General features: G+C 42.0%; 3 protein-coding genes and 1 pseudogene across 8 annotated transcripts; 3 read left to right on the top strand and 1 right to left on the bottom strand.

Moving 5' to 3' along the window:
- Positions 1-24,112: 24,112 nt before the first annotated feature.
- On the top strand, positions 24,113-83,423 carry OTUD7B (OTU deubiquitinase 7B). Of its 6 annotated transcripts, none has more exons than XM_049880313.1 (12): positions 24,113-24,464; positions 62,947-63,097; positions 68,104-68,292; positions 70,379-70,606; positions 72,096-72,197; positions 72,769-72,896; positions 76,998-77,110; positions 77,547-77,674; positions 77,992-78,141; positions 78,866-78,980; positions 80,035-80,119; positions 81,113-83,423. In XM_049880313.1, the coding sequence occupies exons 2-12, from the start codon at positions 63,013-63,015 to the stop codon at positions 82,319-82,321; spliced, it is 2,532 nt and encodes an 843-aa protein (XP_049736270.1). In that variant the 5' UTR covers positions 24,113-24,464; positions 62,947-63,012; the 3' UTR covers positions 82,322-83,423. The 6 variants fall into 6 exon arrangements, with proteins under 6 accessions (XP_049736270.1, XP_049736271.1, XP_049736272.1 ...); XM_049880314.1 differs by lacking the exon at positions 24,113-24,464 and adding an exon at positions 34,144-39,809; XM_049880318.1 differs by lacking the exons at positions 24,113-24,464; positions 62,947-63,097; positions 68,104-68,292 and adding exons at positions 68,301-70,148; positions 70,234-70,301.
- On the bottom strand, positions 43,502-52,504 carry LOC126071415 (N-alpha-acetyltransferase 15, NatA auxiliary subunit-like; annotated as a pseudogene).
- Positions 83,424-86,548: 3,125 nt separating the features above from the next.
- On the top strand, positions 86,549-96,505 carry MTMR11 (myotubularin related protein 11). The gene is given in 19 exon segments (XM_049880319.1): positions 86,549-87,456; positions 89,255-89,424; positions 89,980-90,070; positions 90,515-90,636; positions 90,882-90,942; positions 91,099-91,241; positions 91,713-91,791; positions 91,921-92,056; positions 92,301-92,388; positions 92,539-92,627; positions 92,712-92,836; positions 93,279-93,345; positions 93,571-93,641; positions 94,187-94,353; positions 94,647-94,820; positions 95,083-95,265; positions 95,711-96,004; positions 96,304-96,444; positions 96,446-96,505. Coding segments are annotated over 19 exon segments (2,379 nt in total). The 5' UTR covers positions 86,549-87,338.
- A 1,303-nt stretch (positions 96,506-97,808) lies between these two features.
- On the top strand, positions 97,809-102,117 carry SF3B4 (splicing factor 3b subunit 4). The gene is made up of 6 exons (XM_049880324.1): positions 97,809-97,892; positions 98,354-98,482; positions 98,748-99,290; positions 99,604-99,810; positions 101,357-101,530; positions 101,739-102,117. Exons 1-6 carry the CDS (start codon positions 97,859-97,861, stop codon positions 101,924-101,926), a joined length of 1,275 nt encoding a protein of 424 aa, XP_049736281.1. The 5' UTR covers positions 97,809-97,858; the 3' UTR covers positions 101,927-102,117.
- The last annotated feature ends 303 nt before the right edge of the window (positions 102,118-102,420 follow it).

Genomic DNA, 102,420 nt, shown 5'->3' with positions numbered 1-102,420 from the left:
TGCAAAATCTTAACTATTAGAGAATAAAATCAGCAGTGTATTAAAAGAATAATCCATCATGACCAAGTAGAATGCACTCCAGGTTTATAGGAATGGCTTAATTTTTTTTTTTAATCTGTAAATATAATTTACTAGATTAATATACTAAAGAAGCGAAAGACATATGATTATTTCAATAGCTGGAGAAAAAGGATTTGATAAAATTCAGTATCCGCCCCTGAATAAAAAATTCTTATCTAACAAGGAAAAAAGGGAAATTTTCTTAATTTGATAAAGGGTTCTTAAAGTAGAAGCAGATAATATACTTGGTGCATCTTTAGAAGAATTCCCAGATGACGAAATTCATCACTACTATCCAATATTGTGGACACCAAAAGGTCAGCAGTTCGCATCTGCCAGGCACTCCTTGGAAACACTATGGGGCAGTTCTACTCTGTCCTAAAGGGTCGCTATGAGTTGGAATCGACTCAACGGCAGTGGGTTTCGTTTTGGTACTAAGGTCACATCCCTGATCCAATATAAAGGGAGTTTCCCTGAGGCGCGGCCTGCACCACCTTCTATTTCACAAGAGATAAAAGGACACAGAAGCAAACAGAGAGCTGGGGACTTCATACCACCAAGAAAGCAGTGCCAGGAGCAGAGCATGTCCTTGGACCCTGGGTTTCTGCACAGAGAAGCTCCTAGTCTGGGGGAAGAATGATAAGAAGGTCGACAGAGAAAGAAAAACTTCCCCTGGAGCTGACATCCTGAATTTGGACTTTTAGCCCACTTTACTGCAAGGAAATAAATTTCTCTTTGTTAAACCCATCCACTTGTGGTATTTTTATTTTAGCAGCACTAGATAACTAAGACAGTTGCCAGCCTCACAACGTGTCGACACTCTCACCTTCTCAACCTTGGGTTCCCTAGTCCAGCTTTCCTGTCCCCACCTGCCTTCTTGTCCTTGCCCTGGACTAGTGTGCCCATTTAGTCTCATACACATGGTTAAACTATGTATTATTGCTTGTTTTATAGGCCTATCTAATCTTTGGTTGAAGGGTGAACCTCAGGAGCGACTTCAGTGCTGAGTTAAAGGAGTGTCTGAGTGCCATACTCTCAGGGTTTCTCCAGTTTCTGTCAGACCAGTAAGTCTGGTCTTTTTTTGTGAGTTTGAATTTTGTTCTACATTTTTCTCCAGCTCTGTCTGGACCCTATGTTGTGATCCGTGTCGGAGCAGTCAGTAGCAGTAGCTGGGCACCATCTAGTTGTGCTGGACTCAGCCTGGTGGAGGCTGTGGTAGTTGTGGTCCATTAGTCCTTTGGGCTAATCTTTCCCTTGTGTCTTTGTTTTTCTTCGTTCGCCCTTGCTCCAGACAGTGTGGGACCAGTAGAGTATCCTAGGTGGCTGCTCACAAGTTTTAAGACCCAGACGCTATTCACCAAAGTAGAATGTAGAACATTTTCTTTATAAACTATGTTATGTCAATTGAGCTAGATGTCCCCTGAGACCACGGTCCCCAACCTTCAGCCCAGTAATTTGGTCCTACTTTGGTGAATAAGTGTTTAATTTTTAGAAGACCCCAGTTGTCTAGTGTGATAGTTAAGGTTGTGGGCCTACTTGGTGGGGCCATTGTGAGGTTTGCTGTAGTGTGATCACTTCCATGATGGGATCTGCTGTGAGTAGCCAGTCAGTTGAAAGGGAGTTTCCCTGGGTATGCGGACTGCATCAAATATAAGCAGACATTTTGGCAAGGCAGACTTGGCAAGGCTTGTGGGCTTTTTGCTTGCTCTGGATCCTATAGATGGTTCCTGTTCATCTAACTTCCAGTTCTCTGGACTTGAGCTAGCATCTTACCTATGGTTTTACCTGCCGATTCATCGATCTTCGCAGCCTGTGAGCAAGAGCCCTGCTCTCTCACCTGCTGATCTTAGATTTGCCAGGACCTGTGGCTACGTGAATTAGGAAACACCTCTACCCTGGCCCACAGACTTGGGACGTTCCACCTTCTACAACCTCGTGAGCCATTTTCTTGCTATAAACCTCTCTCTCTATATATATATATTTTAAATATATATTTATATGCTTTGCTGGTTTTGGTTCTCTAGAGAACCCAGCCTAAGACATCTAGCTTATCTTCTTGTGTTTGTGGATTGTTAATTATGGTTTGTATCCTATTTATGCCATATATTAAGTCCCTTACCATTGATCTTATTTTTTCTTCCATGATTTTTATAGTTTTTGGTTTTATATTTGGATGTTTGATCCATTTTTAATTAGTTTTTTATATGGTGTGAGGTATGGGTCCTGTTTAATTTTTTTTACTGATAGACATCCAGTTTTGGCAGCACCCTTTGTTAAAAAGACTTCTTTTCCCCATTCAATGGACTTTGAGCCTTTGTCAAGATCAGGTGACCATAGGTGAATGGATTAACATCTGGGTTCTCGATTCTGTTACGCTGGTCAACGTGTCTGTCGTTGTACCAGTACCAGGGTGTTTTGACTACCATACCTGTATAGTAGTTTCTGAGGTCAGGTAGTGCAAGACCTCCTGCTTTGTTCTTCTTCTTCAGTAATGTTTTACTAATCCGCGGCCTCTTTCCTCTCCATAAAGTTAATGATTAGTTTTTCCATCTCGTGAAAGAACACTGTTGGTATCTGGATTGGGATTGCGTTGTATTTGTAGATTGTTTTGGGCAGAATTGACATTTTCACAATGTTGAGTCTACCTATCCATGAGCATGGTAAGTTTTTCCATTTATGTAGGTCTCTTTTGGTTTCTTGCAGTACTGTTTTGTAGTTTTCTTTGTATAGGTCTTTTACATCTCTGGTTAGATTTATTCCTAAGTGTTTTATTTTTTTAGGGGCTATTGTAAATGGTATTGCTTTTCTGATTACCTTTTCGTAGTTCTTTTTATTGGTGCATAGGAATCCAACAAATTTTTGTGTGTTTTTCTTGTATCCTACAACTCTGCTGAATCTTTCTCTTAGTTCCAGTAGTTTTCTTGTGGAGTCTTCTAGGTCCTCTATGTATAGTATCATATCATTCATGAACGGGGGTAGTTTTATTTCTTCCTTACCAATTTGGATGCCCTTTGTTTCTTTTTCTTGCTCTAGCTAGGACTTCCAGCACAATGTTAAATAGGAGTGGTGATAAAGTGCATTCTTGTCTTATTCCTGTTCTCAGCCTCTCTTCATTGAGAATGAAGTTGGCTGTTGGTTTAATATAAAACCAAAAAACCTGTTGCCATCGAGTTGATTCTGAGTCATAGTGGCCCTACAGGACATAGTAGAACTGTCTCATAGGGCTTCCGAGGAGCACCCGGTGAATTTGAACTGCTGATCTTTTGGTTAGCAGCCGAACGCTTAACTGCTACGCCACCAGGGTTTCCATTGGTTTAATATAAAAAAAAAAAAAAAAAAAAAACCTTTATTAGGCTGAGGAATTTCCCTTTTATTCCTATTTTATGGAGAGCTTTTACAGGAATAGTTTTTGGATTTTATTGAATGCCTTTTCTGTGTTGATTGAGATGATCATGTGATTCTTTCCTTTTGTTTTACTTGTATGTTGAATTATGTTGATTGATTTTCTAATGTTGAACCATCCTTGCATACCTGGTATGAATCCCACTTAGTCATGGTGTGTTTTTAATATATGGTGGTGAATTCTATTGGCTAGAGTTTTGTTGAGCATTTTTGCATGTATATTCATGAGAGATATTGGTGGGTAACTTTCTTTTTCTGTGGTGTCTTTGCCTGGCTTTAGTATCAGGGGTGGGCTGGCCTCATAGAATGAATTTGCAAGTAGCCTTTCCTTTTCTATATTCTGAAATAGTTTGAGTGGTACTGGTGTGAGGTCTTCGCTGAATGTTTGGTAGAATTCTCAAATGAAGCCGTCTGGGCCAGGACTTTATTTTTGTGGGGAGTTTTTTTTTTTTTTTTTTAACTTTTCAATCTGTTGTTATGGGTCTGTTCAGATTTTCTACCTCAGTTTGTGTTAGTTTAGGTAGGTAGGGTGTTTGTAGAAATTTGTCCATTTCCTCTAGATTTTCAAATTTGTTGGAGTACAGTTTTCATAGTACTGTTATAATCTTTTTTATTTTCGTTGGGTATGTTGTAATGTCTCCCATTTCATTTCTTATTTGGGCTATTTGCTTCCTGTACTGTTTTTCTTTTGTCAGTTTGGCCGATGGTTCGTCAATTTTGTTGATCTCAAAGAACCAACTTGTGGTCTTGTTGATTCTATTGTTTTTCTATTCTCTATTTCATTTATTTCTGCTCTGATCTTTATTATTTCCTTTCGTCTGGTGGCTGTGTACTTCTTTTGCCGTTCTCTTTCGATTTGTTCAAGTTGTAAAGCTAACATTTTGATTTTGTCCCTTTCTTCTTTTTGGATGTGTGCATCTATTGTTATAAATTGACCTCTGAGCACTGCCTTTGCTGTGTCCCACAGGTTTTGGTAACATGTGTTTTCATTGTCATTTGATTCTAGGAATTTTTTTTATTCCATTTTTGATTTCTTCTATCACCCAGTGGTTTTTAAGCAAGGTGTTATTCAGTTTCCATGTATTTGACTTTTTTCCTTGTTGTTCCTGTTATTAAATTCTATTTTTATGGCATTGTGATCAGAGAAGATGCTTCGTGTTATCTCAATGTTTTGGATTTTGTTGAGGGTTGCTTTGTTGTCTAAGATATGGTATATTCTGGAGAACATTCCATGTGCATTGGAAAAGAATGTATACTTCACTGCTGTTGGGTGGAGTGTTGTGTATATGTCTGTGAGGTCAAGCTGATTGATTGTGGCCTTTAGATCTTTTGTACCTTTGCTGAGTTTCTTTCTAGCTGGTCTCTGTTTTACTGAGAGTGGTGTGTCGAAATCTTCTACTATTATTGTGGGACAGTCAATTTCTCTTTTCAGTGATGTTAGAGTTTCTTTAACGTCTTTGGTTTTGGTGAGCGTGATTATGATATATCTTGGTGACTTTCTTTGGGGTCTATCCTTTATGGGGTTCATTGAGCTTCTTGGATGGTCAGCTTTTCATCTTTCATGATATTATGGAAGTTTTCCATCAGCAAATCTTCAATGATCCTCTCTGTGTTTTCCATTTTATTCCACTGTTTTAGAACTCCAATAACATGCAGATTTTTGCTCTTGATTGTATTCCACGTAGTTCTTAGGTTTTTTCATTTTTCTTCATTCTTTTCTCTAATTTTTCCTCCAACAAAGTGGAATTCAAGGATTTGTCTTCAGTTTCACTGATCCTGTCTTCCACTGTTTCAGATTTGCTCCTGAAACTTTCTATTGCATTGTCCATTTCTGAAATCTTGTTGTTTATCTTTTGGATTTCTAACTGCTGTTTTTATATGGTTTCTAATTGTTTATTTATTTTCACATTTTGTTCTTATATTCTTTTATTGCTTTGTGTTTTCCCTGATTTTGTCTGTATTTTCCATGATTTTGTTTATTTTTTTCCTTAGTTTTGTCTGTGTTTTCCTTCATCTCTTTCCTAATCTCTTGGAGAGCTGAATATTAGATTTTTGAATTCCCTATCAGGTAGTTTCAGTGCCTTTTCTTCTGCTGGAAGGTCATCTGGGGTTTTGTTTTGGTTGCTTACTGGAGCCATCCTATCCTATTTTTTTTAATACATTTTGATATTGTCTGTTGTCTCTGAGACATCCAGGGATTATTTTCTTTGTTTATCAACTGTACATTTGTTTCATCCTGCTTTTTTGTTTTATTTGGCTATTTCTGGGTGGGCGGGTTGTACATATTTTGTTGCTTGCTCATCTATGGGCATGATAGTTCTCACCACCTTGTCCAGGTGGGCAGATCCAATGGGGGAGGGGCTTGAATGGGGTATTTGCCACATGAACTGGTGCCTGTGGGGTGGGGCTGGGGGGCAGTGTGGGGTAGGGTCAGGGGGTCCAGAAGTCCTTGCAAGTGATGCTTTGGGACATGGCACTCAGCGTGTGGTACAGAGAGGCAGGAGGGAAGGTAGAGGATGTGATGTGCAGAGTGGGTTCTCTGTCTCCTGTTGGCAGCTCTGTAAAGTTACCTTCCCATACTTCCTGTCGGGGTCATTTGCAGCTGTGTTCTAAGATGCCAAATCCATGCTTCATTAGCTGGCATGGGACCTCTGCTCTGTAGCTCTCCTTGTTTTCTGTTCTCTGTCAGTTTCTTCTTCCCTTTGGTGCTTGATCTAGTTCTTTATCCCTTCATTTGATGCTTAGGATTCCAGAATTGATGTTTATATCTGTTTTACTTAGTTTTTCAGGTCTTTGTTGCAGAGGGATGGCATGGTGTTTCTGTCTACAGAGCCATGTTGGCTCTGGCTCCTAGAGATTGTTAATACATAACTCAGTTTGAAAAAACAGCCCTCTGTTTTCTCTCTCCTTGCCTTTTCCCCTAATTCATCTTTTTGTAGGTACTCCTGGAATTATAAGACTTTATATTAGGCCAAATTATCTTGATAGGATTTAATCCGGTGTTTACTATAGTTTGAGCAAGGCTCTACAGAGTTTGTTAATGCCTGTTTGGCTCTATATACTTAGTCTCACAGTGTCTGTTGTCTTAAGGATACTATTGACAACGGCATCCTAGAGCCTTGCAAAATCTGTTTGTTTTAAACAAATAACTCTTCTGATCAGTATAGTTATGTACAGATGATCTTGTTACAATGTGAATATTATTGAATTTTGTCTACTATCTAATAAATTATTTTTTCTATCTTAAAATTACAGATTCGTGACTTGGATATTGATATTTTATTTTTGGCTACTTCAGGAAGTTTTTTTTTGTATTTTCTTTTTTCTGTATTAAAAATATCAGAAATTCTTCAGATCTTGTTAATTAATCATCTCAATAATCTGAACACACCATATCAAGCTGGATTTCTCTACTTTTCTACCTGTAATCTCCCATGTTAGAGTAGAATAAAACTTGTATACTTCACAGGGAAGTAATAAGGAAAAGAAATTTTCCAATTTGGAATTTTAAGAAAATGCCTTCTAGCACTAAAGTATAATAGTAGTGTTCCCAATTAATTATTATAAGGAAATTTCTTTGGTAAATGAAGTTAGCTAAGTCTAGTTGATCACTCCTAACTTTGTACCATTGCTTACCTTTTACGTATCTCTATGGTATTATAATTATTTATTACCTCACTGCCTTCCATCAGAGGATGAAGCACCTTGAAGTCAGGGATAATGGTATAATCTTGTATTCCCAAAACCTAGATAACAGGGTGCTTATCATACATGGAAGCCACTCAGTACAATACAGCAACTTTGCTTTATGTTATCTGAAGCCTGAAAATTAAAGATTTTTTAAGTATGAGCACATCACATGATTGATGATATTCATTGGTTATGTATGTATAGCTTGGTTTGGAAATTTTAAATGTTAGTTATATTAGTCAAAATATTTTTGATTGTAAATTACAGAAACCCAGATAAAACAAACTTAAGCAAGGCAGGGCGATGCAATGGCTCATATGGCCAAACTGTAAGAAGAGCAGAGGTGGAGTTGTTCTCAAGGATGACTAGCTCCAACGGCTTCAATATCATCCCAAATCTCCTCATTTCTTTCTCTTCACTTCTCACCTCTGTGTCTCTCTCTGTGTTGGCTCTAGTCTTTTAAGTTGCTGTCACCATGTTTCAACCACAGCCTTAAGTAGCCTTATGTAGCCTTGGGCTGGTATCCTTACGATCCCATACCCTGAGAAAACTCCAGTTAAAAAATCCCAGGGAAGAGCTCTGATAGGTCAAATTTGTTTTTGTTTTTTTCATGTTTGGACCAATCACAGAGGTCTAGGAGGATGGGGGTGTTATGTTTGAAATACCCTGGGTCAGGGGCTCATCTCTGTGACCAGGGAAGTGGGATACCGTCAGTGGAAAGTCCCTCCAAAATCACTTGGTTGCAGTAGGAGAGAACAATTCCCCAAAACAAGAGAAGAACTGTTATGGCCAAACAAAATAGTAACTATTTTTTGCACGGCCTGTGGCATATGTTACTAATTTCTTCTAATATCCATTCCGGCCTTCCTTAATGAAAGAATCTATAATTTTTAGCTTGGCAAATAGCCACCCAGAATAAATAAAACATTTATCAGCCTCCTTTGCAGCTAGGTGTGATCGTGTGACCAAGTTCTGGCCAATGGGATGTAAGCAGGAATGTACTGTGCAACTTCCAGAAAGTGTTCTTAAGGAGAAGGAACATGCACTTCTCTATTCTTTCTTCTGTCTTTAGGAGAACTTTGGAAGGTCTATTCTTCCACAAAATTTTTATACTTTCTAAAGTCCATGTTGCTGGTCACTTGTTCTGTCTGCCAAGTGCCCTCACTCAAGGCTACTCTTGCTCCAGAGCTCTGCATATTCTTCTTCTTACCCTATATCCAGAATCCCACCTCTGCTTCCCCAGTGTCTTTTGTCCCAAGCATGAACACAAGCCCCTGACCACATCTCCCTCTCCAATCATGTAATTCTTATGGGGCTTCCATGTTCTTATGTGACTCTATTTGCCTGGTCACAGTCGTTAGTCTAGGGCTGGACATCCGACCCAAATATAATACTTCACCATGCCCCACACTGGACATAATTTGTTTGTCTAAGGATGGGCACCCTACCCAAAATGGTCTAGTCAGAGCCCTTTCTCCAGATTTTTGGACAGAAAAGGCTGGTCTCTGTTCTCTGATGGTGAGCACTGCGAGATGTCAGGCTCTGGAACTGTTGTTATTCCCTCTTGTGTGGAAGAAGCCAGTTTGCAGTGGAGAAAGTGAAGCTTGCATGCTGAAAAAAGAATCCTGAAAACTCTGAGCCCTTGGTTTCAGAATTTCCCAAGGTCCACCATACATTTACCTTCCTTAACTGAGCTCAGACCAGGTTGTGGTGTTTAACAAAATTAAACTGAAGACTTAGGGTTAGAAGAAAAATTTGTTGAGAAGATTAAGTGAGGAAACGATTGTTAACTCTTTACCTTTATGTGTATCTGACCATATGTGCACACTCCAAAATCGTAGCAGCTAATATTGTTCTTTATTGAGTGATTTGTTCTTAAATATCCACATTGATGTCTTTACAATTCTTGTCATGTATCTTAGGCTAAACTCCTAAAATATCAGGAATAATTTCTCTAGCTTTTGTGAAAAACTCTGCAAATAGCATATAGAACAATATCTTTAACCCTTGTAAGCATTCTTCATCAAGCCATCTGTTCCTAGGCTTTATCACCTTGTACTCAAGTCCCTTATCCTCTTAATTGTTCTCTTCCTATTTAAGCTAATGCCCCCTCATAAACCCCTGTGACCCTTTATTCCCCAGAGTGCAGAGACAATAATCAGGGACAAGCTCCTGTCAGAAAAACTGTTACCTCCGGCATTGTTATTTGCCCTGGTTTCATCCTCAACCACAACCTTTGAAGGAACTTATAGTTTGTGATCTAAAATAGATTGTAAGCTCTTAGAAAAGCTAAGCAGGGATTAGATTTAACTTGTGGAACGGAATATTTATTCCATTGCCCTGTGTGGCTAAGTGCTTGAAAAGTGCTGTTGTTAATATGCTAAGCAGTGATGTTCTACTGAGAAAAAAAAATTGCCTTCCATGTCCCTAGCACTGACCAGTATCTGATGTGTCGAAATGATGACGGAAATGGTATTGCCGTTCGCTAAGGTGGTTAATTTCTGTCATCACTCACTGATATGTGTTGGAGGAAGCAGGAGGTGTTGATGTCACTCTGTCAGGTTACTATACCTCTTAGCATTTTGAAGACAGCATGTCCTTAGCTGGCTTTCTGAACATATACCAGGTGAGAGGAGTCTCCTTGCCTTTTCTAGTACCCAGTTACTGCCATGTCATTATTTAATTGTGGCAAGCCACTTGCTGCAAGGGTGACAAACAATAAAATCTTATTGGATGCCAATATTCTTAGCTGCTGCTGCGGCTGTGGCTGTTGCTGTTAGTGGTCATTCTGATGTTCTGATCTTTCAGTAAAGAGAATCATTGAACTCTTTAACAATAGAGCACTTTGAGGTATCTTTTCCCCTGGGTTCTTGAAGATTTTTGCCGTTGGACACATGATGAATCAGCTGAGATACCAAAGAGTTCAGTAAAACTGGGAGGGTAAATGAAGTGTGACTCTTGAGTCACCCAAAACATAGACTCCAATCTGCTGTTAGTGGTTTTCAGAAGCCTGCTTTAGAGACATGGTGATGAGATGTCACTGTACGACATTATACGTGGTATATTTTATGCCCACAAGTCTACTGCCTGCGACCATCTCAGACCTGGGGCATGAGATTTTATAGTGTCTGTCACAGGTGAAGACCGTGAAACTAACCGTGGCTCCTTTCTTCCAGACTGAGTTCCAGACTCGGGCTGGGAAGCAAGAAAGAATGAAAAACAAAACAAACAAAAAAATGAGAGAGAGATGCTAGATTTCTCTTCATTTTGAAATAAGAAACAGTTTTTGTTTCTTAATGACTAAGTTAGATGTTCTATTTGATGGCAAGAGAAAGTCTAGGGTAACCATTGTGTCTGTAATGTCAGTAAATTTTGAATTTTCACATTTACACCTTTTTCTTCCTGCCTTTCTTCAGTGTTGAAAGCTGCTGAATTGGCTGGCAATATACATATTTTTAAATAAGTCTTGTATATTCTCCATAAATATTGCTAACTGACTAACAAATCTATTCCATCATCCAAAAAATATTAATTGAGCACTAGAGTCTGAATTCCATTGTGCTGGTGCTGTCTTCTCTTCTGTCACTGAATTTGACTGGGGCTTTTTTTTTTTTTAGCCCACCTCATAACAGGGAGCTCTGGGACCCAGCCTATTTCACTCTGTGGCCCTGGACTCTTTCACCTCATACCTGCCTTAGTCATTATACTTGAGTTTACTAAGTTTTTGAACTCTGACTTCATCTCCTATTTTTGGCTCTGAATTTGCCCCTTGGACTTGATGACAAGATTTTGCTCCTTCAGATTAATACTTACCCTGCCACACCTCCCAATATAGTTGTGCACTTGCCCTCTGGCTTCATTCCCTCTCAGCTGCTGTGGGTAAATACCTTACTCAGTTCTTTCCAGATTAGCACCCCGCCCAAGACTGGCCTGCCTCTCTCCTCAGCTCCAATAGTGAAAGATCAAATATCAAAAGCTTTGATGATACACTATCTCAACAAGCAAAATGGAACATATATCTTACTAAAAGTATATGACTCAAAGGGGAAAAAATTTTGACAGCCATGTTAAAAAACAATTTTGTTAGGTTTGTTCTTTTGAGAGAAAGGAATATAAAAAAGTCAATTCATTTGCTATTGGAAAAACAAAAGGACACGCAATCTTTATAACTATGTACTTAAACAACATATCACTTTCATTTCATAAGAAAGTGGGGGGAGGGAGGCCAAGCAGAGAAGAGATGGGAGTAGCGACATTCCCGCAGCTATGCCCGCGGAGACTAGAGCAGCGCCAGATGAAGTGATTTTAGACACAGGTCATCACATGATAGGAACCTACTTGGCTTTAGAGAAAAATTTCAAGACAAATCAGTGGCTTTAAGTAAAAATCTAGATTTGCAATCAAGGCTTTTAATCAATTGCAGAGAAACATATTTTCCCTTAAATATGTAGCTCTCTTAGCCCCAAGCACTCCACAGGAACTGTTTTGTTGTTTCAATCCCAAGCACATTTTATATTAAACAGGCCCACCCCTAACATTTGTGGGGCCTGAAGCAACAGTAAAAACAGAGGCCCATATACCATATGTCTAATATTTTAAGGTTATAAATAAAGCTAACAAGTTGTTAAATAAAAATTATTCTATCCTCCTACCTTGACAAATACAATAACTTGGAAAGCCAGTTTCAAATTTAGAATTATTGGACTCCTTGGGGTTGTGACTTGGAACGTGACAGTGTGGGGAGAGCCGGCCCACTAGAGCTGTCCAAGCTCAGATATCTGGACCCACTGAAGAGGCCCTGGAAGCAGGCTTGGGCCATTTGGGTAAGGAATCCCAGACTCCCAGACACCCAGAGGTTGGTATAGAAGGGAATCCTGGGCTCCAGATGGGCATGTCTCTGGTCCCGTGGGCAACTCATCCCGTGGGCAACTCATCCCGTGGGGAGGAATGTGACCAGAGGAAAGCCAGAATAGGCCCTTTTCAAGTTCAGGCTCTGGGCAGTACTGACTTGTCATCTCGGAATCACCCTTTGTTATTTGTACTCAGGAGGGACCAATCCCTAGAGAAGAACATCATGCCTGGTAAAGCAGAGGTCAGTGAAAAAGAGGAAGAACCCCCAACTAGAGATGGATTGACACAGTGGCTGCAAAAAGGGGCTCAAACATAGCAAATGATTGTGAGGATGACGAAGGACCGGGCAACATTTCATTCTGTTATACATCAGGTAGCTATGAGCCGAAACCAACTTGATGCCACCTAACAACAGGATTCCTACTCTACTACTAATCCCCTGTCCTTATCTTTTGCCTCTTTTCTTGTCTACTATTTTCCTTCCCGGCAGAAAAAGGCTATCTACTATTCTGCTCAGATAGTAGTTTTACTAAATAGGACACTAATGGTGTCTCCATTATTTCTCTTTTTGGTTCCAATTCCCTCTACTAATTATCTGGTACCTTTCTTATTAGCAAAGTTTACCCACAGGAGGACTGTTAGGGAAGAAAGATCGTAGGTGGTAATAAATCTGGGAAAGAGACATGATGTTTTCTTTTCACCAAGGAGAAAGTCTTTAGGATATTACTGTTCTCAGAGTTCCTGGCAGATTCTACCCTTTGGGTAGAAAGGGAGTGGCCCCAACAACATTTACATTAGGAGGGAGGGAACACTGTTTGTTGTTCACAACCAGAGATGATGTAACAGGCCTCTGAGCTGTTTTAAGTGAAAAGTAAATGAAAAATGAATGCCTATACCATTATCATATAAATATTTACTCAGTACTCATAGTGATCATTTCACTGTCTCTAGCGGGCTGTTTGGAGTCCTTGAGTGGTGCAAACGGTTAACACACTTGGCTGCTAACTGAAAGGTTGGACTTTCAAGTTAACCTTGAGGTTCCTTGGAAGAAAGGTCTGGCGATCTACTTCCAAAAAATCAGCCATTGAAAACTCTACGGAGTACAGTTCTACTCTGACACACATGAGATCACCATCAATTGGAATCAACTCCACCGCAACTGGTTTGGTTTGGTTTTAAACAGGGACACTAGTGGCACTGGGTTGGGTTTGAGTAACAAACTGCATCCACAGTGAAACCTAATTGTAAATGTGTGTATGTTTAGTGCTAGGGTATCCCAAAGGGATAAGCCAGAGCAACACCAAGTCACTGGCCTGTCCTTCAATTTCAAGAAGTAACTACCATGCTCTCTCGCTGAGCATTAGAAGCTGTTTGCTGCATAACCCTTTTTGCCGTCGAGTCGATTCTGGCTCATAGAGACCCTATAAGACAGAGTAACACTGCACCATACAGTTTCCAAGGAGCGCCTGGTGGATTCGAACTGCTGACCTTTTGGTTAGCAGCCATAGCACTTAACCACTATTAAGGGCCTGTAAATACTATTCATCTAGAGAAGGAGGGGAGGAGGAAACTAAAGATCAAAAGGAAAGTCTTGTAGGAAGCAGGAAGTCAACAACAGAATGCACTGTATGGGCGGTAAGAATCGGCTCTTTCAGCTTCTTTCAGGAATGAATCTCTGTGGACAAAGGCCATATTGTCCTTTTACAGTCTACATCACCTTCCAGCATCTATCTGATTAAGGTGAAGGGCATGTGTCAAACAGGAAGGATTTGTACATTTAATGCCTAGTATCCTCACGAAATCCCCTTGAGGGCAACGATTGAATCTTTGCCTGGCTTACATATGGATGATGCTTAAAAATATCAGCTCAATTCAATTAATTGTACTCACTCCCATCGTGTTGAACCTTTGTTGCTCGCGCAGAGGATCCAGAGAGGGAGGCAAAGAGCCTGGTGCTACATTAGCATCTTTTACTTACAAGTAAGAGCGGAGCTGCCTGTGTACGAACTGTGGCCCAGGGACAGAATGGAAGGGCACTGCCTGAAGGAAGCTACCCAGAAACTAGTCCACTTAAAAACTTCTGCAGAGCCAGCACACCTGATTAGCACTTGTCACCTCATTCTATTAGTTCCCATTACTCAGTCCCTCAGTTTTCATTCCTTCTCTTCCCATTGTCAATGTTTCTTTTTAAATGTTCCTCAGCCGTTGGGTGCTCTCAGAGTACTTTATTCATCATTCCTCCCTACTTCTTGGTCTTGATCGGTTTCTTCTGACCTCAGGACTTCATCTCTTCCTAAACCAGGAAGATTACCTAAATAATGATACTTTTCAATTCCAGATTTTTTTTTTCCAGCAAAAAACTGTAAGTGCAACTTACTTCTCTGTAAGGTGTTGCTGTGATCTACAGGTTTGCTGAGAGTCTATAAACAACATGGGAATGGCCAGAACACGTAACAGTTCAATAATCTGGAAAGTAACAGGGGGCACATCTCTGAGAGTGATTCTAGTGAATTTTGTCTTAATTATTTAGTGCTGCTATAACAGAAATATCCAAGTAGGTGGCTTTAACAAACAGAAATTCATTTAGGAGGCTAGAAGTCCAAATTCAGGGTGCCAGCTCTAGGGGAAGACTTTTTCTCTCTATCAGTTCTAGGGAAAGGTCTCGTCATTAATCTTCCCCTGGTCTAGGAGCTTCTCATCGCAGGGATCCTGGTCCAAATGATGAGCTCTGCTTCCAGCACTGCTTTCTCGGTGATATGAGGTTCCCCCCTCCACTGTTCGCTTCTCTCTTCTATATCTCAAAAGAGATTGACTCAAGATACAACCTAGTCTTGTATGGATTGAGTCCTGCCTCATTAACATAACTGCCTCTAATCCTGTCTCATTAACATCATAAAGGTAGGATTTACAATATATAGGAAAATCACATCAGATGACAAAATGGCGGACAATTACACGATAGTGGGAATCATGGCCTAGCCAAATTGACACACATTTTTGGGAGATGCAATTCAGTTCGTAACAGACGCCAATTAGATATAGTCACTCAACCCCAGAGGTCTGTGATGCAGGAAAAGAAGCGTATGTTTATAATTTAGGAAAACATTCTCAGTGTGCAGTACCCGTAGAGGTCAAAATGGGCCATTAGTCACATTAAAAAAGGGAGTTAACAAGAGAGTTCAAGTGAATGCCCCAAAGCAATCACCAGAGTTTGGTTCAGTCTCACACCTCCTATCCCCTGAATGCTCTGTCAGTTTCCAATAGCCTGAGTCCGGCCTACCTCCCAGTGCTGACCTAGTTAGTGAGCAGAATGACTGAGTCATTCCATTTTCAGACCTCTCCTCATTGCCTCAGCCAGTGTGTTGGCATTCTTAATTACTTGCTTCCTTCAAGCCTAGGGGTGTGTCACCTGTGAGGTGGAAATGAAGCTGACCCACCTGGCTGGCATTCCAGTTAGGTAATGTAGCTCTTGCTCTTCTCACAGCCTCAGGAACCGGCTTCTCTTCCTTACCTACCTGTAGCTAGCCCTCAGATGGGCTTAGAAGTCCATTCTTACATTCTCAGGGGATTTGTCAAGGACCAGGATAGGACTACTCCCCATCTTGCAAAGAGCCCTTTAGGCAATGTCCTGGGGATAAAAAAATATATATATAGGTGTTTGTAATAATGGAGAGTTGATAAATTCTGTTTGCAATAAAGTACTTCCAATGATCTTTAGTGCTCATAGGGCCTGGAGGGCAGGAATTTTCTTCCTGGGAGCTTCCCTAATGCCTGATTTTAGGATTCCTTTAGAAGATCGGTGTTGCAGTGGTTAAGAGCTCAGCTGCTAACCCAAAGGTCGCCAGTTTGAATCCACCAGCTGCTCCTTGGAAGCCCTTTCGGGCAGTTCTACTCTGTACTATAGCGTCGCTATGAGTTGGAATCGACTCAATGACAACAGGTTTGTTTTTTTCGGGTTTTAGGAGCTTCAGGGAGGTAATATGGTGTCATGAATACTTCTCTTTTTTGCTGCTTTTATTATTCCTAGGTTTTTTTTGTCAATCAATTAGTTGACTTTTCAGCAAATACTTTTGGAAATTAACAATTCGAGGCAATTGTTAAATTCCAATTGATTGGTAAAGACATTTATGGATTAGGACTTTTACTGAAAGTCTTTAAAAGAAAGCGATACAGGTTGAACTTTGAACTACAGGGAGTAAATTTATAGACAGATGAGGGGAAGTTGGATGGTAACAACGTTGTGCTGGACCCACCTCCAGCTGTCTCTTACTGGCTTGCTAGAACCGATTACACATCTCTTTCCAATTCCATGTTCAGTGACATCATGTTCTAAGAATGAAATCTTCAGTGGTAGGAATATATGTTGTCGTTGTTAGGTGCCACCGAGTCAGCTTCAACTCACAGTGACTCCATGTACAACAGAATGAAATGCTGCCTGGTCCTACACCAACAAATATATACATATACACCATGGAAATTGGTAAAGGCTAGATCAGGACTTTTTTCTTCTGGAGAAATGGTTATTAATATTTACCAGCACACTATTGGTGGTAAAGGAAGTAGGACAAAAATGTGAAGATGGAAATTAGCAAGCCATATTCTGCAGACAGGATGAGACTTGGGTCATACTATATAGGATCTTACAGGGCAGACTAGGAAATTCGACTTTAATCTACAGAGACTGAGGGGTTGTTGATGACTTTTTAATAGTTGAGATTCTTTTGGTTACAAGTAACAGAAAAACCAAGCTCAAAATGACTAGTTACCTAGTGCTGCCAGGAGGAAAAAAATACCACAAACGGGTGGTTTAAAAAAGAAATTTTCTCACAGTTCTGGAGTTTAAAGGTCCAAATCATGGTCTTGGCTGTGTCATTTCCTTCTATGGGTGTCTCTTCTAGTTTCTGGTGTCTGTCGGCAATCCTTGGTATTCCTTTGCTTGTAGGTGAGTCCTCATCTGGTATTTCTCTTCCCCCGTGTGTGTCTCTGTGTCTATTCTGCTCTTTTTATAAGACACCAGTTGGAAGTGATTAGGTTTAAGATCCGCTCTACTCTGGTGGAAGGAACGCATAGAGTCACTGTACCAAAAAGAATTGGCCAACATTCAACCATTTCAGGAGGTAGCATATGAGCAAGAATCGATGATACTGAGGGAAGAAGTCCAAGCTGCACTGAAGGCATTGGGGAAAAACAGGGCTCCAAGAATTGATGGAACACTAATTGAAAAGTTTCAACAGGCTGATGTAATGCTGGAAGCACTCACTCGTCTATGCCAAGAAATTTGGAAGACAACTACCTGGCCAACCAACTGGAAGAGATCCATATTCGTGCCCATTTCAAAGAAAGGTAATCCAACAGAACGCAGAAATTATTGAATAATATCATTAACATCACATACAAGTAAAATTATGCTGAAGATAATTCAAAAACAATTGCAGCATTACATCGACAGGGAACTGCTGGAAATTCAAGCTGGATTCAGAAGAAGATGTGGAACCAGGGATATCATTGCTGATGTCAGATGGATCTTGGCTGAAAGCAGAGAATACCAAAAAGATGTCTGTCTTAGTTATCTGGTGCTGCTATAACAGAAATATCACAAGTGGCTGGCTTTAACAAACAGAAGCCAATTCTCTCACAGTCTAGGAGGCTAGAAGTCCGAATTCAGGGTGCCAGCTCAAGGGGGAGGCTTTCTCTCTCTGTTGGCTCTGGAGGAAGCTCCTTGTCATCAATCTTTCCCTGCTCTAGGAGCTTCTCAGCACAGGAATCCTGGGTCCAAAGAACATGTGCTCTCCAATTTCTTCTTGCTTGGTGGTAATTAGTTTCCCCTCTTCTCTGCTTGCTTCTCCCTTTTATATCTGAAAATAGACTGACTCAACATACAACCTAATCCTGTAGATTGAGTCATACCTCATTAGCATAACTGCCTCTAATCCTGCCTCATTAACATCATAGAGGTAGGATTTACAACACAGGAAAATCACATCAGATGGCAAAATGGTGGACAACCATACAATACTGGAAATCATGGTCTAGCCAAGCTGACATACATTTTTGGGGGACACAATTCAATCCATAACAATGTTTACTTGTGTTTTATTGACTATGCAAAGGCATTTGACTGTGTGGATCATAACAAATTACGGATAACATTCCAAAAAATGAGAATTCCAGAACACTTAATTGTGTCCATGTGAAACCTCATAGACCAAAAGGTAGTCATTCAACCAGAAGAAGAGGATACTGCATGGTTTAAAATCAGGAAAGGTGTGTGTCAGGGTTGTATCCTTTCACCTTACTTATTCAATATATATGCTGGCAAATAATCAGAGAAGCTGGACTATATGAAGAAGAATGTGGAATGAGGATTGGAAGAAGACTCGACCTGCGACATGCAGATAACACAACCTTGCTTGCTGAAAGCGAAGAGGGCTTGAAGCACTTACTGATGAAGGTCAAAGACCACAGCCTTCGGTATGGATTATACCTCAATATAAAGGAAGCAAAAATCCTCACAACTGGACCAATAAGTGACATCACGATAAATGGAGAAAATATTGAACTTGTCAAGGATTTCATTTTACTTGGACACACAACATCCATGGAAGCAGCAGTCGAGGAATCAAATGATGTATTGCTTCGCACTGGGCAAATCTGCTGCAAGAGACCTCTTTAAAATGTTAAAAAGCAAAGATGTCACTCTGAGAACTAAAGAGCATCTGACCCAAGCCATGGTATTTTCAATTGCCTCATATGCATGCAAAAGCTGACAATAAATAAGGTAGATAGGAGAAGAATTGATGCCTTTGAAATATGGTGTTGATGAAGAATATTGAATCCACCATGGACTGCCAGAAGAATGAACAAATCTGTCTTGGAAGAAGCACAGCCAGAATGCTCATTAGAAGCAAGGATGGTGAGACTTCGTCTCACATACTTTGGACATATTACCAGGAGGAACCAGTCACTGGAGAAGGACATCATGTTTGTAAAGTAGAGGGTCAGTGAAAAGGATGAATACTCCCAGTGAGATGGATTGACACAGTGGCTATAACAATGGGCTCAAGCATAACAACAATTATGAGGATGGCACAGGACCGGCCAGTGTTTCACTCGGTTGTATATAGGGTCAATGAGTTGGAAGCCACTGGATGGCACCTAACAACAACAACTACTCTGGTATGCCCTCATGAGCATAATAAAAGAGAACCTCTATTTCCAAACAGGGTCATATTTACAGGTACAGGGATCAGAACTTCACATTTTTTGGAGACACAATTTAATCCATAACAATGGCTTAAATAGTAAGGAAGATATATTATCCCATACAACAAGAATTTCAAGTAGGACCGCACCCACTTGATTAATTCACCAGTTCACCAAAAACCCAGATTCTTTTAATCTTTCTGTTCTGCCAAGCTTAGTGTGTCAGCTTGTCCTCAGACCAGCACAATAAAACCAGCACAGCAGTTCTAAACCCAGCAACATTCATCAGCAGAAAAGAATAATTTCTTCTTTCTTTTGTCTCATTATAAGGGCAAGGAAGTCTTCCCCAAGCCTCTAGCAGATTTCCTCACATTGGCCAGAACTGTATCACATGCCCGTGCCTAAACCAAGTACTGGCAAGAGGAATGGAACCCTGTGATTGGCTTGGACCAGTCAGTTTTTCAACCTTTCCCCCCAACTAACCCAGTTTCCTGGCTTCTCCCTCTACCTGCGCAGTCAGTCTCCCCTGAAGTACATGGTCATGAAGAAAATGATGGCTACTTAAACATAATCAGTGTTCTATAAGCCAGGAGGAAGAAAAGGGATGAACATTGATTGGCTAAGCAAAGAACATGTGTGTTACAGTTCATGAGAAGGGAGAGAAAAGATCAATGCAGTATTTTAGGGAGCATGATTTAGCAGATAGAGGGCCTAGGACTAGAGAGAACCAGTTACAAGAGCCTGGACGTGAAATGATAAGTTACCAAAGCAATGGTTCTCAACTCAAAAAAAAACCCACCTTCAAATGTGTTTGTCCACTCGGTTGCCATCGAGTCAATTCTGACTCGTGGCGACCCTAAAGGACAGAGCAGAACTGCCTCATAGGATTTCCAAGGAGCGCCTGGTGGATTCTAACTGCCAACCTTTCGGTTAGCAGCCATAGCTCTTAACCACCACTCCACCGTGGTTCTCAACATTGGCTGCCAATTCATTCATTTATTATTCGCTCAATAGATACTTACTGAATGACTGCCATGGGCTAGTCACTATGGTAGGAACTATAGATAAAATGGTGAACTTATTTCATGGAGTGTCACAATCTAATGTATGAAACAAATATGAATCAAATAATTACACAAGTAAATATACACTTATGACCTGGTTAAGTGTTCCAAAGGAATCCAAGATTTTTTCCCTAATTTTAAAAATTGAGGTAAAATTCACATATAGTGAAATCCACAGATCTTAAATGTACAATTTGATGTACGTGTGTAACCACCATTCCTATCAAGATTTAGAAATTTCCATCATCCTAGAAAGTTCCCTCATACCCCATCCCATTCGATCCCCAACTTCCCCATCAAGATTACCTTTGCCTGTTCTTGAATTTCATATAAATGTCTTCTTTTTTGTCAAAAAATGTTTTTGAGATTCACGCACGTTGTTATGTTTAAAGGTAGTTCATTTTTTAAAAATCATATTACATTGTATGACTATATCACAATTTGTCTATCCATTTTTCTGTTGGTGGACATTTGAGATGTTTCCAGCTTTCAACTATTGTGAATAAAGCTACTGTGAACATTCATGTATAAGTCTTTTTGTAGACAGAGGTTTTCATTTCAATTGGGTAAATACCTAGGAGTGGAATTGCTGGATCATAAGGTAGGAATGTGTTTAACTTTATAAAAAACCCTGGGTTTTTAAAAAGATATAGATTATGGGCCTCACTCCCAACAATTCCAAATCAGTCAGTATGAGGTCACTACACATATATGTAGTTTTTAAAACGCCACAGAACCACTGGACTAAATTATAGTGGTGGTAGTGGAAAGGAAGTTATTTTGGTTTAGTTCTCTTTTCCACCACAAAAGCATATAAATGCAAATAATTTCTGTTTTTTTTTTTTTCCTGGTTAGCTGCAAAATAGCTTTCTCAGAACATTTTCCCCCACTCTATCCCTCAGCTACACTGTTGAAATAGTCTTTGGTTTTGGTTTCTCTGGTGGAATGCGAAGCTCTGGTCTTTCTACTCTCCTTAAGGTGAAGCAAAGGCTCAGTGAGCTCCTTGAAGAAGCTCTAAGATTGCTAAGACAAGTAAAGAAAAACCGGCTTTTAGGGTGGAAGAGAACTTTGTACCCAATGATAGTTGAGGGTGTGTGCCCTGGGTTTTCTCTGCTGCTTTTACTTTCTTTCCTTACTATTCTACCTGGCAGCAAAAAATAACTAGGTGTTTTGACTGCCTTCTTCTTCAGACTGCTCCTTCTGAACACCCAACAGAGTGACAGCCCAAGTGGCTGCACATTACTAGACAATACGTCCCCAGTTTCTAGGTAGAAAAACTGACACGTATGAATAGGAAGGGAGTCACTTAATGGAGTGGGGCTGGCTGAGCTGGGACCAGAACCCAGGTGGCCTGGCTCCCAGCCCAGCTGACCACACTGCTACCCACACAGCCTGGGCTGGCCAAAAACAAGCAGACCATTGAGCAATTGCACAAATAACAATGAATGATGGGCGGTCAGAGCAAGAAACAGTCACCAAGCAACTGCAACCCTATCCCTTCCTGGGCCCTAAATTTCCAGGCAAGCCTGTAAAGTGTGGTCACTTAAATGAGTTTGACCAGCAATGTGGCCTGGCTTTGAAATTTGGAAACTTCTGGTAGTCAATGCCAAAAGAAAAGGTCTGTCTTGTACTGAGGGTGGAGAATGCCTTTGAACACCATACCTGGTCATAATGACTCTGTGGTAATGGAGTTTAAGATTTGAAAGACAGTTAACAAATAGGCATAACCTGGCCCTGGGAGGGTCTTGGTAAAACAAGACAGCTTTCAGATTTTTTGAGGTTCCTCTTCTGCGGATTTGTTCTCCCACCTCCAATTTAACTAGCAATGGTTGGGTGTGATCAGTGGAGTTCAGTTAGAATCAACTTAGGTAACCAAGGTTCAGCCTACTCTCCTGTTCAAATGTGCCACTCACAACAGTAGCTAAAATTTGTGTTCTCTGCATGCTTGGCGCTCAGGCCAAATGGCTCTGCTCATAGTATTGTAGGTCCTGGGCACGACCTCATGCAAGGTACTCTGACCCACTTGATCTTGGTTGGTCCCAGACCCAGCTGTAAATCCTTAAGTCTAAATCCTAGGGTGTCTCCAAGATATATAGTTGTCTAGGATGTTATTTGGCAACATCATAATTCAAATAGTGAAAATTATTGGTGAAGATTATTGAATATACCATGAACTGCCAGGGAATGAACAAATTTGTCTTGGAAGAAGTACAGCCATAACGCTCCTTGGAAGCAAGAGTGGTGTGACTTCGACTCCCGTACTTTGGACATGTTATCAGGAGGGATCAGTGCCTGGAGAAGGGCATCATGCTTGGTAAAGTGGAAGATCAGGGAAAAAGAGGAAGACCCTCAATGAGACGGATTGACCCAGTGGCCGCAGCAATAGGCTCAAACATGGCAGCGATTGTGAGGATGGCACGGAATTGGGTAGCGTTTCATTCTATTGTACATAGGGTTGCTATGAGTCAGAATTGGCAGCATCTTTTTTTTTTTTTTTTTAACAACAACAACAGGGATGTTATTTGTTTCAGGTGCCAATTTTCTACTCTGAGCTGGATAGTTCTAATATTTCTATGCTCAATGCCTCCCCTTTAGAAACTGAAGACTTCAGGAAGTTGTGAGGAGATGGAAAAATTGACTGTAAATTTGTTTTTATATATGCCTATAGGGCACTGTTTTTTTTTGCTTGTTGTTGTTTACTGGGCACAATTCAGGCAAAAAACATTATTTTGAGTATGCAGTGCAGGTGTCACAATGTTGGGGATCTGAATTAAAATTTAGGATTTCGTCAGTCAGATTATAGGCTTGCCTGGTTTGTGTTTGTCACAAAGACGTACTGATTAAATAAATTTTCCTGCTTGAAACATCCACATTCTCCTAATATTCATTCATGCAACGAATATGAAAGGCCTACTGTGTGGCAGGCATGGCTTAGTTATGCTCTCATATCCACAGCTCATTGTAACTCACACAGCACACGTTGAGTTCTGCCTTATACGACAAAAGTTTTATGTATTTTACTAAATTGGAAGATCCTTGATGCCCGAAATTGTCTTGTTCTTCTTTTTTATAGTGATGAAATATATGTAACATTTGCCATTTCAACCAGTTTTGCTTGTACAGTTCAGTGACATTATTTACATCCCCTATGTTGTGTGACCATCACCATTTGTTCATTTTTGCATGCCAAACATCTCTGAGCACAGTGCCTTACACACCATAGAGCCTCAAAAAATACTTGTTGAATTAAATTATACTGTAATGCTGCAAAAGGCATTACCAAAAAAAAAAAAAAAAGCTACATAACTTTTTTTGATCGTGCTAACAGTCTAAGGCAGATGTATTAACTACGATATCACCGTTATCCAAATAAATAATTATTAAGCATTTATAGAGATGGGTATGTTCACTTCAAACGTGAAGGAACAAGGGAAGTACATCACTGGGTAGAGACTGGTCTGGAAGAAGCGTTGTTAATTTTCCTCTGGTCTGTCCGGACTGCGTAGAGGAACTAGAATTTCAGTCTTCTCATTCTAAAGTTTTTTCATCCCTCTCACCTTTCCAGAACTACCCCGCCCCCTTTCTACTTCTTCCCAAAGGGCTGTAGCCTCTGCTCTACCCCTAATCTCAAGAACCCATCCTGTACCCCTCCAGTCCCTGGTCAAGAACTCTCCATCCCAGGGGCTGTAGGAACCAGGGCCAGAAAACACGAGGTCAAACGCGGTGCAAGCGCCAAACTGGCCGCAGCCGGCGGAGCGGCGCGAAAGGCGGGGCTGCTACGGGGAGGGACGGGGTGGGGCGGGGCGGGGCGGGGCGGGACGGGACAGGGCCCGGGGGCGGCTTGGGTGTCACCACCAACCCGCTCCGGCCGGAAACTGGGGCTTGTTTCCGGCCGGACGGCCGAAAGCCACCCATCCTGAACCAGCTGCTGGAGTCGGAGTGGCAACCGAGCGTGAAGCGAGCAAAAAGCCACTCGGGGAGGCCAGTTCCGATCAGTCTCGTTTGGCTCCAGCTTCTGGTCCTGTGCGGAGCAACAGCCGCGGTCGCCATCTCCGCCGCTGCCTCCGCCTCCATCGTCGTCGGGGGAGGGGCCGGCCGGACCCCGGGGTCACTGCCGAGGAATGCAGAGAGGCGGCCGGGCCCCGCGCTCCGCCCCGGCCTAGGGCCTAGCCCCGAGCCCCGGGAGCCGCGAGGGTAACGGAGCCCCCCGCCTTGACACCCTCCCCTTGTCTGCTCCCGGCCCTCCCGCCTCTTCAGCCCTCCAGACTCTGACCCCCTGATCCCCACTGTGTCCCTTCTCCTTTCTGGCTGTATCTCACGCGGAGCCATCTGCCCTGGCCAGCCTGCTCCCTCTTCGCCCTGGCTCCTCCTCGCTTCTCCCTAACCTTTCCGCCTTTCCCCTCCTCCCTTTCACCTGCGTCCCGCGTTCCTAGCTCCCCGCCGTTCCTGGCCTCCCTCCCCAGGTGTGCTGGCCAGTTTGGAGGTCCCCCGTCAGCGAGCCTTCGGGGAGGGATGGTGGGATTTTAAGGTGGAAGGCTTTCGCTGGTTAGGACTGCAGGCTGCTACTCAGTAGGATAAAGTTCATTTTAAGGTTTCAACATAAAAGTAAAATGAAAAGAAAACAAGCTTTTCTCCCCTATTGATAGGCAAACCGGTAGGCGTCCAGTATGGAGGAAGAGAGCGAAAAAGATGTATGTGTGTGTGTGTGTGTGTTTGTGATTCGAGGGCAGGCTGTGAACTTTAGAAAAAAGAAAAGTTGCCATGAGCCGATGGAAACTTTAGAAGCTGATGATGAGTAAGCCGGGGGTTGCGTGATCTCACTGCTCCTCTCATAATTACTAGGTTAACGGTGTGGCTCGGGTCGAGATGGAATGGGATTTGTTTACTGGGCCGGCGTATTTTTAGCTTGTCGGCTCGCAAGGACCAGCGCTCTGAGGCAGCTTCTGTCTTTCTTTCTTTCGGCAGAGTACAGATATAAAAATTAAGTTAAAAGAAGCTGACTGAGGAATTATGTAAGAGGATTCCCCCGAACACTTCAGGGAGTTTTCGTGAATGTAAAATCAAGAATTAGCAGGACTTTACCTTTTTTTTTTTTTTTATGTATGTGTATAAGATACTGAGTCGGAATCGACTCGACGGCACTGGCTTGGGTATAAGATACTTTATTTAGAAAGTCGAAAGCTGGCAATTTTTCATTTTTTTGCTTCTCATACCGCACATTTCGCAGCTCTTTGAGGAGCTCTTTGTCTTTGAGAACCTATTCCAGAGGTAGGAAAGGACAAAGTAGAGAGGAGATGGTAGTAGGACTAGTCCAAAGGGTAGCTGGTCCTTAAATTCTTTAAAAACATTTCTGTACTATATAACTTTTAAAAACACTTAGAAAATTTTCCTTCCTAGAAAAGGAGATTGCATTCCTGGTGGGGTGGAGGGCAGAAGACTGCAGGGACTTAGGCTAGGTGGCTAGGGAGAATCAGACTGTAGTTAAACATTTGCCATGCATAATTTACAAAGGAATACATTAGAAGCAAACAACAAAGAATTAATTATACTCTTTGCCCTCATTGTTTTTCAAGCAGTTCTTTTTAAGTTTAGTAACCAGCCTGCTGTGCTGCTCTATTGATATTTTGAAGGCTGAACAGAACTGTAAAATAAATGAAGTTGATGTTGGTCATCTGCAGGCTGGTGTTCATTCTGTGCTAGTTTTCACTAGCTACCCAGCGTGCCTCAGAGCGCCTCCCCAAGTAAGGGGCCAGTTACTATGTACAGATTGCAAATGAATGCAAATATTACCTCATCCTAGGAATAATTGAGAGGGTAAATATGCTGAGAACATATATTCCAAAACAGAAATAGATTATTTTTCAATTTCTCCCCCACTTTGGATTATCAGCACCTTTCTGCCAGTAATTATCCATTAACGTGAATAATTTATAGTTGGACAGATATCCACTTTGGACATTACGTGTTTGAGCAGGAAGGAAAGATGGAAAGGAGATAATTCTCAAACTATTATTTTTTGTGTGTGTGCCTGATCTGACTTACCCTGTTTCATTTAATGGCAAAGACTTGCCGGGGGTGGGGTGGGGGTGAGGGTAGGGGTGTAAACCTTTGCCAAAGGAAGGGCTGCCTGCTGACTTGTATGAGGCAGGATGACTAGTAATGAATGCTAATTTTTAGCTGGACTCTGAGTGGAGTTATGTCACCAACAACTGGGGAATTTTCCTAAAGCTTTATTTCCTTAATGTCTTTCTTTTAAGACCTCTGTTGAATAAAAAGATTTAATTTGGAGAGTGAAATCTAATTTTTATAAAAATCACACACACCCTCCTAGAGTCCTGCCAGTCTGTTGACTATCAATAATTGCTTTAATTTGTGTGAGTTGGTTGGTGCCAATATTATTGATGGTATCTGGTGCTCCTTGGAAACTCTATGGGGCAGTTCTACTCTGTCCTATACGGTCACTAAGTCAGAATCGACTCGACGGCACTGGGTTCTGGGTTGGGGTAAATTCTATTTATATCTGTATCTAGCAACTTTCCCTAGGTTGAACTGCATATATTATTCCAAGGGGTGGGGCTTGGAGAGGCTAAATAAATTTAGGAATAAGCTTAGTGGAGGCCCAATAACGCATTGCTGCCAAGTGGATTCCGAATCATTGAGACCCTATAGGACAGAGTAGAACTGTCCCATAGAGTTTCCAAGGAACATCTGGTGGATTCGAACTGCCAACTTTCTGGTTAGCAGCCATATCACTTAACCACTACGCCACCAAGGTTTCCAGAACTGGGAATAGTGGTGGGCTTTTGGGCCTCTGGAAACCCTCCTGGCATAAAGGTCGGGAGTCCAAATCCACCAGGTGCTCCTTGGAAACTGTATGGGACAGTTTTGCTCTGTCCTATAGGGTCGCTGTGAGTTGGAATCGACGGCAATGGGTTTGGTTATTCCCAGCTTTAAGGAGCCCTGGTGGCACAGTGGTTAAGCACTTGGCTGCTAACTAAAAGGTAGGCGGTTGAAACGTACCAGCCGCACTGCAGGAAAAAGATGTGGCAGTCTGCTTCTGTAAAGATTACAGCCTCGAAATCCCCATGGGCAGTTCTGCTCTGTCCTGTAGCGTCGCTGTGAGTCGGAATTGACTTGACGGCAATGGGTTTGGTTTTTGGTTATTCCCAGTTCTCAGAAGGCATTGTTTGGAATTTTGAGATTCAGTATATGTTTCAGTAACCAAATTAATTATGATGGAATTACTCAGTATTATAAATAAGTTCGCAGATTGTATGGGGACACTGAGTGCCAGTTGTTGAAGTTCTGGAATCCCTGAATATCTCAAGTATGGTAAGGGCGCTGCCATAGGTCCTTCCCCCCGCTCCTTACCGCAGACACTTAGCCCACCGAAACCCTGAAACAATGCTCTGAAATGTGACCTCAGCAGTACCTTTCCTGTGGAAACCTGCAAGCTGTGGAGTAGCAGACGGGCGTCTTCTCAGCAGCCTCTAATAAATTCAGATAGTTAAAAATGTGTATAACTGGAATGTAGACACAAGGCAGTTTTATCATGAATGCTTGAATTCAGTACATTTTTAATTTAAGAAGGGAGTTTTTTCTTTTTTTTTCCCTTCAAGTAGGAGGTCTGCTGGATAATGATTGAACACTCCTGTGGACAAAGCAGCCTCCAGGCTCCAGTGACAAGCTTTGGGGAAACATAAAAGATGTAAAGACAGGTGCCCTTGCCTTTGGGAGTGGGATGGGTACATGATATGAATGACAAGGCAGATTATTATAAGCTTTAACATTTAAGAAACAACATGTAAACAAATCTTAGTGTGCTATAAATGGAGTATGTAAGGGCTGAAAAAACTTGGAAATAATGAAGTACAAATCAGTGAGATAAATTAAGGAAGATTTCTGAACCAGCAATTTTTTAAATGGATTTGGGAGGCTCTGGATTAGATAATAAAGGGCCATGGGCTATGGAGATGGGTGAACCTTGATTCAAATCCTGTTTCTACCTTTTACTATGTGACCTTGGATAAGTTACTTTTGTGTCCTTATATATAAAATAAGTATGAGCATTCAAGTAAGGGAAAGAGTATAGGGTACATAATAGTTTATTCTCTAAGTGTTAGGAGTAAAAGGAAAACATGTTCTAGGCAGAGAGTATAGAATGTACGGTGTACAGTGATGCTATGAATGACTAAGTTGTGTTTGTGGGGGGAATAAATGAGTGGCTGGAGAGAATGTGGGTTGGTCAAGCCATGGGTAGGGCAGGCAAGAGTTATGGTTGGTGGAGAGGACTCAGAGACCAGACTCTGCTGGGTGTTGACAAAAGGGTCAATAGAGTCATTGTAGGCCCTTGAACAAAGGATGGATTTAATGAGAAGTTTTGATTGAGCCTTCTGGTCCAGGAACTCGGGAACACGGAGTCAGGCAGGCACAAGTACATTGTGACTCTTCTGGATCATTCTGGCCTAAAGCAGGAGCCATAAGAGTCCTTGTATAAGTTCTTGAATTCAGGCAGCCTTACTCACTGTGCTGAACTCTGCTTGTACCTCTCTCACAGTGCACCAACCTGTGGGGAAGTCTTGAGACTATGACTGGATTCTCCATAAGTGTTTATGGTAAGGACAGTGTCATGTTTCAAGTGCATTTAACTCTCAGTTATCTGTGCTCATGTAGGGAGCACTGGTATAGGTAATTCAGAACTCAATGTAGACATTTCTTGGGTTGAAAAGCATTTTTGCTTTAACTGGATTTAAGTTAGTCTTTTGTGTGTGTTTATCCTGCTGATGCTGAAATGGATTTGCATTTCTAAGCCTGTGTTACCTGATTGGCACAGAACAGTCAAAGTTGGATTAAAACTTTTGTCCCAGAAACCCATAAAATGAATAATCTGTTTTGGATAATTGAGACTGGACTCTCCTGAGTATGCTGATAATGACCAGTTTCTTTTGAAAATCTGCGAGGATCCAGTGTAGCCTCTCAGGCCGCCTGCCTTAGGCTGAAGAGCAACTAGTGGATGATGCCTGTGTTGTAACCGGAATGAGTTTTCACTCATGGTATCGGGAGGAATCCCACTGTACTATGTTGCATTGTTGAAGATTAAGCTGGATTTCTCAAAGAACTTGAGCTTTGTAAAGGCTCTTCCAGAGGCTCCACAGAAAGTGTCAGATGTTTTCCTTCTGAAGGAAACTTGTTTGAAAATGTAGTCAACTTGAAAAAAAAAATAGAAATGAGGAAAAGTGTCCATGTTTAAAAAGTGGACAAAATCACACAGCTCTTCTTTCGTCGATGTTCTTTTAGCTGACATATCACACTGGAGCTCCTGCTGAGCTTCAGCCCTGCCCCCCACTCCCACCTCCTCATAATCATCACCAAAGCTCTGTGCTTGTGACGTCATGAGCACAGGATTATCGTTTACCTCTTGCCTCAGGAGACTAGTATTTCTGAGCTGGAAATCAGAGGTAGAAAAGTGAGAAATCTTATTTTAGACAGCCAGTTCTGGATTATTTTCAACTGTATTTTTTTTAGAATTATGTCTTATCCCTTTATGTCCTCTAAGAAATAGTTTTGGATAGGAGAAATTACTGAACTATTATTTTTAATGACCCACTGTGAGTTTAGTTCTATCCTAGGTGCTACAGAGGTTTAGGAAAAATGACAACTTTGTACCATCGAAGAGCTTGCAGTTCACTTGGGAGTGAGGAATAGGAAGGAATGAACAGTTATTGAGCCTCTATTATTATAAAAATAAAAAATATGGAAGTATATTATCAGTTGCATAGTACAGACTATGTACCATTGGTGTTTTGGGAAAAAGTACTCAAGTAGTTAAGAATGATGTCAGAAATTATAACTTACTCAGATCTTAAAAAATAAATACATTTTTATTAGGTACAAGGGAGACGGGTTGGCACATGAGATCAAGAAAAAAAAATTTTTTTCATTTTTGAGCTGAAAGGGCCCAAGCAAAAGCCCGGAAACAGGAATGTACCTGGGATATTCTTGGGTCAGTGATGAGACTGACCTGAATAACAGAGAATAGTAGTGAAATGTAGTTCGGTAGGTAGGTTTGAAGCTATTTTACGTTGTTAGTTGTGTTCGAGTTGGTTCTACTCATGGTGACCTTACATATCACAGAACAAAACATTGTTTAGTCCTGTGCCATCTTCACGATCATTGGTATGTTTGAATTCATTGTTGTGGCTATCGTGTCAGTCCACTGCCTTATTTTCATTGGCCCACTACTTTACCAAACATGATGTCCTTTTCTAGGGATTGATTTTTCCTGCAGATGTTTCCAATGTAAATGAGCTGAAGTCTTGGCCATCCTCTCTTCAAGGAACATTCTGGTTGTTTATAACCCCAGAAAACCCATTGTTGTTAATTCCAACTCATAGTGACCCAATAGGACAAAGTAGAACTGCCCCATTGGGTTCCCAACACTGCACTCTTTACGGAAGCAGGCTGCCCCATCTTTCTCCTGTGGAGTGGCTGTGGGTTTGAACTGCCTAGCTTTTGGTTAGCAGCTGACCACTTAACCACTGTGCCACCAGGGCTCCTTTTGGTCATTTATAGAGGGTCTTAAAAGACAGGGTTTTATAAGTTTAGGTTTTTAAAAGAAAATAGAGAACCACTGAAAATTTTTGATTAAGATAGTAATAATATGATGACACTGGGACACAGGTCAGCTTAGAGGGAAGGGACATTGGTACTAGCGGGTATAAAGGTGACGAGGCCTGAGTTAGAATTGTAGAGGATAGGATAAGGAAAGAGTAAAAAATAGAATTTTGTGAGGATTGGATGTGAAATATGAAGGAGAATGATGAGTTAAGTATGACTAACATTTTAAGCCTTGATGTCTGAGACATTGAGATAAGGAAGTTGGGAAGGGTTCTTCATTTTTTTAGGGGAATATGAAGACGAGTTCAATTTGAGATGTGTTAGGTTGAAAGTGCTCAAGTGAAAGCTGTTCGGGTTATTGGAAATGTGAGCCTAAAGCTGGAGTGGAGGTGGGGGTTAATAAGATGGAAAATTTAGCTCTGTACTTCATTGATACAGCTTTGGTAGCCAAGAGAATGAATAAGCTCTCTGGAAAGAGCAGAAGGCCAAAGATAGTGTTACAGATAAACCTGAACACTAGTTATTTCCCACTCTTCTTAATTAAGGCCATCTTAATTGAGTCCTTCCTTCTTTCCCTCACACCTTTTTCTGTTCCTCCCCCATACTCCACACCCACGTCACATATCTACATTTGTAAGCACTGTCCTAGGCACTGAGGAGACAGCGATAAGTCAGAGAAGATATCTACCCACAAGGAGCTTCTAAGTTGGCACATGAGAAGGAGGCAGATGTGTAAAGAAATAGATGGAATGAAGTGTGATGGAACCTGTGATAGACTATGGAAGGGGGAGAGTGGCACCCAAAGGTCTATTCTGCCATAGGCATGCAGAGGTTAGAAAGTACCTCCCAGAGGAGATGACATTTGACCTGAGTCTTGAAAGATGAGTTAAGCATGTACCCTACAGGTGATGGGGACAGAAAACAGCATGAACAAAAGCTTAAATGCAGGAAACAGCCACACTTCCACTGGCAACTTTTAAGTAATTATTATGACTGGGAGACAGGGTTGAAGGGGCAGGAATGAAACTAGAGAAGTAGGCCAGGCCGGATCATCTTGTTCTACAGCAAGTGATGAGCCGTTATAGAGTTTTAAGCATTGAATGATAAGCTTCACATTCTAGAAAGTTTCCTGTGTCATTGATGTATAGGGGTGGATGGGAGAGGGACAAAGCAAAAGGCTTTTTAATAGCTTCATTGTACTTAACACATTTGTTGAGAGTGATCAAGTTTGTAGAATAATGGAATCAGAACTGGAGGAACTGTTACACTTTTTTTTAGTCTCCCTCGTTCATCTTCAGTTGGAATACCTGAGGTTTACTCAGGATCACAGAAGTGGTTTAGTGATGGTTTGATCTGGAATTTGGTCTTCAGTGGCTGCTATGTGGTAGAGATTAATAAATATTAGCTCACGTCTTTATTCCCTCCCAAGTCCCATTCCAGTGCTTGTTCCATTCTGCAACATTGCTTTGTGCCTGAAGACAAAGGGATTCTGTTATTCCATTCCACTTTCCTTCTTACCAGTCCAAAGTGAACAGTGGATTTCCTCAGATCTGGCTGAGGATGCCCTGAGAGTACCATGGAGAACAGGGACCTCCTTTTGACCTAGGGCAGCTGGGTGCCCTGGAGTGGGGTGAATAGGGTGTTAGGATGCTGTAGGTGTGGTGATTGAAATGTGGAAGAATGTCAGGTGTTTGTTTTATTGAGTGTTTGGATATATTTATCTCTCCTGCTAAGGTTCCTTCAAGCCATTTTCTTTTAAACTTAGTTGTAAGTTGTGCAACTGAAACTTTTTAAAGAAAGAGGCAGTGGTAAACTGGGCAGGGACAGAAAGTATATTTATCTAAACAAGATTTGTCGTTATACTTGGATTCTAAATCTTTTTTCCCTGTGTTTTAAATTTCATTGAATTTTTGTGGTGGAAAATTATTTGGTTTTTAAAATACTAAGTGAGAGTTTGGATTTGCATTTTAGTCATTTTTTGGGAGAACAGAGCCCTGAGGATAAGATAGAGGATGTTTTCGTATTCTCCTGGGGATAGTTGGGACCTGAGGGATTGTGAAAGGATAGATCCCTTTCATTGATAGGCCATCATCAAAACTTTACTGAGTTGTGGTTTCTTTACTCTTTTCCCTGGGCCCTGTCATCATCTTTTCCAGAGAAGGTCTTGGTTTGGAAGCTCTCCACTTTAGTAGAGCTGCCAATTCTTAATTCTTTCTCAAGTGGGCAAGGGTACATTTTGTTTTTGTTTGTGAGTGTTTGGGGGAGGGGAGGGAAGAGAGGAGGCACAGAATAGCTACTCATAGTCCTTATCGGAATTCCTACGTGGCTGAAAGTTCCCTTGGCTTTGTTTTGAGGGAGATGACTTGGTTAAACTGGCATTTATGTTATGTGGGAAGGTGTTCTCCCCTCAGATAATCTGATTTGAGATGGCAATAAAAATTTCCTCCTTGTCCATTTTTTTCAGCCACTCCCCGTTCTCAGTGCTTCTTGAGCACACTGCCGGAGGGATGTGAAGAACCCTCTTCAGTCTAAAACAGACCTCGTCAAAAGTTCCCCGAAAGATTGCTCCTGACAATTCTTTCGGTGTTTGTGACTCCACTATTTTCTAGTCACTTGGTCCTTTCTTAATTAAAACATTTAATAATGGGACATTTCAAAACAATTAGAAAAGTACAGGGGAAGAACGCAGACAACTTTGAGCCTACAACCCAAATTTAATGGATATTGACATTTTGTCATACTTATTTTAGTTCTCCCTCTCTTTGAGATAGAAAATGTTACAAAAAAAAAAACCAAACCCAGTGCCATCGAGTTGATTCCGACTCATAGTGACCCTATGGGACAGAGTAGAACTGCCCCATAGAGTTTCCAGGAAGCGCCTGGTGGATTCGAACTGGGAACCCTTGGTTAGCAGCTGTAGCACTTAACCACTATGCCACCAGGGTTTCCAAAACTGCCCTGCATCCCTTCCTTCTTCCTCTTTCTAGGCCCTGACTACTTGCCTGAATTGGTGTGTATCATCCTATTTCATGTTTTATAATACACTAACAACCTGTAGTTTTGTTTTGCTTTGAAACTTCACTTTAGTGGTATTCTACTGTATATATCCTTTTGCAGCTTTTTTCCTCAACACTGTTGTTCACGTGTGCACACACATAGAGCTAGTTCAGTCACCTAAGCTTTAAACCTGCTTCCTCCCTTACCCTCCCCCCCGCCCTATTAAAAAATCCTACCCATCCATAAAGTCCCAGTTTAAACCATCTTTTCCTTGAAGACTTTCCGGATGTTTTTCTCTAACTGGATACGATCTTTACCGCTTGTGAAAATCATCCTATTATTTTAGGTACTTGTCATGTAGTAGTTGTATATTCTTATATTTTTATTTATTTGTGCCCATGGCATTATTTTTTTCTATGGCATACTTCCTTTGCTACACTATAAGCTCCTTGAAAGCAAATGTATAGTCTCTCTTATCTTTGTAGCTCTGGTGGAGCTTGCCAAGATAACTTACAAATAACAGGCATTTAGGAACTATTAAGTGACTAAATGGTTAGATTAATGAATAAAAGAATAAAAAAGACAATCCTGTGCATTGGTGAACTATCAGTCTAATTATAAATATTGGGGTGACTTCCATGAAAAAGCTTATTAAGAAATATTCAGCATTAAAAATTACGTAAAAGTGTACATAAGTTGTGAGAGCAGTCAAGATTAATTTACTGCAGGAGGTGAGAGCAAACATTTCTGGGCAATGAAATGGAAATTGATAGGTGAGACCATCCCCATGAGGAAACTCCTGGGAATTGATCCCGGTAGCTTTTGAGGCAGTGTGCTCCTGTGGCCAGACTCATTTCCCCAGCTATCAAATTCTGCTGTTGTCATCAAGGCCTTGACACCTTCACAGGAGATGGGCTGTTTGTGTTGAGAAAACGTGGGCTGTCTGTTCACTTAGTAAACACTGTTGAGGTCCAGGAATTCCTTGGTCCCTAAAGAAGAAAGCCTAATATATACATATGTACATACATACACTTTTAACCACGCTTTCTTTTTTATTGACAAGGCCAGGTTGTATCTCAGTGTAATATTTTGAAGCTTTTAATTCCGGAGTGTATAGTCTCAATAGAGCATCACTTTGGCGCTGTGGAAACTACACCCTTCTCCCTGCCCCCAGAAGAAAGAAATGAAATATTAAGTTGAACAAGATGAAATTGTCATTTTGTAGGTAAAAAACAAATACTGGCAATTTCATGTGACTCAACCCAGTAGGTCAGATCTTGATTTCCTGTGGGTTCTGAGGAACTGTATCATGGACCTTTTGGAATAGATTATCCCAAGCCCATTTATACTTGTAAAATGCATTTCTGAGCTTTAATATGCAACAGATGTTCTTTTGCTGTGCTCTTTACCTTGAATTTATGGTAAAAAAAAAATTTTTTTTCCTGAGCACACATTTAGTGTATTTGGGAAGGTTGTGGGGGGAATGTAGAGGAGTTGGCCAGAGCAGACTGTGAGAAATAAGCCTGAGATGAAAACTTTTGCTGTGAATATCTACATGTAATTGATCAGGTTGGCTTTAATGAGCTTACAGTTCCTATGATTAAATGACTTTTTTTTTCCACTTTCCTGCCATTTCGCTGTCTTCTCTCCATTCTTGGTAAGGGAGATCTGGTGGTGGGGAAACCACGTAAGAGAAATTTGCGTGTAGCCCCATGACTTTATTTGGTGACTTAACAGGCAGGAGAACCAGAGCATTAATTCCTAGCACGAGACTGTTACCTTATGGTTCCTAAAACTGTTTTTAGATATGGAGGGAAGGGGAAGGTGGAGGGAGAAGGGTGTATGTGTGTGGAAGTCAAGGGAAGAGCAAAGAAACAGAGTAGATAGGAGTTACAGATATCAGAGGATAGGTTTGAGGAACATGAACAGAAAAAGGGGTATAAACTTTTAAAGAGGTTCTGTTTCCTCTCACCCTTCAAAACCTGGCTCAGAATTCTTTATAAACCTTATACCTTGACCATATCAAATTTGTATCCAGGCTGCATACTACAGATGCCTACTTGGAAAACATCATATATGGAATGCAGCTTTGAGTATTGGTTTTGTGTTCTAAAGTAATTCCTCTTTGAAAAGTCAGGGTCATCTTAAATGAATTGGTCTACTAGTGTCTTTTTAAGTATTTTTGAATCATTAACTCTGACATCAAAGGAAAGGGAGAAGAGAATCCCTCTGAGGCTTTAGCATTGTTAAATCCTGATTGATACTCACATAAAGATAGTGCTATGTTAGGAACTGAGACCAGACAGTGGGAAAACATAATGCTCCTTACAAAAATATGCTTTGGACAGCAAGCTCTCATTTGTTTTAAAAAATTAACTGGTCTACGCGTTCCTTTGTGAGCATTAGCTTTTGTCTCATTTCAGCTGGGAGCTCACCCAGCTGAATTTTAGACCATTCATTTCCTGAAATTTTCTATCAATACTAAGGATAAGATTCTCTGACATGAGGAATCCATGGTTCCTGTTATTTACTGCCTAGGCCTAGAGACTTCCCATAACCCTTCTCAGAACTCTGAAAAATAGAGTTTGAGAGCTAGACTTAAGATTTGCTGCATCCAAGCTTCTTTGGTTGTCTAAAATAAATTCCTGGTCGTTTGGCACAGGAATTTATTGTGAAATTTAAGATTTAAAATTTTCACTAATTCATTGTGAAAATTAAGATTTAAAAAATCCTCTATGAAAATTTCCCTTGATGTTTGCTGCCTTGTTGAGAGTATAAATTCCTTTCTGCAGAAGACCTGCTGTGTGTTGGAATTTTGGCAAGATGTTCTAAGGAGATGCCAATGAAGTGTTACCCAGTAAATAGATAGTAGGTCACTATGAATCGAAATTGACTCGACAGCAACACTTTTTTTTTTTTTTCCTTTAGGTAGTAGGAGAATTAGGCTCTTGGGAATTTTCATTCTGGGTTAAATAGGACATAGTTACATATACATAAATACCAGGTGTCAGTTGCCATCAGGTTGATTCAGAGTCACGGCAACTCCACGTGTGTCAGAATAGAACTGTGCTCCACAGGATTTGTGACCACTGATTTTTCAGAAGTAGACCAACAGGCCTTTCTTCCAAAGCGCCTCTGGGCGGACTTGAACCTCCAGCCTTTCAGTTAGCAGCCGAGGGCATTAACTGGTTGCATCATCCAGGGTCTCCATATACATAAATACATACATAGGAAAAAAATGTGAGAAACAAATGCTGGCTATGTAGTAGTATGTATCATATAGCATTCTAGAACTGAGAAGAAATGTACATATTGTCATCATTTTCAAGGTGAGGAAAATGAGCACCAGAAAATTTAAATGACTTGACCCAGGTAGTAGTTACCATCAACAACATTTTATTAGATATCTGCACCCTGAAAAGTTAGGCCCCGAGTATAGAAAGCATTATAGGTCATCAAGACAATAATTAGTTGTGAAGACTATTTACATAAAAAGATAAATAGTAATACAAAGCCATGGGTCCTGGGTGCCACGTAGGTCATACCGTTAGTTATATAGTGTTGTATAGACATTTAGAGGAAAACAGGTAGGGAAAAATTGTATGGAGTCCTTAGAGTATCTAGGCCTTGGGGAAGGGGAAAGACTGGGTAAATATGGAGGAAAAGCATTCAAGGCAGAACAGTGAGCTGAGCCCACATTGCTGTGGGGAGAGAATAAGGAGTTTATAGCTTATTTACCTAGGAGGGTAATGAGCTGGAGAGTTAGATAAATTGGGAAGAACCTAAAATCTCAAGTTAAGGAGTTTGGCTTATATCTAGGCCATGAAACATTCCCAAGCAGGGAATTGTGTGTATAAATTAGTACTTTAGGAAATTTGAGCAGTGTGATGTAAAACGGAGGAAGAAAGACCAGTTGTGATGGTAATGGAGAAGGGGGAGAGAGATTTGAGTGATGTAAGGAAAAAATAAACAACATTTGGTAACAGGTTGTTGTGGGAAGAGGGATAAGAACAGTGAGCACGTTTTCAGACTGGATAATAGCAGTAGAAGACCCGGGTTTGGGCAAAATCTAGCCCGACATTCTCGGTCAGTCCTGAATACAGAGAGTTCAGTGACTGGTTTAAGTGCGCGTGCATGCCTTGTTAAGTGGTATCGTTTGGTGTAGAACCCACTCTTTTGATTGCTGCCCATGGCTTTTTCTATCATACATTGCTTAAGAGGAAACGGGTCAAGTGGTTAAAAACACAGAGCAGATGCTTGGGAACTGAAATGGGAAGTTGAAGACCACATTATGATGAGGTTTGACCACAGGCCGTTTCAGTTCTGTCCGGTTTCCCCTCATACTTACACACTAAACGTGTATGCTTCCGCCCGTCAGGCTCACTGTGCAGCAGTGGCCTGGGTTCCTTAGAGCTTTCATTTTCTGAGATTAAATTCTTTGTATTCAAGGAATAAGATTCCTTTAGATTTTGAATTTAATTGCATATTCTCTCTGACCTCTTTTTTGAAGATTATATAGTTTCTGCCTTCTCCCCCATCCGCGTTCTGCTGCCTTGGTAGGTAGGCTGCTTTGGTTTCAAGCAGGAGTTGAAGTAGCCTCAAAGGCACCATTAGTCTTTTTGGAGTAAAGAGGGGAGAAGTTTTGTACCCAAATTTTTCAGACTTATTTTTACCTAGTCAGGAGTTAAGAACAATTTATTTACGTAAATTTTTATTAACTAAAAAAAAGAGTGAATCAGTTTTTGCTAATGAGAGGTTTTTATAGGGCTTAATAGCCCTCAAAAAATCTGTTCTGTTTGCTTCGTAAATATATAGTCAGGCATATTTAAGATGCACCCCTTTTTCTTACCCACCGTTTTCTTCAGGGCTCTTATCTACCTGGTAACAGATACCCGAGGATTCAAACTAGAATTTTCTAAATCAACTAACATTTACTATGCGTTTACTGTAAGGGTCTGGGGAAACCCTGGTGGCATAGAGGTTAAGTGCTCTGGCTGCTAACCGAAAGGTCAGCAGTTCAAATCTAACACGTGCTCTTTGGAAACTCTGTGGGGCAGTTCTGCTCTGTCCTGTAGGGTAGCAATGAATCAGAACCACCTCCAGGGCAGTAGGGTGTTTTTTTTTTATAACAGTCTGGCACTGTTAATTTCATCTGCCAAGACTGGAATATTCCTGGGTTTTATGACTAGGTCCCTAACAGTAAATGTCTTCCAATACTTGGCTTCTACAGTCCTTATTCCATTTTAATCCTTGGTCTAGTTCTGTCATAACTTCTGACCTGGCTGGGGAGTAAAAAGAAGAAAATGTTACTATTTAATAGCAATAATCTACCCTGAGTCATGTATTTTACTAAGTAGTGTGTATATTTCTTCGTTTAATTAACATAATACTGTAAGATGGATACTCTTATACCTCTTTTACAGATTAATTCATCCAACAAATGTTTATTACTATAGGTTAGAGATTGTTCAAGATCCTAGAGATAGCACAGTGAATAAGACAGATGAGGTCCCTGCTAAGGCACAGAGAAGCGAAATAACTTGTCCAAGGTCACACAGCAAGAAAGTGACAGAGGTAGGATTTATATGTAGTTCTGACTGACTCCAAAAGGTGCCATTCACATAACGTGTGTTCCCTGTGAGGTGGAGTCCCCAGTATTTCTTTGTTAAAAAGGTTCTTGATGAATCCAACAAAGAAATCTGTCTTGGCGCTGACAAACACACCTACCCAATAATGCTTTTCTGCCCCCCCCCCCCCCCCCCCGTACTCCTCTCCACCCATTCACACCTGGGTATAAACCCTACAGTGTGACCTGCTTCGGCATTTGGATGTGTTTGTGCTTGGAGGACTGAAAGAGTTTTGTTTGTTTCTTTGGCTTCCTGAAAGTTCCTTGCCCACTTGCAAGTTCTTTCTTGTAGCACAATGGTGAGTAATGTGGTGTTAACATTGTAATGTGTCACGCCAGTTGGGATTTTTTTGTTGTTTTCTCCCAGTTCTCTGATGAATATGTGAGTGGAGACTCTTGGGTCAGACAAACTTGCCTTCTGCAGTTCATCCAAATAGAAAGGGCTTTCTGTGTTCCAAGGACTAGAAAATAGTTTTTGAGGTTGGAAAGAATATCAAAATCCAATGTTTTCTATGCAGCTGAAATTAATTTTTTTGATTAGCATTCTAGGTTTATTCTTTAGTTTGTGCAATCCAAAAGAGTTTTTGTTTTAGATTATGACCATTATCACCATATGCCATACCTGGGATGAGTGGTGTTTATTCTGGAGCTAGGAGTTTTAAGGCACAAGCATTAAAAAATGCGTAGGACTCTGAGAGTAAGGAGTTGCTTTCCAGTAGGGATTGAGTTCCATCTGAGTTCTAGGAAATGGGTGGAATCAAGGATGCAAGTATTAGGACTATTTAGTATTGGGTAGTCAGTCAATTTAGTGTGGAAGATTCAGGAGTATCTGAGCATGGCTCTTGAGGCTAATGAGATGATTTATGTGGAATGTGTTTGGCACCCAATTAAAAAGAACCTATTGCCATCGATTCCAACTCATACTGGTTCTATAGGATTTCCAGGGTGCGGCTGGTGGGTTCAAACTGCTGATCTTTTGGTTAGCAGACAAGCTGTTAACCACTACGCCACCAGGGCTCCGGTTGATTAGGTACACAGTAAATGTTAGTTAAGGAGGTACTTGAATGTTGAGTCTTTCTAGGGCAGCTTCCTCATCGTTAAGTACTTCTTCTTTAGAAGAATATTTATTAATCATTTAACTGTGGGTAAAGCATTTGGGAAAGGTCTTGGAATAGCAAAGATTTATAAAATCAATTCTTGCTGAAACTGTGATCTTAATATTTACAAATTGGAGCAGTCAAGACTAGCGCCTAAGGGCGTGATTTAAAGGGAAATCTGTGATTTTGCTTTGCTATTTTATTACTATGCTTTTTTGATAGAGGTAACTTCTTGACCCTTTGGTAGAACTGAAAATGCTTGTGTTTCGATTCCAGTTAAACTGGATTTGATTTTTTTGTTTTTGTTTTTCAAAAGAATTTGTTGTGTCATATTTGGTACCTTATGTTTGACAGCAAAAAGGAAGTTAAATTGATTAACTGCAGGAAAAAGCTGGTCTGTTACTGAAAAAACAAAAACCTTGGGCCCTTTAAAAATTACAAAGTCTTGGACTTTCCTGAAACAACTAAGCAAGAAATATATCCTTAGAAATTGTAGTGCCTCAAGTATTACAAACCTGTGACACTGGAAAAATTCCAGAGTTACCTAAACCGCAGCGCTTTTGTTTTTTTCCTGCATAGCATGAACAAGGGCTGCTGAGGTTTTTAAATGTTAGTCTGTTGATCAATCATAGAATGGTAGTCAGGAGTTCTGCTTAGTAACTTCAAGCCTTGTTAGCTTTTCTTGTTTCACTCTGGGGTGAAAATTCATGCTTGCTAATTAGTTGATAACCACATCACAGTACATTTGCTTCTTGCATTACAGTTTTAACAAGTTTGGCCAAAACAATGAGTTTTAGTTAAAACTGAGATTGTCCCAACTGGATCCTTCAGTTAAAAACTGAAGTACAAGAACACCAAACTGATCACGTAAAGTATGGAAACACAACAAGCATATTGAACACCCTCTCGGAATTCTTTTAGTAATTCTACGTGGTATCTATATCTCCCAGTTTCTACAATATCAAGCATCTGTTGGAGGTCTCTCTGTAAATAGTGATTCACATTGCATACTTCCCATGGTCAGAATCAACCCTGTAACAAAATCAGTCAGATGCTAAAGCCCCAGAAACTCTTTGTGCTCAGTGAAAGAATCCAGTGCTAAAACAGCATTTGTGCTGTCTGAGATACAGTAATGTCTCACAAGACAAATTTAAAATAATATTTCTGCCACACACCTGCTTTGGTAGTAGTAACAGCCTCCAGATTTTACATAAATTAGTTTAAAAACATGAATGGGTAGATAGAAACAGGATAAGGTATCTTTTTTTAAGCCCTCAATTTTAGTAGCTTTTAATTTTTTCAAGAAACTGAACCCATGCTCTGTAATAGGTTAGATATTTTATATATACTTTTCCAGCAGGATAAAAAAAGTAAACCACTATTTGAAGGCAAGAACATTTACTCCTCTCATTCTGTGTAAGTTGGAGCAGTGCAGCAGGTGCGTGACAAGAATATTATACACTAGATACGGTCCAAAGTCATTCCATTTGCTTGTTTAATGATGTTCAGATTTCATTAACCATTTCTTCAGTTTCTGCAGAACTATCTCCATTAACTGTGATCTTCACATCCTCTTCATATCCAGGAGGCATGAAAGCCAAAGCATAAGGGAAAAGCTTATGACAATGTGCTCTATATGCTTCACCAGCTTTTTTATAATTTCCTAGGCTACCATCACACAAGGCTTCTAATACCTCCATACATGTCTAGAGGTTTCTGTTATTGAAGGATTCATCAAGTGTTGTTGCCAACTCTGTAGCTTGCTTCTGACTAGAAGAATCTAAATAATACACCATTTTGGCAGCTGATAATCTGTGTGGCAGTGAATCAGACTTCCTTGTCAGAAAAGTTTCCTTAAAATTTTTTGGATTCATTGCTCCAAAAAAGACAATTCATTTCTTGTTTTAATACTGTTTAAGCGTATCAGGTAAATCTTTACTTTTATACACTGCGGTACTAAAGAGGCGAATCGTACACTCGTGAAGCCAGGGATGACTAGAATCAATAGCAGATGCCCTCTTTACTGATTGTAGCATCAAAAGAAACCTTTCTTTCCTAAAGTAAATCTCAAAGGCAAAAAGATGAGTTTCTGTCTTGTTCTTCACCAAGTTCTTCAGTGGGGTTAAAAATTTAATAATTTTTTCCAGTGGAGTTTCAATGTTGGCCAGTTTCTTGGGGATAAGTTCTTTTGGACCTCTTGTTTCCTCTTCCTCCTCCTCATCTTCATCTTTTTCTGGTTTTTTTTGTTGCTTTTCTTTTTCTGTATTTTTTTTTCTTTCCTCCTGCCTGGGCTTTCTTTTCAGCTCTTCTCTGTAGCTTCTTTAGCTCTTTGCCAGACATGTTTGCTGTATCAGCTTCATGTTCTTTATTCTCATCTGTAAGGGGGCTGTCATGAAGCTACAAGTAGATCTCTATAGCAATTCTTGCTGCCTTGAAGTAAAATGGATGCTGTTGAAGTACATCTTCTAGTTTTAACAAGTCCACATAAGATCTAACGGTAATCTTCCTCATACAGTATATATGAAAGTCAAACAGGTCATCAGTGATTTTTGTAAAATGTCTCTCAATCTGGTGACATTAAGTGCTTCGCCAAATTTATTCATTGCTTCATAAGCCTGGGCACATTCTGTTTGGGACCACATGCGTTGCATTTCATTCGAATTCTCTACCGCCAGTGTTCCTTCTATAGTAAACTTTGAGCACATTTCTTTAGCCCCTTTAATCAGATTGGCTTTTAGCATGTATTTTGCGCACTCGGAATTGATAAATCTATCTGCACACTTGGAGTTGATAAATCTGTCTGCCGTGTCCAAGGCCTGAGCCTTGTCTGTCCATCTTGCAGCTTCTTTAATATTTCCAGCATGCATATCTATTTTAGCTTTCACAAGAGACAGTTATATCAAAATAGGAGTACTTTCAACAGCAGTATTTATATATTCCAGAGCCATAGATGACTGACCAATTTTGTCATAATGTTGTGCCGAGTGGTACTGGACCCACAGTAATGTGGTTGGTGGTTCCTCCCTTCCATCGTCATTGGGATTAAATAACCAGTAGCTCTTATAGATACATTTTATAACCAAATATAATTCTTCTATGATTGTCACCTTTTCTTTATCTTTGTATAATGATCTCAAAGTATTGAAGACTGGCGGACAACCCTTGCTGAAATTCATCCTTAGGATCTTACCCAAATATTCCTTAAACTTATCACCAGATAAAAAGTTTAATGACAGTCTTCTTCGCACCAGTCCCCCAGGATATTTAGTCCAGGGCTACTCATAATTTTTAGTCTTCATAACGTAGCTGGCTTGAGTGCCTTTTCCAAACCTTTATAGTAGGCCCAGTTCTTAGGATTTCTTTCTTGTAATCCTCCATAAAATCAGTAGCATCTTCCAAACGACATAATTGTAACAGAAGTTCCCCTTTGGTTTCTTCTGCAGCAAGTTTATCACAAATTTGCTTTTCACAGGTACAGAGATGTTCTGGAGCTTCTTTATAGAGGCTTGCTTCCTGAAGAACTTGATTCTGATATAAAAGGAGTTCACTATACAGCCATCCCTCATTTTATTGCGCTTTGCTTTATTGAGCTTCACAGATACTGCATTTTTTACAAATTGCGGGTTTGTGGCAACCCTGCATCAAGCAAGTCTATTGGGGACGTTTTTCCAACAGCATGTACTCACTTCGTGTCTCTGTCACATTTTGGTAGTTCCCACAATATTTCAGACTATTTCATTATTATATCTGTTTTGATGATCTGTGATCAGTGATCTTTGATATTACTGTCGTAATTGTTTTGGGGTACCATGAACTGCTCCCACATAAGACTGTGAACTTAATAAATGCTGTGTGTGTTCTGACTGCTCCACCAGCCAGACGTTCCCTGTCTCTCTCCCTCTCCTCAGGCCTCCCTATTCCCTGAGACATGACAATATTGAAATCAGGCCAATTAATAACCCTACAATGGCCTGTTAGTGTTCAAGTGAAAGGAAGAATCCCATGCCTCACACTTCAAATCAAAAACTAGAAATGATTTGACTTAGTGAGGAAGGCATGTCAAAAGCCAAGACAGGCTGATAGCTAGGCCTCAGGCACCAAACAATTAGCCAAGTTGTGAATGCAAGGGAAAAGTTCTTGAAGGAAATTAAAAGTGCTACCCCGGCGAGTACACAAATGGTAAGAAAGTGAAACAGCCTCATTGCTGATGTGGAGAACGTTTTAGTGGTTTGGTTAGAAGATCAAACCAGCCACAACATTCCCTTAAGCCAAAGCCTAATCCAGAACCAGACCCTAACTCTTCAGTTCTCCAAAGGCTGAGAGAGGCGAAGAAGCTGGACAAGAAAAGTTCGAAGCTAGTAGAGGCTGGTTCGTGAGATTTAAGGAGAGAAGCCGTCTCCATAACATAGAAGTGCGAGGTGAAGCAGCAAGTGCTGGTGTAGAAGCTGCAGCAAGTTCTCCAGAAGATCTCGCCGAGGTACACCAGCTCTTCCGTGTGGGTGAAACAGCCTTCTCCTGGAGGAAGACGCCGCCTGAGACTGACAGAGCTGGACAGGAGAAGTCCGTGCCTGGCTTCAGGCCTTCAAAGGACGGGCCGACTCTCCTGTTTTAACAAGAGAGTCAGCTGGTGACTTTAATTTGATGCCATTGCTCATTTACAATTCTGAAAATCCTAGGGCACTTAGGAATTATGCTAAATATACTCTTCCTGTGCTCTATAAATGGAAACAACAAACCCTGAATGACAGCACATGTGTTTACAACATGGTTTACTGAATATTTTAAGCCTACTGTTGAGACCTACTGCTCAGAAAAAAAAATTCCTTTCAAAATATTACTGCTCATTGGCAATGCACCAGGTCCTCCAAGAGCTCTGATGGAGATGTACGAGGAGATTAGTGGTGTTTTCATGCCTCCTAACACGGCATGCATTCAGCAGCCCATAGAGCAAGGAGTAATTTTGACTTTCAGTATTATTATTTAAGAAACGCGTTTTGTAAGGCTGTAGCTGCCATACGAAGTGATTCCTCTGATGGATCTGGGCAACGCAAATTGAAAACCTTCTGGGAAGGATTCATTATTCTAGATGGCATTAAAAACGTTTTTGATTCATGGGAGGAGGTCAAAATACCACCTTTAACAGACGTCTGGAAAAAGTTGATTCCAACCTTCGTGAATGACCTTGAAGGGTTCAAGACTTCAGTGGAGGAAGTAACTAGATATGGTGTAAATAGCAAGAGAACTATAATTAGAAGTAGAGCCTGAAGATGTGACTGAATTGCTGCACTCTCATGATAAAACTTTAATAGATGAGGAGTTGCTTCTTACAGATGAGCAAAGAAAGTGGTTTCTTGAGCTGGAATCTACCCCTGGTGAAGATGCTGTGAACATTGTTGAAATGACAACAAGGGATTTAGAATATTACATAAACTTAGTTGATGAAGCAGCAGCAGGTTTTGAGAAAATTGACTCCAATTTTGTAAGAAGTTCTGCTGTGGGTAGAATGCTATCAAACTGCATCGCATGCTGTGGAAAAGTCTTTCATGAAAGGAAGAGTTGATTGATGCACCAGACTTCATTGTTGTCTTATTTTAAGAAATTGCCACAGTCACCCCAGCCTTCATCAGCCACCACCCTGATCAGCCAGCAGCTATCAACATGGAGGCAAGATCCTCCACCAGCAAAAAGATTCTGACTTGCTGAAGGGCTCAGATGATGGTTAGAATTTTTTAGCAATAAAGTAATTTTTTAATGAAGGTATATACATTTTTTTTTTACACATAATGCTACTGCACACTTAATAGACTACAGTATAGTGTAAAAACAACTTCTGTATGCACTGGGAAACCAAAAAATTCAAGTGACTCACTTTATTGTGATTTATTCACTTTATTGAGGTAGTCTGGAACCAAACTCACAGTATCTCCAAGGTATGCCTGTATTTATAATCTACTTTATCAGAGGATATCTGTTGTGTTCCTAAATTCTTCTAAAATCTTCGCTGCCATTTCATAATTTTCTAATAAATGATAAGCAGTAGCATGGCCAACCATGATGCTCTCTGTACAGGTCGAAGCTGAAGTAATTGATATTTGAATCTGTAGTAAAGAAAGGTCCCTTAAGATTTGAAGATTGTCTTTATCCCATTTTTTTTTAGCACATTTCTGTAACACTTAATGGCTTCATCATACTTCTTGTCTGACCATTGGAGAAGACCATAAATGTGCCAACACACAGGATTCTTGAAGTAATTTCTCAAACCTCTATGAATCATTTCATAAGCTTCTTCCTTTTGCCCCAAACAGTTCAATGTTAATCGTTTCACGGCCAGAGTTTCTCCATGCTCTGCAAATTTGGGGTTAGAGAAGATTTATTTACAGAACTTCAGTTCATTTCTATACTGTTTTATGTTCATAGCATTTCAAGATCTGCTTGAAGAGCCCTGGGTTTGATATTTAATATTTGAGATAGTTGCCTATGATGTTTCCATTTATCATCTCTCCATTTTTTCAGTGAATAAGATAATATATCTGAAAGTATTTTGTAATACTATAACTATAACTATAAAAGCTAGCAGTTGTTGCTGCTACCACCACCACTACCAAGAATAATATTTAAAATAATAATGGGATAAGACTCATTTTTAGAAGTGTTTGTTTCCTGGATTAATTTCAAGGAGGAAGACTTCGAGGGCAATGGATATTTGCCAGATGTCTTGTGGCTTAATTGATACCTTTTGTATTCTTTACGGACAGGAGAAGGAAGAGCAGGTTCTTGCCACCCTGAAAACTTGGCCTGGTGCTATGTCATCATGACGGGTTGCCTATACTACTTTGACCCACTGAGTACGGTGGCAAGAAAGTTTAACAGGATTTGTCATGTGTTTGGCCTTATGTGTATACAGCATATTTTACTAGATGTGTCTGTCTACGTAGGAATACAGCATATTTTACTAGATGTATCTGTCTACGTAGGAAACAACACTTCTCAGTTTATTGGAAGATCAACCACATTCCTGTTATATGAATTCTACAATAGATAACAAAAAAGTATTGGTCCAAGACAGTATTTGCAAAGTAGTAAGATTAAGGGAACAGTGCCTTTGACCAAACTTTTTGGTTAGGCATTATCATCAAAAGCCTTTACAGTCAACTCCTAATGACAGGCATTCTTGTTTTGAATAATCCAGAAGAGAAAGTTTAGTAAATTTTGAGAACTCTCACCTTTTAAAATTTCCTCTTCGTTTTTTTCTGTCTCTAGTGCCTGGCACTCAGTAAACCTTTGCTGAATAGTGGAAGTTAGCTGATTCCAATCTTGGGGTTTTCCCTGGAACCAGCTCATTTGATGAACTTGTAGAAATAGGGATGATGACTTAGTGGTTGATGTTTCTACCCCACTTAGCAGACTGCCTAGCACAGAGTGGGTCCTCAGAAAGCACTTATTGAGTCAGGAGGTTAAGGTTCATCAGGGGAGAACTGCAGTGACTTGAGTGCTACTGTGCTGACGGTAGCTTTCCTGAGAGGAGGAAGAGTTGTAGCTCTCCCACATGTAAACATGAATAAAGGTAAATGTGGGGAAAGTTACTGCTTTAATACTTTCAGGCTTTACACTTTTGGACCAGGAGAGTTAATACGTTAAAAGCTGGTGCTTTATTTCTCTCTTAGTTTTATATTTTGTCCTGTTCAGAATTTAGTTATGCACTGTGATTTCTTAATAATGTGTGAAAAGTATGGCTTCAAACTGTCAATAGAAAAGAAAAAAATCTGTCCGTATTTCACATATAGTTTTGTCCTAACCTCTTGCTATAAAATTTCAGACCTTAGGAATGTGGTTTTAGAAGAATATTTCCAAATCTGGTTTGTATCTTTAGTGGGGATGAGCAAAACCAAAAAGATGATCTGATTTTAGCATGCCTTTATGATTTTCTTTATGATTTCCCTTCCTAAATATGGTTTTTTCAGTGACTTAATTAAATTTCCTAAGTACAGATTTCTTCCTTTGGTACACTTCTGCAGAAGTAAGAAATTTAGCTGGGTGGCAGGGAGAAAGGCAGTTTTTGTGGAAATCCACAAAGTACGTCACAGGAAGAATTGACAGCTAGAGATATATGTGAAGTAGAGCAAAGATTACTGGAATGGGAGTAAGCTGACTTACGTTCTGTATCCAGTTTTGCTGCTAGTTAGCTCTGTGACTTTGGACAAGTTACGTAATCTTACTCACCTGGCTCTCAACTGTAACTTGAGGGTATGGAACAAAACGATCTCTAATGTCCGACTTCTAAAAGTCTGTGATTCTAAAGTGTCAAACAGGGAAAATAGACTGACTTGGTACCTCACCACCAGGTTTACTCCATGTAAGACCCAAATGTGAAGTGTTAATGATATAAATATTAGAAGTGCGGACTCTGTATTCCTAGTTGAACTAGAATTGTCTGATTATATATATGTTCATAACTGATTTTATGTGCATAAATATAGAAGACTTGGTTGCTTTTAAAAGAAAAATGCTAGGCACAACTTATATAAATGAAAGAAACTCTAATAATGCTCAGGGTATCATGGGTTGGAGTTCCTGTTTTTAACTCCAACTTAGAAATAGAAATTTGTGTGTTTGTTGGGTTGACGGGGCCCAGGGAGTATGGTGGTGGCTAGGAAACTGTGCATGAACATGAATAGTGTTTTTAAAAGCAAAATATTAAGAGTTCTTTAGCCTTTGGAGTTTTCATGGCTAGACTGATTTGATTTTGCCATAAGTCTCTGGAGAACTGATATGAACCCAGGATTCAGAGCCAGAATACCTAGGTCCAGGTTCCTTGCTAGCTGGGCATCATTTAAGCTTTGTAAGCTTCTCTGTGTATATGTGTTTTCCATCAGAAAAGAGTTTAAAGACCTCAAAGGGCATTAAATTTTTTTTTCTTTTTGCTAAATGAGGCCATATTTGGGAAAGTGCTTTAAAAACAATTACAGAAAAGAGAAGTTATTCTCAGTGGACAGCTGTACAAATGTAAGTTATATTTATTCATATAGACCGTGGTTATCCATACCAGTGAGGTGAATTTGACATTTGAAACCAATAAGGAGTCCACAGGCCTATTTTAGATACAAAGAGCTCTCAATTATCCACACATGGAGTAGCATGAATAATGTAGAACCACACGTATTAAGCATTTCCTATGTGTTAGGCCTGTTTAGAATTTTTTTTTTTTTAAAACCTTGTCTTAGTCATCTAGTGCTACTGTAACAGAAATACAAGTGAATGGCTTCAACAAACAAGTTTACTCTCTCACGGTCTAGTAGGCTCTATAAGTCCGAATTCACAGTGCTAGCTTCAGGGGAAGGCTTTCTCTCTCTGTCTGCTCTGGAGAAAGGTCCTTGTTATCAATCTTCCTGTGGTCGAGGAGCTTCTCAGCACAGGGACCCTGGGCCCAAAGGATGCACTATGTTCCCAGTGCTTCTTTCCTGGTGGTATGAGGTCCCTGTGTATCTCTGCTTGCTTCTCTTATTTCTCAAAGGAGATTGGCTTAAGACACAATCTAGTCTTGCAGATTGAGTTTTGCCTCATCAATCTAACTGCCGCTAATCCCATTTCATTAACATCATAGAGATAGGATTTACAACACAAAGGAAAATCACATCAGATGACAAAATGGTGGACAATCACACAATACTGGGAATCATGGACTAGTCAACGTGACAGACATTTCTGGGGGACACAATTCAATCCATGACAAACCTTAGTTTTTTTTTTTTTTTTTTGAAGTGTAAGCTCACCATAATTAAAGGCTAGAAACTGTTTCAGAATGTCGTTTGTAATAAAAGTAGGTACACCACTTTGATTGTCAGCATTTCTCTAAATTGGACCAGTTAATGTTCTCTCTAATTTTTTTTTTTCTGTTTAGAATTTTTTGAAGTATAAAAGAAAGATACCAGCCTCAAAGATCTTAATTCTGTCTAGAATGTACTCCTGTCCCCCAGCCTAGTGAGCTCTCATATATTCGTCAAGACTCATGTAAAAGTTTGAGAAGCTTCCCTAACCCATTCAGGTAGCCCAGTGGCTCCTTACACTTATTCATACCCCACTGTGCACTAATAACCACACTGGAGTGCCTTAAAGGTAGGCCTGTTGCTTCCCTTCTGTATTTGTATCCCTGGGCCATAGCACAGTACCTAGTACCTGGTGGACCAGCTTGAATGAGTAACTAATAGTCAGATTGGAGAGATAAGATATGAGGATCAGGAAGGCCAACTAATATTAAAAAGTAATAAGGCAGGCAGGCCCTGGCTTATGAATGTCTGACTTAGAACTCATACTTAAGAACAGACTGCCATAAAACCTATTATGTTAAAAATTTGAGCTAAATACAATGGTTTGTAATAATGAGTGCTTGCACTACTTTGTGGCACTTAAGTGTTTTATTTGCATAGAAAGGTAAAGTGTATACTGTATACTAAAACAAAGCATTGACTAATGCTAAATAAGAACTGTATGTACCTGTTCTGACTTTCTTACAAATTTGACTCAAAGACAGACTTAGGAACTGATCTTGTTTGTAACCTGGGGATTGCCTGTATATGATAACAGCAAGTGCCAGGTGATTGTTTTCCCATACTGGGCTTATAAGAGTTTAAGTGAGGTTTGTGTATGGCCAGGGAAGATGGAATTATAGAACTGAAGGTGGATAATTAGAAAAATAACAACAAAAAGTATTTTTCTTTGAACTGATTTATACAATTTTATAAAAGACACATTTCTTTTTCTAATGATTTTAGATTTAAAAAAAAATTAGTAGTTGTATGCTGGGTGGTAGGTGAGGTTAGGGAAGTTTATTTACCTGAAATTTAGAAAGTGAATTAATTTCTTATGGATAACTAAGAGCAGAGTCATTTGAATTTTTTCTTCTGTTATTTCTTCCCTTTAGTGGAAATTCCATGATTGACAGTGAAATGACCAATAGTGAGGAATTAAAAAGAAGAGAGGTTGTCAGTTCCTCAATGTTTGACAGTTGATTCTAGAGAAGCAGTGTGGTTAGCTGTTACGGTAGCCTGTTAATTTGTAGTTTTTTTTTTCCATGTCAAAAGTTCAGTAATCAAAACTTGCTCAAGTAGAACTTTTGTTTTTACACACTGTCCCTTGTGTTGTGGGAGAGTAGACATACCCTGAGCACATACTGTAATGGAGGTAAAAAACAACCCAGAAGTGTGCAGGGTGAGTAGGAGGAGATGTAAACATTCCTTCCAATACAAAAAATAGACAACATGCAGGCAGATAAGAAAATATTTTTAAAAATCTTTTGGACTTGGAATGAGTAAGGGGTAAAGGTGGGAGGTAGATTAAGACATTGAAATTTCAAGAAATAGTGGGAAATTGCAGTTCCTGAGGATTTGGGAATGATGAGCTATTTAACTGTGTCTGTAAATCTAGGAGAGGGCACTTTGCTTTTGCTGTTATTTTGAAGAATGATCTGGTGGAAGGTACAACTAAGGAAACCCCACTAGGACATTTTCTGCAAGGCTTAAGGAGTTGAAAGACAATGGAATGGGACTGATAGGCTGGGCAGCATATCTCCGTGTGTGTGTGTGTGTGTGTGTGTGTGTGAAGATTGGTATGTTGGAAACGGTTGTAGTATTGAAGGTGTTGTTTGGGAGGAGTAGAGGGGACTTTTGAAAGGAAGATACAGGAACTGTGTTGGGCTCTAGTGGACTGCAGAAGAGTGTGTGGGAGGGAGTTGAACAGAAAATGGCAACTGACTTTTTTGAGGATTTATGTGCCAGGAACTGCACTAACAGCTTTGCGTGTTGTAGGTTGTTTATTCCTCACAAGAGGTCTGAAATGCAGCTATTTTCCTCATTTGCCGCATGAAGGAACTGAGACACAATGTGCTTACGTTGCTTACCCATGATTACCTCGTCCTTAAGTGGTAGACCTGGGATTTGAATTTTGATTTCTCTGAATCCAGAGCCCAAAACCAAAAAAACCAAACCCACTGCCGTCGAGTCAGTTCCGGCTCATAGCCACACTATAGGTCAGAGTAGGACTGCCCCATAGAGTTTCCAGGGAGCGCCTGGCAGATTCGAGCTGCTGACCTTTTTTGGTTAGCTGCCAGAGCACTTAACCACTGCGGGGTTTCTGAATCCAGAGCCCATTCTCCCCTTATTATGGCATATTGTTGAATGGGCCTTGGAGTTGAGAAAAGTTGAAGCAGTGAGGGTAAATTAGTGTGGTGTATAGCACAAGTGTATGGTCTCTGGAGTCACATGGGCTGGGGTCATAAAAATCCTGGTTCTGCTACTTTTTATTTTTGTAACCTTGGGCAGATTACTGTAGCAGGTAGTTTACAATACACACATCTTAGAGTTGTTTGGAAGTTTAAATGAACTAACATGTAAAGGTTTCACACATATTATTTCCTTTCTCTCTCTTTTTTTTTTTTCCGCTTTCAGACTCATTATTTCTGATCTGCAACATTTCTGTAGGTCCTTTAAAAAATACCCACTGCCGTTGAGTCGATTCTGACTCATAGCAACCCTACAGGACAGAGTAGAACTGCTCCGTAGAGGTTCTGAGGAGCACCTGGTAGATTCAAACTGCCGACCTTTTGGTTAGCAGCCATAGCTCTTAGCCACTACACCACCAGGGTTTCCGTAGGTCCTTTTAGTGTGGAAAATTTTATCATACTCTCTTCCTTTCTAAAAAGGCCTTATTTTGTTTCTTTGAGTTGAAAGACCCATATTAACTAAAAACATTCTGCCAAGATAACCATTCATCTCTCCCTCCCACCTAATGAATTACGTGAAATTTCTAAAGGACCTCTGTCCCTCCTCTTTCTGCCTGTCTGGATGCCTTCGGACTGACATCATAGACATGGAGGAGTCTCTGACCTTTGAAAATTCCTACCAGTCTTCACCGTTGTAGTTTTCCATTGAGTTTTGGGAGGAGTTAAAGAGGACTCAGATGCAGCTCTAATGCATGAGCGGAACTGAGAGAGTAGGTATAGTGTGAGAATTTGGAAGCCGTGATACAATGAATTACTTCATACGGCCTTCTAGCCATAGTCTTTGTAACTCCAACCAGATGACTGAATGGGACTATGCAAATGAGGTGCTGTGGCCCACCTGGGGGATTGGATAACTTGCTAATAAAGTAAAAGTGCATGGCACTCTTGTGGAGGTGAGACCATGTAAATAAAGTGAATAGAACTCTAATGAGGGTTTTGGTGGAAACTCTGGTGGTGTAGTGGTTAAGTACTACAGCTGCTAACCAAGAGGGCGGCAGTCCGAATCTGCCAGGTGCTCCTTGGAAACTATGGGGCAGTTCTACTCTGTCTTACAGGGCCGCTAGGAGTCGGAATCGACTCGATGGCAGTGGGTTTGGTTTTTTGGTTTGAGGGTATTGGTCAGTTTTGCCATCCTGCTAGGCTTAAAAGTTGGAGAGGAGGTACGTCTGACCTCCACTTAATAGCAGTCAGCCTTGGGCTGTTGATCTTGATTCTCCTTCTCCCTTGTGGAGTTAGTGGAGGTTAGACACTTCCACTATGCCACTTTTACAGTTGATATCAGAAGCAGGATTTGTTGCAGTGGCTCCAAACTCATGAAAGCACAGGAGTTTGTAAGAGAAAGGACAAGGGGTGTGGGAATTGAAACCTTTGATTCTTAGATGATTACTTTGGTTATTATCTGTAATGGCTGAAAGGAGAGTTATGCTGCTGCTAAGGGAGAAAAAGCTGCATCTGCCGTGGACCGGAGCAAAAACCAGGCCAGATAAGCTGGATAGGGGACCAGGGTCTACTGCTTCCACCCACCCAGAGACCTGAGGCCATATGTATATGAACGGGAAGATCGTCAAAGGGTGGAGAAGGAAACTGGAATGTTTTTTAAAAGGGTTATGTGTTTGTTTGAATGTACTATGGATATGGGGAGCCCTGGCAGCACAGTAGTTAGAGTTCAGCTGCTAACCAAAAGGTCGGCAGTTCAAATCTACCAGCTGCTCCTTGGAAACCCTATGGGGCAGTTCTATTCTGTCCTGTAGTGTTGCTATGAGTCGGAATTGACTTGAAGGCAACATGTTCCTCCTATCTAGTGTTGTAAAGCTGACCTAAATGTATGATAGAAATGAATATTAGGTATTATAGATTACAGAGAATGTGTAACTCTGCCTTCAGCTTTTAATACTTGATTGGATATGCCAAAAGGGGAACTAGGATTTGCTCTGAAAGAAACACAGGCTGTTGGCTTGAATGCAGTAGCCCTGTGTATAGAGTACTGGGAGCTTAGGTTGAAAACCTGACCCCCACCCTGAACCTTTGGAGTCATGAGATTTGCATTTGAAAAGACATGCAGACCCACACAGAGCTATTTAGAGAGCAGGAAATTTGCATTTCACAGAAGGACCTTTAGGGAAAAAAAAACTACTTTTACATTTTGAGTTTCTCTGGCAAGTGGTTTGCCTTTGGGTACATTGAGTCAGGAAAAGTCAGTGCCCATCAGAAGAACCCCATTGTAGGACTGGAAGTTAAGGGGAGCTGGTACTTACAGCTTGGTATGCTCATTTGTGGTGACCACCTGGGACCACTCAATGAGTGGAAGTGGAGGAGGTGCAGCAATGAAGAGACGGACTGAGTTTAGACATCTTCCATTGGCACCTGTCCATCTAGCCCATGGAGGCTAGTGATGAGAGAGAGAAAGGGCTGGCTGATCAGAAATCCAAGGAGTTGTGTGGACTCTTGAGCTTACAGGTGGTACCCATTGACCTAGCCCATGGGGGCTAGGAATGAGAGAAAGAAGGGGCTGGCTGGTCTGAAGTGCAGGGAAGTGTGAACTCCTGAGTCTATGTTGGTACCCATTGTGACCTAGCTTGGATGGGTAGGGATGAGCTGACTAGAATCCAACTGAATGAAGAGAAACATGTTTAACACTGTTCGCTGGTGTAGACTGCTGCAATTTGATGACTTGTTCTGGACTGGACTTCGCTCATGGATGCAGATGCTCAAAGTTCCAACTGCAACAGAAGATTCTTCACACTAAGGAACATGCTTGTCTCTACAGAGTACTGGTTTGATAGGGGTGGGCAATTTAAACATTGGCTATCTAAAATGGAGGGGGATAAAGGCATGAAGTGGCTGGCTTACATGCTTTTGTGAATGTGCTTACACTCAAAATGAGGGGGACAAGGGAGGATCACCACTGAATAGATTCCTTTTTTCCTGATTGGGGGGAGGGAGGAAGATGCTGATAGGATTATATGATTCAGTTGTGAGTGTTGATTGTTAACAGGGTTAATTGTGATTGTAAAAACTAATTGTAGAAGCTGTAAGTGTGAAAGAGTAGACTAAGGGGGAGGAGCTGCTGAACTGGAGTACAGTGGCCAAACTTAAAGCCCCTTAAAGATTTTGGTATGCTTATACCTCGTGAGGCTCAGAGGGAATAATCTTCTCTCAGCTAAATTTTATCAGAAAGGGTAAAGACAAGAAGAACTTTTGGAGAACCTGACCAGATCAGATGGACACCTGCAGCAGACCTGAATGGCTGGTACCTGAGTAACCTTACCCTGAGGACTCTTGGCCCTGCTGAAGGACTAATGGTTAATGACTGTTTTGGACTGGTAAAATGATTGGAAGAGGGAAGTTAATCCTTCAGATATGAAAGGGTCAATGGCTAGAAGAACCAGGGGGGCAGCCTGTGGTACAGTGAACTACTTAATATGGCCCTTCTAGCCATAGTCTTTGTAACTCCCACTAAATGACTGAATAGGACTATGCAGATGAGGTGCATGTGGCCCATCGAAGGAATTGGATAGCTTGCTAATAATGTAAATAAGGTGCATGGCGCCTTGTGGGGGTGAGACCGTGCAAATAAGGTGTATGGAGCCTTAATGAGAGGTTTGGTCAGTTTTGCTATCCCGCTAGGCCTAACGGTTGGAGAGGAGGTATGTCTGACCTCCACCTCATAGCAGTCAGTCTTGGGCTGTTGATCTTGATTGTCCTTCCCCCTTGTGAAGTTGGAGGAGGTGAGACACCTCTGCCACCCCATTTTCACAGAAGCGTTGGGAGATACTGTAGACACGGGAACGTAGGGTCCGTAGTTTCTCAGACATTTTAGTACAGCTCTGTAATCTACAACAAATAATTAATTTCGGGTCATTTCTCTCTGTTATTAAGTAGTTGAGCACTCAGAGCATGCAGACTGATTTTAATATTAGTCTGAGCTAAACTTGTTTAGGAAGAGAAATCTATTGCAAGTAAAATCACTCAACAATCTTCATCACATGTCTTTTAGATGAGCCACTGGCTTAGTTTTATCTGTGTAAACACTGATTTGCCTGTGTAGTACTGTACAAATACAATTCAGTTCATCTGAACAAAAATCTGAGCATTTACTAGGTGCTTGGATACTAGCGATACTTATGCCCATATCCCTGCTTAAACCCTTCAGTGACTTCCAGTTGCATTTAGTATAAACTCTAGTCTTTAACAGGGTCTATTAGACTTTCTCTTTAGGCTCATTTTGCACAATTCTTACCTCTGTTCTTCCTGTCACAGGACTTTGATGTATGTTTCCTCTGGTTGGAGCATCTTCCTTTCCTAATTTCCCTAACCAGTCTCTACTCATTCTTCATTTCTTAGATTAAACATTACTTCCTTGGGGGAACCTTTCCTGATTCCCTATTAGTCCCCCCACCCCAACATCTCCATATTATAACTGTGAAATCTTATGTCCCCCCCCACCCCCCGCCGCCGTACTGGAACTTTGTGAAGATAGGTATTGTGTCTAGTTCACTGTTGTGTTCCTAATCCTGAGTATAGTGCCTAATATATAGTAGGCACTTGTCTTAGTTACCTAGTGTTGCTATAACAGAAATACCACAAAGTGGATGGCTTTAACAAAGAGAAATTTATTCTCTCACAGTCTAGGAGGCTGGAAATCCAAATTCAGGGCACCAGCTCCAGGGGAAGACTCTCTCTCTCTGTTGACTCAAGGGGAAGGTCTTTGTCATCAGTCTTCCCCTGGTCTAGGAGCTTCTGAGCTCAGGGACCCTGGGTGGTAGGAGGTCCCTCTATCTCTCTGCTGCTTTTCTCTCCTTTCATGTCTTATAGAAAGTGATGTAGGCCACACCTCAGGGAAACTCCCCTTAGATCAGAGATATGACCTAAGTAAGGGTATTGCATCCCATCCTAATCCTCTTTAACATAACCTAATCTTGTCTCATTAACCACAGACAGAGATTAGGATTTACAACACACAGGAAAATTACATCAAATCACAAAATAGAGGACAACCACACAATACTGGAAATCATGGCCTTACCAAGTTGACACATATTTTTGGGGGGCACAATTCAATCCATGACAGCACTTCATGAATTTTTGTTGGATTAATGAGTAAGGTGGTCAAGGCATTGGATATCTTAATGAGGTGAGAAAACAGATTTAGTGATAAAGAGGGGAAATCGGAAGAAGAGGTTGTGGCCAGGGTAAAATTTTGGAGTTTAAGACTTAGAGGTGGAATGGTTCTAGGAGATGGTAGAGTCCAGGACTGAGTCATTAAAGTGGAATGGATGTGGAGGTCTTTGCATTTGATGAGAGTGTCAAACTCTAAGGCAGAAATGTTGGGTAAATTGCGGAGGTGGATGTTGAAATTGCTCAGGAAGATGGTAGGATTTGAAATGAGAAAAATACAAAGCAGGCGCCTAAGTATGTAATAAACGTGAGAGATAGATGCAGCCTTTTCCTATGGTGAAATAATTAAATGGATGAGAATCAGTGCAGTTCTGGGAATTAATAACGCCCTCGTCCCTTGGGAGGCAATGTGGTACAGTAGAACATGAATTCAGAATGTCTGGGTTCAGATTTTGAGCAACCTACCTAACTTTTCAAGACTTGTTTGTTTCTCTGTAAAATGTGACTCAAAATGGGAGAAGGTTTGCTGCAGGGTTGTATCCTTTCACCTTACTTGTTCAATCTGCATTCCAAACAAATAATTCAAGAAGCCAGACTACATGAAGAAGAATGCAGCTCAGGGTTGGAGCAAAGACTCATTAATGACCTTTGATATACAGATGACACAACTTCGGTTGCCAAAAATGAAGATGACCTGAAGCACTTACCGATGAAGGTCAAAGACTACAGCCTCCAGTATGGATTACACCTGGACATGGAGAAAATGAAAATCCTCACAATTGGACTGATGAACATCATGATGAATGGAGAAAAGAATTGAAGTTGTCAGTGATTTCATTCAACTTGGATCAACAGTTAACTTGCATGGAAGCAGCAGTCAAGAAATCAAACAACGTATTGCATTGGGCAAATCTGCTGCAAAAAAACCTCTTTAAAGTTTTAAAAAGCAAAAATGTCACTTTGATGACTAAGGCATGCCTGACCTGAGCCATGGTCTTTGCAGTCACCTCATATGCATGTGAAAACTGGACAGTGAAAGAGGAAGACAGAAGAATTGAAGCATTCGAATTGTGGTATGAGTGAAGAGTATCGAATATACCATAGACTACCAGAAGAACGAACAAATCTGTCTTAGAAGAAACACAATCAAAATTCTCCTTTAGAAGCAAGGATGGCAGTGCTTTGACTCGCTTACTTTGGACACATCAATGAAAGACCAATAGCTGGAAAAGGACAACATGTTTGGTAAAGTAGAGGGTCAGCAAAAAAGCCTCAGTGAATTAGATTGACACAACAGCTGAGACAATGGACTCAAACATACCAACAATCGTGACGATGGCACAGGATCAGACAGTATTTTGTTCCGTTATGCATAAGGTCATCTCCGTGAGTCAGACTGACTCACCAGCGAGTAACAACAACGTTTGCAAAATGAGAATAATGAGACCTGCTGCAGGAGTTTTGTTGATAATAAGATAGCATTTTTGAAAGTCTTTGATATTAACCTGTTAGTTTTTATTCTCGATTGCTGTTAACACTTCAGGAGGCCATGAAAGTGAAAGTAAGGATGGGAAACAAAGATAGCAGCAGAAGTCAATTTTGAACAAGACATTTATTTAGCATGTTGAGTTTATAATACAGGGCCAACGTATGGAAAATGTGCATACAAATATTTATGAATGAATACAGGTACAAAGAGGTACTGAAATAGGGAAGGATTGTGTAAAATAAAGACCACTGGCTGGCTCACGATAGCATTGCTGTGTTGATGTGCAACAAATTTTTATGTAAAGAACTGCTTTAGCTAATTGTTTTCGTTGAAAATTCCATCTTGCCTGGGAATAAATTTTATTCTAGAGAAAAGATTAAGGACCAGTGTGTGAAAGTTACGGAGAAGGGGGTTAGCAAACAGCTTTTGATTTAGTTTAGAAGAGTTTTCTGGTAATTAGAGCTATCCGACAAAATAGACATCATGATAAAGTAATTAGTTCCCCATAAAAGCGTATATTCAAACGAAGACTGGATGGTTTATCTGTTAGGATTCTTGCATGGGGTTGGGCATTGGATTAAATAATTGCTAAAGTTCCTTCCATTTGGAGGATTGGAGGATTTTTACGTGCCCATACACTATGCTGAGTGCCACCACCGTTTTATTTAAAAGGTCGAAAGCAAGTGTTTTTTGTTTCTTTTTTTTTCTTTCTCTCTCTCTGTGTGCTGGAACAGAGCCAAGTTACTGAGTTTTAGTCATTGGCTTGGGTATCCCCATTTGGAGTTTGAGAAGCTCAAGCCAGGTGTTGGTAGTGATGTAACAAAAGCTGCTGTCCTTACCTGTTGGGTGAGGTTAGGTTGGAGTCCATGGCATGTACCTGGAAATACCAAATACAAGCTTGTGCTGTCAAGAAGTTTGGTTTAGTGCTTGGAATTTTAGTTAATGAGAAAGTCATTATAGACAATGCCAGACCTCTAAATTTCTTTTTTGAAATGCGTGACCAACTGTTGACATGGGAGATCTGTGATGCCATGCATTGATGGATCTCATTGGCCAGTGTCTGTTTGGGAAATTGCTTACATGCCTGTGGCTTAATCAATTCTTCTGTCTTCTGCTGAGCACCTTTTTGCTAATTGTTTTTTATTTGGTTATTGTATATTTCCCACATTCTCTTGCAGAAAGTTATTAAAGTGGTTTTACTGTTCCTTTGCATGTCTTTTGGAGAGAAGAATGAAATTCATTTTGTAGCTATCTCTTGGTTTTGGATTTTTCATATGATTAAGTTATTTGAGCTGCTATCATTTCCTGTGACCTAAGACAGTGACTAAAATGGGCTTGGAGAAGGACTCTTTGCTTGTGTTACGGAAGGAAAAGCCATTTGTTCACCTGTGAATTCTAAAAGAATTTAATTGTTAAGTATCAAGTCTAAGAAACTGATTTAATAACTTGACATTTTGAATTTGAGATATCTTAGGCTAAAATTCTCAATGTTTTAGCACTTTCTGACAGTTGTGATATTGAAACTGAAGTAAATTAAACATTAATAAAGTCTAGACTGAAAGAGAATGTGACGATCATAGCTTATGGGGCTGTAATGAACTGAAATTTTTCATTTTTTAAACCTGGAAAGTTATAACCAAAACTCTGTAAGTGCAAGTAATTTGACCAGTCACTCAACTAGTTGGGCAATTCACAGGTAACGGTTAAAATGTTATATATGGTAAAATGGTAGTGGGAGTAATGACAGTATGGTAGATGCCTCTTTGGAAAAGAATTTTTAAAACTGAGACCTTTAAAAATGTGGTATGAAGTCCTCTAGAATTTCTGATCTGCTAAGATTCCCATTGATTGGTTTGGTGGCTGCCGATGTGGAGGCTCACTTAGTCATCTATTCATCAGGCGTGTATTGACTGCCTCCTGCGTTGTGGGTGCTATGCTAGATGCTAGGGCTACAAATACGCATAAAGCACGTCCCTGTATGCATGAATCTCCTGTACTAGTAGACCAGTACAAGAGGAATACTTTGTACTTTGCCACCTCCCTCAAAAAAAAATCCAGTGTTTAGTAATCAAGTTAGTGACCTGTTGGTTTTATAACTCATAGAGCTTTACTGTTTGTTTATTCTAAGGAATGCCAAAAATCAGGATCTGATCATACCACGAAACAAACTGTATGCTGGAATAGAGGGAAGTGTGAAGGAAAAAGTATCTGGGAGTCACCCTAGACTTCTAGTTATTTCGGAGGAGATGTTTCTGAAGAGACAGTCATCTCTTGCAGGGGGTTGGTGGGTTTGGTAGGGTAGGTGTGTACCTAGTGACTTTCTGAACAAGTCCTCTTCTACAGAGAATTGTAAACCTGTCTGAGGTAGCAAAATTTGGTTAGAGATTGTTCTCATTTGGGACTGCTAATCTCAGAGGAATGTGACTTGGTGCCAGACTGTCAAGTCAGGGACATAGTCTTCGGCAAAGTCCAGTCTGAAAGAAGAGCTATTTTTCAGGTGCACTTATTTGGCAGTCATTTGTCCTGGGTGGGGAATAGGCATGTTTGGGGTAGGCATGTTCCTCAGTTCATGAAATTAGTGGACAAAGATTGACTTTTTTCTTACAAACCTATGGGATCCCCACTCTGCTCTGTAGACTAGCTTGTTTTTATTTTGAGTAGTTCTGGATTATTAGTTATGATTTTACTCCTTTCCTTTCCTCTGCTAGCATCAGGACACCAGTCAGCTCTGAAGTTATCCAGTGTCTAGTTTTCATTCATTCATTCAACAAATATTTATTGAGGTCCTGTGTGCCAAGTGATACATGTTGGAAATACATTAGTGAACAAGGCACATAATGTCCTTGCTTTCAAGGAACTTATATCCTGGAGGAGGAGGTCAGACAGCAACTAATTAAAATAATTTCAGAGTATATCAAGTACCAGGAAGGAAATAAACAAGGTATCACGTTAGAGAATAGTGCATATTGGCGTAGTGGTTAAGTGCTACGGCTGCTAACCAAAGGGTCGGCAGTTCGAATCCGACAGGCGCTCCTTGGAAACTCTGTGGGGCAGTTCTACTCTGTCCTGTAGAGTCGCTCTGAGTCAGAATGGACTCTCTGAGTCAGAATGGACTTGACGCACTGGGTGTTAGTTTTAGAGTGGTGGTCTGCTGCTGCTTTGCATTTGTTTGGCTAAGCAAGCCGGTGGTAGAAATGTAATATTCTAGAACGGTAGAGGAAAAGCATTGTTTGTAGTAGTATTACGTTTTTACAGTTAATGTAGTTTAGAAATTAATGCTGATGAGGAATTAGGAAGTTAAATGTTACTTTCCATAATAAATTTTGAAGTGGTTTATTTTTTAATTTAATTGGAATGAATGAACTAGGATAGTTTCCCCGTTTGGTTAGGAAGCTGCTGAATTGGGCTGTGATCATCCTGTTGTGTAATTTGAGCCTATGTGTTTATTTCCTCCTCAGGTGGAGGCCTGAATTTTGATCCATGTCCTCCCTACATCCAGCTGCCTGAAACTACTTAATGATCACATGACCCTGGACATGGATGCTGTCCTGTCGGATTTTGTCCGTTCCACAGGAGCAGAGCCAGGGCTGGCCCGAGATCTCCTGGAAGGTAAGGAGTCATTAAGGGAGAGTAAAGAGAGAGGGTAAAATGTGATATTTATTGTTAGGATGATTCTACGGAACACTTAACGTGATCAGGAATCCACTTTATGTGTGACAGGTCTTCCATTTCAGTTATTTCTAATGATCTTTTCGTGTGACCTACCATAATTTTAAAATTTAAAATCCTTTTTCACCTTGAACCCTTTGGAGTAGCTTTCTCCACATTCAGTTTGTGCTCAGGGAATGCAAGTGAAATTTTATATTCATCCAATAAAAGCATAATCGTAGATCTCCAAGACTTCCTCTTTATATAAAAATGACTTTTGAATTTGGGATTACCTATGGTTTTGTTTCTTTCCTGCCCTAATTTGCATGGGTAATTGTATGTTGAATGAATTAATGTTCTTATTTTGCTACTTTTGCTTACTTGAATCTGTATATACATCTATGTATGAATGTTTTAGATCTTAAGGCCTTGGAGGGTCCAAAGCATGTTTGTAGGATCTTTTGTTAACAGATACTTTTTGTTGAAGAAAATGTGTAATGACACAAGCAGGCACACCTATGGGGGAAATGGCAAGTTCTTAGCATGCAGGAGCTATTTTTTAGGTTGGTGGCCCTTAACAAGGTGTGACAGGCTGACATTTGCTTAGCTACCTGTGAGAGGATCATGAGTTTGGAAACAGAAGATCAGAATTTAAATTCCAGCTACTGATTCAGTATGACCTTACCCATAACTTGTGTTTTCATTTTCATCTTGTACTTTTTTTCCCCACTCTTCCATGCTCCAGCCAGGCCCAACTTGTCACCTTACCCTCATCGTGTTAGGCTGTTTCCTAAGACTGCTGTATCCTTGCTTCCATTATCCTCCTGAAATCATCTTCCCACTTCCAGATTTAATTCAAATGCCTCTTCTATAAAGCAACCCTTAACCATTACTCATTCCCCTTGTAATGTGTTGAACACCTAGTATGTGTGAGGTACTTGACGTATATTATTTAATTCTCACACCTACCCTGAAACATAGGTTTGATTATCCCAGTATAACACTTAAAAAAAAAACAAAAAACTGAGGCTCAGAGAAATTAACCTGTGCCATCTGGTTTCACAGTTTGGCTCTGAATTAACAAATTAGGTTACAAATTATTGCTTGCATGCTAACATACAGGCACAAACATACTCATGTACACAACTAACCATCTGCCATTGAGTCGATTCCGACTAATAGCTACCTGGTAGGTCACTAATAGCTACCTGCCCCGTAGAAATTCCAAGAAGTGGCTGGTGTATTCAAACTGCCAACCTTTTGGTTAGCAGCCAAGCTCTTAACCACTGCGTGCTCAATTTTACATGGTAGTAAGTGCTATGAAGGAAAGGTTGAGGATGCTACCAGAGTTTAAGAGAAAAACCTAATTTAGATTTAGAGTGCCGGGAGGCCTTTCTGAAGCAGTGACATTTTTGCTGAACCCTGAAAGGTTAGTAGGAGCAGCAAGACAAGAGGGATGTAGGAAAGAGTGTTTATACAGAAGAAAAGGTTATACAAGGGTACTAAGTGAGAGAGATTAGCACGTTGAGGAAACTAAAAGTGAGCGAGATAGGAAGAGTGGTAGGAAGCTGGCCAGATAGGCAAGAAGCAGAATATGTGAGGTCTTTGTAGGCCATGGTAAAGAGTTTAAATTTTATTCTAAGTTCAGTGGGAAGCAGGTAGAAGATTTTAATCAGGAGGGTATTTGATTTGAATTTTTAACAGTATGGAATGGGTTGGAAGGTGGCCAGAGAAGTGGGAAGATCAGTTAAGGCCAGTCTCATAGTTCAAGTAAGAGATGACAATGACTTGGACTGTGATGGTAGCAGTAGAGCAAGAAGTGGGTGATTTAAAATAAAATATAATTTATAAGTCAAATCATCGGGACCTGATTCTCCTTCTCTCTGTGTCTTTTTCCTTTAAAAGTTAACTCTGGTTGTAATATAAAAAACAAATTAGAAAGGGGAGAGATTAGTAACAGAGAGACCAGAGAGAGAACCTCCTCCCAAAATACCAAATACCAAATACCAGGTAATGGATTATAAGAACTTAAATTGGGGCAGCGATAATACATATGGATAAAAAAGGATGGATCTGAGAGATATTTTAGGGGTACAGCCAACCCTGACGATGGACTGGATGGTGAGGCCGAGTCGGGTCTGAGGGACAGCAAGGAACTAAACATGACTGAAGTTTCTGGCCTGGAAGGATTGTAATGCTATTGCTAATTTGGGAGGGAAGATGGAAATTCAGTTTTGGACATGTTCATTTTTAGGAGGACCTGATTGTAAGGTGTCTAGCAGACAATTAGAAATATAGATCTAATGCTCAGGACAGATGTCCTTCATGCATTGATTTTAGGACAAAAGTCCTTTAGTCATTCAACAAACATTTATTGAGTGCCTACTATATTTTTTACTATATACCAGGTACTGTTCTGGATTCTCAAAACAAACAAAAATCCCTGCCCTTACATACTAGTGGGAGAGACAATGAATAAACATAACTAAGTAAATTATAAAGTATATTTTGAAGTGTTAAATGCTATGAAAAACAGTAACGGGAATGATGAGGCAGGTACTTTTCAAACTGGGTAGTCAGGTAGGCCACGTTAAGAATGTGACAGTTGAGCAAATACCTGAAGGAGATGAACAGTAGGCTGTGTAGATGTGTAGAGGGAATAGCCTCCCAGGCAGTGGGAATAGTCAGTGGTTAGGCCCTAGGGTGGGAGCAGTCTTACTTAGCATGTTCTAGGAACAGCAGGGAGGCCAGTGTGACTGGAGCAGAGTGAGCAAAGGGAGTTGGAACAAATGGTAAATGTAATGGTTCAGGAGTAAAGTCATCAGGTGTGGATGATTAGTACAGCTTCACTGGAACTTTAGAGTAATAAAAACAATAGCAACAACAGTCAACACATGTCTAAGGCTTTCTGTGTATCAAGGACAGTTCTAAGTACTTTTAACTCATTTAATCTTCATAATAGCCCAATGAGGTAGGTACTTTTATTATCATCTCCATTTCCACAGATGAGGAAATTGAGGCACAAAGAAAAGGCTGAAAAAGTAGGTTGGCGCTAGGTCAGAAAGCCTTGAATGTCAGGCAAAGGAGCGTAGGCTTTATTAAGTAGGTAGTGGTAAGCCATTAAAGATTTTGATCATGGAACTGAAATGATCAGAATTAATCTCATGAGATTCTTTAGAGTGGATTTGAGGTGGGACACTAGGTGATAGGCATTAAATTAAGGTGGTGGCAGATGGAATAGAACAGAGAGAGGTATTTATTGAACAGTAAGTGTTTATTGAATAATTTAACTGGAGAAAGCAACTGATAAATCTATATGACAAAGTCATCATTTAGGATCTTCAGTAAGGTAGTAATTCTTAATTTTTTCTGGTGAGGGGGTCACAGTTCCCTTTGATACTCTAATGACAGCTATCAGCCCTTTCCCCCAAAAAACACATACACCATATAACTTTGTATACAGTTTCAGGTGGTTTAGGACACCCTGAAGCCCATCTATGCTAAGAACCCCTCTGGACCTGAGAGTTAGGAAACTGGGCTGAGTCCTGCTAGGCCCTGAAGCAAACTAGCTGTGACTTTGGGCAAGTCACTTTACTTCACTAGGCTTCACTTCCTAAATCTGTAAAATGAGGTTTTAGATTAGTGGATCTCTAAGGGCCTTTCCAGTCTGATATCATATGATCAGTTTTTTGTTTTTTTTTTTTAATTTGAGTATTGGCTTCAGTTGCGTTTTCTAGCGAGCATTGTGCCTGAATTTCACAAATATTTATAAATAAGTGAATTAGTATTTTCAAATAATGACAAATGAAATCAGGACAATGATTAGGGTATTAAATACGTTTAAATTTTGGTTCAAATAATTATATTTCACTATGGAAGTAAAAGAAGGACCTTGTTTTAAGAACTTCATATTCATTCTTTCTTGCTTTAGTCAGGAGTTTTATTCAGTGTCCATTATATATCAGGAAACCCTGGTGGCACAGTGGTTAAGAGCTGTGACTGCTAACCAAAGATCAGCAGTTCAAATCCACCAGGCGCTCCTTGGCAACTTTATGGGGCAGTTCTACTCTGTCCTATAGGGCCGCTATGAGTTGGAATTGACTCAACGGCAATGGTTATTGGTATTATACATCAGGAATGTTTCTAGTGCTATCTGTTCAGTTAAGCCAGTTGAATTTAAAGTTTGTTATTTTGTTTCTAGATTTTTTTCCTCAAACAAGTTTTCTCTTAAATATTCTTTAAATACTGTGACTGGTTTATCTCCCAGATTTTTGCTGCTTTGGGCCCTGACGGATTAGAAAAGGATATGTTAGGGTAGTAAAAACAAAGTATATTTCATTCTGCAGAGCAAAGCAATTGATTATGCTTAGCTATAACATCTGAATCGTTTTAATGACAACTGGCTCTGTGTAAGCTCTGGAGGAGGTTCACGTTCTCGGAGGGATGAGGATGGGGAATCACATCTCTGACACGTATCAGGGAATGTTTTAAGAACCCTTGAAAAGCCTTGTCTTAGTAAATTGCCAATTTAAACAGTACTTCCTGGGCATCTGAAGTACCAAATGAACCCATAGTACAAGGAGTGCCTGCTTAATCCTTTCTGTTTACTTATGGCATTTCCTTTTTTCAGTAAATTCACCAAATATTTATTTGAGTACCTTTTATGTACTAAGTAGTGTTCTAAGTGCTGGGGATATGCAAGTGACCAAGGAAGACAAAGTTTTCATGCTCATGAAGCTTACCTAGGAGATAGACAATAATTAAGTAAAGAAAGAAATTAGTAATAGTTGAGATTGAAGTGTTCTGAAGAAAACTAAAGCAGAGTAAGGGAAAGGAGAGTGATTGAAGTGTATCTGAGTATGTGCTTGCTATATTTGATAACATAGTTAGAGTGATATTTATGTTTCTTTACTCGATTTCCCTAAACTCTGCAGCACCCAACTCACTTTGCTTTATCTCCTGACCAGGAAAGAATTGGGATGTGAGAGCAGCTCTCAGTGATTTTGAACAGCTACGTCAAGTCCATGCCGGGAACCTGTCCCCACCCTTTAGTGAAGGGAGTGGTGGCCCCAGGACCCCTGAAAAGGGGTTTTCTGATAGAGAATCTACTCGTCCTCCCCGGCCCACCCTGCAGCGGCAGGATGACATCGTTCAAGGTACTAGGGTATCTGAGGGACATTCTATATAAGGAATAGGGAGAGATGGCACTGCTAAATGCAGTCAGACAGTCTAGTGGCCCTTTGGAGATCATTCTATTCCTCCTCTCTTTCCTCCCCAGCCAAGCTGATTAAAAGGTGGCCTCAATTCATCCAGGTGCTAGAGCCTGTCATCGACTCTCTTCATCTTGAGTGTTACCCTTCATGAAGGCCATCTTCAGATACTGCGAAAGAAATAGAGGAAGGAGGATAACAATCTCATTGTTGAAATATGGGATACATAAAGATGGAATTGAAAGGATCATTACCACCTACCTCTTTGGGGGAAAATATGTTAATATTTGTTAGTTCTATCAAAATTTAAGAATGCAGTTTCATTTTTAGGAATTTATCATATGTGTGTGTGTGTGTGCATATATATACACACACGTATATAGTATACATATGTAGTCCCCAACTTATGCTGTGTTCAGATTACGTCGAATCACACTTAGGACTTTTTTTGTATATCTTATCATCAGTAATATGTACTACGTACGTACAGTGTAGCAGCACATCATTTGCTGATGTCACCATCATCGGGTGTTCACTCGCAGATGTTCAGTGTTAGGGTTACTATTCAAAACCTACCATAGAGCAGCCTGTGAAAACTGAAAAAAAAAAAAAAAAGAAAAGAGGTATTCGACTTACGTCAGAACCAACCTTGATGGAATTGTCAGAACAGAACCCTGTCATAAGTTGGGAACTACCTGTTTGTATGTATATGTGTGTGTGTGTGTGTGTGTATACTTTAGATACATAAACACACATACACATTTGCAGTATACAAGGATCCTCACTGTGGCATCATTTTACAATAATAAAAGCTTAGAAACAACTTTTAATGTCCATCAGTAGAGGACTGGTTAAATAAATTGTAATTGTTCATATTGTGGAATACTCTGTAGCTATTAGAATTAAGTAGAGCTTGATGTAGTGTTTTGGAAAAGTCTCTAAAATCTATTGAGAAAGGTAGGATTCAGTACAGTGTATGTAATATATTCCCATTTATGCTTTAAAAAAGATGATTTTAAAGGTGATATTTTTATGCTTCTGCATGCATAAAAAATTCTGGAAGGATATAAAAGGTAGCCTCTGGGAAAGGGATCAAGAGTTTTGAATGAGAGAAAAGCTTCTTTTTAAAAAAATAGTATATACTTTTTTATATTATTCTGATACTTTACCATGGGCATGTGGTACTTTTTAAATGCCCAAAAATATAGTTTAAAAAGTAACATTACTGTAGATAACTTTAGACAACTCTTGGTTTATTATGGATTGAGAATTGTTGCCCAACATGACATTTAGCTGTTATGTCTCTTAATAATTATGTGACTCAAGCCATAGAAATAAATTGCAGTATTATACTGAGCAAATTATGATCAGAATGGTATTTCTGTTGGGAAATTGCAAGTTCCTTGCATTCAAATGACAAATGAAATTATTAGTGTTTTCCTCTGTTAGCATTTAATCAAAATGGACATTTTACATTTCTGATAAATATGGGTATTAAGAAAAGTTGCAGTAAATAATGTAAATAGATGTTAATGATGATAGATAAACAAGTTCTCGAATGTGTAAGATTTGTCATTAATTTTGTTATAGTGGAAATCCTTTCCTATGTTCCTCAAGACCCTGAAAAATTTCAGAGATTCTTTGCTTAAATCTAGCCCTGTGAAACCTCATTTCCCTCACTCTCTTTTCTTTCTACCAAACAATGACCAAGCCAAATGAATGGATCTCTATCATGTTGGGAAATAGAAGTGGAAGAAGACAGAGTCAGAGAGAGAGGAAGGTCAGGCAAATTTCAAACAAAGGTAGAAAGAGGAATGTATATTTGGTGCTAATGTGAGTGCCTGTGAAAATACCACTTTCTACATTTCTCCTTGTATTTCCCTTGAGAGAGAAGACGGTGAAATTCAGAAGCCAGTTAGACTCTGTTTTTCCCTGACTGGAAACCTCATGGAGAGGTAACCATCAGCACACGAGTGGAGGGTTCTCTAAGTGGGCTGTGTATGTTCTAAGGTGACTCTATTTCTCATTGCAGAAAAACGCCTGTCTAGGGGCATCTCCCACGCCAGCTCCAGCATTGTTTCCCTGGCCCGGTCCCATGTCTCCTCCAATGGTGGGGGTGGGGGGAGCAATGAGCACCCCCTGGAAATGCCCATCTGTGCCTTCCAGCTCCCAGATCTCACTGTGTACAATGAAGACTTCCGCAGCTTCATAGAGAGAGACCTCATTGAACAGTCCATGCTGGTTGCCTTGGAACAGGCAGGTCAGTGAGTGCTTCCTTTCCTGTGCTCTTTGCTCTACTCTCCGAGTAGGGGGAGCCACACAGAGGGAGTATTGGAGGGGCTGAGCTTGATCAGTAGCTTCTAGTCTAAGTGTGTGGTCTGATTGCAGTCAGAGTCGGCAGTCAAATAAACATGTATTGAGCTAGGCACTTTTTGAAGTTAAAGAAAGGACATAGGTTAGACACATTCCTCTGAAAATTTCGTATCTAACAGAAGGGAAACCAGATATAAATATGAAAGGCCTAGGAATACTAAAAATCAACACAGGAAAAAATACAAACTACTTATAATTGGCTCCGGAAGACGCTTGTGAACAGAAAGGACCAGTGCTGTAGATGGTACACGGAAGTGATTAACCTGAAAGTCACATTTATTTATATGCACCTTTGCTAAAAGAGTTATTTACCTTTACGATTGTTTGTCACAAATTATTTTTAAAATTAGTTAATGAAATGAGGCAGTTGGGAGTTCTGGGAAATCTAGTCTGGTATTAAAAAATTCCCATGGGAAGAAGACTGAGGAGGAGAGGTGGGGCACTGAAGGAAAGCTTCTGTATTTTTCATTTTGTACCCTTCTATACTTTTTGGATTTTTTTTTTAACCATATACTTTATTTCTAATTTTGAAAAAAAAAAAGCAAGTTACCTGGCTAGTAAGACTATAGGCCAGTTTTTCTTTCTGTAAACTTTTTGTTAGTTCAAGAAAACTAAGGTTATTTTTAAGCATCATTCATGTAATAATGTCCTCATGTAAGTAATGGATTGGCAATTGTGGGATGACTACACAGAACTGAGACTCATTTTTTTGGGTGTTTAATGTGCTGTGTCTTATTGCTCATATCTTTAAAGTCACACCATTTACATGCTGATGGGCTGACTGTCATGCATGCAGATGATTCTCTCAGGTCACTGTGAATACACACTTGGAGTTGTTTTCTGTTACTAATGATGAATTTGTGCAGAGCTTTGTTGCTACAGTATTTACTGGTCTTCTGACCAGATCCAAACCAAGTAGTCTGCACAGAACTTGAGCCTATGACTTTAGCCTCATCATCTAACCGGGGTTTCTCAGCCTTGGCGCTATTGACATTTTGGGCTGGATAATTTTTTGAGTTGGAACTGTCTTGTGTGTTATATTATGTTTGGCAGCATCCCTAGCCTCTACCCACTAAATGCCAGTAGCACCTCTCCTCCTCCCCCCTTCCCCGGCATTGTGACAACCAAAAATATCTCCAGACATTGCCAACTGTCCCCTGGAGGAGCACAGTTATTCCTGCCTAAGAATCACAGACCCAACCCATCATGCTCACCAGGTTGTGACTGACTGGATATGAAGAAGCTATGAAGAGTAACTGAGCACTGAGAATGGATGAGTTTATTCTAGCTAGGCTCCCCGGAGGAGTCTGTTTTAGGAATAGGGAAGTGTGGATAATCTGTTTCTCTCCTTTTCCTTCACTGTCATGTTTCTGCAGGGCGTTTGAACTGGTGGGCGAGCGTGGACCCCACCTGTCAGAGGCTGCTTCCTTTGGCAACTACTGGAGATGGGAACTGCCTCCTGCATGCAGCCTCCCTTGGTGAGTCTAGAAAGGCGTTCTTCATTTTCCTGTGGAAAGGAAGCTGTTCAGTCAAATCTCATTTGTGGGACTCAGTTAAACCTTGACATTAGACAGAAGTATATATATCCCATTTGTATTTTCTACTTTAATAAATTCTTTTGGTGTATAAAATATATTTTCAGCAGTCATTTGTGAGCCTGTTTATAAAATCTGTTTACAACTCAATATATTACTTGCCTTAGCTTAAAAAAGGTCCCTGTTTTGCAACCATCCGTCAAGCTCTGATGCTGTTTACTGTGTGCCAGACCAATCTTATCTGCTGTTACTCTGTATTTGAGTTTGTTAGACTTGCTTCAGGAGCAAGGCTTTCCTGTCAGGGGTTTGAATATGGTCTGTCCCCCACTTTCAAGTGCTCAAAGTCTGTCAACCACATCTTTTCTTGATTGAGTACTTCTTTAAACTACAGCATGGGTTTCTGGGCTTCACGTTGTTTTCCTTCATGCCAGGGTCTGTGTATCATAATAAGTGGAATTGAGTCATAGTAAGGTGCCTTTGCTCTCTTGGTCACCACCATGTTTTCTTGTCACAGGTATGTGGGGCTTTCATGATCGTGACTTGATGCTCCGGAAAGCTTTATATGCACTGATGGAGAAGGGGGTGGAGAAGGAAGCACTGAAGCGGCGCTGGAGGTGGCAGCAAACCCAACAGAATAAAGAGGTGGGGAGCTTGGGTGGGACACCTTGTTTCCCAAAGTTACCTGGGAGGAATGCCCAAGTGGGGGCCTGTGGGAATACATCTTCAGGTGCTTAGGTCGGTATAACTTCCCTCGTAGTCTCAAAAATTGTAGAAAATGCAGATAACACCATAGGGTAAAAAGCTTCTGATACAGCCACGAGAGCTGGTGTGGGGAAGCTGAGACCTATAGAGGAAATATCTAACATCATGTTTTGCACCTGATAGGTGCTCAATAAGCCTTTAGTGACCGTGCCGTAAGATTTTTGTATTACTGTTTTTTGCTTTGATAAGGTAGACTAATTTTTAAGAACTTGTGTGTTCAGCCCTTAGATAGAACTGTAAGTGCTTGAAAAATTTTTTGGAGGTATTTTTCATATATTCAGTTTTTAGTTTGTTTAAATGTTTTAAATGTACTACACCTGTTCAATTGAATTTAAATGGTACTTCTCAAGGATTTAGCAAATGTTGAGGCTGCTTCTGTATAAGAAAATAACAGTAGATTGTGTGTGCTTTTCAGCATGGTCAGGCAAACTGTGGCCTGTGGGCCAAATCTGGCCCACCTACTGTTTTTTTTTAAAAAAAAGTTTTATTAGAACTCAGCCCTGCCCTTCATTTACATATGTGTTTATGTATGTAACCTTTTCTGCTCAACAGCAAAGTAGAGTAGTTGCATAAGGCTCTAAAGCCTAAAATATTTACTGCCTGGCCCTTTGCAGAAGTATGCTGAGCCCTGTTCTTTAATAGTGACATTATACCTTACTTAGAGATAATGGGCCTCCCTATTTCCTCTTCCCCTGTTCTTTGTGTATGTCCATTTTTTTCCCTCATATGTATTTCTGGAAATTTCTGCACTGAATCTGAGAAATTCTCTTCAGAAGCCTTTTTCTCTCCCATTTTCTTCTCTTTTCACCTTTTGTTGCTCTATCATAACTGGCTATAATATAGAACTAAGATTTTTGTTTGTTATTAGAATTTCATGTTCTGAAGATGTAAAATGTGTAAATAGAATGTGATAGGTTTCTTTCTCAAAAACAAAGAGTCCAGTTGTTAAAAGTAGGATGACATTAAGATCAGAATCCTGTCCTTGATCAGCCAATCTGCCCCAGAAGATTCTTGTGAGAAATAAATGCACAGGGGCAAGGCCAAGTAAATTACATTCTTTATTACCGCCAAATCCCAGTGTGGCTCCCTGGTGAGCTGGGCTGGACCTTGTGGGGAGCTTCTTTTGCTTGAGCTAGAGCCAGCTCAGAGTTTCGAACCCAAACCACATAAGTAGTCATCTTTACCTTCTTTTCTTCACTGTTGACTTCACACCTGAACCTAAGGTTTGACCACCTCAGAGACAAGAAAAGGCCAAAGGAGCGCGTACTCGCTATTAAGTAGACATGATCGCAACATTCATAAAACAGGTGTGCCCAATTCTAGCTATTAAAGCTATCGTGGTTATTAGAAATGGGATGAGATTAAGATGGTATTTAGCCAGGAGACCCGGAAATACCCATCCTTGGTCAACCACCCCATTCCTCTCAAAGTCCGAGGGAAATCCCACGCACAGAGATTAGTGGCTAGGGAAGGGGTGGTCTTTTTGCTCCTTTAACGCTTTGCTCAGCACAAATACTGAAAATGTGGCCTCATTAATTGTCCTAGCTCAGACCAATTCGTAGCATTATACCCTATCTTGGGAGTGGGAATGAGGGAAGGTAGGTGATGGACTGGGAGCTTCTTTAAGACAGTACCAAACGCCAAACTTAATTGGCTTTGATTTCCTTGGCCTCTTTATTTTGGAAACCTGGTGGTGTGGTGGTTAAGAGCTATGGCTGCTAACCGAAAGGTTGGCAGTTCCAATCTACCAGCTGCTCCTTGGAAACCCTATGGGGCAGTTCTACTCTGTCCTGTAGGGTCCCTCTGAGTTGTGTTGAAATAGGTGATAAAGCCCCAGTGGGAACATGTTCAGGCTAGAAGGCTGCCACCTAGTGGCTGTGTATATAAAAACAGGAAGCAGAGATAGATGAGAGGAAGAGGGAGACAGTCCTCCTGGATGCCTGTTTCAGAGTGTCCAGCACCCTACATATAACCTAGGCATTGTTCATTTTATTTTTAATTAAAAAAATATTTGGAATATCATTTCACAAACTGATGATAACTTTGTCATTTTTTAATTATTAAAAAGTAAAATGTGCTCACAGCAGTTCTTTATCCCCAGTTGAATTTCTTCATCAGCTAAAACATGATGACCCGCAAGTTTCCAGTGTGGTTCCTTCTATTCTGTCAGTGTGTGTTCAAGTAGCATCAACTCATTTTAATAGTAATATAAGCCAAGTAAATTAGTGAAATAAACTTGTCTCCCAAATCATCGTATACATGCTGAAGTCAATAAAATATTTTGAAATTGCTTGCACCACCACTCCTTCTCCTTTGATAGAAATTATAGTTTCATTCAACATATGTTTACTGAGTATTGATCACATAGCAGGCACTGGGGATGTTGCATAAAACAGGGTAATAGTGGGGATGAGGAGTCCCTGGGTAGCACAAAAGTTAAGCACTAAATTGCTAACCAAAAGGTTCGTGGCTCAGACCCACTCAGAGACATCTTGGAAGTAAGGCCTGGTGATCTGCTTCCAAAAGATCACAGACTTGAAAACCCTAGGAGTGGAGTTCTGCTCTACATACTTGGGGCCGCCATGAGTCGTGAGTCGGGACCAACTCAAGGGCAACTAACAACAACCGTGGGAGTTGAAATGTAAATATGTAATTGTAACAAAGTGTAATATGTGTGACTTTTGTGATAGAAGTCTGTATAGCAGTTGGGGAGGGAGGGCTCTACCTGGGAGATTTAAGAAAGGCTTCATAGATGAGGCAATACTTGAGTTCAGTTCTAAAAGGTAAAAAAATGGTTCACCAGGTGGACAGGAAGTGGGCTGCTCCAGGCAGAAGAAAGAAGGGGAGGAGACTTAGCTAACTCCCTGTTTCTAGGTTGGGTATTTGGGTGGATATTTGGTACTCTTCACTAAGATAGAAGTACAGGAAGGAGTGGGCTTTGGAAAAGACAGGAGTTCTATTTTGACTATAAAATTTGAGGTAGCTATGGGGAGGTGACAGTCTTCAGTAGGCAGCTGGTTATGTGAATATAGAATTTAAGAGGAAGTCTGGGTTGCTGGAGAGGGATTTTAAAGTGTCATGAGCATATAGATGATAGTAGACTAGATCATGGCCATAGATGAGATCACCCAGATGGAAACAAGGCTAAAACATGGACACAACAATAATATTTATGGGGCAGAGTACAGAGAGGAAGGAGAAAGTAGTTTTGTGGAATTTGAAGAAGAAAGTTTAATGATACCAAATGCTATACAAAGGCTGAGAAACGTGAGACCTGAAGAGTCCACTGGATTGGCAATTAGAAGATCATTGGTGTCCTCAGCCAGAATTAGGTAAAGTTGTGGTGGGGGTGGGGTGGGGGAGGAGGGTGATGGAGGGCAGAAACAGAAGCCAGATTGCAATGGGTTGGGGAAGAATGGAGGATAAAGAAGTGTGAATGAGATCATAGACTATTCTTTTGTGTGTCTTGACTGGAAAAGGGAGAAGAGCTTTGACTTTGTAGTACAAATTATAAACCAAGTACTAAGAGAACAGGAGTGAGGTAACCTGAGTTGGAATGGGTATTACCTTTTGGAACCTAATTGGAACTCTAATTGCTTTATTATTTTTTAATTGTGCATCAGGTGAAAGTTTACAAAGCAAATTATATTTGCTAGTTTATACATGAAGTGTTTCATCCCTTAGTTTCATTCCCCACAATGTATCAGCACTCTCCTCATTTCTACCTGGGGTTACCTGTTTTCCTTTCGTCCTGATTGTCTACTTTTTCCTGCCTTCCCGGCTTTGCTTCTGGGTAAATGGGATGCTCTTTTGATCTTTATAATTGATTGTTCTAAGGAGCACATTCCTCTTGGATGGTGATGTTTATTTTATGGGCTTTTCTGTTGTTTGGCTGGAAGGTGGTCTCCAGACGGCTTCAGTTCCAGGTCAGAAGGATATAGAACTCTAATTCCCTTGTGCCCCTGCCTGTCTTTCATACAGTCAGGGCTGGTATACACAGAGGACGAATGGCAGAAAGAATGGAATGAGCTGATCAAACTTGCCTCAAGTGAACCCCGCATGCATCTAGGCACCAATGGAGCCAACTGTGGTGGGTACGTATGGCTAAATGGGGGAGCAGGAAATCATTTTCCTTGAGTCTTCTCTGCTCCCCACAGCCCAGTGTCTAGAAAGCTCTGTGTTAAGAGGATGTTAGAAGGAAGGAGACGGGGCCATAGCAAAGGCACAGAAATGTATAATAGCATGGTATGTCTAGGAACTACAAGTCATTCAATATTGCTGCTATATAGAATACATGGTATAAAATGATAGATGAGGCTACAACCCATGGTTTTGTGTGCCATGCTAAGGTTTGTCTTGTTCTGTGCTAAGGAATTAAAATTGTATCCTATCCAGATTTTGGGAAACTGCAGGATAAATGACCCAGTTTCTTCAACAAATAAATTACAGGATTAGTCTTCAAGGGTTGTTTTGTTTTCTTCCTTCTCCCTCCCCCTGTACCTTTCTTTTCTCTCCCCTCTTGCAATCTAGGGTGGAGAGTTCAGAGGAGCCTGTATACGAAAGCCTAGAGGAGTTCCATGTCTTTGTCCTTGCCCATGTGCTTAGGAGGCCTATAGTCGTCGTGGCAGACACAATGCTGAGGGACTCGGGAGGGGAAGGTGAGTGAGTCAATGGGTCAGTCATCACTCTACCCTGAGCACCTCCTACGTTCAGAGCCTTGGGCTAAGGACTGGGAGGAAGGCAGGAAAGGGGATATATAGACCCTTGGAAAAAAACAAGATATAAATTAGGACAATGCAGAATTCTCAAGTGATTCAGAATAAAGCAGCTGTGTTAATTGACAAGGCCTTAGCAAAGAATTATTAAGCAGGGATCGAATGAAAGGGAGGACTCATTTGGCAGACCGGGGTGGAGAGATTGACTACTAGGCAAGGAGCAGCATAGCCTTAATAATAATCTCTGTGGTTTCCTGCAGCATTTGCCCCCATTCCCTTTGGGGGCATCTATCTGCCCTTGGAGGTCCCAGCCAACCAGTGTCATCGCTCTCCTCTAGTGCTTGCCTACGATCAAGCCCACTTTTCTGCGCTTGTGTCCATGGAGCAGAAGGAGAACACCAAGGAACAAGGTGCTGAGTCAGTGTCTGTGCCTCATGTCTGTTGGTCTGCTTTATTTTCACTTGGAAAAATTGAAATGAGAGCTAATATAGGAGGAAGGAATTAAGTAACATGCAAGCCCTGACAGTGCATGTTGACACGGGCTTACTAAGCTGGAAAACACACCAGAATTGTTTTATTTTGTTTTTTATTGTGGGACAAAATGGACACAATGAAACATTCACCAATTCAACAGTCTCTGCATGCACAATTCAGTGACATTGATTACACTCTTCATGTTGTGCAGCCCTTATCCCTACCTTTCTACCAGGGTTTTAAAATTAAAAAAAAAAAAAAAAAGTTTGGGAGAAAACATGGTAGCCTGTTCTCCATCTTCTGGAGTAAAGGGCTTGTGTGTCAGGGTCATCGGGCCTTCCAAATGATGCTTCGCTATACTCAACTCAATGATTTTGAATTCTCTGAGTACATATTAATTGGCAAGAACATCACTGAGTGTTAGGTGTCTAGTGGGGAGTCATGGAGATCAGTGGCCGAAATTATATGCTGGGTGGTTGGAGAAACAGGCCTGTTTAGTTTTTAATGCCAGGAATAATTCAAATGTAAGAATCAAGAAATGACTGCAGTTTGAGACCCATGGGATGATTTTTGCCTCTCTTTTGCAAAATCTGTCTGTGCTCAGTGGCTTTCCTCTCTTCTTGAGGAGCCTCCTTGGTGACATGTTTTTTCCCTCCCCAGCTGTGATCCCACTGACAGATGCAGAGCATAAGCTGCTGCCCTTGCACTTTGCCGTGGACCCTGGAAAGGGCTGGGACTGGGGCAAAGATGACAGTGACAATGTCCGATTGGCCAGGTGAGGCAGGCTGAGTCTTCTCATTTACTTGGTAGCTGGGATTGCCTCCACGTACAGCGTACAGCGTCTGTCTCCTGGGGATTTTCTCCAGCTCTGAGGCAAGACGGTCGCATCCTAGCTCTGTTTTCTTTGGGAAGATGGAGAGGTGAGAGACAGAGGTTGGGCACCAGGACTCTTGCATAATGCTGCTGCTCCTTCTCCCTGTGAGAGGGAGAGGAATCCTGGGATCTAGACTTGTTCTTTAGTAGAGTGTTCCTGCCATTAAACATTCCAGAATTCCCAAAATAGTGATCAGGAAATAAAAATCATCAAACCATACTTTTCCCAGCCCTCAAGTGAGAGAGGCTTTAAATAGTTGACCAAAATGGTCTAGTCTAGGTTTTTGCTTTTCTGGAATTTAAACAGACAGCAAGAAAAATACTGCCTGTCCTCCTCTCCCCCCACCCCCCAGCTTGTTTGGCCTTCCTCCTGCCTCCCTCCACAGCTTCCCTGCGGAGAGTGTATAAATATCAAAGCTCCTCCCTTGCCCCTTGCCCCCAGACCCAGTGCCAGAGTCGATTCCGACTCATAGCTCCTTGCCCAATACCTCCTTTTTTTGAGGTCCTGCCACTGGGACTCAGCTGAGAGGATTTGATTTAAAATCCAGAATTTATAGCTTTTTTAACAATAAGTTCTCTGAGTATCAGAAGCTCCTTCTAAATAATATTTACAGCAACAATAATAATACTGGTTTCTGTTTAGTAAGTGTTCCCTATTTTCTAGACACTGTGGTGGGCCCTTTCCAAACACTACTTTAAACTTCACAACAGCCCTGCAGGATAGATAGTATTATCTGTCCCCATTATCAACCCCAACTGAGTTGCAGGGACATCAGCATGACTTGCTCAAGGTCATAAAGCCAGTAATTGATGGAGCTGTTATTCAAACCCATTCTGTCAGAGTCCCAGACATTTAGCCCTCTTGTACCCTACCTCCCAACTGAATCCTGCTGCTTTGCTTTTTAGAGGTCACAGTTAAGTTTTTAACTTTCTCTCTCTCTATCTCTTTTTCACAGTGTAATTCTGTCTCTGGAGGTCAAACTGCACCTGCTGCATAGCTACATGAATGTGAAGTGGATCCCACTGTCTTCTGATGCACAGGTAGATGTCACCCAGCCCTACCCTGCATGCCCTCAGTGGCAGAGAGAACAAGGACATCTGGTCTGGTGATGGTCTCCTTCTGAATAGGTGCTGAGTGGTGGCTTATGATTCAAGGTTAGGCATAACTGGAAGGTATCAGATAAGTTTCAGGGGACACTTTTTCCTGCCTTTCTACCCTTCAGTCCCCTCCATTTTCCCACACATGTCTCCAACCAGGCTCTGCTTCCTGATACTAAGACATATTCTTTAAGAAAAATTTTCTGGGCTTTTTGATGAATTTGAAGTCATCATTACTTTGTTCTGAGCCCTCTGTAGATAGACCTCTGGATTGGGCAGAGGGTGACAGAATAACTTAAAGAGCTTCTGATCCAGTGGAGTCTCAGGATACCATTATTATACGTAGAAAAGAAACACAGGAGCAAGGCAAATTGATGGACTCCCAAGCTAGGTGTATAAAAGCTGAGGGAATAAAGACTGGCTAGACTTGGTTGGTTGTGGTTAGTCAAGACTTGCTTGAGATTTATTTAGAGCAGAGTTTGGCATAGAGGCATTTATAATAAAGTACATTCTAGTGTCTTGAAATTATCTTCCTCCTGACCCAGAGGCTGTGTATTTGTTGCTCGTTGTTCTGGAAGAGCAGTCAGGCTTTATCTTGATATCACCTTATTACAGAAGGAAGCCGGGTTGCAATGGGTGAGGTAAAACTTAGATACATTTTTCCTTGGTTCACAGGAGAGGTGACTGGAGATAGGGAAGGACTGTGCCCTCCTGGGGAATCCTTCCCCATCATGACAGCAGGCTTCTCTGGAACTAGTCAGCCTCTCTAAGGATGGAGTACATAGGAGTGTTACCACCCCTCTTCCACATGGCTAATACATGTAGCAACGGTTGTAGTGAGTCCCCTGAGCCAGATGGATGGGCTAGAGGTCCCTGAGGGTTTCCCCCAACCCAGACCAATGAGATAATTGCTAACACTGTTCTTGTCTCTCTCAGGCTCCCCTGGCCCAGCCTGAGTCCCCCACAGCCTCAGCTGGAGATGAGCCCCGCTCCACTCCTGAGTCTGGGGAATCAGACAAGGAGTCAGTTGGCAGCAGTTCTACCAGCAACGAGGGCAGCAGGCGGAAGGACAAGTCAAAGCGAGATCGGGAGAAGGACAAGAAGAGAGCAGATTCTGTGGCTAACAAACTGGGCAGCTTTGGCAAAACCTTGGGCAGCAAGCTCAAGAAGAACATGGGAGGCCTGATGCACAGCAAGGGGTCTAAGCCTGGAGGGTTGGGAACGGGCTCAGGGGTAAGCAGTGGCACTGAGACACTAGAGAAGAAGAAGAAAAACTCACTGAAGAGCTGGAAGTGTGGCAAGGAGGAGGCAGCTGGGGATGGGCCTGTGTCTGAGAAGCCCGCATCTGAATCTGTTGGTAATGGAGGAAGCAAGTATAGCCAGGAGGTGATGCAAAGTCTGAGCATTATGAGGATTGCAATGCAAGGGGAAGGGAAGTTTATTTTTGTTGGAACCCTGAAGATGGGTCACCGCCACCAGTATCAGGAGGAGATGATCCAGCGCTACCTTTCTGATGCTGAGGAGAGATTCCTGGCAGAGCAGAAGCAGAAGGAGGCAGAGAGGAAGATCATGAATGGAGGAGTAGGGAGTGGGCCTCCTCCAGCCAAAAAGCCAGAGCCAGATGGTGGGGAGGAGCTGCTGCCTGCCCCCCTAGCAGAGTCCAAGGCAATGGCCTTCTCTACTGGCTACCCTGGGGGCTTTACTATCCCTCGGCCTTCTGGGGGTGGAGTCCACTGCCAGGAACCCCGGAGGCAGTTGGCAGGGGGTCCATGTGGGGGGGGCCTACCACCATATGCCACCTTCCCCAGACAGTGCCCTCCTGGGCGACCCTACCCACATCAGGACAGCAACCCTTCTCTGGAGCCAGGCAGTCACTCCAAGGATGGCGTTCACAGGGGTGCATTGTTACCACCTCCCTTCCGTGTGGCTGACTCTTATAGTAACGGCTACAGAGAGCCCCCTGAACCAGATGGATGGACTGGAGGTCCCCGGGGGCTTCCCCCAACTCAGACCAAATGCAAACAACCGAACTGCAGCTTCTATGGACACCCTGAAACAAACAATTTCTGCTCCTGCTGTTATAGGGAAGAACTGAGGAGGAGGGAACGTGAACCGGGTGGGGAACTGCTGGTGCACAGGTTCTGAATAGGTGGAACCTGGGAGGGCAAAGGAGCTAAACAAAGAAAGTCAAACTTAACAAATTGGCTCATCAAGGCCCAGCCCCTATGTTGATGGGGCAAACACAGTAATGTTCTGGGGGAGCCTGGCTGGAAACTTTTAAGTGTGTGTGCGCTGGAGTGCTGCCAGGCTGGTGAGAGCAGGTCAGGGCTGGATGGTGCCTCAAGGGCTGTCCTATTCCTTTGCAGAGCTTGACTTGATGGGACGGAGGAGGTACAAGGGGGAAAGATGGTGGTTCTGTCTCATAACCCCTTGGGCTCCATCTCAGGACCTAAGGGAAAGTACTAGGGGAAGGTTTGGTGTGTGTGGGGTGGGAGGTGGGCATAAGTCTACAGGAGGAACAGGCAAAGGAGGTTCTCAGTCAATAAAGAAAAAATAGACCAAAGTTCTTTCAGGTCGGAAAACAGCACATGGTGGTGGATATGGAGGGGAACTGGAAGTTCAGACATATTTTCTATTGATTTGATGAAGGTAGAAATCAGGGTAGGGTTTCTTCCTCCTGGAGGATCTTGGGAGCCCTGAGGATGCAGTGGTTAAGCGTTCGGCTGCTAGCAAAAATGTCAGCAGTTTGAATCCATCAGCCTCTTCTTGGAAACCCTATGGGGCAGTTCTGCTCTGTCCTATAGGATCACTAAATGAGTCGGAATCCACTTGACCGCAACAGGTTTGGTTTTGGCAGGGGAGGATCTAGAAAGACAGAGCAGTAATGTCTGCCCATGGGTGGTTATTAGGAGAGGGGGGTAGTTTAAATCACAGTTTATTGAGTTGGGAGGGGGAGGAACTGAAAAGGGGAATCCTTTGCCTCCCAAATTTTATTTCCTTCTGAAAAGCCATCTGTCATTTATTCTAGTTTGAGAGATTGCTGAATGCTGCCTATCTTTTCCTCCTCCTTTTTGAGGGCCGAGCTCAGCTAAGTTAAGAAGGTTGTGATTTTTTTTAAAGATTTTAATTTTATTAAAAAAAAAAAAAAGTTCCCTCTGGGGAAGGGAAGAGAATGATGAGAAGACCAGCTGTTTGTGTTGAATTTTCTCCAGGTGAATTAGTGCAGAGGTGATTTTTTTTTTTTTTTAACTACTTAGCAATAATCATACATTAAGGCTATAATTGTGCGTTGGGAGGGGTGGGGAAAGGACAGACATTTGGCCAGACTGTTTGAAACAAAACCAAAAATCTAAATAGAGCACTACCATCTTCTGCTGCTGCTTTTCTGTAGAAAACAACTTATTTTATGGGCTAATTTTTTTTTTTTTTTTAAGGAAAAGAAACCAACAAAAAGACCCCATCAAGCAAAAACATTTTTAAAAAAAAAGGAATTTTTTTTTTTTTTTCCTATTCAAGTGATTGTTTCTCCATCCTCTCTACTTCTGGAGAGTGACTATAACATCCCGGCTTCTTTTGTTAAGCCATAGCTGACCTTAATCTGTGGTTAGTTTATTAAAATAATTAAAAAAAAAAAACTTTGTAAGAAGAGATATTTTTGATATTAGGACTGATGTTGAAACATGGGGTAGGGGTTAGGGACAATTTATAAAAAGGTAGTTAGAGAAATATATTTTAGTGAACTATAACCACAGACCACCGATTACTCCCAATGAGCTGAGCTGTCTTTGGATTTCTCCCTTTCCCTGACCCAAACCTTTTCTCCAGACAGTAGGAGTAGGGATGCGGACCCAGTAGAGGGAGTTCCTTTGCATTTTGCACAAAGCACAAGTCTGGACAGCCTATGCTCTGACCAGAGCCGTTCCTAAGAGCTTTAAATCAGAGGACCTATCCTAGGCCAATTTTCCTTTTTCTTTATATTTTATATTTTTCTGGAAAAAAAAAAAAAACAAACTATGCAATTGTATACACTTCTGGGTGCATACAAAGAAGAGGAATAAGTGTACTTAAGCGTCCAGGGTGTTGATTGGGGCAATTTTTCTGTATTTGGATTTCTCTTGAGGTATGTACTCATAACCCATCCCATGGAATGTAATCCCCACGTTTGATCTAAGGCAGACATGGGGCTGGGGGCAGGGGGTGGGGTGGAGTGGGGAGGGCAGGGCACTCTTATCTGTATATGTTCTTTTTGCTTCCCGATGAAGAAAGTTTTTATCCCATGTTGCACTTGGTAACAAAGCCAGCCAAGACTGCCCTCTTCACTAGAACTGGGCACAGTTTGGAAAGATTCCTTTCTCCTCAACACACTGAAAGTCACTGACTTACCAGACCTGATAGCCTGTTGATGTCATCGTTTCCTGTAGCTACTAAATCTTAGACTTTTATATGAAACTAAACTGGTTTTAAGGATGCAAGTGAGGTCAAAAGAGATGGGTCCCAAAGGAGAGGAAGTATATTTCTGGGTAAGGCTGAGCCTAAGGTGAGAAGAACACTTACCTTAGGTGCCAGATGTAAAGAGGTACCAAAAAACTCAGTAATCAAGATAAATACAATATTTTTTAATGCAAAAAAAAAAAATCCATGATGAACAAAACAGCAAAATTTTAAATAAAGACAGGATCTGACAGGACCAGGATTATGTGAGGGAAATGTGGCTGAGTCAAGCAAGTAAGGAGTTGAATCCTGTATTTAAAATTTTGCTGTTTTGTTCATCATGGATTTTTTTTTTTTTTTTTGCATTTTTATTTTCTTTTTTAAGTATTAAAATAGTATTTATTCTGATTACTGTTTTGGTACTCTTTAAATTTTGTGTTGAAGGTGAGAGCCTTGCTTGCCTAGCCCTAGTGCTGGACCTATTTCTGGGATCATAACGCTGGTGAGACCTCCACCTCCAACATACACCAAACCACAGGAGGCTCAAGTTCACACCTTGAAGTTGCACAGCTCACCTGGCTGTCCTTTAGGCGTCTATCTATAACATAGGATTCTGGCCTGGACCAATAGGAATGGAAATACATCAGGGGTTATCCCAGAAAATAAAAACAGGAAAATTTTGTTTCTCCTGTGGACTGCTGTGTTTGAATTTGATCTTGTTACTAGATTCTAGTTGATACTTTTGTTTAAAAAAAAAAATGAGGACAAATGAACAAAAACAGAAACCTTGTATCATGTTTGTTTTTATTTATAAGTTAACCAATCCAATTCCTTTTGCTCTTTTTTCAAAGAAAAAATCGAAATTCTGAGGTGTGGCCTAGGGGTTTGGTAAGATAGGGCTTTAGACCCAATAGTTTTTATTAAGAAATAATTTTATTTGGGAAGGTAACTATTGAGGCATTGAAAAACCTCTTCATTCTAAGAATGAGGGATCCTGAAGCAGAGGGTATTTTTCCACACAGAAGGAGTGAAGTTTGTTTTGCTTTATTCTTTCAGGGGCTTTGGGTGGGGTGCAAGGAGTGAAGGAATAATGCCTGGGAAATTAAGACAGACTCTGGTTGGTTTGTGGTATTTTGGGAGGATGAGGGGGTGGAAGAGGCAAGCCCATGCAATTACTGTGTTGGGGAAAAGCAAAGAGGGGTACATGGGATTAACTCTAATAAGCAAAAATCCCCTAGTTAGAGAGGGGTATGTGGGTGAAGGGGGAGACATATCCCTTAACCCTAGGTGAGGGTGATACCTTTCAGGCTTAAATAAGTGCACTTAGTTCTTCTAATCCAGGGCATCTGGGGTACCTAGTGAGGTTTGTAATGAGGGGGAGATTTTCAGGCTTCTTATTTTTTTACCTTTTGGTTTAAGACAATGCTATCCACCCACCCCCTGCATTCTCCACCCCACCTCCAGTGGAGCAAGGAAGATACTATAGGATGGGCCTCCAGATTTCTTCCTTAACTCATGGTAGTTTTATTGAGAGTTAATAAGATTTAACCAAAAGTTTTTCCCTCATACTGGTTTTTATCAACAAAATAAAAAGATTATATAAAAAAATTTTTTTTTTTTTTTTAAATTCTATCTATGAAGTGGGAATGGTGTTAAACTCAGTGCTGTACAAGGCCTGGAAAGGAAGTACACTCCCTCTCCTGTTGGCTCTGTTTCTTAAGTGAAACTAAAGCTCAGACCAATAAAACAGAAATTAGCAATGACTTGGTACTCAGCCCTGCTGGAAATGGAGCTGGTCCTGAATGACTTAGAACCTACTTTTACCATTCTTTTCACTCCTTTCTAAGGAGTCATGTGTCCAAGGTTCCAGGCACATTTTTCTGGAGCATTTCAGAGATGATTGCCCATGAGTTACTTAGACACCTCTGGAGTCTGTGTCCTCTTCTTTCTCCAAAGAGTCCCCCAGACATACAGCTGCAGGTGAGAAGACAGTATTAGAAGCCTCTTTAGGCTTGGAATCACCTACAACACAGATGTTTCTAATTTCCTCTTTTCCTCCAGGCCTTCAACAGCAGACTCAGTGAGTCACACAGACACTTGGTCTCTTACAGACACTCAGTCTGCAAGTCACAGGGTATTTTGTGCTCTGTACTTACATTTGTTAAAACCTGCTGCACCTAGTCGATTCCCACTCAGCGACCCTATATGATAGAGTAGAACTGCCCCATAGGGTTTCCATGGAGCGGCTGGTGGATTCGAACTGCCGACTTCTTGGTTAGCAGCCTAAACTCTTAACCACTGTGCCACCAGGTTAATAAAACATTTGTTTTGACGTCCCCATGTGGCCCTTCACTGGCCGCGTGGGTAGGGGGCGGTAGGAAACAGGATCCGAAGCTGGCAGACTGTAGCTGAGAGGAGTGGGGGTGGGGAGGACCTTGGCCTCTTTCTGTGCTTGTAACCGTCGTGACTCATCTGGTGAGTCACTGAGCTCCACCTCCCTCCAGCTGCCCCTCCCAGCAGCTTTCAGGCCTGGCACAAACCGGCAACCAGACTAGAATTCTGAAAATGGAAAAATCTGATACAGCCTCTTGCCTCTCTCCACCCTTGTTTTCATCCACTAATCCTCTGCTAAGGAGTCCTCGTGGCGCAGTGGCTAAAGCGCTCAGCTGCCAACCAAAATGTCGGCGGTTCGAACCCACCAGCTGCTCCTCAGGAGAATTTCCTTTCCCCAATGTGGCAGTCTGCTTCCATAAAGATTTCCAGCCTCGGAAACCCTATGGGGCAGCTCTACTGTGCCCTACAAGGTTGCTCTGAGTCGCAGCTGACCACGCAGCAGTGGGTGGGTGATGGTAAGGCACTGCTAGTGGGTGTGTCTTGGGGGGTTAGAGGCATTCATGTTAACCCTCAGCTGCTGCCGCTTTGGCACTCCTGGTTGGGTGCTGATCCAACCAATTTATTTCTCTCTCTTTTGACTTTCACTCATTTCCTCCGATGGTTTTTCTCTGTGTTCCTCCGATGCCCCCACACCTCTAAATGATTCAAGACTAGAATGAGGCTCTTGAATGAAGGGTAGTGGGGAGAAGGAATGTGCATGAGATTTTTAAGTAGTGGCGCACACCTGTTCCTATGCTCTTGTTTTCTTATTGCAACAGACCTTACGAAGAATTTCCTTCCCCCAAGAGGCTGTGGCTCCTGGAACCCAGGGGCAGGGAGTAGGGAGTAGGGAGTGGTGCTGCGTAGCTTTTAAGGTTTCTAGAATCAAGCTTCTGGGCCACCTTCCTAGTAGCTGTATGTCTCTTCATTCCAGACTGACTCCCTATCTCATGGTGTTTTCATTAGTTCCGTAGTTGCAGCTAAGACAGGGAATTTTTAAAGTTGAGGCCGGAAGGGTGTGTGCGCTGGGGGGGAGAATCGAGTGTCACTTTGGAAAACGGGGCCCCCACCTAAGGATCGTTGCTTCCGTATGGACTCAAGAACAATAAAACAGCAGCTGATTTAACTTTTTTATTTTGCATTTCCTGGCCTTTTCATGTCTAAATATAATTTTTGCATTGCGACCCCCCAGTAACCCTCAGCTGCAGTTCGTATACTCTCCTAGCGCCACCACCCCCCCATCTTTGCTTCTTGAGTTGCAAAGAGGAGGGAGTGGGATGGGATTTTTAAGCTGAACAGAGGTTTTCCAGCCCTCAGCTTTCAAAGTCCTGGACATGAATCATTAATTTGGAGATCTGGTTCTGGGTTGGAGGGGGAGGGGTCATGTACCTGGAAGGGGCTCTAGTTTCCAATTGGTTGGTGTGTGTGTGTGTGTGTGTGTGTGTGTGTGTGTGTGTGTGTGTGTGTGTGTGTGTGTGTGTGTGTGTGTGAGAGAGAGAGAGATTGCGAAATGCGCAGGGTTATGTGGTAAGATCTTTTCCTTGGGTCTCCCACCCCCACCGCCAAGACTTGCACCATACACACCTGTACTTGTGTCTACATCCTGAAGATATTTCAGTTTCTTTCCCTGGTTCTCCACAATATCGTTCACATGACGTATGTTTCATGCTTTTTGGAGAAGGATATACAAAAACATCTAACCTGTCCCCTCCCCAATTCTTGGGTCTCCCCTGACAAAAATCCCCTGAGGTCCAGTTTTGATTTTTTCCTCTTCTCAGCCATTTTTATTAGGTTTGTTGGGGGAGGCAGTAGGAGGTCTGAACTACTTTTGCATTCTTCCTCTTTAAGAAGGTTTGTTCAAAAGAGAGCTGAACTTCCCAGAGAAAACATTACTGAGACAGTACAGAGAAGCAGCCCAAATTATCCCGGTTTAATCATTGCTATTACTGCTCCCATCAGTTTCCAATGCTCATGAACAGGAAGAGAATTGGATCTGGGGTTAAGATTAAAAAAAAAAAAAGGAGTCTGGGTAGCTTTCTCCCAGTTCCCCATTTTTTCCTCTGCTTTTCTCAGGCTCCTCCACTTCCCACTTTTCCAAAATTGTGTGTATTCCACTTTAAGGGGCTGGGCATCTCTCCCGCCCTCTTCAGAGTCGACTGAAGTTTCCGAGGAGACTACTCTGGCTGGACACACCTTTCAAAAGACCCTCAAGTTGTACTCGGTCCGCCTCAAATGTTCCTTTCCCATGTGTCCTCCCCTCTGCCCCTCTCCCAGGCTTCCCTCTCCTCAACTCCAAGATACAGCCTCTTCCCAAAGGGACTGAGCATCCTCGAGGTTTCCCACCCTTAACTGCTCCGTCCCCGGATGGCGGCAGAGAAATGTGGTGGGGGGGCCGGGGCCAGAGTTTCAACATCGCCCCCCAGAAGGAGGAAGCAGAAATGGGGGTAAGGAGACGGAGTCTAGAGGAGGGGGGCGAGTTGGTAAGAGGGTGTGAACCGGGCTGAGGAGGAGTACAGGAGGGGGAAGAGAAGGATCTGGAGGAGGGTGTGTCTGTCATATCAGCTTCTCTTGATGGAGCTTGGTCTGCCTTTCTCATAGTCTCAAGTTCATTGTTTCATTATCCATTAACCAGCTCCTCCCTTTACTGTCTGCTAACCTGCCCTGAGCTCCCCATAGCCACAGATCTCAGTTTCCCCTGAGTCTGAATGTAGGCCTCCAAAGGCGGCTGCTGAGAAAAATCACAGAAGAGCACTGGTGGCACAGTGGTTAAGCACTGGGCTGCTAACCAAAAGGTTGGTGGTTCAAACCCACCTCCCGTTCTGTGGAAGAAAGATGTGGCAGTCTGCTCCCATAAAGATTTACAGCCTTGGAAACTCAATGGGGCAGTTCTACTCTGTCCTATAGGGTTGTTATGAGTCGGGATCAATTCATCAGCAGTAGGTTTGGTTTTTTTGGTTTGGGCTGGCGTGGCCTGGGGATTTATCCTGTACTTTTCTCAGCTCTCCGGACCAAAGTCTGTCCAAAGGAGCGGGATGCCGGAGCCCAAGAGCAATCAGCTTGACAGTTGCCTGGCCTCTGGCTGTCTCCCAGGTAATAATATCCCTCCAATACTCTTGACTTCCAAAGACACCTAAAATTTTATCCTACCCAAACCTTTTTCAATACCCTTACCAAAGATACCTATGTATTCCTCTCCTGGCTTGAAGCGCTTCTGCTTGAGGCTTGCACTCTTTTGTCCACAGCTGGCTGGGAGTGCTTGGACTCTGATATTTTCTTGATGTTCTTGACCCTGTTACCACTTCTCTCATTTACTTATTCAATCAATATTTGAGTGCCTACTATGTGCCAGACACCATTGTAGGCTCTAAAGTTACAGAGGTAAAAAGCACCAATTCTTGTACCTAATGCGCTTACATTCTAGTGGAGCTAGGAGAGGATCTTAATTTTCCCTCTTTAGATCCTCCTGCCTCAGAGAATACAAGTGTGGGCAACACTGGGGGTAGTCATAGTCTGACTTCCGTTCTTCCCCATTAGGGGAGCAGATCCTAGCATGGGCCCCAGGGGTAAGGAAGGGGCTGGAACCTGAATTGCCTGGAACACTGATCTGCACCAACTTGAGGGTCACCTTCCAGCCCTGTGGATGGCAGCGGGGTCAGGTGAGAGAGATGGTTAGGGCAATGCAAAGGGCAGGTGGTGGGAAATGGGCAGGGGAGTCTAGAAGGATTTAGACAACCATTACAGCGAGATAGTGAGCATTATGGGTTAAGGGCTATCTTTTGAATATATCAGGAATAGTCAATGGGGACTATCTCTAGGGAGCTTGGGGACTGACTGCCAAGGTAGGAAAAAAGGGGTATTTTAGGTACGTATTTCTTTAGCATCAGTCATATGCTTCCTCTAGGACACTCCCCTGAGCAGTGAGTATGATTTTGCCCTGGTCAACATTGGGCGATTAGAGGCTGGTAAGTGTGGGGCTTTGGTGAGGGGCTCACTAGGGTGTTGGAATCCCTCCTCATCCTTCCTCTATTCTCAGAGGACAGCCAGAAATGAGGCAGAGTGGGATGGAAGGGTTCCTTCTAGAGAGATCCTGATCCATGGTTATACTGCTCTCTCTTCAGTGAGTGGCCTGTCCAGAGTCCAGCTCCTCCGTCCAGGGTCCCCGCTTAAATTTATCCCTGAGGAGATCCTGATTCATGGCCGAGACTTCCGGCTGCTCAGAGTTGGTTTTGAGGCTGGAGGACTAGAACCTCAAGCCTTTCAGGTAAAAGGCCCTCAACCTAAGGATTCCTTCTTCCCTTATGTCCTTCAGATCCTCTCCCTGGGAATTCCCAGTACCCCCACCCCTAGGATCCCTCTTATCATTCCCCTCATTTCTCTCCTCAAGGAGAGGCTGAATGGCTGGGGTATATGATAGTATAATGAGAGTAAGGGGCCTGAATTTTAGCCTGCCTCTGCCAGTGACCAGCAGTGTAACTGTGGGCAAGTTTCCTCCTCTGAAAAACGGGAAGACTTAGATGAGATTATTCCTCAGATTTTCCCCAGAATTAACATTCTGTGTTTCTAGATTTGTTCTCTTGACCCCAGTCCCCATGACCTGTGGAAGTCCCCTCCTCCAGGGACTGTCTTCATTGTTTTTCCCTATTGTTGGCAAAGACAGTGAGGCAACAACGGCCCCATTCTTTTTCAATTCTTCAGTCTGAGCCAAAAGGATGGGATGTCCTTTCCTCCACAGGTGACCATGGCCATTGTCCAAGCCAGAGCTCAGAGCAGTCAAGCCCAACAGTATTCAGGGATAACGCTGAACAAGACTGGTGAGTGAGGGTGCTTTCAGGTAAGAGAAGGGAAACGAGTCTGAAAAAGCAGAGGATGGCCGAAGACAAAAGAGCTGAGTAGCTGTCTGGTTCATCTTCTTCCTTTTCTGGTTCTCACTCCTGCCCCAGGCCAGAGTTCTGGCCCCAGAAAACCACCTGTTCCCCTCTTGGAAACATCAGAAGACTGGGAGGCTGAGCGGAAGAAGCAGGGGGCCAGGGACTGGAGGGTCAGCACTGTCAATGAGAGGTTCGACATAGCCACCAGGTGATCCCTCAGTCTACCCCAACCCTGCTGTCTTCCCAGTCTTCCCACTCTCTGATCCTCTAAACCTAGACCTCCCCACAAACTCTAGTCTCCTAGGACATCCACAAAGCTATCTCCTTTACTTTCTACACGTTTAAACCTGAGACCTCTTGGAATGTCTCCTCCAAAGCAGCTTCCTTGTAATAACAGCTTTTTACTATAATGAGGTTACTGAGCCAAGCAGTGACATAACTTGATTTCACAGCCTCCCCCGTTACTTCTGGGTCCCTAATCGAACTCTGGACAGCGAGGTCAGGAGAGCATTTGGTCACTTCCATCAGAGCCGTGGACCGGTCAGTATGAAGATCAGATTAATGGCTGAGGTCAATGGGAGGTCAGGGGTCAGTGTGGAGGGAGGGATTCCTGTGAGGTCAGTGTTGGGGTAAAGGTAGGACAGGACGAGGAGTTTCTTCCAAAATGATCCTTCTCTTACCCGTTTGAAGCGCCTGTCCTGGCATCACCCTGGGGGCAGTGATCTTCTCCGCTGTGGTGGCTTTTATACAGCCAGTGACCCTAGCAAGGAGGATATCAGGTAAGGGGAGGTTTGAGAAAGGAATCAAGGGTTAGGTGTTCAGGGAAGACTCCTTCCCTTACTTTCTGACTCCCTCTCCTCCAGAGCAACGGAGTCAATGCTCCAGGCTGGGCATTCGGATGTTGTCCTGGTAGACACCATGGATGAGCTACCTAGTCTTACAGATGTCCAGCTTGCCCACTTGAGGCTGAGGGCCCTCTGCCTGCCCGGTGAGAATAACTTTTGGCCCCCACCTTCACCCCTAGATCTACTGACCCTAACCTGGTTTATCTCTTGCCTGCTACATATGAGTAAACCTTCAGCCCAGTGATCCTTAGTTTTCTACTCGCAGGCTCACTGATTTCCTGTCTTCCTGACCCCAATGTAATTATTTCTTAACAGCTTCACTGACGTATAGTTTATGTACCATAAAATGCACGCTTCACCTGTTTTAAGTGTGCAGTTCAAATAATTTTATTATACTTACAGTATTGTACAACCATCACAATCTAATTTTTGAAACTTCATGGCCATTTATAGTAACTCCTCGTTCCTACTCCTATCCCTAGTCAACCACTACCCAACTTATTCTTAACCTATCAGGCTATAGACTCTATCCTGAATCCAGAGTTCTGATTTCTTTGTCCTTCTGACCCCTCTACTCTCTTCCAGATTCATCTGTTACTGAGGATAAATGGCTCTCAGCCCTGGAAGGAACTCGATGGTTAGACTATGTCAGGTACTCCCCCTTCTTCTAGCCATGATTTATATCATTCAGTCCTCTCCAAGCTTCTGTTAACTTGGGACTCCTAAGTGACCTTCCATTAATTCCTCTCCTCAGTCTCCCAAGAAGATTGTTGTTTGCTGCTCCTTAGAAGGGGCAGGATTTTGGAGTCTGCTTCTATGCCATCCCATGACCCATCACTGTCTTCCTCCAGGCTTATTTTACACCTCTGTCCCTCAGGTCTTGTCTCCGAAAAGCCAGTGACATCTCAGTTTTAGTGACCTCCAAAGTTCGCTCTGTAGTACTTCAAGGTGAGTTCCTTGGGTCATCTCACTCCACTCCTTGCCTTTTTCCTTTACCCACGATTGGATTTTGCCCAGAGAAGGAGGCCCATAAGGCTCTTTTGTCCCCTTGTAGGACTAGCTTCTTCTTCAGTTACCAGAAACTACCCATGAGCTCTAATTCTTACCCTTCCATACTACCTCTGCCTCCCCACTGTAGTTTGTCATCCCTAACCCTACGATTCTCGATTCTCGCCCCTCTGCTCCCTCCCTTCAATCACAGCATGGGTGCTGAGGTTGGGGTGGGAAGGGCAATGCCAAAGCTGGTTTGACAAATGTGACTGTGCCTCCTACATTGAGCTGGGTTTTTCTACTCAGGTGGAGTCTATGAAGTGAGTCATTCAAGATCTTTATTTTCTCTTCACTCCTTCTATGTGCCCTCTCAATCCTACCTAACCCAAAATGTTTCTCCTCTGTGCCTCTCACTTCTCCTTGCCATGTTTCCTCTTCCCATTCTCTCCTGCCCTAGTTTCTTGGCCCCTTTTCTTTGCTCCTTCCCTCTCTTTATCACCCAGAGCTCGGTGATCGTGATCTCAATGGCCTCCTCTCTTCACTCGTCCAGCTGCTTTCAGCCCCCGAAGCCCGAACATTGCTTGGCTTTCAATCACTAGTACAACGAGAGTGGGTGGCAGCTGGACACCCCTTCCTGACCCGGCTTGGGGGAACTGGGGCCAGTGAGGAGGTGAGGATTTGGGAGTGTATTGGGGGGTATTACTAAAGAAGTAAGGGGATGAGAATAATACATAGTATAATCCATTGTAGGAGAATTCGGTCAGAGGATCCTAAGGTTAGGCTGAGATTAGACAGAGACCAAAATGAGAGAGGTCCCACAATCCCCTACTACCCTCAGTTCAGATTTCCATTCCCTGACCTCCTTAGTGCCCCGTTCCTGTGTCCCCCACCCCTCATCATTTTGTGATCTTCCCCCTTAAGTCTTCACCATCTCTTCTAATCTCTTAATTTCCCTCTTCTCAGGCTCCAGTGTTTCTCCTCTTCCTTGATTGTGTCTGGCAGCTCCTCCAGCAGTTTCCAGCTGAGTTTGAATTCTCTGAGTTTTTCCTTCTTGCTCTTCATGACAGTGTCAGAGTCCCTGACACCCTTACGTTCCTGAGAGATAATCCCTGGGAGCGTGGAAAGCAGAGTGGACAGGTCAGTGACTTCCATTTCTGACCTGTCTTTTTTTTTTCCCGTTGAGATGTACTATCTGAAGTTTAGCCTTGATTTGTTTTGAGTAAAGAAGTGTTGGGTGGGGATGAGGAGGTTGATGCTCATTCTCAAGACTGGACTTTTGCCTTATATTTGATTTTTGGAGTAAGAGGTGAGCGTTTCATGATGATTTCTCTTTAGATTTGGGAAAAGGACTGTATTTTTTGTTTGTTTAACCATCCCTTTTCTTGCTTCCTCTGTTCAGTTCAGCTCCTATACACAAGTGTACACCCCACGGAACTCCCAGCCCCTACCTGGGAACTCTGTTAACCAGCAGCTCTCTGTCTGGGACTGGGGTTTACGCTACAGCAATGAACAAATCCTACAATTCCATAATCCTGGCTATGACCCAGAGCACTGCCCAGATTCCTGGCTCCGTAGACGACAGGTGAGGTGTCAGTGATTTCTAAATTCCCCTGACTTTCCCACAGATTCATCCCACTAGACGGGGAAAAGTGGGAAGACAGTATCTTAGTTGCCCATGGGGAGCTATCCCACTCCTGTTATGCAGGTGTCACTTATGAGCCCTGACTGTCCCCAGAAAGACAGAAACCCTAGAATGGCATAGAAGGCATCCTTTCTGTCCTTCTCATCTCTGTTTATTATTCTTCCTGTCTCATGCATTCACTTTTACAGGTTTCCCTAAATCAACTTCAGTCAGTCCTGAGGCCTAGTTTGAACCCTAATAAGGAGAGTAGATAAACAGTTCTCAGGGAGAGGCTTGTAATTCCAATCACTAGTGCAGTGGCAGCTGATGCCTCTTCCTGGCCTAACTTGGGAAAACTGGGTAGTCTGGTTTCTAGGTTGCCAAATGATTTCTCTTTCCCCCCCAGTCACGCTTCATGGTTCCTGGACCCCCCAGTTCTGTGTGGCTCTTCTCTAGAGGGGCCCTGACACCCCTTAATCACCTCTGTCCTTGGCGGGACAGTCCCTCCCTACTGGCCGTCTCTTCTCGTTGGCTTCCTCGACTAGCCATCTCCACTGAAAGCCTGGCTGACCAGGAGTGGGGGCTCCCCTCACATTGGGGGGCTTGCCCTTTACCCCCAGGGCTACTGCTTCCTGGAAATCTGGGACCCCAGATCAGGCTCTGGAAACGCTGCTACCTGAGGGGAAGGCCTGAAGTCCAGGTGAGAAGGGAAGACAGAGGTTGGGAGTGGGAGAAAGGGCTTGACTGTTGAACCAGATGAGCCGGAGTTGGAATGGCAAGGGGCTAGGGGGAGGGGCTGGAAAGTGAGGTACCACTCCTGTTGGTATCAAACTGGGTAGTTTTGGGAGGGCGGGGGAAACTGCTTGTGGCTTAGATCAAGTGGAACCCCAGGCACAGTTGGAAGGAGAAGGAGAATTAAAGACACCGGACGTAGTGTATCTTAGGAGAGGGCTAGAACTGCAATAATATTCCTCTTACCCCTCTTTGCCCCATCCCCAGATGGGCCTGTCAGCTCCCACAATCTCTGGCCTCCAGGATGAGCTATCCCATCTTCAGGAGCTATTAAGGAAATGGACGCCAAGACCACCAAGACTATCTCCTGAAGATCACTCTAAGAAGAGAGACCCAAATACCATTCTCTCTCAACCCTGCTGAAACTGCTGGCATTGTCACAGACAGGGAAGAGGCCTGCCTGGGTTGAGGGAGGGTTCTGTCTAATCCTGATTTTTCTTATCTGGTTTTGCTGCCTCAGCTTCCACACTCCAGCCCTTAAACAAGCTTACTTAGCAGGCCTGAGTTTCCATTGCAGGGGGTGGCGCTAACCTTCTCCAACTCTTGTCCTGTGTGTTTTGATTCCTCGAGATTTTTTGTTTGCTTGTTTCTCGTGATTTGAAGAAATCAGTAAACAAAATCTATAATGTGATCTCCCATTTTTTTCAAGGCATTACCACCTCTTTTGGATATCAGCTGTTAAATTGTGAGATCAGAGATGCTGGTCATCATCCCAACAAGATGGCCTAGTGACCTCATTCTTACCCCTCTTGCTGCTTAATTCCAATTAATATTTCTTATAGTTCTCCATGAGAATGGGGTGGATATGGGAGACACCCTGCCTCCTCCAGCTGTGTATTTTTGCAGTGACATTTGTATTTAAAAGGTTGATTAAAGCACGGTATTTATACACGTTGCTGGCATTTATCTGAATAGATGATTCTAGGTAGCAAAGAGTGGTGGGTGGAAGGTGGGTGTGACCCAAGAGAGGAAGGCACCCACCATATTATTACGAGATAAGAGAATGGAGTCAGGTGAGGGTCTGCAGAATTCACATGTAATTTGGCAAAAGGGGTTCATTTCTCTGTGCCTCCCACTTTAGGGGTAGATGTGGCAAGAGCTGGGGAGCATATCAAGAGTTGTTGTTGGGCTAGTGTGTTCAGGCGGCTGAGACAAGGCTCTGGGCTTCAATCCCAGCCACCCCTTGGCTTTGGTGTCCCATCATCCCCCTGCAATAACGGCTAGCCGAGCTTCGACGTCACTCCCCGCTCAGACATTCCGCAATACCCGCCCGAGGGAAAACAAAATACCTCAAGCCCAGGCCGGAGCTGTGAAGCCGAATCTGGCGAGGGCTGCGAGCCAAGGTGGAAGGCAGCCGAGCCCTTGGGCGCGGGTTCCTCAACACTTTTCTGAAGGAAAAAAGATCACCTGGCTACAAGATACATGAAAAGCAGTTTTGTTTCTAGCTTTCAAATTTACATTTTCGGGAGCAGCTGCATGGTTTAACCTCTAGCACTGCTTTACGGGGTCTGAACGTTTCCGTTTCCCCTCCCAGCTCGGGCGCTCGCAGGCGCGGCCCGGAGCAAGACCAACACCCCACAGCAAGAGTATCCCAAGCCGCGCCCAATCTCGGCGCCTCCTAAGATGGCTCCGGCCGCTTCCGGCTCCTCTCCTGCCGCGGCCGCGCCCGCCACCCTACCACGGCCTCTGCCCCGGAAGTGGAAGACGCGACTGCGGTCAGGGGGCGGGGCTGCTGCTTGGAGACGGCGGGAGCTCGTTCGCCATGGCGGCCGGGCCGATCTCTGAGAGGAATCAGGGTAACTAGAGGGGACGAGCCCGGAATGGGCACAGGGGAGCTGGGAGGCTCCGACTAGAGCCAGCAGGGTCACTGCCGGGGCGAGTGACTGGATCGCCTCGTAGAGCGCGGGACCGGCAGCCATGCCTGCCGGGGGCGGGGTGGTCGGGTGCTTGCTGAGGCCTGTATGTGTGATGCCTTCTGTGCCCAATTTCCTCTTGCCTTCCCACTCAAAAAAATACAAAGTCCACGGAGAAAGGTAGAATTTTCAATAGAACACGGTGTTGGACTTCCGAAGATTCTCTAGGTCCTGGGAAGAAGGGGATTTAAGGGCTTGATCTAACATCTTTTTTTTTTTTTCTTTTTGCTCTTATCCCCTAAACCCACCCCCAGTTATCTTGCCTGAATTGCATTTTCATATTCTTGTCCCCTTCATTTCTTGTTATACTCTCACACCTACCTTAACCTTCACTTTTCCTTCAGATGCTACTGTGTACGTGGGGGGCCTGGATGAGAAGGTTAGCGAACCACTGTTATGGGAGCTGTTTCTCCAGGCAGGGCCTGTAGTCAACACCCACATGCCAAAGGATAGAGTCACTGGCCAGCACCAAGGTGAGTACCTAGCAAGACATGCATTTGTGTATTGAGGGGATGTAGTGGTCCTGGTGGGCTCTGTAGTAGTCACAGTGTTTGTAAGGAGTAGCGTTTAAAGAATCCTTTCTTTTGAACCTCAGTTCATAATTTGTTTCCAGAACCATTCTCATTGAAGTGAGGTTTTTTTTTTTTTCTTTCTTGTTTGTGCCTTGGTGGGGGATGAGTTTTACCCCCTTTCGAGTCTCTTCACTTCATTTGTTAACCTTCCCTTTTTTATACACAGGTTATGGCTTTGTGGAATTCTTAAGTGAGGAAGATGCTGACTATGCCATTAAGATCATGAACATGATCAAACTCTATGGGAAGCCAATACGGGTGAACAAAGCATCAGCTCACAACAAAAACCTGGATGTAGGGGCCAACATTTTCATTGGGAACCTGGACCCAGAGATTGACGAGAAGCTGCTTTATGATACATTCAGCGCCTTTGGGGTCATCTTACAAACCCCCAAGATTATGCGGGACCCTGACACAGGCAACTCCAAGGGTTATGCCTTTATTAATTTTGCTTCATTTGATGCTTCGGATGCAGCGATTGAGGCCATGAATGGGCAGTACCTATGTAACCGCCCTATCACTGTGTCTTATGCCTTTAAGAAGGACTCTAAGGGTGAGCGCCATGGCTCAGCAGCTGAACGACTTCTGGCAGCCCAAAACCCACTCTCCCAGGCTGACCGTCCTCACCAGCTGTTTGCAGATGCACCCCCTCCACCGTCTGCCCCCAATCCTGTGGTATCATCGTTGGGGTCTGGGCTTCCTCCGCCAGGTAAAGCTTTTGATTCAAAATGTGTTTGTCTTGGGGTTGAGGGGACAGAAGGGTGGAAAAGAACGGAAAAAAGGACAGCAAGTCAGTGGGTGATGAGGGCATTGGGGGGGGTGATGGTTGTGGTGTGGAAGAAAGTTGTTGGGTTTCTCCAGGAGAGTGAAGTTGTTTGAGTTGTCTAACACTGTTGCTGGCTTTAAGAGAGCTGGGAAGAGGGGAAAAGAGGTCATCCTTCTTGGAGAGGTCTGATTGGCACAAGCTCTCTAAAGATATCATCTTCTCAGTACTAGTAACTCTTCTTCCATTTCTTCTTTAGGTATGCCTCCTCCTGGCTCTTTCCCACCCCCAGTACCACCTCCTGGAGCCCTTCCACCCGGTATACCCCCAGCCATGCCGCCGCCACCTATGCCTCCTGGGGCTGGAGGACATGGCCCCCCATCAGCAGGAACCCCTGGGGCTGGACATCCTGCACATGGACATTCACATCCTCATCCATTCCCACCAGGTGGGATGCCCCATCCAGGTGAGTGTTCTTTGCTGGGAAAAGAAGGGATGAGCTTGGTAGAGGGGTTTTGTTATCACTCCTGCTGTTGCCTTTTGTCCCTCAACAAAAATAGGTAGTTCCAGAGCTCTCCTTTTTTTTATGTAAACAAAAACAAAATACTTTATATTGTTTACACTAACATGTGCTGCCACGGTTCCATTTCTTATTTAAGTTTTCCTGAAGAGTAACCTAAACTTGCAACTTTTTGTTTCCTTAACTTTTACTTGTATTCTTTCCTTTCATTTCCACCCCAAAAGTGACCTATTTCCAAACCTAGGGGACCCTTCTTTTTTGCTCTGACCTCTGCTGTACATGAAACTGGCCGTGTTCTTTTGTTTGAAATTCTTGTCTGGTTTGGCTTTTGTTTTTCTGGATTCTCCTCCACCTCTCTCTGACTTCTCAATCTCAGCCTCCTTCATAGGCTCCTTTTTCCCTGCCTGCACCTAGGATCTTGTGCTTGGTTCTCTTTTCCGCGTATTTTTATATTTTTCATTATTCATTGATACTTTCTAGGTCTGTTTCTTTAGTCCATGGTTATTAACATTCCAGACCCATAATTCTCCTGTTTAATGGACAGCTAGCTGTACTGTGCTACCCCTTTGGTACCTTAAACCAAACATGACTAAAAATGAAATTTTCTACTCCTTCCCTTCAGACCTACTTTTTCTGTCATATTCTTTGTTTTCAGATGCTTAATTCATAAATTTGGGAGCTGTATTAGACTATCCTCTATTACCCTGTTCTTAGAATCTCTGGCATCTACCCACATTGCCAGTGTCCTGGTTCAAGCCCTCATTCTTTTATTTCACACCTAAGTTATCATAGCAATCGTGTAACTGGTCACTTTCACTCCAGTTTTCTCTGCCTTTGATCTGTCTTTCATAGAATAATTTTTCTAAAACATGGGTGTTCACATACCCTTGGGTTAAAATTCTTCTGTTTTTCCCTTTTACCTGTAGAGTAAAATCCAAATTCATTACCAGGGCAGTCAAGGCTTTTCATGATCTGGCCCCTGCCCCTGCACGATGCTCTGAGCACTGAGTTACTGGTATTTCCTGGAGCATAAGATACTGTTTGACATGCCTGTGCTTTGAACACAGTAAGCTTTCTGCCTGGAAGGGTCTATTCCCAATCTCTTGACCATCTGAAAAATTCTCATCATCCCTTAGAATTACGTCTTTGTTCAGACAGTGTCTCTGCCACCTTCACAAACCCCATCAACAGACTAATCACTCCATTTATTATATGCTTTTAGATCACTGGTAAGAGTACCTAAATCATAGAAGGAGCAAATGAAGTGAGGAGTTGATTGGTAGTTGGTTTATTTGTACCGTTGGAATGGGGTCAAGGATAGGTACTTTTTACCAGCTTATTTTCCTTATCCTTCTCTTTTTGATGCTACGTTCTTCCTTGCTCTGTTTTGTTTTCTTCCTTTCTCTATTTTCTTTATCCTCTCCTCTGTCTTCCTTTTTTAAAAATCTTTCTATTTTCCATTTGTCTCCTTATGTCTATTCTATTCTCATAGGGATGTCTCAGATGCAGCTGGCCCACCATGGCCCTCATGGCTTAGGACACCCCCATGCCGGGCCCCCAGGTTCTGGGGGGCAGCCACCACCCCGACCACCACCTGGAATGCCTCATCCTGGACCCCCTCCAATGGGCATGCCACCCCGAGGGCCTCCGTTCGGATCACCCATGGGTGAGTAGGCTCTAGCCACCTCCCTCATTCTCAGGTCCCACATTTTTCCAGCTTCCTTTGCTACACCTTTTGGTCCCCTGCCGTTTCTTTTACTTCTTGCATTTCTTCTCACTGTTTCTCTGTGTATCTTCTCCCCCACAGGTCTCCCACCACTAACTGTCTCCTATTTCTTGCTTTTACCAACTTCTCTCTCTCTCTCTCCCTACAGGTCACCCAGGTCCTATGCCCCCACATGGCATGCGAGGACCTCCTCCACTGATGCCCCCTCATGGATACACTGGCCCTCCACGACCCCCACCCTATGGCTACCAGCGGGGGCCACTTCCTCCACCCAGACCCACTCCCCGGCCTCCAGTTCCCCCTCGTGGCCCACTTCGGGGCCCTCTCCCTCAGTAAATGCTCATTCTCCTTCCTCCTATTGTATCCTTCCAATAGCTTTTCGATTCCTTGGACCAATCAGAGTTGCTGTAGCTCCCTGGGGCTAAGGCATTGCCTCCTCTCAGGCCTTTTTTTTTTTTTTTTCTTTCCCTGTTGGTCCCAAGTGTTTTGCAAATGCACAGAGAAAATAAAACTAAACTTGTTTTTGTTTTGTGGTGTTTTCCTTGGCAAAGTAACTTCTCTTTAAAGAAGAGATGTCAGTATATTGGGAGAAGGTCGAGAAGGTAGAGGTGAGAGTGTTCACTTTTCATTTTAAGGCTTTACTCTGTAATGTACTGTTGCAATTGCTGGACTCTGCTGTGCACTAGAGCAATTATTTTCTTAAGTTGAGCTTATATTTCTAATTTTTAAGGCAGGGACCCAATATCTGTGACATAGATTATTGTATGAAGTGAGAGCAGAAGTAAAATGCCTGGAGATAGGCTGGTAAAAATGTGAAGTGACACGTACAG

Source organism: Elephas maximus, chromosome 3 (genome assembly GCF_024166365.1).
Source record: "Elephas maximus indicus isolate mEleMax1 chromosome 3, mEleMax1 primary haplotype, whole genome shotgun sequence".
In the NCBI taxonomy this organism is placed as follows: Eukaryota; Metazoa; Chordata; class Mammalia; order Proboscidea; family Elephantidae; genus Elephas; species Elephas maximus.
Note: the sequence above shows the minus strand (reverse complement) of the source record. Positions and strands in the feature narration are given on the sequence as shown.

Excerpts from the sequence above, each read along its gene's own strand:
- OTUD7B (XM_049880313.1), top strand. The coding sequence starts at position 63,013 with ATGACCCTGGACATGGATGCTGTCCTGTCGGATTTTGTCCGTTCCACA. Across the intron at positions 72,897-76,997 it reads AAACCCAACAGAATAAAGAG|TCAGGGCTGGTATACACAGA; the intron begins GTGGGGAGCTTG and ends TCTTTCATACAG. Across the intron at positions 80,120-81,112 it reads CACTGTCTTCTGATGCACAG|GCTCCCCTGGCCCAGCCTGA; the intron begins GTAGATGTCACC and ends TGTCTCTCTCAG.
- SF3B4 (XM_049880324.1), top strand. The coding sequence starts at position 97,859 with ATGGCGGCCGGGCCGATCTCTGAGAGGAATCAGG. Across the intron at positions 97,893-98,353 it reads GATCTCTGAGAGGAATCAGG|ATGCTACTGTGTACGTGGGG; the intron begins GTAACTAGAGGG and ends CTTTTCCTTCAG. Across the intron at positions 98,483-98,747 it reads AGTCACTGGCCAGCACCAAG|GTTATGGCTTTGTGGAATTC; the intron begins GTGAGTACCTAG and ends TTTTATACACAG.